General features: G+C 43.5%; 1 protein-coding gene and 3 long non-coding RNA genes across 17 annotated transcripts; 1 reads left to right on the top strand and 3 right to left on the bottom strand.

Annotated features, from left to right (window-relative positions):
• Nucleotides 1-51,830: 51,830 nt before the first annotated feature.
• LOC147342208 (uncharacterized) lies at nt 51,831-53,015 on the bottom strand. 2 transcript variants are annotated; one of them, XR_015157555.1, is made up of 3 exons: nt 52,883-53,015; nt 52,506-52,706; nt 51,831-52,263 (listed from the first exon to the last, which is right to left on the bottom strand). It is a non-coding gene; the product is annotated as an uncharacterized LOC147342208 (long non-coding RNA). The 2 variants fall into 2 exon arrangements; XR_015157556.1 differs by having other exon boundaries at nt 51,831-52,245.
• Nucleotides 53,016-53,094: 79 nt separating this feature from the next.
• Nucleotides 53,095-105,006, top strand: LOC147342206 (cytoplasmic tyrosine-protein kinase BMX-like). Of its 12 annotated transcripts, none has more exons than XR_015157549.1 (8): nt 53,097-53,250; nt 87,672-87,840; nt 96,104-96,225; nt 98,695-98,862; nt 101,687-101,758; nt 102,097-102,209; nt 102,407-102,585; nt 104,806-105,006. XR_015157549.1 is itself a non-coding variant. In XM_086383664.1 (7 exons), the coding sequence occupies exons 2-5, from the start codon at nt 87,836-87,838 to the stop codon at nt 102,193-102,195; spliced, it is 315 nt and encodes a 104-aa protein (XP_086239790.1). In that variant the 5' UTR covers nt 53,095-53,250; nt 87,672-87,835; the 3' UTR covers nt 102,196-102,209; nt 102,471-102,585; nt 104,806-105,006. The 12 variants fall into 12 exon arrangements, 5 of the variants coding, with proteins under 5 accessions (XP_086239790.1, XP_086239788.1, XP_086239786.1 ...); XR_015157551.1 differs by having other exon boundaries at nt 101,614-101,758; nt 102,471-102,585; XR_015157550.1 differs by having other exon boundaries at nt 53,098-53,250; nt 102,520-102,585.
• Nucleotides 86,559-98,815, bottom strand: LOC147342207 (uncharacterized). The gene is made up of 2 exons (XR_015157557.1): nt 98,687-98,815; nt 86,559-94,851 (listed from the first exon to the last, which is right to left on the bottom strand). It is a non-coding gene; the product is annotated as an uncharacterized LOC147342207 (long non-coding RNA).
• Nucleotides 105,007-119,375: 14,369 nt separating the features above from the next.
• LOC147342205 (uncharacterized) lies at nt 119,376-123,532 on the bottom strand. 2 transcript variants are annotated; one of them, XR_015157546.1, is made up of 3 exons: nt 123,230-123,532; nt 122,533-122,711; nt 119,376-119,585 (listed from the first exon to the last, which is right to left on the bottom strand). It is a non-coding gene; the product is annotated as an uncharacterized LOC147342205 (long non-coding RNA). The 2 variants fall into 2 exon arrangements; XR_015157547.1 differs by lacking the exon at nt 119,376-119,585 and adding an exon at nt 121,987-122,366.
• Nucleotides 123,533-144,179: the final 20,647 nt, after the last annotated feature.

Below are 144,179 nucleotides of genomic sequence, written 5' to 3'. Positions count from 1 at the left end.
GGCCCCCATGACCAAGTTTTCTCTCTTTCTCCCAAAGAGGAGATCATGGATTGTGAAATGCCTTAATGGAAAAAACAGCCACAGGGCACAGCTTAATGGGATTGTATCCAAAATCATTATGTCATGAAAAGTTTCTTTCCCCAAGTACACACAGGCTGCTTTTCAGCACTTATCCCAAATCACTTTTTATGGGGAGATGGGGCTGAGGAGGCGGGTTTGGGAGTGTCTTATGCACAATCTCCCCATTCATCCCTTCTGGCTCTGGATCCTCTCCCGATAATACAGGGCTGTTTCCCAACCCTGGGACACTGCTCTCCCCTTGTCTGTCCCTCTGCCATCACCCCTTTTTACTCATTTAAAGGGACTTTGCACATAAGATTTACTAAGCTCACATGTGCTTTTGCCCTATTTCACAAAGCCTTGCATAGAGCAAGCCCTCTAAAGTTGGGAATGGAAACTCTCCCCTCTCTCTATAGTATCAGCCAGAGGCTGGGCACCCCAGGAAGGGCTAAGTGAGCAGGAGAGGATGATGCGCAGTTGTGGAATGAACACTAGACTGTGAGCTCTGGGTCCCGGTCATGAAATAGCAACTCATTTCCAGGATCTGGATATCGCACCAAAATGACCTCTCAAGCTCCACCCAGTTATACAGGTCCTGGTGCGTCTTGCCCACGGTTGGGCTGAAAAGAGTACAAACAAGCATGACGAAACTGAAAATGTTTTCTGGACCCAGAATTTCATGACTATTCCTAAAGAAGAGGTGAGGAATGTGGCTCAAGGGGAACGTGAAGGAGGGGTGGGTGTCATGGGCAGAGGGGCCAGTGCAGAGGACAGCAGATAGTCATTCTCCACAGATGATTTGGGAGGTAAGGTCCCGGGATTGCCCACCTAGTTTAGAGAACAGGTCAAATGGCCTGCAGTTAACCAATAAGAAAATCAAGGGACTTCTCTGGTGGTCCCGAAGTTAAGACATTGCGCTCCCAATGCAGGGGGCCTGGGTTTGACCCCTGGCTGGGGAATGAAGACCTTCCATGGTGCAACCAAAAAAAACGAGGGGTAACAGGGTGGGGTGTGGAGAAAGGGGTCACTGCCTACTCACCTGTGACAGGGACGATCTCTAGCAGAAAGGGTTCTGAGGGTGAAGAGGGTAGCCCAGGTGGAGGGTGCAATGGTGAGCAAGTGCAGAGGGGGGAGAATTATTTGTCCCCTGCCTTACCCACATGAAGATCACTGGGTTTCACACATTTAAATTTCTGGTGATTGATGCTAGGCTAATTTTTGTAATGTAATGTGGAGGAACATATCAATACAAAACAGATATAGCTAGATTTTGTACAGCTTTGAGAAGCAAGCATCTGATATGAATATTTACCTGTGAAGACTATAGCTTTAATAACCTTCCAACCCATGGCCAAGTCCTGGGGACAGTGTGTATGGCAATGGGGAATCCCCAGAATTAACTCAATCCAGCCTTTGCCCAAGGTATTAATATTAATACTGTGCTGATACGATGCAGATATCATGACGAAATTTCCTGGTTTCAACACTCCAGCAAGAGTACGGAAAGTCCCAGGCAAAGAGCAAAGTTCAATTGCTTCACTTCCCACTTGCGTACCATCTTTGAAATAGTCTTCAACATCTATGCCTTGGGAGCTCAGGCTTGCTCCCAGGGACCCTTGGAGAACCATTCATACAAAAGAGGAGGATTCGGTCTCCTGAAGGGCGCTGGAGATTCTGCAATACTAGAACCAGGAAGCAACTGAGTCAAACAATGGTCAGTTCAGTTCCAAGAATAGCACTGATGTTTTAGAATGTATTTTCTACAAACAAGAACATGTTCTTATGTAATAACAATGCAATCTAAGAATCAGGCAGTTAACTCATTCACATTCCTATCATGAAATCCCACACCCACTCCAGTGTTGCTAATTGTCCTAATTACGTCCAGGATCACACACTGCTTTAGCTGTCTCCTTAGTCCTCTCTAATCTGGAACATTTCCTTGACTTTCATGGCCAGGACATCTTAAGGTTCCATGACAGTTATTTGCAGAATATCCCTCCATTTGGATTTATCTAAAGTTTCCTCCATTCTATTCAGGGGATGGTCTAGGGCAAGAATGCCACAGAAATGATGCTATATCCCCTTGTGTCCTATTAGACGGGGTGGGATCACAAATTGCCTTATCACAGCAGAAGTTAACTTTGTCGACTCCATTACAGTACTCCATTACAAGTCTGCTGGTTTTCTCCACTATAAACTTGCTCCTTTTCTTTAAAAAAAAATTATTTATATTTATGTATCTATTTGGGCTTCCCTGATAGCTCAGTCGGAGAAGGCAATGGCACCCCACTCCAGTACTCTTGCCTGGAAAATCCCATGGACGGAGGAGCCTCGTAGGCTCCAGTCTATGGGGTTGCTAAGAGTCGGGCACGACTGAGCAATTTCACTTTCACTTTTCACTTCATGCATTGGAGAAGGAAATGGCAACCCACTCCAGTATTCTTACCTGGAGAATCCCAGGGACAGAGGAGCCTAGTGGGCTGCTGTCTATGGGGTCGCACAGAGTCGGGCACGACTGAAGCGACTTAGCAGCAGATAGCTCAGTTGGTAAAGAATCCGCCTGCAATGCAGGAGACCTGGGTTCGATCCCTGGGTTGGGATGGTCCCCTGGAGAAGGGAAAGGCTACCCATTCCAGTATTCTAGCCTGGAGAATTCCATGGAATGTATAATCTGTGGGGTCGCAAAGAGTTGGACACGACTAAGTGACTTCCACTTCCATGTATCTATTTGGCTGTGCCAGGTCTCAGTTGTGGCATATGACCTCTTAGTTATGGCATGTGGGATCTAGTTCCCTGACCAGGGGTGGAACCCAGGCCCACTGCATTGGGAGTCCGGAGTCTTAGCCACTGGACCACCAAGGAAGTCCTTAAAGTTGCTCCTTTTCTTGGTAAATAGGAGACTATTTGAGACCAAGAAAATACACCAACCCTCATCAAACTTTCACCCACTTGTTCTAACACTTCCTGGAGTTTCTCAGCTGAATTAACTGTTATGATGGTTGGCAGATGGTGATCTAATTTTATCATTCCTTCTCAGTATATCAGTTGGCATTCCACTGCAAGAAAGAGCTGTCTCTTCATTTATTTATTCACTTTTTCATTTATATCAGTGTAGACTCATGAAGTCTATTTTACTCAGTGGAATATAAATGGTTACTAACATCATTTTCATGTTCAAATTATACCACATGTGGTCATGGGATCTCTTGCAGGCTAGCTTCAACAAACAAAATATTCCAGGGTCTTAGTGGTCTTTTCCTGCTGCCATTCATGGAATTAGTCATTTCTCCAAGGAGCTCCGGCTCCATATAGTGGAGAATGGTACTTAGAAACTAAGATCTGAGTACTGAGTCTGCTTATTGCTATTGTTGTGTTATTGCTCCCAGGACCTCTCAATGGAGAGGATGCACAGACAGACACATACACTGTCCATCCATTATGACAGAAAGCAGATCAGTGGTTGTACAGGATGGTGAACAGGGGTTGGAGACAGGAATTATAAAAGAGTACAAGGAAACTATGGGGGTGATGGGTATACTCACATGTCAAACTTATCAAAATGTACATTTTAAATATGTACACATGTGCTGTGCTGTGCTAAGTTGCTTCAGTCACGTCTGACTCTTCTCGATCTCATAGACCATAGTCCGCCAGGCTCCTCTGTCCATGGGATTCTCCAGACAAGAATACTGGAGTGGATTGCCATTTCCTACTGTAGGGGATCTTCCCGACTGAGGGATCGAACCCAGCTCTCTTACGCCTCCTGCATTGGCAGACGGGTTCTTTTCCGCTAGCACCACCTGGGAAGCCCATATGTAAATTACACTTCAATAAAGCTGTTAGGATTTTTAATGTTCCTGGATTCCCCAGGGGAAGAAAGCAATACACTATGGGTGTCTAACACCTTGTCTTCTAAGGAACTGCTTAAAGAAAAATAACACGTATGATTTTTAAATCAGGAAATTCATCTTAGGTTCAGCACGTGTAAAATTAGAAGGATGATATAAAATTCTTCAAATATTTTTCTTAAATTAATATTATAGAATGTGGGACCTGTTTTCTGGGATTTTTTAAGTAATGTTTAACAAATGGGACTGTGTTCGGAATCCAAGTTTTAATTTTAAGTGAATTTTCTAAAACAATTATAATGAGTAAAATCAATAATAAATTTATGCAAAGTCATTTGCATGCAGGAAAAACATTTAGTAATTTCTTTTGTAAACCATGTGACCAAAAAAAATATACTTCAAATATACCGTTTAAAAAAAATATCTTGTGCATCCTTTGACCCAATAATTTCATATCTAGTATTTTTTCTGGAAATAAAGTCACAGGCACATCCAAAATTATTATGGATAAGAATGTTCATTACAATGTTATTTATAATATGAAGAATTCTAATCAATCTAAATGTTTTGATAAATTATGGTTTAATAGTACAATTCAACTTGAAATAGACATTAGACTATTGTAGAATATTAGGTGTCAGCGAGAAATGTTCACTATATATTTTAAGTGAGAAAAACAGTATGGATAAAAACTCAGCAGTGGCCACGAGACTGGAAAAGGTCAGTTTTCATTCCAATCCCAAAGAAAGGCAATGCCAAAAAATGTTCAAACTACCACACAATTGCACTCATCTCACACGCTAGCAAAGTAATGCTCAAAATTCTCCAAACCAGGCTTCAGCAATACATGAACCTTGAAATTCCAGATGTTCAAGCTGGTTTTAGAAAAGGCAGAAGAACCAGAGATCAACTTGCCAATATCCCCTGGATCATCGAAAAAGCAAGAGAGCTCCAGAAAAAAACATCTGTTTCTGCTTTATTGACTATGTCAAAGCCTTTGACAGTGTGGATCACAACAAACTGGAAAATTCTGAAAGAGATGGGAATACCAGACCATCAGATGGCCTGGTATCAGATGACCAAAGTATTGGAGCTTCAGCTTCAGCATCGGTCCTTCCAATGAAAATTCAGGTTTGATTTCCTTTAGGATTGACTGGTTTGATCTCCTTACCATTCAAGGGACTCTCAAGAGTCTTCTCCAACACCACAGTTCAAAAGCATCAATTCTGTGCACAGCTTTCTTTATGGTCCAACTCTCACATCCATACATGACTACTGGAAAAACCATAGCTTTGACTAGATGGACCTTTATTGGCAAAGTAATGTCTCTACTTTTTAATATGCTATCTAAATTGGTCATGACTTCCCTGGTGGATCAGACAGTAAAAGCATCTGCCTACAATGTGGGAGACCTGGGTTCGATCCCTCGGTTGGGAAGATCCCCTGGAGAAGGAAATGGCAACCCACTCCAGTGTTATTGCCTGAAAAATCCCATGGACAGAAGAGCCTGGCAGGCTACAGTCCATGGGGTCGCAAAGAGTTGGACACAACTGAGCAACTTCACTTCACTAGGTTGGTCATAACATTTCTTCCAAGGAACAAGTGTCTTTTAATTTCATGGCTGCAGTCACCATCTGCAGTGATTTGGGAGCCCAAAAACATAAAGTCTGTCACTGTTTCCACTGTTTCCCCATCTATTTACCATGAAGTGATGGGACCCAGATGCCATGATCATCGTTTTCTGAATGTTTAGTTTTAAGCCAGCTTTTTCACTCTCCTTTTTCAATTTCATCAAGAGGCTCTTTAGTTCTTCCTTGTTTTCTGCCATAAGAGTGGTGTCATCTGCCTATCTGAGGTTATTGATATTTTTCCTGGCAATCTTGATTCCAGCTTGTGCTTCATTCAGCCGGGCATTTTATATGATGTATTCTGCATGTAAGTTAAATAAGCAGGGTGACAATATACAATCTTGACGTACTCCTTTCCCAGTTTGGAACCAGTCCGTTGTTCCATGTCCATTTGTAACTGTTGCTTCTTGACCTGCATACAGATTTCTCAGGAGGCAGGTAAGGTGGTCTGGTATTCCCATCTCTTTCAGAATTTTCCAGTTTGTTGTGATCCACACAGTCAAAGGCTTTAGCATAGTCACTGAAGCAAAAGTAGATATTTTTCTGGAATTCTCTTGCTTTTTCTATGATCCAGGGGATGTAAGCAATTTGATCTCTGGGTCCTCTTCCTTTTCTAAAACCAGCTTGAACATCTGGAAGTTCACAGTTCACATACTATTGAAGCCCAGTTTGGAGAATTTTAAGCATTACTTTGCTATCGTGTGAGGGTAATTGTATAGTAGCTTGAACGTTCTTTGGCATTGCCTCTTTGGGATACAGTCTATAATCATTAGTCTTTACAGAGTCTGTATTTATCCCATTTAGTGTTAACGAGCCTAAATTTCACTGCAGAAATTATGCTGCCCAGAACTCCTGGAAGTGTCACATAATAGCCAGTACAAATATCATTTTAATATCCAAAGATGTCTGAACTCCAAAGCATATGCCCCTGAGAGTTTCACGTAAGGTATTTGGGACAATATTTTGTGATTAGGGAAAATGAGGAAGGAAGGGAGGGAGGGAGGGAGGAAAAGAAGAAAAAGTTTATAATCTGGGTGGAATAAAAAAAAGTTCTGAAAACGGTGTCGAGGGCAAATTATATGTGAAAGTGTTGGTTGCTTAGTCGTGTCAGACTCATTGCAACCCCACGGACTATAGCCCGCTGGGCTCCTCTGTCCATGCAGTTCTTCACAAGAATACTGGAGTGGGTAGCCATGTCCTTTTCCAGGAGATCTTCCCAACCCAGGGATCGAAGCTGGGTCTTCCGCATTGCAGGCAGTTTTCTTATCATCTGAACCACCAAATTAGATGTAAGAAGGGGTTAAATGTAACTTTTGCTGTCTTTCTGTCAAAGCTCTTCAGTGAAAGGCCACCAAACACATGAACTAGGTTCATAACTTGTGCGGGGAAAGAGGCCGAACCCCAGGAGGCGACGTTGGGGTGTGTCAGTGAGAGGGAGGTTAGAGGGAGCTGTTTGCAGAATGTATGCTTTCATGTGTGTGTTGGGGAAGGGACTGGGTGCCCTCAGAAACTGGAGGCAAGTTTATGACTTGATATCCCAATAGGTCGTCTCTCTGGGGAGGAGGGAATGGAAGGAGGAGAGAAGAAGCAGGCAATCCTCTCGGACAAGAAAAGGGGGGTATTTGGCCCTGTCTGTGAAGCCATGACTTTGTGCTCAGACACGGTTAGGAAGTGGCCTGGCATTGCCTGGAAACTCACGGTGTTGGAGGACCCTCATGCTGGTATTTTATGTCTGGTAGGGGCATAGCATGGCCCAGCTCTGAATGCCAGGCCGCTTCTCTTCTAACTCAGTATCTGGCCTGGAAAACCCCATGGGCAGAAGAGCCTGGCGGGCTACAGTCCACAGGGCTGCAAAGTGTTGGACACGACTGAGCACACAGAGTAGTTTTAAATTCACAGAAAAATTGAGTAGAAAGCCCTCTCCCCAACCAATCAGCACCATAGACCCGTTATTACCATCTTCCCTCCATGTGATAAGCTTGCAGTATGGTGAGGCTGATGAGCCAGCATTGACATATTACCATTAACCAAAGTCCATAGTTTTACATTAGGGTTCATTCTTTGTGTTGTACAGTTCTATGAGTTTTGACAAATATATAATGGTGAGTTTACACCATTACTGTATGATACAGAATAGTTTCACTGCCCTGAAAATCTCTTGTGGTCCAACTATTCATCTCTCCCCACCTCCCCCCGACCCCGACGCCTGCCCCGGCCCCAGGTAGTGAAAGTGAAGAAAGTACCTCCCCCCACAACCCCTGGCCCCAGGTAACTGATGTTTTACAATGGCTCCCTAGTTCTGCCTTTTCCAGAATGCCATTTTGGACTGGCTTCTCTCACTTCATGTGTTTGAGGTTCCTCTGTGTCCTCTCGCAGCTTGATAACTCTTTTTTTTTTTTTATTACTGAATGATGTTCTGTTGTTTGTCTTCCAAGTTTTGTATTCCATGGTTCCAGGCTCTTGCGCTGTAAACATCCTTGCCATAAGCATGGTTGCAAACATTTTGCCACACAACTAACTGGCCTTAAGGCAATTTTTTTGAAAAGATAAAACAACAAAACATAAAAGAGGGACATTATAAAGGACATAGTGAAACATAAGAAATGAATAACAAAATTTAAAAGACTTCATTGTGAAATGCAAAAGATTTGAATACATTTAAAATGTGTGTAGCTTCAAGACAATACTTCGTAAATAGCTGGTTTTATTTTGGGTTTTGCTTGTCTAAGCATCTCTCTTCCAAGTCTTTCATTCACAGTATTTTATACTTTTTCTTCTTGTTGATTTTTCTCCTCCTTTGGCTTTGCATAAGTTTTTTTTTTTTTTCCACTAAAATGTCTTCCTTAGTAAGAGAGGTATCAGATTCCACAAAATAAAATGCATATTTGTACCTGAGCTTTGTACTACTCGGAGAAGGCAATGGCACCCCACTCCAGTACTCTTGCTTGGAAAATCCCATGGACGGAGGAGCCTATTAGGCTGCAATCCATGGGGTCGCTAAGAGTCGGACACGACTGAGCGACTTCACTTTCATGCACTGGAGAAGGAAATGGCAGCCCACTCCAGTGTTCTTGCCTGGAGAATCCCAGGGATGGGGGAGCCTGGTGGGTTGCCGTCTATGAGGTCGCACAGAGTTGGACACGACTGAAGTGACTTAGCATAGCATTTGTACTACTGGGTGCTCTTGGCATATTGTCACATGCCCACTGGAAGACCTTCCAAAGTTCAGTGGGAAATGTAGGTCCAAGTTTGTGCCTTCAAGGGATCAGCCTTTTTCTCCTCTGGTATATGTAATGTGTTTCAAAATAAGAACCCAACTATTGGAGCAATTTGTTGTCATCTGTCGGCTTGACAGAATGTGGTCCACTGGAGAAGGGAATGGCAAACGACTTCAGTATTCTTGCCTTGAGAACCCTATGAACAGTATGAAAAAGCAAAATGATAGGATACTGAAAGAGGAACTCCCCAGGTCAGTAGGTACCCAATATGCTACTGGAGATCAGTGGAAAAATAACTCCAGAAAGAATGAAGGGACGGAACCAAAGCAAAAAGAATACCCAGCTGTGGATGTGACTGGTGATAGAAGCAAGGTCCGATGCTGTAAAGAGCAATATTGCATAGGAACCTGGAATGTCAGGTCCATGAATCAAGGCAAATTGGAAGTGGTCAAACAAGAGATGGCAAGAGTGAATGTCGACATTCTAGGAATCAGCGAACTAAAATGGACTGGAATGGGTGAATTGAACTCAGATGACCATTATATCTACTACTGCGGGCAGGAATCTCTCAGAAGAAATGGAGTGGCCATCATGGCCAACAAAAGAGTCTGAAATGCAGTACTTGGATGCAATCTCAAAAACGACCGAATGATCTCTGTTCGTTTCCAAGGCGAACCATTCAATATCACAGTAATCCAAGTCTATGCCCCAACCAGTAACGCTGAAGAAGCTGAAGTTGAACGGTTCTATGAAGACCTACAAGACCTTTTAGAACTAACACCCAAAAAAGATGTCCGTTTCATTATAGGAGACTGGAATGCAAAAGTAGGAAGTCAAGAAACACCTGGAGTAACAGGCAAATTTGGCCTTGGAATACGGAATGAAGCAGCGCAAAGACTAATAGAGTTTTGCCAAGAAAATGCACTGGTCATAGCAAACACCCTCTTCCAACAACACAAGAGAAGACTCTACACATGGACATCACCAGATGGTAAACACCGAAATCAGATTGATTATATTCTTTGCAACCAAAGATGGAGAAGCTCTATACAGTCAACAAAAACAAGACCAGGAGCTGACTGTGGCTCAGATCATGAACTCCTTATTACCAAATTCAGACTTAAATTGAAGAAAGTAGGGAAAACCACTAGACCATTCAGATATGATCTAAATCAAATCCCTTATGATTATACAGTGGAAGTGAGAAGTAGATTTAAGGGCCTAGATCTGATAGATAGAGTGCCTGATGAACTATGGAATGAGGTTCGTGACATTGTACAGGAGACAAGGATCAAGACCATCCCCATGGAAAAGAAATGCATAAAAGCAAAATGGCTATCTGGGGAGGTCTTACAAATAGCTGTGAAAAAAAGAGAAGTGAAAAGCAAAGGAGAAAAGGAAAGATACAAGCATCTGAATGCAGAGTTCCAAAGAATAGCAAGAAGAGATAAGAAAGTCTTCCTCAGAGATCAATGTAAAGAAATAGAGGAAAACAAAAGAATGGGAAAGACTAGGGATCTCTTTAAGAAAATCAGAGATACCAAGGGAACATTTCACGCAAAGATGGGCTCGATAAAGGACAGAAATGGTATGGACCTAACAGAAGCAGAAGATATTAAGAAGAGGTGGCAAGAATACACAGAAGAACTGTACAAAAAAGATCTTCATGACCCAGATAATCACGATGGTGTGATCACTCACCTAGAGCCAGACATCCTGGAATGTGAAGTCAAGTGGGCCTTGGAAAGTATCACTATGAACAAAGCTAGTGGAGGTGATGGAATACCAGTTGAGCTATTTCAAATCCTGAAAGATGATGCTGTGAAAGTGCTGCACTCACTATGCCAGCAAATTTGGAAAACTCAGCAGTGGCCACAGGACTGGAAAAGGTCAGTTTTCATTCCAATCCCAAAGAAAGGCAATGCCAAAGAATGCTCAAACTACCACACAATTGCACTCATCTCACATGCTAGTAAAGTCGTGCTCTAAAGTCTCCAAGCCAGGCTTCAGCAATACATGAACCATGAACTTCCAGATGTTCAAGCTGATTTTAGAAAAGGCAGAGGAACCAGAGATCAAATTGCCAACATCTGCTGGATCATGGAAAAAGCAAGAGAGTTCCAAAAAAACATCTATTTCTGCTTTATTGACTATGCCAAAGCCTTTGACTGTGTGGATCACAATAAACTGTGGAAAATTCTGAAAGAGATGGGACTACCAGACCACCTGATCTGCCTCTTGAGAAATCTGTATGCAAGTCAGGAAGCAACAGTTAGAACTGGACATGGAACAACAGACTGGTTCCAAATAGGAAAAGGAGTATGTCAAGGCTGTATATTGTCACCCTGCTTATTTAACTTCTATGCAGAGTACATCATGAGAAACGCTGGGCTGGAAGAAACATAAGCTGGAATCAAGATTTCCAGGAGAAATATCAATAACCTCAGACATGCAGATGACACCACCCTTATGGCAGAAAGTGAAGAGGAACTAAAAAGCCTCTTGATGAAAGTGAAAGTGGAGAGTGAAAAAGTTGGCTTAAAGCTCAACATTCAGAAAACGAAGATCATGGCATCTGGTCCCATCACTTCATGGGAAACAGATGGGGAAACAGTGGAAACAGTGTCAGATTTTATTTTTTTGGGCTCCAAAATCACTGCAGATGGTGAGTGCAGCCATGAAATTAAAAGACGCTTACTCCTTGGAAGGAAAGTTATGACCAACCTAGATAGCATATTCAAAAGCAGAGACATTACTTTGCCAACAAAGGTCCGTCTAGTCAAGGCTATGGTTTTTCCTGTGGTCATGTATGGATGTGAGAGTTGGACTGTGAAGAAGGCTGAGCGCAGAAGAATTGATGCTTTTGAACTGTGGTGTTGGAGAAGACTCTTGGGAGTCCCTTGGACTGCAAGGAGATCCAACCAGTCCATTCTGAAGGAGAACAGCCCTGGGATTTCTTTGGAAGGAATGATGCTAAAGCTGAAACTCCAGTACTTTGGCCACCTTGTGCGAAGAGTTGACTCATTGCTAAAGACTCTGTTGTTGGGAGGGATTGGGGGCAGGAGGAGAAGGGGACGACAGAGGCTGAGATGGCTGGATGGCATCACTGACTCGATGGACATGAGTCTGAGTGAACTCCAGGAGTTGGTGATAGACGGGGAGGCCTGGCGTGCTGCAATTCATGGGGTCACAAAGAGTTGGACACGACTGAGTGACTGAACTGAACTGAACTGTCGGCTTGATAAAATCATCAATAAGGTCAATAACATATCTGAATCAGTTGAAATCAAACTGTCAAACCAAAAACTGTCAACCAGTTATTTTATCTTTTATGGCAAAATTGCTTATGGCCAATTAGTTATGCAGCAAAAATACTTGCAGCAACCATGTTAATGGCAAAGAAGTTTATGGCATACAGTTTGTTGATCCATTCACCTATTGAAAGACATCTTGGTTGCTTCCAAGTTTTGGTAGTTATGAAACATGCCCTATATCTGCATGCAGGTTTTTGTGTGATCAAGTTTTCAGCTCATTGAGTAAATAACTAGAGATTTGGTTTCTGGAACACACGGTAAGACTGTGTTGCTCTACGTCCTCACCAGCATTTGGTGTTGTCAGTGTTTTCGATTTTAGCCATTCTCTTGGGTGTTTTGCTGGTAGATTTTTTTAAAAATACCAGCTCTCCAGTGTAAGGGAAAGCCCCAAATTACCAACTTTCATTGTGTAAATCATCCCAGCACAGCCAATTGAAGCAACCAAAGCGGTGTCGCTGAGCGCTGAGTTGGAGGAGATATGCCAGGGTGTTTGTGCTGCCTATGGCACCTCTGCCTGTACAGATGCTCAGCACAGAGACTGGGCTTAGCCATCCTGGACAAATCCTGTTACCATCTTCTTAAACTGGCAGCCACTGCTTGATCATTCACGGTTGACTTCCTGGTGATCAGAGTGGGAAAATCATGTAAGCAGCTGCCTCTACAGAACCCAAGCTTAACTAGGCTAATTTCTGTCTTAATGACAAAGATGCTAAGGGTGGCAAGTGGGTATTTAGCAAGCACTAAGCTGTGCTCTTCAATGCTTAGTGATACAGCAGAGCTTCCAACCTCTAGAAGCTCATCTCCCAAGTCATCGAAAATGGTTTACTCCCACAAGACTAAATCCTGGCCACCCTAAATCTTTTCCCTTTTCTCTTACTTTGACCATGACCCCACTCAGTACCCCAATACCTTTCTGGTGTGCTGAGTCACTCAGTCGTGTCTGACTCTCTATGACCCCATGGACTATAGCCTGCCAGGCTCCTCTGTCAATGGGATACTCCAGGCAAGAATACTGGAGTGGGTTGCCATTTTCTTCTTCAAGGGATCTTTTCTACCCCGGGATCGAACTCATGTCTCTTGCATCTCCTGCATTGGCAACTAGATTCTTTACCACTGTGCTACCTGGGAAGACCATACCTTTCTGAGGTCACCCTCTTTCTCTCCACAGCCAGTGGGGTTTCCATGGTTTCTCAGAGGGCACCCGATGGCATCACCGACTTGATGGACATAAATTTGAGCAAGCTCTGGGAGTTGTTGATCGACAGGGAAGCCTGGTGTGCTGCAGTCCACGGGGTCGCAAAGAGTCGGACACGACTGAGAGACTGAACTGAACTGAACCCGATATAAATTTTAAGCTCTCTGAAATAAGAAAACAATCGTACATACACAGGATTATGTTTGCAATCTCCAGGAAGGTTCAATTAAGTAACTGATTCTTCTCTTCCTAGAGCATTCTTTCTTAGTCACCAATAAGCAAGGTTGGTAATGATCATTTGATGATTTCATGTACAGCAATTATTTGATTAAAGCTAAATTTAGCCTTTATATGTGAGATTATGCTTTGAAGTGTGACCAAATGAAAACAGGCTCCGCAAGCATGAAACAGGTGCAGCCATGAAGTCCAGGCGAGGGTGTGGGAGCAGGATGGCTGGGTTCTGTGCCCAGTCCTGTCACATGAGTCCTACTCTGCTGGCATAGAGGGGGACCTCAGTACAATTAGCAGATGGGATTAGTAGGGGTGATCATCCCAGATAAGTGAAGTAATTTATCCAAAAGGAAAACAACTCCCTGCGGCCCTGGAGGCCCTGCCAGTGGCCTGATCCCTGCTGGCTTCTCCGGCCCGCTGCAAGTGCCCTGCACTAAGCCCAGGTCTGACCTTGGGCAGATTGTGCAATCTCTTGAGGTTAATTTCCTCGTCTGTTACCTGAGACTGCAGCCTTTCATGATGGACAGGTGGACTGGCTCCGAGGCTTCAGCCATGGGCTGGACGCGGAGGACAGGGAATTTAAAACCAGTTTTGTCACCTTTGGCGCTATGTGACCTTGCCTGAGAAAGCACTTAATTTAAACCCGTTTCTCTCTCTCCTAAATAAGAATTATGATGATGTTGGGCTAGGAAATTATAGGACACTGTTACCCCCGACCCCCAAAAGTCCTGTTAAATCTGGCCCAAACTCCGATTCCTTGACCTTGAGAGGTCCAAAATCCTCTCCTCGGTTTCCATGAATTTCTGGGCTCACCTACCGTTGATTACCCTGCCTCTGGGCACCTCATTCATGTGTGTTACCTCCACTCTGCCCCACATCAACCTGGATGTCAACCCAGCTGGACTGCCATGAAAAATGCACTTCTGCAGAAGCATCCTGTGAACTGAAAGAAAGTGAATGGGGGTGGGGGGCAGTGGGCACGGAGAGGACAGTGGCACATTTCAGGCATCTCGCAGCCTCACATACATGCAAACATCCTTAGTAGGAGCATGTGCTCAGTGCTTGATCACGTCTGACTCTTTGTAACCCCCTGGACTGTAGCCCGCCAGGCTCCTCTGTCCATGGGATTCTCCAGGCAAAAATACTACAGTGGGCTGCCATGCTCTCCTCCAGGGGATTTTCCCAACCCAGGGATCAAACCCACGCCTTTTATGTCTCCTACACTGGCAGGTAGGCTCTTTGCCACTAGAGCCAACAGGGAGCATAATCTTTCCCATTCTGCCCTCCTAGGTCCCCCTAAATTCCAGCTTCTGTTCCAAAGCACTGATCAAAGTATTTTGCCAACAATCCAGCTTTCTCCTTCTAAGGGAGATGCTGGTGAATAAAAGTCTCTCTGTCTCATTACAGTTATAAGAACTGAATCGATGTGCTTTGTCATGGGGCCATCTCATGCCATCCTCACCAGGACTCTAAGCTTAAAGTGTGGTTTTACTGATGCAGATGCAGAAGTAGAGTGGGGGTGGGGGATGAAGTGAGCACCCCTCAGCCCTAGGGGAGGGCGGTGCTGAGTTCAAAGCCAAGCTGATTCCAAAGCCCAAGTTCTCCTTCTACCACCTGCCCCTTGGTCCGCGAGGCCCAGGGAACCCCCAGGACTGGTCTGGATGAACACCTGCTCCTAGAAAGATGCTGGCAAGTCACCCCTCCCCTCCAGGAGGGCAAAGACCCTGCTTCCACATCACCCTCTCCCAGGGGAAACCTGGTTCCAGGACCACCAAGGGGTAGCCAGGGTCTCCCAAAGGCCTTGATGAGGAGCAGCAGGAAAGAAGCTTCGCTCTCCAGCTCCCCCACTTCCTGTGTCTGTCCTTCCACGCCCCCCATCAGCCTTCCCACTTCCTCAGCCTTCAGTACCCACCCCCTAAAATGACTCCCACTAAAGACACCCATCTCCTGACAGCCAGATAAAAGCACAAGCTGGTGGGTGATTCAGAGAGGAAGTTAGAGGTGAAGGGTGGAAAGCAGTGGGGCACACCCAGGAAGGAGGCATCTGAGCGAGGCTGGGAGTCAAAGTGGAGGTCGCGACTGAGGAGGCAGTGCTCAGAGTCCATGATGCATCTAAAGCCACTGGAAAGCTCCATAAGCCATCCCCAGTAGCAAGAGTGACAAGACGTGGGAACGAATCTTAGCAAAATACATCACAGATCTGCTGGGCTCTGGAACACAGCTTGTCTCTGTCTATCCAAGCCTGGCTCCAGCTAATGACAAAGGCTCTGTAACTTCCCAAGCACTCCCCACCAGCCGACGGGGAAAGAGATGGCAGAGAATGTGCTGAGTGGTCTGGACAATCAGCGTCGGGTTAGAGTTAGCTCTGGATATCTGGTCTCATCACTACATAGCAAATAGAAGGGGGAAAGTGGAAACAGTGACAGGTTTTATCTTCTTAGGCTCCAAAATCACTGCAGATGGTGACTGAAGCCTTGAAATTCAAAGACACTTGCTCCTTGGAAGGAAAGCTCTGACAAACCTAGACAGTCCATCAAAAAGCAGAGACATCATTTTGCTGACAAAAGTTTGTCTACTCAAAGCTATGGCTTTTCCATTAGCGACGTAACGGATGTTGAGAGTTGGATGATAAAGAAGGTTGAGCGCTGAAGAATTGACGCTTTTGAATTGTCGGGCTGGAGAAGACTCTTGAGAGTCCCTTGAATTGCAAGGAGATCAAACCAGTCAATCCTAAAGGAAATCAACCATGAATATTCATTGGCAGGACTGGTACTGATACTGAATCTGCAATAGTCAGGCCACCTGATGTGAAGAGCCGAGTCACTGGAAAAGACCCTGATGCTGGGAAAGACTGAAGGCCTGAGGAGAAGGAGGCAACAAAGAATGAGATGGTTAGATAGCATTACCAACTCAATGGACATGAATCTGAGCAAACTCCAGGAAATAGTGGAAGACAGGGGAGCCTGGCATGCTGCAGTCCTTGGGGTTTCAAAGAGTCAGACATGCCTTAGCGACTAAACAAAAACAACATGGATAACATACAAAATAAAGACCAGCAGAAAGTCAGAGCTGATTCTGCGACCTCAAACAGGGTAGTGAGAGGGCTGAGGGAGGAGGTGGGGAGACACAGTGCAAAGGTATCTTTTATTTTTAGATCATCAAGTAAATGGAAGGTGAGGTTATTATAACACCTTGCATTTCTACAGCACTTTACAATTTACCCAATGCTTGCATGTACATCATTTCTTTTAGAAAACTGAATTGTCCAGGGTCTGGAGTTCAGCTGCACAGTTTGAACTGCAGCCTTACCACGTGCTCATCCATGATGTTATTTTTTATTTTTAATATTTTCATGTTGTGGACCATTTTTAAAGTCTTTATTGAATTTGTTACAATATTGCTACTGTTTTAGTTTTTACAGCCACAAAGCCTATGGGATCTAATTCCCCAACCAGGGATCAAACCCCCATCCCTGCAGTGGAAGGCAAAGTCTTAACCACCATACTGCCGGGGAAGTCCCTCATCCATGACTTTACGAAGACAGTTTTCTTCCCTGCATCTCACGTTTCCCGTTTATACGATGGAAATACCAATCATACTGTCCTCACAGGGTCGGTATGGGGACTAAATGAGACAGCCACTCGTTCATTCATTCATTCAAAAGTTTTGAGCTGCTTCTATATGCCAAGCTCTGTTCTAAGCACAAGGAACAAATTATGCCAAAAGTTTTTTTTCCGTGAAATGGTCTCTCTAGTGGGAGGGACAGAAAATGGCCATTGAGCGGACTGTATTGTATATTAGAAGGTGATGTGGGGTATGAACTAAATTGAGCTGGTGGATGGGACCCTAGCACCTGGCACCTCTGAAGCATGGGCCAAACACCAGCCATTATTATCCACCCCTCTCCTGCTCTCAGTGACCCTGCATGGTTGACAGGCTTATAACTTACATCTTATAGGTGTGCCACTGAGGCTCAGAGAGGCTGAGGACCTTTCTAGGGCCACACAGCCAGCACAGGCCAAGCCAGGACTTGGATCTGACCCCTACTCCAGGGCTAAAGCCCCAGGGGACACGCTCTGGAGAAACTGCTGTCACCACAGCTCTGTCACCTTCCTCCCTGCCCCGGAAGCCCAGAACTTGCTGAACAAGTAGGACGCGCAGGCGATCTGGCCTTGGGTGCCTGCTGGGAGGCCAATCCCAGAGCCTCCTGGCCAGGGTTCCTGTGGTGCGAAGGCTGTCAGGGCTCCAGGGAGAACCATCAGCTTGTTTTACTGACTTTCCACCCGGATGAGTCCTCCAGGCCTACAATTAGGAGACAATGAACAGAAGACAGAGAAGAGGAACCCCTGGCAGCCCCCCAGGGCCGTGCCTTCTCTGACCCCCGGGGCCTTTCAGAGTCAGGGCAGGGCTCGGACAGCAGCCCCAGTCTGCAAACAGCAGCCCCAGTTCACGCTCAGGAGTGGCTCCTCTGGGCCAGAGCTCTAGGCTCCAGAGCAAGAGATGGCGGCAGGCAGCCTCCACCGCAGGTCCTGGCTGTGCGGGGCCTCCATCCAAGACTTGCAGCCCTGCCTCCCTGCAGGCAGCCAGGGCTGTCTGACTCCCACTTGCAGGCCAGGCCCTGCCCCTGGAATTAACCAGAACTCTCTGAGGGTAAGTACTCAGCTGCCAGCCAGGGACCCGCTAGTGATACTGACAAGCTTCCAAGGGCCGCCTGTCTTCTTCTTGTTGCTCAGTCACTAAGTCATGTTCGACTCTTTGTAACCCCATGGACTGCAGCACACCAGGCTTCCTCTCCTTCCCTATCTCCCGGAGTTTGCTCAAATTCATGTCCGTTGAGTCGGTGATGCCATCCAACCATCTCATCCTCTGTCGCCTCCTTCTCCTCTTGCCCTCAATCTTTCCCAGCCTCAGGGTCTTTTCCAATGAGTTGCCTTCTTAGGTTTGGGAATAACACTGCCCCTGCTGATACACCTCCAAGATCCACAGCAGAGCACCCCCAAATGACTGCCAAGGAGGCCTACTCACTTGATAACACACTCCCCCCAGCCACACAGGAGCTCCCCAGGACTACAGGACCCAAGCCCTGTCCTCACACCACTGTCCCCACCCCACCCCCACACCCCCACCCCCAATAGACCTCGTTCCAGATCCCAACCTGCATGGTCCCAGGGCCCGTCCCTGGCCCCTGCAGACTATTTTAAGATCCGGGCTTCCCAGCTCTAGGAATGCAAGATGAAAGTGAAGTGACATATTCTGTTTTGTAAATACCTTTTCAGGGGATTTCCTGGAGGTCCAGTGGTTAAAAATCTGCTTTGCAATTCAGGGGATACCGGTTTGATCTCTGGTCTGAGAAGATCCCACGTGCTTCGGAGCAACTAAGCCTGTGAGCCACAGCTACTGCAGCCCATATGCCTAGAGCCCATGCGTCGCAGCAAGAGAAGCCCCCACAATGAGAAGCCTGCACACTGCTACTAGAGAGTAGTCCCCACTTATCACAACTAGAGAAAGCCCGCGCACAGCAATGAAGACCCAGCTCAGCCAAAAGTAAATAAATGATTTATTAAAAAAATTTTTATTATAAAATTCAAACAATAGAATGCATATAAAGTAAAAAGGAGTAGCTCCGAAATGGGTGAAGGGGATCAAAAGGTGCAAACTTCCAGTTATAAAATAAGCCCTGGGGATATAATGTATAGCTTGGGGACTGTAGTTAATAATACTGTGTTGCATAGTTGAAAGTTGCTGAGAGAGTAGATCTTAAAAGTTTTCATCACAAGAAAAATAGTTCTGTTACTATGTGTGGTGACAGATGTTAATTAGACTTATTGGGGTGATCACTTCACAAAAGACACACAAATGCTGAATCCTTATATTGTATGCCTGAAATGAACATTAATATCATATGTCAAAAATCAATAGCTCCTCCCACACCATCCTCCTTAATGTCAATTCCCACAAGTGTCTACACTTAACAGTTTGGTATGTACTCCTCCACTCTTTTATACATATACACATACACTCAAACACATACCTCACATAGAATTCTTTCACATAAGCAGGAACATTTTGTATAAACTGTTCTGCACTTTGCTTTTTTTTTTTTTTAAAGCAGTAGTCACTTTTTTAAACTTTTATTTTTACTGTTTTACTTTTTTGTTTTTTGACCATGTCTTGGAACATGTGGGATCCTGAGAAATCAAACCAGCACCCCCTGCACTGGGCATGTGGAGTCACTGGGAAGTCCTGAACTTTGCTCTTCTGAGTGCTGCAAGGACATTTTTCTCTGCAGGACATTTAAAGCTGACTCATTGCTCTGGTGGTTGCTACAGCATTCATTGCAGAGATCTTCCCTGATATGTTTAATCATTCCCCTATTGATGTACAGTTACTTTGTTTCTGATTATTCACCTCTACAAACAAAACTGGAATAAAATATTTGTGCACACATCTCTTCATAATTGCATTTTTCCATAGGTTCACTTCCAGGAACTCCTGTTATCCCATTTTATTTTGCATTCTTTGATGACAAGTGAGGTTGCCATATTTTCATCTGTTGGTGGGCACTTTGCGCAGAAAAATGAATTTGTCCTACTTTCCCCATGTCTCTGTTCCAGTAAGCAAGCCTCACCAGAGGGCAATGGAGAAGAATTCAGGAGAAAGACGGGAAAATCTGTCAACAGGCTGAAGAATGGCAGGCAGAGTAGGATTCACACCAGTGGACATGCACGAGGCCAGCTCACGGGTGGATGGTGGACAGAAGGGAGGCTGACTCAACAGACACATCCTCCCCCCGTTTCAGCACCCTCACCCGTGTTGCCTTCAGAAGCAGCCAGCTGAGGTGGGTAGGGAAAGGGAAGCCCACTCAGAGTCAGAGACGAGTTCAAAACCAGGCTGAGATGGGGAGAAATCAGTGCCTCAGGAAGAAAGGAATCAGCCACGTCGGCACTACAACAGCTGAGCACCAAAAAATTGATGCTCTTAAAATAAACAAATGGGACCTAATTAAACTTAAAACCTTTTGCACAACGAAGGAAACTATAAGCAAAGTCAAAAGACAGCCTTCAGAATGGGAGAAAATAATAGCAAACGAAGCAACTGACAAAGAATTAATCTCAAAAATATACAAGCAACTCCTGAAGCTCAATTCCAGAAAAATAAATGACCCAATCAAAAAATGGGCCAAAGAACTAAACAGACAGTTCTCCAAAGAAGACATACAGATGACTAACAAACACATGAAAAGATACTCAACTTCACTCATTATCAGAGAAATGCAAATCAAAATCACTATGAGGTACCATTTCACACCAGTCAGAATGGCTGCGATCCAAAAGTCTACAAGCAATAAATGCTGGAGAGGGTGTGGAGAAAAGGGACCCCTCTTACACTGTTGGTGGGAATGCAAACTAGTACAGCCACTGTGGAGAACAGTGTGGAGATTCCTTTAAAAACTGGAAATAGAACTGCCTTATGACCCAGCAATCCCCCTGCTGGGCATACACACTGAGGAAACCAGAATTGAAAAAGACACATGAACCCCAATGTTCATCGCAGCACTGTTTATAATAGCCAGGACATGGAAGCAACCTAGATGTCCATCAGCAGATGAATGGATAAGAAAGCTGTGGTACATATATACAATGAAGTATTACTCAGCCACTAAAAAGAATACGTTTGAATCAGTTCTAATGAGGTGGATGAAACCGGAGCCTATTATACAGAGTGAAGTAAGCCAGAAAGAAAAGCACCAATACAGTATACTAACGCATATATATGGAATTTAGAAAGATGGTAACAATAACCCTATATGTGAGACAACAAAAGAGACACAGATGTATAGAACAGTCTTTTGGACTCTGTGGGAGAAGGTGAGGATGGGATGATATGGGAGAATAGCATTGAAACATGTGTATTATCATATATGAAACAGATCGCCAGTCCAGGTTTCGATGCATGAGACAGGGTGCTCAGGGCTGCTGCACTGGGATGACTCAGAGGGATGGGATGGGGAGGGAGGTGGGAAGGGGGTTCAGGATGAAAAACACATGTAAACCCATGGCTGATTCATACCAATGTATGGCAAAAACCACTACAATATTGTAAAGTAATTAGCCTCCAACTAAAATAAATAAACTAAAAAAAAAAAAAAAAAGAATGGATGCTTTTGAACTGGAGAAGACCTGTGTTGGAGAAGACTCTTGAGAGTTCCTTGGACAGCAAAGAGATCAAACTAGTCAATCCTAAAGGAAATTAACCCTGAGTATTCATTGGAAGGACTGATGCTGAAACTGAAGCTCCAATACTGTGGCCACCTGATGCAACAAGCTGACTCATTGGAAAAGACCCTGATGCTGGGAAAGACTGACAAGCAGGAGAAGGGGATGACAGAGGATGAGATGGTTGTATGGCATCACTGACTCAATGGACATGAGTTTGGACAAGCTCCGGAAAATAGTGAAGGACAGGGAAATCTGGCATGCTGCAGTCTATGGTGTCGCAAAGAGTCAGACACCACTAAGCAACTGAACGACCATAAATGCTAAAACAGAAACCCCTCACCATCCGGGCATTATTCTGCTACCCTGTAGATTCACAAATAAGTGATAGGCTAGCAAATGCTTAGCAACCAGCTCTCCAGGAAAAACAGAAGCCCTGAACTGTAGCAGCACTTGCTTGATTTCCATGCTGTGAATACCGCTGCCCCTTTCAATTTCAAACTCGAAGGTGATGTCAGGAGCTGAGAAGAGAGTCAAGCACCTGGCTCTTGGTTCTCTCAAGCTGGTGGGCTGGGCTCTAGCCCAGCCTTGGAGGACCTTGGACCAGGGAAATGGACAGGACACTGCAGAGAGTAGGAATCAGAGAGTAGTACAACCCATATGCTTCTCGTCTGTCCTTCACCGTGTGGGCATGATCACACATACCCATCAGTTATGAGGCATTTAAGTAACAGGAATAATAAGTGGAGCAGGGTGGAGGGGCCAAAGGGTGCTCACTGAGAATGTCCTCTGTTGTCTGAAAGACCTTTTTAAGGAAGCAATTATTTTATTTTCTAACCTCCAAGCCTAAATCTGAGCCAAAAGGAGCTATAAGAGTTGAAGGAATGGAGACTTCCACCTCCTTTGGTATCTTCACTCCAAGACCCCCTTCTCTGATGGTTTCAGCTAGGTATCTTTCTAGTAGAAAAGTCTAAGCATGTCACTACTCTTAAAATGCTTCCATCCCACTTCGGCTCTTTAACACGGTTGACAGTGTCACTCACGGTCTGTCCCCTGCTCACCACTACAGCCTCATTTCTCTCTTTTGACCTAAATTCCAGTCTTAATGAATGGCTTCTGGCTGTTCGAATCAACCATATTCTGTCTTAGCTCCCTAGCTTCCCAAGGGCTCTTCTTTCTACCCCGGACTCTCTTTTGCCTCCATCCTTAGCTCCCCAAATTCTTCACTAGGTCTTGAAGTTAACTCACTTCCATAACCTCCAGCTTAGGTGATACCTTGATGCCTAAACTGCCAGGATACCCTGCTTCCTCCCCTGTTGACTCAGCATGCACTGTTGCTCTGACTCTCCACCAAACTACAAACTCCTCACAGGGCAGGGACCTCATCTTGTCATCACTGGGTTCTGCTTCCTAGAAAGGTGTTTGGCACATATAAGCCCTGAGGAAATAGTTGTCAAATGACTCCCCAACTTCTATCCATCAAAATGCATTCATCAAAACTTCCCTGGTGGTCCAGTGGTTAACAACCCGCCTGGCAATGCAGGGAACACGGGTTCGATCCCTGGTGCAGGAAGATTCCACATGCTGTAGGGCAACCAAGCCTGTGTGCCACAATAACTAAGCCTGTGCTTTACAGCCTGCGTGTCTCAACTACTGAAGATCACACACCCTAGAGCCTGTGCTCTGCAACAAGAGAAGCCACCACAATGAGAGACCTGCGTACAAAAACTAGAGAGTAGCCCCTGCTCCCCGCAACTTGAGAAAGCCCGTGCTCAGCAATGAAAATGCAGCACAGCCAAAAAATTAAAATGAAAAAAATTAATTAAAAAATACATTCATCAGATATTTGTAAGCACCTTAACATGCTAAGATCTGAATGAGGCCCAGGGATTCAGAAGTCAGTAAGCACCGTACATAGGTGATATTACCCATCCTGCCTTCTCCCTGTAAAACACTGAGCAAAAAAAAAAAAACAAGAGACCATGGGACCAACGCGCCTGCCACCCTGATGGGGACTGCCTAGGTGAGCAGTGGGAAGCAAGAGGAAAACTGTGGATTCCAGCTATAAATTATACAAATGCTTGGCATTAAAAAATTATTTTAACACATCAAATATTAAGTCATTCGTATGCTCTGCAATTACTTTATCTGTCATCAGAGCACTCAAGCTATTTGAAGCGGTGACAGATGGAAAGGAATCTGTGCCAATTTCTCCTGCAGGTGTGCATCTGGGCGAAAGGGAGGGTGCTGTACGTGCAGGAAGGGAGGGGACGGGGGCAGGGTGGCCAAGGTTATGAAACTGGGGCTGCTGTGAGAGAGGCTTGGCCAGAAATAAAAATGACAAATTTGCATACTGGAGAGCTGCAGGGCATTGCACTCCCTGGGAACTCAGGGTGATAATTAACTGGGCAACTCAAGGGAGGTGAAGCAGCATGTTGCCCACATCACAGAAGGGGAAAATCAAGGCCCGGCAGAACTCAGGGGGTGGATAAGGCAAAGATACTGCCCAGACTGGGTGTTCTGGCTCCACCACTTTGAGCCCTAATCCGTTCTCTGAGGGCTGCAACCTGGAGAAGTCAGGCACACAGGAAACTGGGGAGAGGTGGACCCAGGATTGCCTACGGATGGGATCTTCAGAGGCCAGCAGGTGAGGGATGGAGGGATGGATGGAAGACCAGACTCAGAATGTCTGACCCAGGCCTGACAGTTTCCTAGGAAACTCTAGCACAGGATATGAGATCCACTCTTGAAGACTGAATTGCACCTTTAAACCCAGCCTGATGCAGAACTTCCTGGGTCCTAGAAGGTATTCCTGCCAGACAGCATCACCCATTCGCCTGTTTGCCCTTATCCACTAGGCCTTACCTCCTTCCCTAAATCCCAGAGCCTGGGGTCTGCTTCAGACATGCCATCCTTGGCTGTCTCTGACAAGGCCCCCCTTTGTAGGAGGGCATGGCTGTCCCCTTATGAGTCCACACCCAGCTCCTCCACCCTCATCTCCTTCTTCCACCCACTGTACTCATGCAACCACTCTGATTCCAGACCACACCACCTTAACTTTCTCAGTTAACTGCGGCAGAACTCAGGGGGTGGATAAGGCAGAGATACTGCCCAGACTGGGTGTTCTGGCTCCACCACTTTAAGCCCTAATCCATTCTCTGAGGGCTGCAACCTTCAGAACTCACTTCTTACTCCTCCCCTCCAATCCCTCCCCCATAAAAATGGGCAGGAGAAAACTGTTATGTTTCTTAAAGGAGAAACATTGTTATTGGAGCAAGGATGGATGGAGAGTCCCATGCTTCATTCATTCATTCATTCCTACAAGAAATAGAAACTCATTTGCTACTCCGGGAAAAGCACTCCAGCAGGCCCGGAATTATCGGAATTATCGAGCTAAGTTAAGGCCCAGAGGAGGGCATGGTATAATATGGGAAGCAGGCAAGGGAGTGACTAACTACCCCTCGGGCAGGTTCTGGGATGTAGGGGTTGTGGAATGAGTACAGGAAGTTGGGGGTACATCAGACCTGGCATGAGTCTGCAAGACTTCCCAGAGGCAGGTTCGTTTGAGCATATTCACAGGCAGCTCAAGGAGGACACAAGTGTGGGACCTAACTGTTCCAGAAGCAAACAAGATGGGCAGAAGTGTGGAGGCTGAATCATCATCTCGTGTTCCCAAAATTCCCCTCTAAGACTGAATAACGATGGGAAAATGGCAGCAGGTGATGCAGGGGTGGGGTGGGGCAAGGGAAAGCCCTGAGCTCCAAGAAGAAACTTACAGGTTTGTTACAGAGGTGACAGGAATCCACTGGGGAACTTTAAGTATGGGAGGGACACACTGGGATTGTGATCCAGAAAAACTCTCCCTAGGAAGGCTGGCCTGCAGAGGAGGAGGGCTGTGGGTTTGGGTGAGGCAAGGAATCAGGAAGATTCTGCAAAAGTCTGGGTGGGGAGGGCTGTGTATTGGAATCTATTTCATATGGAGATCAACAATCCATCACACATTTTCCTTGCCCACCACAATTGTGAAGCCAATGATATATTTTTTGATATTCACTTTTATTTATCTCGTCCTGCTGGGTCTTAGTTTTGGCAGCGGGATCTCTGATCGTCGTTATGACCTGTGTGATCTTTAGTTGCAGCATGTGGGATCTAATTCTCTCATGAGGGATCTGACCCAGGCCCCCTGCCTTGGGAGCATGGGATCTTCTTAGCCACTGGACCACCAGGGAAGTCCCCAGTGATCTTAAACTTCGTGGGTTTCAAATAGAAGTTGAGAATAAGATTGGAATAAAAATGCAGAAACTCCAGTGGGGTGGGGGGAGAAGGGAAATGCAGTTACTGCAAGATCAGTTCAGTTCAGTAGCTCAGTCATGTCTGATTCTTTGTGACTCCATGGACTGCAGCATTCCAGGCCTCCCTGTCCATCACCAACTCCTGGAGCTTGCTTAAACTCATGTTCATTGAGTCGGTGATGCCATCCAACCATCTCATCCTCTGTCGTCCCCTTCTCCTCCTGCCTTCAAGCTTTCCCAGCATCAGGGTCTTTTCCAAGGAGTCAGTTCTTTGCATCAGGTGGCCAAAATATTGGAGCTTCAGCTTCAGCTTCAGTTTCAGTCCTTCCAATGAATATTCAGGGTTGATTTCCTTTAGGATGGACTGATTGGATTTCCTTTCAGTCCAAGGGACTCTCAAGAGTCTTCTCCAACACCACAGTTCAAAAGCATCAATTCTTTGGCACTCAGCTTTCTTTATGGTCCAACTCTCACATCCATACATGACTACTGGAAAAACCATAGCTTTGAGTAAATGGACCTTTGTTGGCAAAGTAATGTCTTTGCTTTTTAACATGCTGTCTAATTTGGTCATAGCTTTTCTTTCAAGGAGCAATGGTCTTTTAATGTCATGGCTGCAGTCACCATCTGCAGTGATTTTGGAGCCCCCCAAAATAAAGTCTCTCATTGTTTCCGCTGTTTCCCCATCTATTTGCCATGAAGTGATGGGACCAGATACCATGATCTTAGTTTACTGCAAGATAGACTCAGAGAAACAGAGAGTAGCCTTAGGAAAGAACTTAAGGGAACCAAGAAGAAGCCAGGCAGAAACACCTGTTGTATTCCACAAAGAGCTTGGAGCTGAATTCCAAAAGAATGCTCTAAGCTCCCCAAGTATCTGAGTTTCAGGGAGTCTCTGGTGGAAGGGCCTCCAGCTTGAAGGTCACCTACTATGTGCCTTGAAGCCATTCCTTCATGGGACTCCAGTCCTGAGTGTTGTTCTCTGGCTGCTTGTCTGGCTCTGTGTGGCCAGGAGCAGAACCGAGCTTCCCTAGTCAGTAGCTGCAACAAGGTTCTGTCCCAGGAGGCCCAGTTCCCTGGCAGGTAGTGGCCCCCTGGCCACGCCTGATGTCAAGGGAGAATGATGCACCCTCTTAAATGGATGGGGCTGAACTGGGAGACCAAACCCTTGTCAGTCAAGCACCAACAGGGCAGTTCTAGACCTGCCGATGGGTTTAGTCATCACCCTTATAAAATACAGCACCCCAGTAATTAATATAGAACACATTAATTAAAGGAAGTGGGAGCACTGCAGGACCCACTGTGAATCGGGTGATAATTATCAGCAAACACAGAAGAGTCTTAATAACTGCCCCCATTCCCGCTTCATAGGTGATGGACTAAATCCTGACACCAGTGCATCTGAAGGTCAGAAGGAAACAGTGGCGTTCTCATGGCCCTTTTCTGCTCATTTGACGCTTTTGAGAATTTTTCAAGCACATCTGTCCGTCAGTCAGTTACCGTTCCAGCCCTCAGGCAGAAGAACCATAGGCTCCTCCTTAGTCTGATGGGGGAAAAATACATGAGGCATCAACCCTGTAATAGGGCTTCCCCACTGGCCCAGGGGGAAAGAATCCACCTGCAACGCAGGAGATGTGGGTTAGATCCCTGGGTCAGGAAGATTCCCTGGAGGAGGGCATGGCTACTCACTCCTGTATCCTTGCCTGAAGAATCCCACGGACAGAGGAGCCTGGTGGGCTACAGTCCATAGGGACACAAAGAGTAGACATGACTGAAGCAACTTAGCAGGCACACAGTTCTGTAATAATCAAGCCAGGCTTCAGCTGAAGATGGCTCCTCCACCTTCCTTGCCTCCAAACAGCACTTTCTTGATCTGGGGTCATTACCCTGACTCTGACATCCACTTACCTACATCTGGACTAAATTTGAAGAGCTTCTGGATAAACTTTTTAAATGATTAGAAATGGAGACTACAACTTGTGCTTGATGGGCTCTGGGTTTTTGTTTTTTTCTTTTACCAGTTCACTCACTTGCTCACATACTGCATAAAATACTTATCTGGCCATTGGCCCTGCTCCTTGCCTCCCCAGGTCATAATCAGAATGGACCTTCCTCACCCAGAGACCACACAGCATGTCTGCCAGGAGGTCAGGTTCAATACCAGCACTGAGAACGTAGGGGCACTGGCCCCTTCACTCCTGAGTCAGGAGAGAACCGTGAATGGATTGTGTTTAGTGTTTTTGTTTTTTTTAAATCTATCTCCCACTGCAGAGAAGGTGCCACAGGGGAGCTTCAGTTTATGGACAGATGTGGTCCATGAACCTAGGACGTTGTCTAGCACATAGTAGACACTCAAAAAATATTTTGTGGAATAACACAGAGAAGAAGATTATGGTAAGAACTTCCCAGGGTGGTCCTAGAGATGTCACACAAAGTGAAATGTCAGAAAGAGAAAAACAAATGCCATATATGAATGTATATATATGGAATATAGAAAAATGGTACAGATGAACCTGTCTGCAAAGCAGAAATAGAGACATGGGCATAGAGAACAAATGTGTGGGCACCAAGTGGGGAAGGGGACTGGGGAGAATTGGGAGATTTGGATTGACGTATATACACATTACTGATACTGTGCTTAAGATACATAACTAATGAGAATCTACTGTAGAGCACAGGGAACTCTACTCAGTGCTCTGTGGTGACCTAAATGGGAAGGAAATCCAAAAGAGAGCAGATATATAACTGATTCACTTTGCTTCACAGCAGAAACTAATACAACATTGTAAAGTAACTATACCCCAACTTTAAAAAAAAATTTTTTTAAAGAACTTTTGAGGAGTTTTTCACAAGTTCTGTAGGATTCTAAGGATGAACCAGCACCTGATCACAGCAGTACTTGTTCCCTTGGCATCGCTATCCACCTACTACAGGGGATATGAGGGAAGAATGAAAGGGCAAGGGAGACCAGAGCAGCCTTCTGTGGTTGCCTGGGGACCCTGTGAACTTGCCAGAGCCTGTGCAGAGCTGGGACTTACAGGATGTACACTCACACCTCCCCTTGGGGTCCAGAGACCACATCTCCAGCAAATCCAAATTCCCTCTGGCCCAGCCGTGGCTGTTGCTAGCACCAACCAGCTAATCTTACACAGCAGAAAAGCAGTGGGCAGGGACTTGCCTGGTGGTCCAGTGGTTAAGAATCCACATTGCAATGCAAGGCAGACGGGTTCATTCCCTGGTCAGGGAACTAAGATTCCACATGCCATGGGAGCAACTAAGCCTGTGTGCCACAACTAGAGAGAATCTGTGTTTTCACTGTGCTGCAGTGAAAGATCCCACTTGACGCAACCAAGACCCTATCAGTCAAATTAAAAAAGAAGAAGAAATGCAGTGGGCAGCATGTTCAGTGCGTGATGGAAAATCCTTCATTAGAATCCCAACCTCTGGCCCTCACACACGGCACAGCTCCTGGTCCCCAGCCCTCCAAGTGCCCCGTAGCCTTTCTGAGGCTGCTAACGCCTCCTGGCCAGAAGCAAAGCCAGCATCCCCCACTGGGAAGGAAGCTAGCGATCTCCTTCCAAGTCAAGTCTTGGGGGCGCATGTGCTCTACCACTACCTCTGATGAAAAGGATGAACTGCAAAATATTGACAGACCACAGGAAGAGAAAATGCTTCTTAAACAGACTTGACAGCCATGTGCAACCATTCCTGATCACAGACATGATACATGAATCCAGATCTCTGGTTACTGGCCAGACACCAGTTTCGTCTCTTTCTTTAATGAGGCTGAAAGTGTGAAGATATTTTAGTGGTGAAGCATACAGGGTCCCTTCTCTACAGCAACCTGTCCACACAGAGGCAGCAATCTGATTCTGGGGGGAGGAAGTCCCCTGGGAGCAAATATGTTTGTATATTATCTATATTGCTTCAGGGGAACAGAACAGTACTAATTGTGCTTGTTCCTCAATGAAACCTTACTTTTGAAGCCTCCCCCTCCACCAAATTCATCTGCTAAAACCCAGTGTGATCACTCCCTAACGTATCTCATTTCCCCCTACTTCTCTCCACCCCACTCACAGCCGTCCCGGATCGTGTCCCTGAAATCTTGCTACCTTCCCATCCGTTTTTCCCTCCAGCTGGAAAGATCTTGCCTGAATCCCTTCCCTAAGACGTCTAATGGTTTCCAGTGTCCTTAGGGTTGAGTTCAGTTCTTCTTAACATGACCTGACCCTTTCCAACCACTTCAGCCTCATCTCTTACTCAACGAAAGAGCCATTATCAGCTCCTTTCCACTTTTCAAGACAATAATCCTCCCCTTTCCAGATTGTATAGAACAGAACCTCCTTTGTGGCAACATCCCCCAGAGCTCATCTTCCTCCTTCCCTCCCAACTGCTATCAACCCACCTCTTCACCTACTAACTCAGCTCATCCCTCTAGCCTGCCGCCTGTAGGGGATCTTATGATCCCCAGACCAGTTACCGCCTCTGCTGTGTACTATCGAGTTCTATCATCTGCCTGAACTTAGTTCGCCTTATCCCTCATTAACGCTTTGTGATGGCAGGCTTCCCACATGACTGACAGCCAGCCCTGGTCGGGCTTGTTTGCTGGCTGCTGTTTTAGCAACACCCCGTGTAGTCTTGCACCAATAAGTGTGATAATTTCAGAACAGTAGTGAATCTCCACCTCTCTGCTCCCTTCCCAATCTCCTGCCCAGCACTAGCCTTTAGCTCCGGGTTCATTTCATACCTGGATCCTGCTTTTATTCAATCACTTGAGACTGGCTTACCTGTTGTATTAATACTTCCCTGAGATGGAACTGCCGGTCACTTTTCTTAACCCTGTCACTGACTCAGCTTCGTATTCCTCCCCTAGTCAGAAAACCCCACCAAAGACCTCAGAAGTTCCCAGAAACTTTGAGAAATGCTGAAAATTTGGCTCCTTAATTTTTCAAGGCTGTTGGGAGGGCTGGAGCACCCCCTAGAGGTGACAGTGAGGACGACTTTTGTAAAGTTGCCTGGGTCTCTCCCTGGATCCCCATCAGCAACTCAGAATCGCCAGCTGTAAATCTGAAAGGACTGAGAGGTGTCATCTAGCCCAGCTGCCTACAGCTACAGATGAAAAAATTGACCAACAGGATCTCGAAGAGGAAAGATAGTGAAACTGTCGGTCTAATGTCCCCCCTTGTCCCTCCCAGCCCCCTGACATTTTAAACTCACTCACATGGGTAACTTCCCAGGTGGCACTAGTGGTAAAGAACCGACCTGCCAATGCACGGGACTTAAGAGAGCTGGGTTCAGTCAATGGGTCGGGAAGATTCCCTGGAGAAAGGCATGGCAACCCACTCCAGTGTTCTTGTCCGGAGAATCCCATGGACAGAGAAACCTGGCAGGCTATAGTTCATAGAGTCTCACAGTCAGCAGCGACTTAGCACAGCACAGTACATCATACTTAATGTTTCTGTGCAATGAATTAAATTAAAACTATTAATTCAGGATCAGCAGAGACAAATGCCTGGGATGGACACTCGTCTGCTTTCCTTCCCTCTCTAACACGGGTGAAGAACTGTTATGACCTTAATGAGAGTTTGTTTTACAGTCAAGAGCAGAGTCTGAGGCAATAAGCGGCAGCCAAGGTCCTTCTTGCAGGGGAACATCCAGGAACTTGACTCCCGAATCTCTTTTCCAGAATCATACCAGACGGGATTGCACTGTATAAACTCTCATTTCCACAGACCTCCATCACCCTTATGATAAAAAACCAGGAACACTATGCACAAATTTAATGATCATAGGAAATGAGAAATATTTATTTATAGACCTTTTATGGGACCTACGAGGTAAAAAGAGTGATGTTTTCAGAACATTCCCTCCCACCATACCCAAAAATAAACTCAAAATGGTTTAAAGACTTAAATATAAGCTATGACACCATAAAAATCCTAGAAGAGAACATAGGCAAAACATTATCTGACATAAATTATCACAATATTTTCTTAAATCAATCTCCCAAGTCAAAAGAATTAAAAGCAAAGAATAAACAAATAGGACCTAATCAAATTTAAAAGCTTTTGCACAGCAAAGGAAACCATCAGCAAAATAAAAAGACAACCTACTGACCAGGAGAAAATATTTGCAAATGATGCCACCAACAAGGGTTAATTTCCAATATATACAAACAGCTCATGCAACTCAATATGTATTTTAAAAAAAACAGCCAGATCACAAAATGGACAGAAGATCTGAGTAGACACATCGCCAAAAGACATATGGATGGCCAAAAGGCACATGAAAAATGCTGAGCATCAGTAATTATGAGAAATGCAAGTCAAAACTATAATGAGATGTCATCTCACACTGGTCAGAATGCCCATCATCAAAAAAATCTACAAACAATAAATGCTGGAGACGGTACGGAGAAAAAGGAACCCTCCTACACTGTTGGTGGGAATGTAAATTGGTGTGGCCACTATGGAAAACAGTATGGAGTTTCCTTAAAAAACTAAAAATAGAGCTGTATGATCTAGAATCCGACTCCTGGACATACATGCGGAAAAACAAAAATTCTAATTCAAAAAAATATATGTACTCCACTGTTCATAGCAGCACTGTTTACAACAGCCAGGCCATGGAAGCAACCTAAGTGTCCATCAACAGATGAACAGATAAAGAAAATGTGGCACATGTATACATTGGAATATTAGCCACAAAAAAGAATGAAATAATGCCATTTGCAACAACACAGATGGACCAGAAATTGTCATATTAAGTGAAGTAAGTCAGACAAAGACAAATATTACGTGATATCACATATGTAGAATCTAAAAATCAGTATAAGTGAATCAATTTACAGAGCAAATAGACTCAAACAAACTTACGATTATCAAAGGGAATAGGGAAGAGGAGAGATATAAATGAGTATAGGATTAATAGACACCCAGTACTATACATAAAATAGATAAGCAACAAGGATCTACTGTATAGCACAGGAAATGATATTTAACTTCCTATAATAATCTATAATAAATGTATTTCCCCAAAATAAATAAAACGAGCCTCTCACTTCAGTGAAAGCAGTTGACAGCATTTGTTGCCAATGATAAAATGATCTTTCAAGCAAAAATATAATTTTGGAAACTGTGTATCTGCCATTGTAAACTAGACCACTTCCTAACCCTGAAAGACTTTTCCAGTGGAGTCAGTGGTGTCATTAACAAACGTGGCATTTTTTGTCATGTATAATGAAATCTGTCAACATTTGGAAGTCACTATTTTCATTGCTCAGTGAGTCACTGTTTTCCAAATGACCAGGGCATGATGTCACCAAATCACGCAGGGGTGAAGATCCACTCAAGTGCGTGACTGACCGTTGGATTTTATTAATAATCTGAGCATGAAATTCACCCATGTGGTTTCAGATTCCACATTGCAGCTAACCTTTAAGAAACAACTACTTGTCAGTTTTTCGGGTAAAAAAAAATCCCCGATTATCTATTAAATACTTCTCCTCTTTATGACTACATATCTGCGTGAAACCAAATTTTCTCTGTACATTGCAATGGGAGCAACACATCACAACACATTTTATTCAGAAGTAAACATGAGAATTCAACTATCTTCTTTTAAACACACACTAGACAGAGTTGTAAACAGGTAAAACAATGCCACTCTTCTCATTAAAATTTCTTTGCTTTGGAAAATATTTTTTTATAAAAATTGTGTTATTTATGTTAACATGTGATGAATTTATTGACGTTATTTTTAAAATTTATTTATTTGACTGTGCCAGGTCTTAGCTGAGGCACACGGGATCTTTGATCTTCATTGTAGCATGTGGGGTCTTCAGGTGCAACATGCAAGCCCTAAATCAAAGCATGTGGGATCTAGTTCCCTAACTAGGGATGGCACTCGGGTCCCCTGCATTAGGACCGTGGAGTCTTAGCCACTGAACCACCAGGGAAGTCCCTCAATGCTGTTTTTAATTAACACTTTTTTAAACTTCTCAGTTTGCATTTCTAATATATATGAACAAAAATATTTTGACTGTCTCTGTCACCCTTATCTCCATAGCAGCTGTAAATAAATAAAGTTATTAATATATTAATCTCCTATATTAAAATTCTTTCAATTAATTCCACTGCAGTTAGAATAAAATCCAAAGCCTTTCTGCAGCTCACAATGCACTAAAAAAGGCACACGACCAGCATTTGCCATCATCTGGGGCCCCGAGTCTGAGTTCCAGCACAGCCCCCAGCTCCCTATTCCAGAACGCACCAAGCTACTCTCACTTCAGGTCTTTGCATTTACTTATCCAGACCCTTGCATGGTGGCCTGGTTGAAGGAGGAGTGGATGAAATTCTGGATAAAGAGGACCCGAAGACAGCGGTGTCTTTCCTGGACAGGTCTGTAGATCAGATTCAACCTGAAAGTCACCAGCTGGTGACTTTTGCTCTAGAAGTTCAAAGTGAAAAGAACAAGGATAAAAAACCATGGTGGGGGAAGGGGGTTAAGAAAAAGAAGAAGACGAAGAAGTACGCTTTTAGCAAAATTAAATGGCAGGGGTGCAGAAAGGCCCTGGGTTCTGATACAATGTGAGTGTCCCTGACAATTTCCATTTGAAGCCTGGGTCTCCTGCATTGCAGGCAGATTCTTTACCATCTGAGCCACCAGGGGAGAGAGTTTCTTCACTTAATATTCCTTATAAATAAGTTCCTGCATAGCTTCTTCATTCTTTTTTCACAGTCACATTGTATTCGATTTTAGGGAGGTACCATAATTTATTTAAACACTTCCCTCTTGATGAGTTTATTTTTAACCATTCCCCTCCATTTTTTTGCAGTTAAAAACCAGTGGCAGTTAATAAATTTTACACATCATCATGCAAGTGTGCAATATTCTATAAGGTAAATCCCCAAGAGTGTCATCGTTGGGTCAAAGGTTACCTGTATTTGTAGTTTTGATAAATATGGTCAAGTTACTCTCCGTTTTACCTGTCAGCATTAATGTAAGAAAGTTCTAATTTCTCACAGATACATCAACAGAGCACATTGTCGAATCTGGGGTTTTTTCCAACCTGATAGGTGAAAAATGAAATTTTGGTGTAGTTTTAATTTGCATAACTCGAGTGAGATTGTACATCGTTTTTATATACTTAGGGGCCATATCCATTTTCCACCCATGAACTATGTGTTCACATCCTTCACCCAATTTCCTTAGGGATTTTTGGTCTTTGGCTAGTAGGTAGCTATGGGTTCTTCACCCACTAGGAAGACTGCCTTTCTTTGTGATATGAGTTGCAAATATTTTTCCTAGTTTATCATACTTGCAAGTGATGTTTTGCCACACAGAACTTTTTATATTGTTAAATTCCTCAGTCTTGTGCGATTTCCATCATTACGCGATTTCCATCATTTCGTGATTTCTGGATTTTGAACCAGAGTGAGAAACGTATTACTCACCTCAGTGTTATAAAGGTTTTAACACAGAAAGTCTCTTAAGTTCTCCTTTGTATTTACATGGATTTTTTTAACATCCCATTTTAATTCATTTGGAGCTTTTTTTTTTTTTTTTTTTCCAACTTATCACACAGGGAAGAGGATTCCTTGTGTCCTCGCTCTCCATCCAGCCCCCCTAGACTCCCCTTCTATCCTAACCTGAACTTGGCCCTGTCACCACCTTTAGACATAAGAGCAGCTGCCAGCAATGTGGACTTCAGGAGAAGGCGGCAGGCCTCGGGCATCTCCAGGAGGGATCAGAATTTCTGCACGAATCCGAGCTGTCTGGGATCAAACAAGTTTTGGGGGAATTGAAGGAGGCAACTGAAGGAACCCAATATCAAGGACCCCAAATTTGATTGCTTGAGCCACTTAAAATTCTTGGAGGCAGTGAACAGCGTCCCTTGGAAAGGGAGAGAAACAGACTTGAAAAGCAGTTCCAGGGTTTCGACATGTGTTCTTCGCTGGTAGAATTCAGGGTGAGGATTTGAAGGGCCCTGTGGGAGTATCCTCTCTCGGCTCGCCCCTAATCCTCTCCAAATCGCCCGGGCTCTACAGCTGTTGGTTAGCCAGATAAACTATTTGTTCAATTATTCTTGGCCTCGATAGGGCGGCTTGCCTCAAAGGCTCTGGGCTTCATAATTCGGGCCACTTCAATCAGCCCGGGGCCCTCCCAGGGCCGCGGACAGGAGACAGGGCCTGTTTGAAGACGGCAGTGCTCCTGGTAGCCTCTGCCTTCCACGGTCCTTTCATCTCCACCCAGACGGGGCTGGGGCGCTCACACCTCCCCACGGACCCCAGCTTCGGGGAGCAGAGTTCACTTTGGGAACGATGCCAAAGCCGAGAATCAAGGCGATAAAATAATTACAAATGAAAGGGAGATTAGCAGGCACTGTCGGGGCAAATGCTTCCAGAACGGTTCCTGAAATCTGGGGCGGCACATTCTCAAAGGAGACGCTGCTGCAGCTGCTGTCTCCATGGCAATGGGGGCAACAGATGCCCGCCGGGAGCGCTGGCCGCCAACGTCAGACCCAACAAAACCCCAGCCCTGGGGAGGCAGATGACAGACCGGGTCACCTTTGCATCATGGAAATGGACTGGTAATTAACACAATTTTATTTTCTCCATTTGTCTGCTCTCCCTCCGTCTGCCCTTGGCTTCAGTGGAGACCCACTAATAAATGGTTGACAGCTGTTGAGAGATGGGTCGGGTCTGGCGGTTGCTATGAGAAACATTCTCTTTTCTGGGTTTGATCCTCAGGGCTGCTGCAGAGTCCTCACAGCTCTGCTGGTATACTGACTGCTCAGCCGCGTTCTCATCTCCACCCTTCTCCCCAGTGTTTATCTCAGTTTCTCAGGATATCCTGAGGCAGCACTAGTGGCTTCGGATAGCTGTACACTCACCTCCACCCTGTAGTCTCCATCATTGCTGAGACCCAGTCTAACAAAATCTAAGTAACAGGAGTGGAATCGCTGCATGAGTCCCAAACTTCGTCCTCCCAAAAAGACAGCCACTCATCGTCACTTTCTCTGTAAAAATTCTTGAACTACTATCAGTGCCTCTCTAACCAAGATAACTACAAACTCAGACACTCTTCTTCACATCTTGTATGAACTCGGGCATCTCTATGGGATACCTTTCCTTAAAGCCAAACGTCTCAGCAATATAAGCACAAGATATGAAGAGGCACTTTCTAAATATTTACTGAGAGACCCTTCTTTTAAAAAAATGAACTCATCATGCACTTACTAACTTGGAGTCAAATAAACCAGACCCAATCTCAGCTCCACCTACTATGTGCAAGTGTAAACCATAAGCTCCCAGACAGTAGGAATCACACTAAGTTTTGGTCTATCTCCAATGCCTAGCAGAATGCTCAGTGCAAGCAGCAACAAAAGAGACGTTCTACCCGTTAGGATATCCCAAACTTCTGAAATCATGTCCCTTGTCAGTAAGTTTTTAACAGGCATCTCCAATAGAGGAGTGTTTCTTTAAGTAAGTGACCTATTCTAGTAATAAAATGAGCATTGCAGAACATACAGAAAAGTAGAAATTGAAAGGGGTAAGGGTTAAAAATAAGTAGAAATTCTAATGTTTTCTTCTACAATGGATAATTTTGTTCTTTCACTTCAGAGACCACCATTATAGAGGCTATGCAGTTTCTGCATTCAACAGAACTATGGTCTAGTTGAGAAGACTTGAAAAAAAATAACACTGGAACTTTGGGGGAAAAAAATAAAGTAAAATGAAAGTTTAGAGGGAAAAGTGATTACCAAACTCTTGGATGGCCTTCATGAAGCCCAAGAACCCCACTGAAATTGAATGCTGGAGTTCATTGGTGTGTGCATATGTGCATCTTTTTCTAAGGAAAGATTCAAATGGATCTGGAAGACACAAAAATTCCAGAACAAGTGGCTTAAAGAGAGAAGAGAAACAAGGGAAGACAGAAGCATTTTGTTCAAAGGTGTCCTGCTTCTGAAGGTTGAACAAGCTGCGCCTGACGGCATCATGCTCCAAAGGTTTCCAGAGGAGACTGGGTGTTTCCAGGGACTGAAACTTCATCTCTAGGGTAACAGTTTCTCTTTTAGCAGTCCCCACTTTCCAAACGAAGTCTGACACAGACCCACATACACAAAAGTAGGTCAGAGTGAAGATGCCCTGGGTGAAGTAGGGTTGATACCAAACCACTGTCCCCTCAGCATCCGCATGGGGGTGAGTCCAGGGGACCAGGGACTTCCTTCAAATATAGCTGGAAAGTCCTGTGCTCGGCATTCTTGAGTCTGTGTGCTGACAGTTTTCCTTCATTTATATCCTCTTCACTCTGTTCAGAATTGCTCCTTGGCTATGGCGTTCACCTTTGGCTACCTTTCTTCTTTGGACAAAGTCCTTTTCGCTACAGCTCGACTGTCATCCCAGTCCCACCCTCATCAGAACTACTGTTTCTGTTTGTTAACAATGCAGAGCTCTAGGCATTGCCCCAGGCCTCCTGACTCAGAACTGCTGGGCCCGACAGCTCGTGCACAAGCTCTGCATACACTGTTCATGCTCTTGCCAGGACTCCCACCAAAATGCACTCAGCTTTGCCCCAGCCTGCCCAAAAACCAAAGACAGAGCCAGAAGGAGATGGAAAACCCAGGCTTGGGTGTCCGTGGCTCCAAGGGGAACAATAGCTGAGTGTTCTCTGAGGTGACAATCCTCCTTCTCCGGTCTGGACACACAGTGACAGGTGTTTTTGTTTGTATTTTAATACAGTACATAATGCCCTGCAGCTTCCGTGTGGAACCAGGGCAGCAGAGAGGCCTGGGATTCACTCATGGGGAGGTCAGTCACCTACAGCCATGGGGCAGGGATGGGTTGGGGTGGGTGGGGGGTGGGAGTGGGGGGACAGGGCAGTGCTGAGCCTCGAGGTTGGACCTTTCAGTGGGATGGCAGAGCCCCTGGACTTCTGCATTTTTCCACAGTTAAAAAGACATGGTGGACCTAGAAATTGTCATACTGAGTGAAATAACTCAGAGAACTGGAAATCTTGCATGACATCCCTTCTATGTGGAATCTAAAAAGAAATGATACAAATCAACTTACAAAACAGAACCAGACTCACAGACTTGGAGAAAGAACTTACGGTTACAGGAGGGAAGGATGGGGGGAAGGGATAGTTAGGGAGTTTGGTATGGACAGGTACACACTGATATATTTGAAATGGATAACCAGCAAGGACCTACTTATAATACAGAGGACTCTGCTCAATGTTATGTGGCAGCCTGGATGAGAGGGGAGTTTGGGGAAGAATGGATACTTGTTTATGTATGGACTGAGTCCCTTTGCCCACCCAAAACTACCCCAGTATAATTAAATCAGCTATAGTCCAATAAAAGGCAAAAAGTTTAAAAAATAAAACCTGATTATTTAAAAAAAGAAAAAGACATGGGACTTCCCTGGTGGTGCAGTGGTTATTAAGACTCTGCCCTTTCACTGCAGAGGTTGTGGGTTTGATACCTGGTCAGGGAACTAAAATCCTGCATGCCACAAGGCATGGCCAAAAATGGACAAATAAATAACATCTTTAAACGAAAAACAGAAAGAAAGCAAGCAGTGGCCTAAGCTTATGACTAGGCGACCTGTACAATGGAATTTGGGAATTTCCCTGAGTGAACCAGTTTGACTGCGCTGATGGGGAAGCAAGAACCACTCAGATAGCCGGGAGTAAGAGGCCAGTATAAAGTCATAAAACCAATTCCCCATGTTCTGCCCTCCTTCAGACCCAAATCCAGTTCTGCTTCTTCCGTGAAGACTTCAACTCACACTGCGCTCTCCTGAACCCCTAACACGTGTGTATCAGCAGCATTCGTTTTAGCACAAGCTAATTCTTCACTTTTAGTATTTCGCTTTGGTCTCCACGTCTCCACACCATAAGCCCTGAGTGCAGAGACCACATCTGGCCTCAGCGCTTCCTGCCGCATCTGTTGCAGGGTTGCTGAGTCCCTGCTGAGCCAAGGGACCACAGTGGAAGGGAAAGAACAGTAACAGCCATTGTAAACTGAGCACCCACCGTTATGCTGGGCCAGTACCACTGTAAGCACTTAACGCATGACTCTATATAATTTTCACAGCAACCTTTGGAGCTGAACCCCACATTACAGAAAAGATAACAGATCATCATCGTATCACAGAGAAGTTGAGTGAATGGCCCCAGGTCACACAGCCATGATGAAGCAAGGTCAGGATTTGAAACCAGGAAGCCTAGTTCCAGAGCCCATGTGCTTATGCACACCCCAACACTGCAGGAGAGCTGTCCCCCATGGACACCTGAGAGGCAGATGAGATCAGAGAAACAGAGAAGGTACACGCTTCCCAGAAAAAAAGAAACTGGATTCCCAGAACCTTTATCCCAACTTGGTCTGAGACAACCAGCAGCGAAAAGGCCACCAGCCTTCTCCCAGAGTCTCGGCTCTGCTTCCGCTCCTGACAAGTCCATCCCAAGAGCAGCTCTTCCCTCTGCCCATGGATCGCAGCCTTCCCCCACCCTGACCTCCCAGAGGTCCTCCTGCCTCCTCGTGGATTGGGAAGGTGAGAAGAAGAGGGTGGGATCTGTCAGTCACCAAGATCAGAGCCCCAGCTGGCGCCTGGAAGTCACCTGCTGGGGACACGATCCCTGACTGGGCTACCAGAACATGACTGGCTGGAGACCCCTCCTTGCCCTAGAAAAGCAGCCCCCATATTAAAACCACCCCTCCCCCACCTCCCGCCCCTTGCCACAGACTTGCTTTCAAACCCTCTAGGGACACAGATGTCCCAGAGTCCTCTGCAGCCCACCCCAGCCAGCCACGTCCAAAACCACCAGGGGCACCCCTGCTCAGTCGGGACCAGGAGACAGGACAGAGTCTACCGCCTTTTGAGAGAAATGGTACAGATGAGGCTGTTTGCAGGACGAGGATAGAGACATAGATGCAGAGAATGGACATGTGAACACACTGGGGGAAGGGAGGGTGCGACAAATTGGGAGATTGTGACTGACATATGTACATTACCATGTGTAAATCAGAGAGCTAGTGGGAACTTGCTGTACAGCTCAAAGAGCTCAGCGCAGTGCTCTGTGATGACCTAGAAGAATGGGATGGGCGTGGGTGGGAGGGAGCTCCAAGAGGGAAGCGATATATATATTGCTGTTGTTATTTAGTTGCTAAGTGGTGTCCAACTCTTCGCAACCCCACAGACTTCAGCATGCCAGGCTTCCCTGTCCTTCACTATCTCCTGGAGTTTGCTCAAACGCATGTCCATTGAGTCAGTGATGCCATCTCACCATCCCACCCTGTGCTTTTGCTCTCAATATTTCCCCGAATCAGGATCTTTTCCAATGAGTCAGCTCTTCACAGCAGGTAGCCAAAGTATTGGAACTTCAGCCTTAGCGTCAGTGCTTCCAGTGAATATTCAGGGTTGATTTCCTTTAGGATTGACTGGTTTGATCTCTTTGCTGTCCAAGCGACTTTTAAGGTCTTCTCCAGCACCACAATTCAAAGCATCAATTCTTCGGAGCTCAGCCTTCTTTATGGTCCAACTCTCACATCCATACATGACTACAGGAAAAGTCATAGCTTTGACAATTCGAACCTTTGTTGGCAAACTGATGTCTTTGCTTTTTAATATGCTTCCCTGGTGGCTCAGCCAGTAAAGAATCTGCCTGCAATGCAGGCGACCCAGGTTCAATCCCTAGGTTGGGAAGATGCCCTGGAGAAGGGAATGGCAACCCACTCCAGTATTCTTGCCTGGAGAATCCCATGGATAGAGGAGCCTGTTGGGCTATAGTTCATGGGGTCGCAAAGAGTTGGGCACGACTGAGTGACTTAACAACGAGGTTTATATATGGCTGATTCACTTCATTGTACAGCAGAAACTAATACGACATTGTAAAACAACTATACTCCAGTTGGAAAAAAAAAAGAAGAAGAAAGGACCTTGCCACCTGGAGTCAGACAAGAAACATTCAGTGAGGTGGGGAAACCTTTCCTTTGCAGGTGGTGACTATTTGAAGGATTGAATATATGAATATGTGAAGTAAAAGTGAACTGCTTGCTCTGGTAGCAGCTTAAACATATTCCTGGATAGATATATCAACAATAAAGAAAGCATCAGACCAACTGTTTAAGGCATAAACTGTCAGTACAGTTCAGAGAGACACTGGCTTGGATGGTACTTATGGAAATCTTTATGTGCATAAAATCTAAGTACAAAGTGAAACACACTTTTATTCCTTCATTTTATTCCTTTTATTCCTTCACTCAGCAAACCCCTACAGGTGTCTCCCAGACTGGGCTCTTCCTGGGGTTCTCTGCTGGATGTGGGAAGGGGCTATATACTCTCAGGGAAGTGACAGCCTGGAAGACACGATGGAGAAATAAATAGTCGCGTGCGGTGAAGGTTCAGGATTCTGGGGTGGATGGCTACATCCATCCTGAAGGCCTCCAGGAGGGGACAGTCATCTGCAAAGTGGCTCAGGGAAGAAGGGTGGGATGGCGAAGGGATGCTGCTGGAAGTGGCAGGAAGTTACAGACACCTGCCAAGCACAGGCCAGGGGACCACAAGGTGGGCACCAGGGGTAAAAATGGGGATATAGTGACAATTAACGCTGGAGATGTGGGCAGGAGTCAGGTCATGGATTTAAAGGATGATTGTATTAATTTGGCTGCTATAAGCACCTCCATCTAAAATAGCCAAGGACCTGATTCAAAGTCTCCCTTACATAGGATTAATTATCTGGGCTTCTTCAAGGGTAAAAACAACCTTCACTCTCACAAAGGAAGGCCTGGCCATGGCGGATGGGCCCCAGGGGAGCAGCCAGGGAGTGGTGGCAGGAAGGAGCCTGGGAGCCAGGCATCACTACTGTCCTGGTGGAGGTAGGCTCGCCTTGTGGTCCTGGTGGCTTCACACACTTGATTTTGCCTAAAGTTCAAGGATTTCCAATACTTTTCACACTATATTAACTGGCCAAAAGTTCTATGATTTTTCTTTTCTAATGCAATCCCTTGTGGACAGTAGGCCATGTTTTCTCTGAATTAGTTCCACGTGGTTAAACAAAGGTACTGACCAAGAGCAGAGAAGTACAATGATTACCACTGTTCACTGTCAGCCACCTGCAAGCCCCTGTACCAATGGCATATACATATAATATTTATAGCTATACATAATTACATATATATAATATATATAATTTTTATTTGTTATTGTTTTTTAAGTTATGTTGTATTTTCATTTTTATTCAAGAATTTTTTTTTCTGGCTACGATGCATGTGGGATCTTAGCCCCTCAATCAGGAATCAAACCTGTAGCCCCTACAGTGGAAGCACAGAGCCTTCCTAACCATTGGACCACCAGGGAAGTCCAAATAACACTTACGTCTATATATAATATGATTTATATCTATGAATCTGTATACAGCGTTTACATAATATTTATATATTTATCTCATTTAATACAACAAACTTAGGATGTAAAATTACTATCCATACTCTGCACATGAAGAAAGCCAGCTCAAGTCTGCAGTCAAAGCTCCATCAGTGGTAGGTCAGGGATTCAAACTCAGGTCTGCTTGGCCTGGGCTCTGACCCCTCCATTACACCCAGGATGCCCGTGGGGCTGACAAGGTTGAAGACCTGAGTTCAAGGCCTTCTCCACCTTCTTGCACCTCTTACATCGTCCCTGGAAACAGAGCAAAGATCAGGAAAGGCATCACTGTCTTTGGGTCCTCTGGATCCAAGATTTCCTCCACTCCTTCCTCCTCTGAGTGGCATGAGGGATCTTAGTTCCCCAACCAGGGGATGCAACCCATGCCCCCTGCAGTGGAAGTCCAGATTCTTAATCATTGGACCACTGGGGAAGTCCTTCTGACATTCTGATCAACTCCATTCCCACCAGATTCACATCCTTCCACTTCTAATACTGGATTTTCCCTCTTCCCTCCTGCCCCTGCTTGACTGAGAGGAGACTTCTGGAAGTCAAAACCTGCGCAAGGAAATGAAAGACTTTTGGACTCCAGGAAGCTGCTGACTCCACAGCTGGGAGAACTGGAGGAGGCAAGGCGTCTTGAAGCCTGCAGCCTTCTGCTCTCTGCCCAGGGCCAGTTGAGAGGAGGCTTTGGAAAGGATAAGTCAGGCTTGCAGCACTCACCTCTGACTGAGGTCACACAGCCTCCCCAGTGTCACGTTCCCACCCAACTCTGATGAAACTCCAGGCGCTAACGTGGCAAGAACAGGACAAGGGGGCGTGCTCCTTTCACCCTGGAAAACAAAGGCTTGCCAAAGAAATTCAGATTTGCCTCAAGTGACAGTGTGTTAACAGAATCCAGATTTGTGTCTGCACCACACTCAGGCTTCTGCTTCAGACAAATGCCAGGGTGGAGCTGGGACACCTCTGTCCATTGGCGTGGCTGGCTTGTTCAGAATTCTTTTCATGCCGAGAAGCCAGGACAGAATACTGCTGTGAAACTGTCTTGGACCTGGGATGTGTAGGATCAAAACTACATTTTGGCAACAAGAGATTCTCGCAGTAAGTGAAATAAATTAGAAAGAGAAAGACAAATACCATATGATATCACGTGTATGTGGTCTTTAAAATATGACACAAACACATGTGTGAAGCAGAAACAAAATCATGGACATAAAGACTAGTGGTTGTCAAAGGGGAGGGGACTGGGAGAGGCATGAAGTAGGAGGCTGGGGTTAGCAGATGGAAGCTTTTCTGTAGAGAATGGGTAAACAAGGTCCTACGTATTGCACAGAGAACAATAGTTGATATCCTATGATAAAATATAATGAAAAATAATATTTTTGAAAAAGAATGTATTATAACTGAGTCACTTTGCTGTTCAGCAGACATTAACACAACATTGTAAACCAAATATACTTCAATAAAAAGTTGATTAAAAGAAACTATATGTTGGAAGATAAGAGGGGAAGAAGGGAGAGATGGACTCAGTGGCTGGTGCAGGGAACTCTGGTTTCCCACGTTTCTAGAAGAGCTGAACATAAGCCTGTCTCGTGGGTTAAACTTGATCCAGAAGCCTATTAACTAAGACTCTGTCTGGATGAATACACAGGCAGATGCGACTGTGGGGTTCCACGCTGGAGAAAAGAATACACTCAGATTTCTCCATGGCTCTGGGGCCAGGTTAAAGAAGAGTGGATCGGGCTTTCTAGCAGTGACGCTTCTCCAGGCAGCACAGCACCGCCTAGTGGTGGGATGGCTGTGCTGCTGCTGCTGCTGCTGCTGCTGCTGCTGCTGTTGCTGCTGCTGCTAAGTCGCTTCAGTCGTGTCGACCCCATAGACGGTAGCCCACCAGGCTCCCTCCGTCCCTGGGATTCTCCAGGCAAGAACACTGGAGTGGGTTGCCATTTCCTTCTCCAATGCATTCAGTGAAAAGTGAAAGTGAAGTCGCTCAGTCGTGTCCGACTCTGAGTCGGACATGGCTCCTCTGCCCATGGGATTTTCCAGGCAAGAGTACTAGAGTGGGGTGCCATTGCCTTCTCCGAGACAGCTGTGCACTTCATCCCAATAGCATGGAAACAGCGCCACCTGCTGAGCACTCTTCAGCATGCTGTCTTGCCAACGCACAGTCTTCGGCAGGTACATTCAATTTGCTGACTTAAATGAGGTAGTACTGGGCCTGTTGAAGAAGGAAATGCAACCCACGCCAGTATTCTTGTCTGGAGAATCCCATGGACAGGGGAGCCTAATGAGCTACAGTCCATAGGGTCGCAAAGAGTCGGACACGACTGAGCACGCACACGTGCACTGGGGCTATTGGACGTATGCTGGCGAAAGTTAAAAAGAAAGTGAAAATACAATATAGTGTGCTTACTGGAATAATGGAAATCAAGGAAAATGGGCAGTAATTATTTCCATAATATGTGCTGCCTTGTGCTGAGAGGTGAACCTAAAGCAGCACCTTACCGTGAAGAAAGCATGAATTGTGGAGTCAGACAACCGAGATCAAATTTCCACTAACTTTGTAAACTTGAGAAAATTACCTAACATCTCTGAGTTTCAGTTTTCCTTATCTTTAAATGGGGAAGGGTTTATCTTGCATTCTGACAGCAACATTTAAATGAGATAATGTACATACATTTAAAAGGAAATGTGTATAAAGTAAATCAGACAATAGGTATCATAATTAGGTTTTTAAAGCATCACATACAATTTTAGCATAGAATATTTCACCTGCTTGTTAGAATTAAAAAATTCCTGGAATGGACTGATATATCAGATGAGAAGCTAGAATTTCCGAGGTTTTCAGTTTGTTTGCTTCTTTTTTAATATACTAGATTTTCTTTTCTCTAGAAAGACTAATTCTGACCCTTCTCCAAAAAGCAATCTATTTCTGGTCACTGGGCTAGAAACAATTCTATCAAATTGAGATTCCACTAAAATTTATTGAACGTCTGCCACTTCAGAGCCACTCTTTTATTTTCAGCAGCAAAATCTAAAGCATCAAGACCCATCCGCTCTCTCCACCAGAAAAGCCTTTGCCAAGAATATTAGAAACTCCTGTTTTCATACCCTCTCAAGTACTTTCAAGATGACTCAGAAAAGTCGCAAATGCCCAATGAAAGCATCCCAAATGTCCATTAATAGAGGGCTAGTTTGTAGAATCCCAGGGACGGTGGGGCCTAGTGGGCTGCCGTCTATGGGGTCGCACAGAGTTGGACACGACTGAAGCGACTTAGCAGCAGCAGCAGGTTGTAGTCTGTCCATACGATGAAATACAAATGCACAATTGAAAAGTTAAACAACCAGACAAACACAATATGGGTGAATCTCAAACCTTAGCAAAAAAAAAAAGACCAGAATATGTATACTGTATTTTTATGAGGTTCTAGAATATGAAGCTCTAATCTGTGATGATAGAAATCAGAAGAGTAGTTTGCTGTGGATAAGGGTGAGGATTGACTTCAAGGGGAGGCACTAGGTAACTGGTGGGGGAATGAATATGTTCCAAGCCTTGATCCGGATGATGGTTACACAAGTGGGCTTCCCTGGTGGTTCAATTTGGGTTCAATCCCTGGGTTGGGAAGAACCCCGGAGATGAGAATGGCAACCCACTCCAGTATTCTTGCCTGGAGAATTCATGGACAGAGGAGCCTGGCTGGCTACAGTCCATAGGGTCACAAAGAGTTGGACACGACGGAGCGACTAACACTAACACGACACAGGTGTACCAATGCAGGGGCGTGCTGCAGCCTGCTGGGACTATTAACAGTACTGATGGTTAACGTTTCAGGACCTTTGCAAGCCAGCTGACAATCACATTGGTAGATTGGAATCCTTTGTGTTGAATGTATTTATTCCACAGAGCAGCTCACAGAGAAACATTCGTTTATTATAAATGAATGTAACTCAGGAATAATCAGATGGGTGCTAGGGAAGCTGGATTTAGAAAAGGCAGAAGAACCAGAGATCAAGTTGCCAACATCCGTTGGGTCACAGAAAAAGCAAGAGTGTTCCAGGAAAACATCTACTTCTGCTTTATTGACTCTGCCAAAGCCTTTGATTGTGTGGTTCACAACAAACTGTGGAAAATTCTGAAAGAGATGGGAATACCAGACCACCTGACCTGCCTCCTGAGAAACCTGTATGCAGATCAGGAAGCAACAGTTAGAAATGGACATGAAACAACAGACTGGTTCCAAATAGAAAAAGGAGTACATCAAGGTTGTATATTGTCACCCTGTTTATTTAACTTATATGCAGAGTACATCATGAGAAACGCTGGGCTGGATGAAGCATAAACTGGAATGAAGATTGCCAGGAGAAATATCAATAACTTCAGATATATAGGTGACACCACCCTTATGGCAGAAAGCAAAGAAGAACTAAAGAGCCTCTTGTTGAAAGTGAAAGAGGATAGTGAAAAAATTGGGTTAAAATTCAGCATTCAGAAAACTAAGAACATGGCATCTGGTCCCATCACTTCATGGCAAATAGATGGGGAAACAGTGGAAACGGTGAGAGACTAGACTTTTTTGGGGGGGCTCCAAAATCACTGTAGATAGTGACTGCAGCCATGAAATTAAAAGACACTTGATCCTTGGAAGAAAAGTTATGACCAACCTAGATAGCATATTAAAAAGCAGACATTACTTTACCAACAAAGGTCCATCTAGTCAAGGCTATGGTTTTTCCAGTGGTCATGTACGGATGTGAGTTAGACTATAAAGAAAGCTGAGCCTGGAAGAGTTGATGCTTTTGAACTGTGGTGTTGGAGAAGACTCTTGAGAGTCACTTGGACTGCAAGGAGATCCAACTAGTCCATCCTAAAGGAAATCAGTCCTGAATATTCATTGGAAGGGCTGATGCTGAAGCTGAAACTCTAATACTTTGGCCACCTGATGCAAAGAGCTGACTTATTTGAAAAGACCCTGATTCTGGGAAAGGTTGAAGGTGAGAGGAGAAGGGGACAACAGAGGATGAGATGGTTGGATGGCATCACCAACTCAATGGACATGAGTTTGAGTAAACTCCTGGAGTTGGTGATGGACCGGGAGGCCTATCGTGCTGCAGTCCATGGGGTCGCAAAGAGTCAGACACGACTGAATGACTGAACTGAACTGAAATGATGACAAGGTACGTGGGAAGCAGGCGGAGCTCCATGAGACCTCCAACACCTGGAATGCCATCCTTTTGGGGTTTGCTGCTGCTGCTGCTAAGTCACTTCAGTCGTGTCCGACTCTGTGCGACCCCATAGACGGAAGCCCACCAGGCTCCCCCGTCCCTGGGATTCTCCAGGCAAGAACACTGGAGTGGGTTGCCATTTCCTTCTCCAATGCATGAAAGTGAAAAGTGAAAGTGAAGTCGCTCAGTCGTGTCCAACCCTCAGCGACCCCATGGACTGCAGCCTTCCAGGCTCCTCCATCCATGGGATTTCCCAGGCAAGAGTACTGGAGTGGGGTGCCACTGGGGTTTGGGGGAGGCTTTCTTACAGAGGCATGGTGGATTACATCATCCGCCTTGGTGACTGATCTCAGATTCCAGCTCCCCTCCCTGAGATGGGGTGGGACTGCAAGCGCTGACCTTCTAATCACGTGGTTGTGTCCCAGGCAACCAGCCCCCTCTCTAGGTGACCTGGGGGCTTTCCAAAAGTCTTCTCATTAACATGACAGAAGACACCTTTGTCACTCTTGTGGCAGCAAATTCCAAGAGTTTTAGGAACCCTATGCCAGATAAGGGAATGAAGACCAAATATATGTCTTATTATAGATCTTGGGCTTCCCAGGTGGCTCAATGGTAAAGAATCCGCCTGCTAATACAGAAGTTGAAGATTCACTCCCTGAGTCAGGAAGATCCCCTGGAGAAGGAAATGGCAACCCACTCCAGTATTCTTGCCTTGGAAATCCCATGGACAGAGGAGCCTGATGGGCTACAGTCTATGGGGTCGCAGAGGAGTGGGACATGACTTACAAACTAAACAACAGCCACAATTAATGCATCACATGTCACAAAATTTCAGACACTTGGAGCAGACTTTGAAGGTACTAGAGATTCTGTGAGCCCCTGGGGGTGCAAGAACCAGTGAAAGGAATGTTTTCAACTCATGTTATGCTATTTCCAGAGGCCTATGAAGTGAAAAGAAAATGTCAACAGAAAGGAAAATTATTACCCTTTTGTCCCTTTAAAACTCACCTGCCCCTCTCCTCCATCACACCTTTGAGATCTACTCAGCCCGCTGGAGGGTGTAGGTTGTCTGACCCCAATCACACTGCTAAAGCTGGCAAGGTGTCATCTGACTCAACACCAGGCTGTTAGTCATCACGCCCCCTTGCTCCACTTGCTTTTCCATCATACCCTGGACAAGTTCTCCAGGCCAGAGAAATTACTCTCCAAACAATACATCATCATCTCTTCCCTCCCCCTCCTCTGTGAACCACTTTCCTCTCTGCCTCTTCCAGCTCCAATAATAGCTTCCCTCCAACCTAGCCTGATTCTCCCCTTCCTTTCTCCTCCCTCTTTCCCTATTCCCCCCATGAAGACTGAACACTTGCCAGAATCGTGCTCCCCAGGGCCCCTCAGGAGCTCCTGCAGCCCAGCCCCCCATGACTTCCTATCTGCCCCCAGCTCCCTGGCGTCCTGGGGCCTCCCGACAGCTGGCCCTTTCCTGGATCCCCTCACATCACCGAACTAAGCCAATGTTCCAAAACAGCCTCCCAAACAATGATGACAACTGCACAGTTATTTTGGAAGGTCTCCTGTGGCCAAGATCCAGGACAATGGAGAAAAGACAGGTCCCTACAGCTCCCATCCCTTACATGCACAAGGACTGTAAAGACAGGGAACAAGCTTCCTTTAAAACACTGTGCTGTTCTCACAGGATGCCCAGAATCCAGGGCCTGGATCTCAGCATGTCAGGGTCTAGTCTAAGCACCGGCATTCTTCAAACCCAGTTTCCAAAGTTTCCAACATAGTCCACGTTGGAATCCAATTATACTTGGCAACAGAGTTCTTGTTTATTTTTTCACAAGTTTTGTAGAGCATACGTACAGTGTGTATGTGTGTGCTAAGCTGCTTCAGTCATGTCCAACTGTTTGCGTCCTGTGGACTGTAGCCGGCCAGGCTCCTCGGTCCATGGGATTCTCCAGGCAAGAATACTGGAGTGGGTTGCCATTTCCTCCTACAGGGGATCTTCCTGACCCAGGGATCGAACCTGCATCTCCTGGAGCTCCTACATTGGCAGGCAGGTTCTCTACTGCTGAGCCACTGGGGAAACCCTTGCAGACATTATGTTGAGTCAAATAAGTGAAACATGATAGGACAGATACAGTGTGATTCCACTTAAAAGAGATACTCCGAGTAGTCAAATTCACAGAGAATATGAAACCGCAGTTATCAGGGAGTTATCTGAGAGTAAATCTCTCTCACCACTCTGCAGACTTTCTAATTCTAACAATACATGATGACTATTTTCCTGGCCAACAAATGTAAATCTAATTCACCCTTTTAAATAACTGCACAATATATCATATATCACATCTGAGGTTATTCGTATTTCTCCCAGCAATCTTGATTCCATGTGTGATTCATCCAACCAACCCTGCATTTCTCATGATGTACTCTGCATAGAAGTAAAATAAGCAGGGTGACAATATACAGCTTTGTTGTACTCCTTTCCCGATTTTGAGCCAGTCCGCTTGTGTGTATGGGTTTTTCCGAATCCAATTCTGTCCACCTACACCCTTAAGAGTGGGACTGCCAGGTCATACGGCACTTCCGTGTTTACCACACATGCGTGCGCCTGCGTGCTCGCACAGTGGTCCTCAGAATGGCTGTTACCAATTACAGAGCACCAGCACCGTGAAATGGTCCCCTTTCCTTAACCCCACTCTAGCGTTTCTCCTGCACTTTTTTTTTGTGATGGCCTTGTTAACGACATTCCTGAGGTGAAACCTCATTGTCGTTTTGATTTCTTTATCTCTAATAATTCGTCACATTGTTCACATTTTCATATGCTTTTCTCTGTAAACTTTGTGAATTGCATTTTCCTATTGATATTTGCTTCTGTTGTAGCCACATGTTCCGGGAAACAAACTCACTCAGAAGGACAATGCAGATAGTGGAGTGCAGTTTATCACACCGACGGGCCCAAGGCAGAGTCTCCTCTTAGCCAAGGACCCCGACCAGCATTTGTGAAAATCTTTTACACCCCGTGTGTACGTGTCTGAACCCACCACTCCAAATTCCTTGAGACTTACATAAACCAAGGAAAATACAATCCCAGTAACCCCATCATTCACGTGCTACGTGCTCAAACAGTCAGTTAGCCAATAATCAATAAACCCGAGGTTACACTCCGATTGATACAGAAGAATTTATGGCCTGTCTGGAGGAAGGGGTGATTAGTGTATGTTTTATCTTAGGCGATGAGTAACCTAGATAGGATCTTCAAGGTTCCCCTGTCTGGAGGGGGTCTTCTCCTTCTGTTGTTGTTTTCATAGGCACCAAACAGAGTTCAGAGTCCATTGGAAAGGTGGCCGAGCATGATCAGCATGAACAGGACTAAGATGGAGTCCAGGCCCTATGAATTCCTTCTTCACTTCTGCTTGCGCTTTTTCTCATTTTTGTTTGATTAGTTACTCCTGAGGGTTTTTGAGGGTAGCTATCTTTACACTCCACAGTTGTGATTATTAAGCGGCTATAATCATTTCCAGGTTGCTATGGCGGAGAATGGTCACAAGGTGGCAGGATTTCCTCTGGGCTGCTGCGGTTACCCTGGAACCAGAACCTTAACTTTAAATGAGAGAATAGAATAAGAACATGCCAGCATAAACACCCAAAAGCGTGTGTCTCATTCCCACACTTTTTATTAAATTCACTTTTGTTTCTTATTGTAGTAACATTGCTATACAACTTGGTGTGTGTTGTAGGTGAATCCGAGAGGCAAGGAGTTGAGGCCAAGGAAGAGACTTTTAATCCGGGAGTCAGCAAGTTGAGAAGATGGTAGGCTAGCACCTCAAAATAACCATTCTTACCAGGGCCTGGTTGCCAGGTTCTTTTAAGGATCAGAGATGAGGGGAGATGAGAAAACAAAGAAAAAAGACTATTCAATCCTTGCAAATGTCTCCTAGAATGGCATGCCTCGGGCAGGGGAATGTGTCAATTTCCTTTCCTTACAGTCCTTCACAGGTGGGCAGCTCAGCTTATCTCACTCAGGCAGGCCATTATGTCTGTGTCTAATGACAAAAAAGGTTAAAGTTGCAGAAGCAGATCCAGTTTAAATTTAAAATTAACCCTTCCCCATACAGAATAACTTCAGAAGGTCCCATGAACCAAAAGTCATTTACCATTAATGTTTTCCGTAAACTTTTTATTTTGAAAACCATCAAACTCAGAGAAAAGGGAAAAATACCTGTGAGCTTCACTTGTGTTTAGGAATTAATACTTTATGGTATTCACTTTATACAGGCCTGTGCCTGTTTTGGTCTTTATCCCTGCGAGGTTCATCATCCCTGGGGCTCCTGGAGATTCCTCAGGTGGGTTTCCTGGAAATGATTCCAATTTACCAGGACAAGCATGAGAGGTAGGTTCACCTGGTGAATTGATTGCAAGGCACATGGATCAGGCAAAAAGCCAATGGGATCAGGTGAGGTTGCTCCTTCAGGTCGACCGTCCTACTCAGCAGAGACCAGACCTGCCCTGCGATTTCCAGCCCTGCGTCTGGTGTGTTTTCTCAGCTCCTCAGCAGGACGAGAAAGGACCGAGCCTGCCAGAACCAAGGTAGTGCGCTCAACATGATCATAACAGCTGTAGAAACAGTTAATATCACAGAACCAAAGGGAAAGGGGAGGACTTCTGTGGGACAATGTGGGGAGAGGAGACCGACCCTACACTTATTTCTGTCGTCCCAGGAGGTTATAGGAATCCCCTCGTTTCCACCTCAGGGGTCCAACCAGCAGAGACCTGGTTTCCTAACCAAGGGTCCTGTGTCCCCAGGTGCCAGGTCTGGGGACTGTGTGGGTCTCACTCCATCTGCCTGGGTCAGGATCCTGTACCCAGAGGCCCCATATCTGCAATTTACCTGCAGTTGTGTCTTGTCCCCTCTGCTGCTGCTGCTGCTAAGTCACTTCAGTCATGTCCGACTCTGTGCAACCCCATAGACGGCAGCCCATCAGGCTCCCCCGTCCCTGGGATTCTCCAAGCAAGAACAATGGAGTGTGTTGCCGTTTCTTTCTCCAATGCATGAAAGTGAAAAGTGAAAGTGAAGTCGCTCAGTCATGTCTGACTCCTAGCAACCCCATGGACTGCAGCCCACCAGGCTCCTCCGTCCATGGGATTTTCCAGGCAAGAGTACTGGAGTAGGGTGCCATTGCCTTCTCCATGTCCCTTCTGAGAGTCCCAATATCTGAACTGAGGGTGTTGCCCTGATTAACCTGTGGTCCTTTTTCTTCTCTTCATCTTGTTGTAGTCATTTGAGGTCAGGGACCTTTGAGTGAGTTGCTCCTCCGTGTTCTGCTGAATGAAAAGCTTTAATGGTGTCATATTAATATCATAACATCATAGGAGTCACCACTGTCTGGTTTCCCCTAGACCAAGCTCATGTAATATAATTTGTAATTGAAATGTTATTTTATATTGGGGTAGATTTGATATCAGTATTTTGTTTTAGGTGTACATGAACTTGATTCAGTTATACATCAACATATATCTGTTCTTTTTCTGTTTTCTCCCCATGTAGGTTATTACAGTTTGTCTAGTAGAGTTGCCTGCTCTATTCAGTAGGTCCTTTTATCAACTTGATCTATATTACTGTGTATATTTTCATTCCAAACTCTTAATTTATCTCTCCTTATAACTTTCTTTTGATAATCATAATCTGGTTTTCTCAGGCTATGAGGCTGTTTCTGTTTCACACATTAGTTCGCTGGTGTCGATTTACAGATTCCACCTGTATGTGATATCTAGGATGTTTATCTGCTCTCTGACTTACCTTACTTAGTATGAAGATTTCTTGGTTCATCCATGCTGCTGCCAAAACCATTTTTTTCTGTTTTATGGCTGAGTAGTATTCCAGTTAGAGATGTACCATATAAGCCTTCGTTTTTCTGTTAGTGGACATTTTGGTGGATTCTGTATCTTGGCTATTGTAAATAGTGCTGCCCTGAAAATTGGGATGCCTGTGTCATTTTGAGAGAGGATTTTCTTTGGGCCTAAGCTGAGGAATGGGATTGCAGGATCATATGATAACCTCTCTGCTTAGTGTTTCAAGGAACCTCCGTGCAGTTTCCACAGTGGCTTCACCATTTGCATTCCCACCAAGATTGGAGGACGATTCCATCTTCTGTACGTCCTCTGCAGTATTTATTCTTTGTAGATCTTTTTGATGATGGTCACTGTGGCCGGTGTGAGGTGATACCTTATTGTAGCTTTGATTGGCTTTAATAATTATTGATGTGGAGTATCTTTCCATGCACTTCTAGTATTTTACACCTTGTGAGTAAAATTTACCTCTCGAATCTGGCTTCTTGAAACTTGGCCCTGTTTGGAGTTCTTTTCTGATGATTTGCCCCCAGCACATCTCTCCAGGGCAGGGGTCATTTACTGCCCTGTCAGAAATGTTGCTATAATGAGCCCTTGAGCACCTGTTTTAAGGTGTGTGTCTTGATCTGAGCCAGCAAATTACTCCCTGTCCCTCTGCCTTTATTTTTTTGGTAAACATGAGTTTCTCTTCTAAGTCTGTGAGGCTGTTGCTCTTTGTAAAGAAGTTTGTTTCCATGTTTAGATTCCACAAAAACTGATATCCTATGATGCTTGTCTTACTGTTCCTCACTTCACTTAGTGTGATCACCTCTTGTTTCTTCCGTGTAACTGGAAATAGCATTATTTCTGAATAATATCACATTCTTTAATCTATTTGGAGTTTCTGTAACTGGAAATAGCATTATTTCATCCTCCTTTATTTCTGAATAATATCACATTCTTTAATCTACTTGGAGTTTCTTTCTGTGTGTGGTGTTAGGGAGTATTCTAATTTCATTCTCATTTTCATTGCTAAGGAACCTGCCTGGTGTCCTGCACACTGGCTGCTCCCAATTTCCACTTGGAGCATCAGTGTAGGAGGGTTCTCTTTTCTTCATTCCCTCTCCAGCATTTATTGTTTGTAGAGGTTCTGCCTATGGACTTTGATCGGTGTGAGGTGTATGAAGTTTTGATTTGCATTTCTCTCATAATTAGTGATGTTCACATTTTTTCATGTGATTTATTAAAACAGTGTGAGTTAAATGTACTTATTCAAATTGGCTTCTTGAATGCCTTTCCTGTTTTGATTATTTGTCTGATGACCTCCCCTAGGACATTTCTTGATGGCAGGTGTTTTTTACTCATAGCCCTATAGGCCTTGTGAATATTAAATGTCTGTGAGCAATGGTTTCAAAGTTGTTATTATGAAAATGGCCACAGGGCTCCAGCATGTCTTTATGCCCAACTGTGGTTACTGGGAGAACCAGATCCATAGGGAAAGTCCTGTTCCTGGATTGTCCATTACACTGAATGTGCCAGAAGAAACACGCAAGGTTTGTGTTGCCTTCCTTCATCCTTCCTTACCCCTACCCCCCTGGACACATCCGAGTTCTTGCAACACCATTCTTTGGAGGTTGCTTTCACCCATAAGTGGGGTGACCCTAAAGAAGGAGCCTGGAGTAGGAACCCCAACACCAGGAGACATGGAGCCCTTGGGGCTTTTCAAAGCTCTTAAAGCCCAGACACTCCACATCTTTTGGGAGTAATAGATATAGTTTCATTGCAGGAGGACCCCCTGGATCTGAAGGTTGTGGGCCTGTGCAGAGGGGAACAGGCACGCCAGGTCCATGGGGCAAGGCTCATTGGCTGGCACATCCTCCCCAGCTCCGTCAGCCCACAACAGTCAATCCTTGGGAACCAAGCCTGTGCAGCCTTCAGGGATGTGCCAGGAGCCCAGGGGACCAAGGCCTGAGGGGAATAGAGTCAGCATTCTCTTTTTATAATTTGTATTTTGTATTAGTGTAGAGGTGACTTACAATGTTGTGGGGGTGTGTGTATGTTATTTTTTTTAGGTGGCCAGCAACATGATTCACTTATACATAGCCATGTACATGTCCTTATTTGAGTTCTCATCCCATATAGTTTGTTATACAGTGTTCATTAGGGGTCCTCATTGATTATTTTATAAAGAGTAGTGTGAGTAGGTTCATCTCCACTTGCTCATTTCTCACTGCCCACCACTTTTCCCTTTTGGTAACTATTACCTGTTTAGCTGCATTTGAATGCAGAGGTCCAAAGAACAGCAAGGAGAGATAAGAAAGCCTTCCTCAGCGATCAATGCAAAGAAATAGAGGAAAACAAAAGAATGGGAAAGACTAGAGATCTATTCAAGAAAATTAGAGATACCAAGGGAACATTCCATGCAAAGATGGGCTCGATAAAGGACAGAAATGGTATGGACCTAACAGAAGCAGAAGATATTAAGAAGAGGTGGCAAAAATACACAGAAGAACTGTACAAAAAAGATCTTCACAACCCAGATAATCACGATGGTGTGATCACTGACCTAGAGCCAGACATCCTGGAATGTGAAGTCAAGTGGGCCTTAGGAAGCCTCACTACAAACAAAGCTAGTGGAGGGGATGGAATACCAGTTGAGCTATTTCAAATCCTGAAAGATGATGCTGTGAAAGTGCTGCACTCACTATGCCAGCAAATCTGGAAAACTCAGCAGTGGCCACAGGTCTGGAAAAGGTCAGTTTTCATTCCAATCCCAAAGAAAGGCAATGCCAAAGAATGCTCAAACTACCACACAATTGCACTCATCTCACACGCTAGTAAAGTAATGCTTAAAAGTCTCCAAGCCAGACTTCAGTAATATGTGAACCGTGAACTTCCAGATGTTCAAGCTAGTTTTAGAAAAGGCAGAGGAACCAGAGATCAAATTGCCAACATCTGCTGGATCATGGAAAAAGCAAGAGAGTTCCAGAAAAACATCTATTTCTGCTTTATTGACTATGCCAAAGCGTTTGACTGTGTGGATCACAATAAACTGTGGAAAATTCTGAAAGAGATGGAAATACCAGAACACCTGACCTGCCTCTTGAGAAACCTGTATGCAGGTCAGGAAGTAACAGTTAGAACTGGACATGGAACAACAGACTGGTTCCAAATAGGAAAAGGAGTTTGTCAAGGCTGTATATTGTCACCCTGTTTATTTAACTTATATGCAGAGTACATCATGAGAAACACTGGGCTGGAGGAACCACAAGCTGGAATCAAGATTGCTGGGAGAAATATCAATCACCTCAGATATGCAGATGACACCACCCTTATAGCAGAAAGTGAAGAACTAAAGAGCCTCTTGATGAAAGTGAAAGAGGAGAGTGAAAAAGTTGGCGTAAGCTCAACATTCAGAAAACTAAGATCATGGCATCTGGTCCCATCACTTCATGGCAAATAGATGGGGAAACAGTGGAAACAGTGGCTGACTTTATTTTTCTGGGCTCCAAAATCACTGCAGATGGTGACTGCAGCCATGGAATTAAAAGATGCTTACTCCTTGGAAGGAAAGTTATGACCAACCTAGATAGCATATTAAAAAGCAGAGACATTCAAGAAAGGTCCGTCTAGTCAAGGCTATGGTTTTTCTAGTGGTCATGTATGGATGTGAGAGTTGGACTATAAAGAAAGCTGAGTGCCGAAGAATTGATGCTTTTGAACTGTGGTGTTGGAGAAGACTCTTGAGAGTCCCTTGGACTGCAAGGAGATCCAACCAGTCCATCCTAAATGAGATCAGTCCTGGGTGTTCATTGGAGGGACTGATGTTGAAGCTGAAACTCCAATACTTTGGCCACCTGATGTGAAAAGCTGACTCATTGGAAAAGACTCTGATGCTGGGAGGGATTGAGGGCAGGAGGAGAAGGGGACGACAGAGGATGAGATGGCTGGATGGCATCACCAACTCGATGGACATGGGTTTGGGTGAACTCCGGGAGCTGGTGATGGACAGGGAGGCCTGGGGTGCTGCAGTTCATGGGGTCACAAAGAGTCGGACACGACTGAGTGACTGAACTGAACTGACCTGTTTAGCTGTGTTGTGAGGCTATTTCTATTTGGTAAAGATGTTAATTTGTATCCATTTTTAGAATCCATCTCTAAGTGTTATCATATGATAGTTGTCATTAGTTGTCTCACTTCACTTAGGATGATTGTCTCTACTTCCTTCCTTGTAGCTGTACGTGGCCTGATGTCATCCTTTTTATGGCTGAGTAATATTGCTCTGTGTGTGAGTACCCAATCTTGTTTACCCATTCATCTGTCCTTATCCACTTAGGTTGCTTCTGTGTCTTGGCCCTTGTATATAGTGCTGCCATGAACGATGAGGGAGCACCTGTCTTTTAAAATTATGGTTTTCTCTGGGTCTATGCCCAGGAATGGGATTTTTGAGTCTCTGGTACTTCTCTGTTTACTTTTTAATGAATCTTTGATCTGTTCGCCTTCCTGAATTTCCTGATTTTCATTCCCACCATTAGGTAGGAGGGTTCATTTTACTCCATACCCTCTCCAGCATTTATTGTTGTAGACTTTTTTTTATACTGACTCTCTGACCTGTGTGAGGCGATACCACATTGAACTTCTGATTCGCAGTTTTCTAATAGTTACAGATGCTGAGCATCTTTTCATGTGCTTCATGGCCATCTCTCTGTCTTCTTTGGAGAAATGTCCATTTAAGTCTTGTGCTCCTATTTGATTGGGTTGTTTCTTTGACATTGAGGTGCATAAGCTGTTTGTATGTTTTGAAGATAAAGTCCTCATTTGCAAAGTCTTTGTTTGCAAATAGTTGTTCCATTCTGAGGGTCCTCTTTTTGTTATGGTTCCCTCTGCCATTTCAGTGCTTTTAAGGGGAATTAGGTTCCATTTATTTATTTTATTTTTCATGATTCTAAGATGTGGCTCAAAAAAGAACTTGTTGAATTTTATGTTAAAAAGTGTTCTGTATTTTTCCTCAAGAGTTTCATAATATGTGTCTTTTTATTTAGGTCTTTAATCGATTTGGAGTTATTTTTGTGTATTCTGTTATGGAGTCGTCTAATTTCATTCTCATTCTCATTTCTAAAAACACCTGCACACCATTCTCCAGGTGGCTGTTTGTTACTAGATCACCTTTTTGCTGACAGTTTAGGAGGTTTCCCTTTTCCCTAGAATTTGTCCAGCATTTATTGTTTGTCATATTTTGGACAGTGGGCATTGTGAACCATGTGAGGAAATGCCTCTGTAGATTTGCATTTCTCTAATAAATAGCAGTACTGACATCCTGTGATATTTTTTAAAGGGAGTGAGTTAAACCTACCTCTTTAAATTGCCTGCTTGAACGCCTGCCTTGTTTCACTTCTACATAGATGTATATATGATTTGTTGGGGTTTTTTCTTTATAGGTTATTACAGAGTGTGGAGTAAGTTTCCTTGTGTTACATGGTGGGTCCTGGTGACTGATTTTACAAAAGGTGGGGTGCATATATTTGTCTGAAGCAGCTCATTTCTCCCTGCCCCACATTGTTATATCTTGGTGACCAGAAGTTTCTAAGTCTATATTCCTGGGTCTCTGGGAAGTAAGTTCATTTGTATCCATCTTTAGATTACACCGAGAAGTGATATCATATGATACTTGTCTGTCCCTGTCTCCCTTCCTTCACTTGGAATGATTATCTCTACTTTCTTTCCTGATGCTGGACTTGGCATTTTCCCCTACTTCTTTATGGTTGAGATGTATTGCTCTGTATACATGTACCCCATCATGTATCCATTCAACTGTGCTTCTACAATTAGTTTGCTTTTCTGTCTTGGCTGTTGTACATAGTGGAGCCAAAATCTCAGGGTTGTCTGTCTCTATTAAAATTTTGATTGTCTTGACCTGTCTGCCTTAATCCCACTCAAGTCCAAATATGAGACCCAAGCCTGCTCAAGCCCCGGGAATGGGAGAGCAGCCCAAGTCAGGGAGGTCAGAGGGAATAAGCTAGGCATTGCTTTTCTGTTCCTTTTCTTTAGTCTCATGCCTGTGCTGTGTTGGAGTATAGTCAATTTGTAGCTTTGTGCTTGTCTTCAGGGTACACCTAAGACTCACTTATGACATATACTCACAGTATATCTGCTCTTTTTTGGTTTCCGTTGCCATAGAGGTTATTGCAGAAAGTAGAACAAAGTTCCCTGTGCTGAACATCAAGTCGTTCTTGAGTATCTATTAGAGATACAGACATCTGTGTATATGTGGAAGGAAGATAGGAGATAATGATTTTGGATTATCTATTACAGATACAGATTTCTCTGAATATGTTTGAGATACAAATTTCTGTGTATATTTGGAAGGAAAGGAGGAAGGAAGAAAAGAGATAATCCTTCTCGATTATCTATTACAGGTACAGATTTCTATGTATATGTTAGAACTGACCTCCCAATTCATCCTTGCTCTTTCACTTTTTCTTGGAACCCTTTGTTTGTGTTTGAATTCTCAGAGTCTCTTTTTGAGTTATAAATGTATTTCTTTGAACCTCTTTTTTTATTTTGCCTAGCAGGGACATCATATTCTATTTTCTTTGTCTGTCTGACTTCACTTATCTATGATCCTCCAACGTCCATCCTTGTGACAGTTAGTGGCATAATTTCATAATTTCAGTGGCGATTTTTCATGCCTGAATAATACTGCATTGTATACATATACCACATATTCTTTAACTTTTAATCTATGGGAAGACATCTTGCTGGTTCTGTGTCTTGGCTACTGGAAGTAGTGCTGCAGGGAACGTCGGGATGCTTGTGTCTCTTTGAATGATTGTTTTCTCAGGATGTAGCCCCAGATGTGGGTATGTTAGAACATGGGCTGAGCACTTTTGAAATTTTATTTCCTGGCCTATGGAGCCTGTCCTATTGTTTGTAGACTTGTGAGGATGGCCATTCTGACAGATGTGATTTGATTTCTTACTGTCATCTAGATTGGTATTCTTCATGTAATAATTAGGGATGTTGAGAATCTTGTCCTGTGGCTGTTTGGGATTTTTTTTCCTCTATTTTTTTCTTTTCCTTAAAGCGTTGAGGAAAATTTACCTGTTGCAGTTGTCTTCTTGAAAGTTGGTTGTATTGGGAATTTGTTTCTGCAGTACTGTCAGAGAACTTTCCTGAGGGCACCTGTCACTAACAGCCCTCTGGGCCTTGTGAACTGCAAGGAAAACAACAATAGGAAAGACTAGAGAGAGATTCAAGAAAATTAGAGATGCCAAGGAAATATTTCATGCAAAGATGGGCACAATAAAGGACACAAATGGTAAGGACCTAACAGAAGCAAAAGATAAGAAAAAGAGGTGGCAAGAATACACAGAACTGTACAGAAAAGGTCTTCATGATCTGGATAACTATGATGGTGTGGTCACTCACCTAGAGTCAGACATCCTGGAGTGTGAGGTCAACTTGGCCTTAGGAAGCATTAGTACAAATAAAGCTAGTGGAGGTGATAGAATTCTAGCTGAGCTATTTCAAATCCTAAAAGATGATGCTGTAAAAGCGCTGCCATCAATATAGCAGCAAATTTGGGAAAACTCAGCAGTGGTCACAGAACTGGAAAATGTCGGTTTTCATTCCAGTCCCAAAGAAGGGCGATGCCAAAGAATGTTCAAACTACCAAAAAATTGCACTCATTTCACATTCTAGCAAGGTAATACCCCAAATTCTTCTAGATAGGTTTCAGCAATATTTAAACTACGAAATTCAAGAAGTACGAGCTGGATTTAGCAAAGGTGGGAGAACCAGAGATCCAATTGCCAACATCCGCTGGATCATAGAAAAGGCGAGGGAATTCCGGAAAAATATCTACTTCTGCTTCGTTGACTACACTAAAGCCTTTGTGTGGATCACAACAAACTGGAAAATTCTAAGAGGTGGGAATACCAGAGCACATTACTTGCCTCCTGAGAAACATGTATGCAGGTCAAGAAGCAACGGTTAGAACTGGACATGAACAAGAGACTGCCTCAAAACTGAGAAGGGAGTGCATCAAGGGTGTATGTTGTCACCCTGCTTATTTAACTTATATGCAGAGTACATCATGTGAAATACCAGGTTGGATAAACTCAAGCTGGAATCAAGGCTGCTGGGAGAAATATCAATAACTTCAGAATATCAGATCCTAGGATTATCTGTCTCAACCCTGTCTCTACCCTACCCTAGTCCTTCCTTCCTTCCTTATTTATTATCTTTTTTTTGCTAAGTGTGTCTCAATCCTTACAAAATTTTAATGGAGCTATTTGGTATAATTTGAGTACAGATACTTTATCTGATATATGTTTTGGAAATAGTCTCTTTCAGTTTGTGATACATTTTTTTGATTATCTTAATAAAATGTTCCATACAGTAGAAGTTTTAATTTTATAAATATGGATTATATTTAAAAAATAAGGATTTATAAAATATAAATCCTTTTTACTGAGGATCTTTTTAATTTTCTGAGAAAGTTTCTAATTTTTTGAGGAAGTTATTAATTGTATCAAATTCAGTAATTATATGGAGGAGAGTAATTGTATGAATATTATTAATTTTATGAAAATTATTCAATTTATGATAATTATTAAAAGTTATGAAACAATATTGTGGAAGTTTTAATTTTATGGAAACTTCCATTTTTATGGTTGTTATTAATTTTATGGAAATTGTTAAATCATATGGAATATCTGTCTAGGTAGAGATATAAATATCTATGAAGAGGTATAAATATCTATCTACCTAGAGATGTAAATGCTAATCTACACAGAGATATAGACAATTCTCTATATATTGATATAATATCTATGTACATATATGTTTATATTCTTTGACCAGGTGTGTTTTTCAATCTTTACCAAATGTAAATGGCACTGTTTGGCATAATTTGAGTACAGATTTTTCTCCAATAGTGTTTTGGAAATAGTTTCTTCAGTCTGTGGTTCATCTTTTGGTTTTCTGAATAAGATGTTTTTTACAGCAGAAATTTTTAATTTTATAATTTTTAATATTATGAAGAAGTTTTAAATTTGACAAAGAAGTTTCTAATTTTAAGAAACTTTTTCATTTTATGAAAGTTTTTCATTTTATTAATGTTTTTAATTCTTTATTGTTCTTCGGTTGCTAAGTCATGTCTGACTCTTTGTGACCCCGTGGATTATGGCCTGCCAGGCTTCCCTGCCCATCACCATCTCCTGCAGTTTGCTCAAACTCATGTCCATTGAGTCGGTGATGCCATCCAACCATCTCATCCTCTGTCATCCCTTTCTCCTCCTGCCCTCAATCTTTCCCAGCATCTGGGTCTTTTCCAATGACTCAGCTCTTCACATCAGGTGGCCAAACTATTGGAGCTTCAACTTCAGCATCAGTCCTTCCAGTGAATATTCAGGGTTGATTTCCTTTAGGATGGACTGATTTGACCTCATTGCTGTCCAAGGAATTCTCAAGGGTCTTCTCCAGCACCACAGTTCCAAAGCATCAATTCTTTGGTTCTCAGCCTTCTTTATGGTCCAACTCTTACATGCATATAGACTACTAGAACAACCATAGCTTTGATTATATGGACCTTTGTCAGTGAAGTAGTGTCTCTGTTTTTCAATACACTCTCTAGGTTTATCATGGAGAAGGCAATGGCACCCCACTCCAGTACTTTTGCCTGGAGAATCCCATGGACGGAGGAGCCTGGTAGGCTGCAGTCCATGGGGTCACTAGAGTCGGACATGACTGAGCGACTTCACTTTCACTTTTCACTTTCACGCATTGGAGAAGGAAATGGCAACCCACTCCAGTGTTCTTGCCTGGAGAATCCCAGGGACGGGGGAACCTGGTGGGCTGCCGTCTCTGGGGTCGCACAGTGTCGGACACGACTGAGGCGACTTAGCAGCAGCAGGTTTATCACAGCTTTTCTTCCAAGGAGCAAATGTCTTTTAATTTCATGGCTACAGTCATCATCTGCAGTGATTTTGGAACCCAAGGAAATAAAGTCTGTCACTGTTTCCATTATTTCCCCAACTATTTGCCATGAAATTATGGGACCAGATGCCATGATCTTAGTTTTTTGAATGTTGAGTTTTAAACCAGTCACTCTCCTTTTTCACCGTCAACAAGAGGCTCTTTAGTTGTTCTTCGCTTTCTGCCATTAGGGTCGTATCATCTGCATATCTAAGGTTGTTGATATTTCTCCCAGCAATCTTGATTCCAGCTTGTGATTCATCCAGCCCAGCGTTTCACAGGAAGTACTCTACATATAAGTTAAATAAGCAGGGTGACGATATAGCCATGATGTACTCCTTTCCCAGTTTTGACCCCGTCAATAGTTGCATGTCCAGTTCTAACTGTTGCTTCTTGACCTGCATACAGGTTGCTCAGGAAGTAGGTAAGGTGCTCTTGTACTCCCATCTCTTTAAGAATTTTCCTCAGTTTGTTGTGTTCCACATAGTCAGAGACTTTAATTCTTTGAAAGTTTTAAATTAAAAACTGAAAGTTGAAAAATTAAAAAGTTTTGAATTTCTAAAAGTTTTAAATTTTATGATATAAAATATATGGTATTTTATGATATAAAAATATATACCTGTATTTTCATATATGAAATACATACCTCTGTTTTCATAGATGGGATATGTACCTATATTTTCAAATAAGATATATCTATAATTCCATATATGAAATATATACCTTTATTATCATATATTAAATATAGACTCAGTTCACTTCAGTTTAGTTGCTCAGTCGTGTCCGACTCTTTGTGACCCCATGAATCGCAGCACGCCAGGCCTCCCTGTCCATCACCAACTCCCAGAGTTCACTCAAACTCATGTCCATCGAGTTGGTGATGCCATCCAGCCATCTCATCCTCTGTCGTCCCCTTCTCCTCCTGCCCCCAATCCCGCCCAGCATCAGGGTCTTTTCCAATGAGTCAACTCTTCGCATGAGGTGGCCAAAGTACTAGAGTTTCAGCTTTAGCATCAGTCCTTCCAAAGAAATCCCAGGGCTGATCTCCTTCAGAATGGACTGGTTGGATCTCCTTGCAGTCCAAGGGACTCTCAAGAGTCTTCTCCAACACCACAGTTCAAAAGCATCAATTCTTCAGCGCTCAGCTTTCTTCACAGTCCAACTCTCACATCCATACATGACCACCGGAAAAACCATAGCTTTGACTACACAGACCTTTGTTGACAAAGTAATATCTCTGCTTTTCAATATACTATCTAGGTTGGTCATAACTTTCCTTCCAAGGAGCAAGCATCTTCCAACTTCATGGCTGCAATCACCATCTGCAGTGATTTTGGAGCCCCCAAAAATAAAGTCAGCCACTGTTTCCCCATCTACTTCCCAAGAAGTGATGGGACCAGATGCCATGATCTTCGTTTTCTGAATGTGGAGCTTTAACCCACTTTTTCACTCTCCTCTTTCACTTTCATCCAGAGGTTTTTTAGTTCTTCTTCACTTTCTGCCATAAGGGTGGTGTCATCTGCATATCTGAGGTGATTGATATTTCTCCTGGCAATCTTGATTCCAGCTTGTGCTTCCTCCAGCCCAGCGTTTCTCAAGATGTACTCTGCATGTAAGTTAAATAAGCAGGGTGACAATATACAGCCTTGATGTACTCCTTTTCCTATTTGGAACCAGTCTGTTGTTCCATGTCCAGTTCTAACTGTTGCTTCCTGACTACTCAGCAAAATAAAAATGGGAAATTTTTAAAAATAGAAGACTTCATCAAGAAACTTATTTTGATGAGAATTTTTAAAAATCATGTAAAGTAGAATTACTCATTTAATTTTGCTTTACCATGAATTTAACAGTCAGGTCAAGCCAATTAAAGTAGCTACAGGATAAATTTTTTTTTTTTAAACAAATTGCTTCTGTCAGTGCTCTCTGACAAAACATTTTATTTTCATTATTTTTGATGCCTACATACTGATTTCATTTCACAGTGCCCTATAAGTAGAAGTCACTTAGCAATCTTCTTGTTTCACATTGACATTTGTATCTATTAAAGTGTAAGACAGTATACTTGATTTAAAAGAGCTATCTTGAGTCTCCAAAAGCATTACTCAAAAGGCACAATGATTTTTATTATGGTCCATGGACTGGCATGTGCAAATCTACTAAATCAGAAGCTCTGGAACTGCAGCTGACAATTTAAGTCAATACGCCCTCCAGGTGGTTCTGAAGAACGGAAGCATATCAAAGTTTGAGAACTATTGCCCCAGAAGTCCTGGTGAGACACACATTTTACCAAACCTGAGTTGTAAGAATTAGTATCATTATAAGTTATAGTAAAATTTTAGTTCCTTTGGTTAGAGAACAATACCAAAGGAGTTTACTCTGCAAATATATCTACCTAGATTTTCATATATGAAATATATACCTAGGTTTTCATATACGAAATATATACTAAATACTGCTGCTGCTAAGTCACATCAGTCATGTCCGACTCTGTGCGACCCCATAGACGGCAGCCCAACAGGCTCCTCTGTCCCTGGGATTCTCCAGGCAAGAACACTGGAGTGGGTTGCCATCTCCTTCTCCAATGCATGAAAGTGAAAATGAAATACTACTCAGCTATAAAAAAAATTAAGATAATGGCATTTTCAGCAATATAATCCCAGAGATTATCATAAAAAGTGATGTAAGTGAGAAAGACAAAGAGAAATAATACCATATGTTATCACTTATATGTGAAACTTAAAATAAGACAGTAATGAACTTAATGAAACAGACTCACAGATATAGGTAACTAGTATTTACCAGTAGGGAGAGGGAGGTAGGAGAGGCAAGATAGGTGCAGGGGATTAACAGATGGAAACTACTATGTATAAAAAAGCTATAAGGATATATTATACAGCACAAGGAAATATCACCTTTATTTGTAATACCTTTAAATAGAGAATAATCCATAAAAATATGGAATCACTATGTTGTACAACTAAAACTAGTATAGTATTTAAACTGCACTTTAGCTTAAAATTGTTGATGGCTATCTACAAAAACAATAATCAAAAAGAAAAAATAGCAAAATAAAATGGGAAATTTTTAAAAATAAAATATTTCATCAAGAAACTAATTTTGATGAGAAGAATTACATACAGTAGCTTTACTTTTTAATTTTTTACTTTTTAATTTTTGCTTTTCAAGAACTGATGCGAAGAACTGACTCATTCGAAAAGACTTTTATGCTGGGCAAGATTGAAGGTGGGAGTAGAAGGCGATGACAGAGAATGAGATAGTTGGATGGCACCAACTCGATGGACATGAGTTTGAGCAAGCTCTGGGAGTTGGTGTTGGACAGGTAAGCCTGGCGTGCTACAGTCCATGGAGTCACAAAGAGTCAGACATGGCTGAGCAACTGAACTGAACTGACCTGAATCACATGTCAATGCTATATTAGAGTATAGTTGATTTGCAGGTTTTTTGCTTGTCTTAGTATACTGCTGCCTGGTTCAGTTATGACATGTACATACAGCATGTCTCTTTTTTTGGATTCTTTTACCATGGAGATATTGCAGAATGGCAAGCAGAGTTCCCCATGCTGAGCATCAGGTCCTTGTGGAGTGTATATTAGAGACACAGATATCTGTGACTATGTTAAAGACACAGGTTTCTGTGTATATATTAGACATACAGATTTTGTTTATATGGGGAAGGAAGGAGCCGAGGAAGCAGATAATCATTGCAGATTACCTACTGCAGATATAGATTTCTGTGTATGTTTCAGAGATCCTGAGATTTCTGTATTTGTGGGAGGAAGGAAGCAAGGAAAGAAGAAAGGAGGTAATCCTTTTGGATTATCTATTTTAGATACAGGTTTCTGTGTATATGTTAGTTCCGACCTCTTAGTTCATCCATGCTTTTTCAATTTTTTTGGAGCCTTCTGTTTGTGTTTGAATTCTGAGAGTCTCTTTTTGTGTTATAAGTTAGTTATTCTGTATTTCCTTTTTCATTTTGCCTAGAGTTTACATCATAGGCTATTTTCTTCCTCTGTCTGCCTGACTTAGCGTATGATCCTCCAAGGTCCATCCTTGTGGTGACCAGTGGAATAATTTCATAATTTCCATGGAGGTTTTTCATGGCTGAGTAGTGGTCCCTTGTATATATGTACCACATCTTCTTTAAGCTTTAATGTCTCAGTGGACATTTTCCCGGACCTGTGCTTTGGCTGCTGTAAGTCATGTTGCAGGGAACGTTGGGGTGCATGTGTATTTTTGAATGATGATTTCCCTGGGATATAGGCCCACGTGTGGGAATGCCAGATCCTCAGATTAGCTCTCTAGAAAGTTTTTTTTCTGGCATGGGGAGGCTGTCCTTTCTAGTGGCCATTGCCAATGTCCATTCTCTCTCCTCCTGGCTTGCTCCTGGTTCTCTCTCCTTCTGGCTCGCTCTTGCATTATCGTTTCTGACATGTGAGAATGGCCATTTTGAGTGGCGGGATTTGATTTGTCCTTGTAGTTTTGATTTTCATCCTCCTGTAATGATTAGGGATGTTGAGAATCTTATCTTGTTACAGAGTGAGAGTATCTTTTCCCTTTATTCTTTTCCTTAAAGGGTGTGAGGAAAATTTACCTGTTACAATTGACTTCTTGAAAATTGGATTTGTTTGGAGTTTTTCTGCAATACTAGCCCCATATACTTTTCTGAGGGCAACTGTTATTAATAGCCCCACGGGTCTTGTGAATTGGAGCTGCCACTAAGCACCAGTTCGATTCCTGGGTCAGGAAGATGCCCTGGAGAAGGGAATGGCAACCCATTCCAGTATTCTTGCCTGTAGAATTCCATGGACAGAGGCGTCTGGAAGGCTCAGCCCATGGGATCACAAAGAGTTGGACAGGTCTGAGAGAGAGTCACTCACTAAGCGCCAGTGGCCAGTTGTAGTTACAGAAAATGTCCACAAGGTGGCAGCACTTTTCAATACTCATTTCTGGTTTCTAGGGCAGAAACCAGAACACCTGATGTGTTCTGGAACACATCAGGGACACCTTAGGGAAAGTCAGCATCCTTGGCTATGAATTCAAGTGGAATGTGCCTGAGCAAACACCCAAGGGCTTGTGTTTACTACTTCTACCGCCTAAAGCTTCACTCTTTACCTCCCGGTTCATCCCTACCCGGCCCACAGAACCCTGCTGCGTTGCCTCGGTGGCTGCACTCTCAGGAAAAATAATTGAGCAGGGGACCCCAGCACCAAGAGATCTGGAGTCTAGGTAACTTTTCCAAGGTTCTAGGGCAGAGGGTCGGGCAACCATCCTTAGGTTTAACTAGGGACTCTAGTCCCAGCCAGAACAAACCAGACAGTACAGGTCAAAGAGAGGGCTCATTTAAGGACACCCTACCTGGCTTTTCCACCCCACTCCAGGCCAGTCATGGGATCCAAGGCTGCTCAGACTCCAAGAAAGGAATAGCAGGCCAAGTCAGGGAGGTGGGAGGAAATTAACTAGGCTTTGATTTTCTTTCCTTTTCTTTAATCTAATTCCAGTGCTATGTGGGAATATAGTTGATTCGCCTTTTCTGCTTGTCAGTATGCAGCCACCTGAGTCAGTTATGACATATGTTTACATACAGCATATCTGTTCTCATTATTGATTCTTTTGCCCTAGAGATTATTGCAGAATTTCGAGCAAAGTTCCCTGTGCTGAACATCAGGTATTTGTGCAGTATCTGTTAGATATACAGATTTCTATGTAAATGTGGAAGGAATGAAGGAAGGAGATAATCCTTGTGGATTATCTATTACAGATACAGCTTTTTGGGTACATATTAGTATTGACCTACTAATTCATCCCTAACTTTTCCTTTTTTTGGAATTCTTTGTTTGTGTTTAAATTCTAAGAGTCTCTATTTGTGCTGTAAACTACTTGCCCTGTAATCTCTTTTTAAAATTTTTGCCTCGAAGGGACATCATCTGCTACTTTCTTCCTCTGTTGCTGACTTCACTTAGTGTTTGATCCTCCAAAGTCCATCAGTGTGGAGACCATTGGCGTAATTTCATAATTTCAGTAGCAGTTTTTCGTGTCTGAGTAATACCCTATTGTACTTCTTTAAGATTTAATCTGTTGATGGCCCATTTCTTGGGTCTGTGTTGTGGCTATTGGAAGTAGCACTGCAATGAACATTGGAGTGCATGTGTCATTTTGAATGATGTTTTTCATAATATAGGACTAGGCTTGGTTGCTCAATCCTAGGCTTAGGTCTCTTGAAACTTTTTGTTCTGGCCAGTGGACACTGCTCTTTCTAGGAGCGATTGCCAGTGTACCTTCCCACAGAACGTGTATGGCGGGGCGGGGGGGGGGTCCATCTTCTCCTGCTCTCTCCCACATTTACTGTTTGCAGACTGTCAGGACGACCATTTTGTCAGATGGAATTTGAGGCCTTGTTGTTTTTTGATTGGCATTCCTCCTGTAATAATTGGGGATGCTGAGCATCTTGTCCTGTGGCCATTTGGGTTTCTTTTTTCCCTAAAGGGTATGAGGAAAATGTACCTGTTTCAGTTGACTTCTTGAAAGTCAGTTGTGTTTGAAATTTATTTCTACAAAACCCGCCACATGACCTTTCCCGATGGCAGCTGTCATTAACAACACCACAGGCTTTGTGACTTGAAAGTGAAAGTTGCTCAGTCGTGTCGGACTGTTTGCGACCCCATGGACTATACAGTCCATGGAATTCTCCAGGCCAGACTACTGGAGTCGGTAGCTGCTGAGGTCCAGCCCCGGCTGATCCAGGGTATTCGAAGGAGAGACGGCTTCGGCGACCTATTTATTTATTTATTTATCAAAGATATAAAGAGTAATAGAATGAGGATAGCTCAGTAGGAAAATTCAGTGGAGAAAAGAAGCTGAGTAGCTTGGTTTATGCGGAAAATCAATATAACCCGTGACACCAGGTTAGCTCTGACCACGGAGGCTGCAGGCGCCCTCTCGAATAGCGGAAGGTGCCCCACCTTAGACACCTTCTCGAGTGGGTCTTAGAAGCCCAGGCAAATAAATGGTCGCAGAGGACCTCCGCGCTCCAGATGGAGACTCAGCTGGAAATTGAGGGGAAGAATGACATGGGGAGACCAAGCTCTGGTGAGCAAGGCCCGTAGCTTTATTTTCAACAGGGGCTTTTACACCCTAAGTTACACATAGAGGATAATAGGGGATGCAAAGTCAGCAGTTTTTGATCCTTATCAAAAACCAGGGTTTCTTTCCTGCAAATTTATCATATACAAATGGTTTAGGTGATTTACATCATCTTCTGGCCAGAAGGCCTATTAACATTTTATGACTCTTGACAAAGACTTATCAACAAAGACTTATTTTCTCTAAGAGTAATTATTTTAAGGTTTGGCGCCATCTTCTGAAGATAAAATTGCATTCCTATAGGGCAGATGTGTAATGGGTTTACAACAAAGGAAAGAATTTATTACCTTAAAGGTCTAAAGTTACTAACACCAAGGCCACTACTTATTTTTTCTACATACCAACTATTAATTAATACACATTCAAGGATACAATACAGGGGATGTGAAAACTTGGCAACAAGCATTGGCTCATCAATGAAATCTTTTACTAGTTTATTCTGACAGTTTCTAACTCTCTGAGAAGTTCTAAGCTATTTGAATATCTTAAGCTTCCCATGCCTCTAGAGGCTGGGAGACTGTAAACAATCATATGCATAGCTGTAGGAGTCCGGGTAAACTTGTCAGGCGAGTTAGAGAGCCATCTGAGGGGTTTGGATTTAAACACTCCTAATTGCCCAGGAACTTTATTAATTGGAGCTGTAAGTTAACTCTTTGACAGAGAGAGCGAGATGGTGGTGGGGGACAGCCCCCAGTAAAGTCAGAGGTGAGAGCACAAAGCAATAAAGTAGGCAGACTCTGGTTTTTGGGGGGTAGATGCTCGAGAATACCCGGGGGGGACTCCTGAGACTCGATCCTGCCTTTGCGTATGCCAAGCCTCCTTCCTTATGACCTTTGTTACGAGTGGAATGCCTCACCGGCTCCCGGCAGGTAGCCTTTCCTTTCTCCAGGGGATCTTCCCAGTGCAGGGATCGAGCCCAGCTCTCCCGCATTGCAGGCGAACTCTTTACCAGCTGAGCCACAAGGGAAGGTGCCAGTATTAAGAGCCATTGGTCAAGTTGTAGTACAGGAAATGTCCACAGGGCGGCAGCACTTCTTCGTGCTGAGCTCCGGTTCCACCTGTCACCAGAGCCTTAGGGAAAGTCAGCTTCCTGCGCTGTAAATTAGAGTGAAATGTGCCTGAGCAAACACCCAAGGGCTTGTGTCTCACTACTTCTTCCCCCTGAAGCTTCAACCCTGCCCTCCACACTCATCCGTACCAGAGGCACCGCTCCCTGCTGAAGCGCCTAGGAAGCTGCACGGTCAGGAAAGAAGCTTTGGTCTGGGACCCCAGTACCAGGAGACCTGGATAGTTGGTGACTTTATCCTGGTCCTCGAGGCCAGAGGCTCGGGTCGCAATTGTTAGGGTGCATTAGGGATTCTGGTCCCAGCCAGGAACCAGACAGTACAAGTTTAAGAGGGGTTTCAATGTGGGGCACCCTTCTGGGCTGTGTCCACCCCACCCCAGTCCAGCCCTGGGACTCAAGCCTATTCAGGTTCCAGGGATCTGATAGCATCTAAGTCAGGGAGGTCGGAGAAAATAAACTAGGCATTACTTTTCTTTCCTTTTCTTTAATCCCACTCCAATGCTCTGCTGAAGTGTAGACATTTGCATTTTTGTGCTTGTCCTCAGTGTAAAACGGACTGATTCAGTTCTGACATTTACATGCATCATATTTGTACTTTTAAAAAATTCTTTTGCCATAGAGGTTATTGAACAAGGTGGAGTAATGTTTTCTGCTGAACATCATGTCTCTGTGGAGTAACTATCCAGTTCAGTTCGGTCGCTCAGTCGTGTCTGACTCTTTGCGACCCCGTGGACTGCAGCACGCCAGGCTTTCCTGTCCATCACCAACTCCTGGAGCTTACTCAAACTCATGTCCATCGAGTCGGTGAAACCATCCAACCATCTCATCCTGTCTTTGCCTTTTCCTCCTGCCTTCAATCTTTCCCAGCATCAGGGTCTTTTCTAATGAATCAGCTCTTTGCATCAGGTGGCCAAATATGGGAGCTTCACTTTCAGTCTTCCCAATGAATATTTAGGATTATTTCCTTTAGGATTGACCGGTTCCATCTCCTTGCAAAATTTTTCATATATGTACATGGAAGGAAATAGTCCTTGTGGATTACCTATTAGAGTGACAGATTTCCATGTATATATTAGAGATAAATATTTCAGTGTATATGTGCATGGAAGGCAGGAAGGAGGTCATCCTCGTGGATTATCTATTAAAGATGTAGATTTCTCTGTATGTGCTAGTGTGCTTTTTTGCTTAGTCCTGTCTGACTCTGCAACACCATTACCTGTAGCCTGACAAGCTCCTCTGTTCATGGAATTTTCCCGGCAAGTATACTAGAGCGGTTTGCCATTTCCTACTCCAGAGGATCTTCCCGAACCCACATCTGTCCTTCTCTTGAATTGGCATACAGATTCTTTACTGCTGAGCCACCTGTGAAGTCCAGTACTGACCTCCTAATTCCTCTCCAGTCCTTTCCTTTTTTTTATTTAGGAATTCTTGGTTTGTGTTTGAATCTCAGAGTCTCATTTTGTATTTTAAATTACTTCCTCTGAATCTCTTTTTTTAATTTCCTAAAAGGGACACCATCTGCTATTTTCTTCCTCTGTTGCTAAATTCACTTAGTGTATGATCATTCAGGGTCCATCCTTGTGGTGACTAGTGGCTTAATTCCATAATTTCAGTGGCAATTTTTCATGTGTGAGTAATAGCCTATTGTATATATGTACCAACTTCTTTAAGATTTAATCTGTTGGTAGACGTTTTCTTGAGTCTTTGTCTTGGTATTGGAAGTAACACTGCACTGAACATCAGAGTGCATAGGTCATATTGAAAGATGGATTTTTGTAATTCAGACTGGTGTAGGTATTAAAATTCTAGGGTTAACTCTCTTAATTTTTTTGTTCAGGCTTGTGGAGGCAGTGCCTTCAATGGACTGCTACCAGTGTCCATTCCCAGAGAACTTGCAGAGGGGTTCCATTGTCGTCTGTCTCTCTCCTCCATTTAATGTTTGAAGACAGTCAGGACGGGCATTTTATCAGTTGGGGTTTGATTTCTTGTTGTCATTTTGATTGGCATTCTTCCTGTAATAGAGAGGCTGAGCATCTTTTCCTGTGGCAGGAAAATTTACATTCCAGTTGACTTCTGGAAAGCTGGTTCTGCTTGGATTTATTTCTTCAAAACCTGCTACAGGACCTTTCCTGAGTGCAGCTGTCACTAACAGCCCCTTCAGTTCAGATCAGTTCAGTCACCCAGTCGTGTCTGACTCTTTGTGGCCCCATGAATCGCAGCACACCAGGCCTCCCTGTCCATCACCAACTCCTGGAGTTCACCCAAACTCATGTGCATCGAGTCGGTGATGCCATCCAGCCATCTCATCCTCTGTCGTCCCCTTCTCCTCCTGCCCCCAATTCCTCCCAGCACCAGAGTCTTTTCCAATGAGTCAACTCTTTGCATCAGGTGGCCAAAGTACTGGGGTTTCAGCTTTAGCATCAGTCCTTCCAAAGAACACCCAGGACTGATCTCGTTTAGGATGGACTGGTTGGATCTCCTTGCAGTCCAAGGGACTCTCAAGAGTCTTCTCCAACACCACAGTTCAAAAGCATCAATTCTTCGGCACTCAGCTTTCTTCACAGTCCAACTCTCACATCCATACATGACCACTGGAAAAACCATAGCCTGGACTAGACAGACCTTTGTTGGCAAAGTAATGTCTCTGCTTTTTAATATGCTATCTAGGTTGGTCATAACTTTCCTTCTAAGGAGTAAGTGTCTTTTAATTTCATGGCTGCAGTCACCATCTGCAGTGATTTTGGAGCCCCCCAAAAATAAAGTCTGACACTGTTTTCACTGTTTCCCCATCTATTTGCCATGAAGTGATGGAACCAGATGCCATAATCTTCGTTTTCTGAATGTTGAGCTTTAAGCCAACTTTTTCACTCTCCTCTTTCACATTCATCAAGAGGCTTTTTAGTTCCTCTTCACTTTCTGCCATCAGGGTGGTGTCATCTGCATATCTGAGGTTATTGATATTTCTCCCGGCAATCATGATTCCAGCTTGTGCTTCCTCCAGCCCAGTGTTTCTCATGATGTACTCTGCATATAAGTTAAATAAGCAGGGTGACAATATACAGCCTTGACGTACTCCTTTTCCTATTTGGAACCAGTCTGTTGTTCCCTGGCCTGTTCTAACTGTTGCTTCCTGACCTGCATACAGGTTTCTCAAGGTCTTGTGAACTGCAGGGGTCAGAAAACATGGGTGGTCACGCTGTAGTTATATGAAATGTCCACAAGATGGATGCACTTCTGCATGCCCACCTATCAGTCCACCTGCAGTCAGAGCCTTAGGAAAAGTTGACTTCCTGGGCTGTGAATTAGGGTGGAATGTGCCTGAGAAAATACCCAATGGCTTGTATCTTGCTACTTCTTCCCCTTGAAGCTTCACCCTCCCCTCTGGACTCATCTATACCTTTGGCAGTATTCCCCACTAATGTGCCTCGGATGCTGCATCTGAGGAAGGAGGTTTCAGCCGGGAACCCAGCACCAGGGAAGCTGGATACTTGTTGACTTTAGCCTGGTCCTCAAGTCCAGCGGGTCCAGCCACGATCATTGTGATGCCCTAGGGATTTACCATCTAGGACAAACCGGACAGTACAGGTGTGAGAGGGGCTCAGTGAAGGGCACCTACTGGGTTTTATTTACCCCAACCCCGTCCAGCCCTGGGCCTCAAGCCTACTCAGATTCCAGGGATTATAGCATCCCAAGTCAGGGAGACAGAGGGAATACACTATACATTACTTTTCTTTCCTTTTCTTGGCTTTAATCGCACGCCTATGCTATGCTGAGCTATATGAAGTTTTGTTCTTGTACTAAGCATACAATAGATTACTTTCGGACACATACATACAATATATATGTACTTGCTTTTATTCTTTGGCCATAGAGGTTACTGAACAAGATGGAGTGAAGTTCTCTGCAGTGAACATCAGGTCCGTTTGGAGTAACTATTAGAGATACAGATTTTTTGTATCCATGCCAGGAAGGAAGGAAGGAAGGGTACTCCTTAGGGATGTATGTGCAAGGAAGGAAAGAAGGGAGGAAAGAGATATCCTGGTCAATTACCTGATACAGACACAGATTTCTGTGGGTATGTTAGAGCTAAAGATTTCCGTGCATATGTGGAAGGAAGAAAGGAGATAATCCTTCTGAACTATCTATTACGGTTACAAATCACCTTTACTAGGTTAGTAGTGGCTCTCGATTCATCTCTGGACATTTCCTTTTTTTTTTTTTTGTTAATTCTTGGTTTGGGTTTGAGTCAGAGTCTCATTTTGTGTTTGCAATTACCTCCCCTGTATCTATCTTAAATTTTGCCTAAAAGGGAGATAATGGAATGTCCGGTCAATGAAGGGCAGCTTGTCGGGCTGTATAGATCCCAATTTTGTCCATTCCTGGGATCCTACCCTACTCAGGTCTCAGGAATCAAACACCAGCCCACATAAGGAAGATCAGAGGGAATAAAGTGGGCATTACTTTCTTTTCCTTTTCCTATATGCAATCTCATGCCGGTGCTCTGTTTAATTACACTCAAGTTGAAGTTTTGTGTGTCTCCTCATTGTGTGATGGACCGGTTCAGTTAGGACATAGTCATACAGCATATTTGTAGCTTTTTATTCTCTTGCCACAGAGATTATCGAACATGGTGGAGTATAATTCTTGTGCTGAACGTCACATCCTTTTTTATTAGGGAGTAACTGTTAGAGGTATAGATTTTTTATATAAGGACTGGGTATGAAGGGAGGAAATATTCCTTAGGATTATTTATTATAGTGAAAGATTTCTATGCATATTTAGAGATATATTTAGAGATAAATATTTCTGTGTATATGGTGCATGGAAAAAGGATGGAAGGAAGGAAGGAAGCAAGGAAAGAAAGCAGGCGATAAACCTTGTGGATTATCTGATACAGATTCCTGTGAGTATGGTTGAGAGAAAGATTTCAGTGCATCTGTGGAAGGAAGGAAGGAGATAATCCTTGTGAATTATCTATTACAGATACAGATTTATGTGGCTATGTGAGAAGGCAATGGCACCCCACTCCAGTACTCTTGCCTGGAAAATCCCATGGATGGAGGAGCCTGGTAGGCGGCAGTCCATGGGGTCGCACAGAGTCAGACACGACTGAGTGGCTTCACTTTCACTTTTCACTTTCATGCATTGGAGAAGGAAATGGCAACCCACTCCAGTGTTCTTGCCTGGAAAATCCCAGGGATGGGGAAGCCTGGTGGGCTGCTCTCTATGGGGTTGCACAGAGTCGGACACGACTGAAGTGACTTAGCGGTGAGTTCAGACATCCTAATACCTATTCCTTCGCCTTTTTTTTTTTTTTTTGAAGTATTTGTTTTCGTTTGAAAGCCAGTCTCTTTTTGTGTTGTAAATTATTCCCCCTGTATCTGTTTTTTCAATTTTGCTTTGAAGGGACATCATCTGCTTTTTTTTTTTTTTCTCTGTTGCTGACTCCACTTAGTGTATGATCCTCGAAGGTCCATCCTTCTGGTTACCAATGGCATAATAACTTAATTTCTGTGGCAGTTGTCCATGTATGAGTAATAGCTCTTTGTGTAAGAGTTCAATCGATCAACCATTTCTTGGATCTTAGCTATTGGAAGGAGCAATACAGTGAAGGTTGGGGTGATGTGTCATTTTCAATAATGGTTTTTGTGACGTAGGCCCAGGTGTGGGCTTTAAAATCCTAGGCTAACTCTCCTGAAATTTTCCGTTCTGGCCTGCGGCAGCTGTCCATTCTAGGGACTGTTGCCAGTGTCCCTTCCCATGAACTGTGTAGGGGGTTCCACCATCTGTCTGCTCTCTTCCCTATTATCTGTTTGCAGACAGTCAGGATGGCTTTTCTGTCAGATGGGATTTGATCTTCTTTTGATTGGCATTCCTCCTGTAATTAGAGACACTGAGCATCTTTTCTTGCTGCCTTTTTTGCATGTTTTTTTCCTTTTTCTTTCCTTTAAGGGTGTGAGGAAAATTTACCTGTTTCAGTTGGTCTCTTGAAAGTTTGTTGTATTTGGAATTTATTTCTGAAACACCACCGCCAAACTTAAGTGATGGCAGCTGTCCTTAACAGCCCCACAGGCCTTGTGAATTGGAGGTGCCAGTGAGCCCCGGTGGTCAGGTTGTAGTTACAGGAAATGTCCACAAGGTGGCAGCACTTCTCTATGCCCAGCTCTAGTTCCAGCTGATACCAGAGCCTAGATTCACGGGCTGTGATGTAGAGTGGAATATGCCAGAGGAAACACCCAAGGACTTGTGTCTCACCACTTCTTCCCCTGAAGCTTCAACTCTCCTCCCGATACTCAAGCCTTCCTGGGCACTGCTCCCTGCTGTGGTTCCTAGGAGTGCACTGTCAGGAAGCAGGCTTCAGCTGGAACTCCAGGTCCAGGCAACCTGGGTTCAGGGTGACTCTTCCCTGTCGTGCACATCAGAGAAATGGGCTATTGTGTTTTGTGTGCACTGGGGATTCTGTCCCCAGCCAGGGGAAACCAGATGACCCTTTTCAGAGGGGACTCACTGAGGACACCCTGCCTGTCTGTCGACTCCTGCCCGGTCAGTCCATCCCTGGAACTCAAGCACTCAGGTTCTAGCCATGGGATCACAGACCAAGTCAGGGAGGTTGGGGGATCAAAGTGGACATTCCTTTTCTTTCCTTTAACTTTATGCCAATGCTATGTTGAAGCACAGCTGATGTGCAGCTTTGCATTTGTCCTCAGGGTACAATGCACTGATTCGTGTATGATATATATACACACAGCATGTGTGTGCTTGGGTTTGTTCTTGTGCATAGAGGTTATTGAATAAGATGGAGTAAAGTGGTGTGGTGAAAATCAGGTTCCCGTGGAGTGACTGTTAGAGAAACGAAATTTTGTCGACGTGCCAGGAACAAAGGAGGGATGTGGTCCTTGTGGAGTATATTTTACAGTGACAGAATTCCACGTATAGGTTAGAGATAAGTGTTTCCGTGTACATGTGCATGAAAGGAAAGAAACAAGGAAGGGAGGGAGGAGATAATCCTGTGAATTACCTAATACAGTTACAGATTACTGTGTATAAATTAGTACTGACTAGTGATTCATCTGGCCATTTCCTTGTTTTTTAATTCTTGATTTGGGTTTGATTCAGAGTCTCTTTTGGTGTTTTAACTTACATCCCCTGTATCTCTTTTAAATGTTGCTGAAAAGGCAGATAATGGAACGTCAGGTCAGCGAAGGGCATGTTGTCCAGTTGTGTAGACCCCAATCCTGTCCATCCCTGGGACCAAAGCTACGCAGATCCCAGGAATCAGACACATCTCAACTTAGGGCGGTCAGAGGGAATAAAGTAGGCATTACTTTCTTTTCCTCTTCCTGTTTGTCATTTCATGCAGATGCTATGTTGAAGTATAGTTGATTTGGAGTTTTGTGTGTCTCCTCATTGTACAATGGACTGGTTCAGTTGTGACATATAAATACAGCTCATTTATAGTTTTTTATTCTTTTGTCACAGGGGTTATTGAACATGGCAGACTAAAGTTCCTGTGCTGAACATCAGATCCCTGTGAAGTAACTATTAGAGGTACAGATATTTTATTGTAAAGACAGGGTATGAAGGAAGGAGATAGTCCTTGTGGATTCTGTATTCCAGGGACCTCTTTCTATGCATATGTTAGAGATCAATATTTCTGTGTATAGGTGCATCAAAGAAAGGATAGAAGTAGGAAGGAAGCAAGAAAGCAGGCGAAAATCCTTGTGGATTGTGATACAGATTCCTGTGGATATGGCTGAGCTACAGATTTCAGATTTTCAGCTACAGATTTTGCATATTTGGAAATAAGAATGGAGATAATCCTTATAAATTATGTGTTACCGATACAGATTTCTGTGGATTTGTTAGTACTGACATCCTAATTCATACCTATGGGTTTCCTTTTTTCCTGGGATTATTTGTTTGTGTTTGAATGTCAGAGTCTCCTTTTGTATTGTAAATTACTTCCCCTATATCTCTTTTTTCAATTTTGCCTTGAAGGGACAACAGCTCCTATTTTTTCCTTCCTCTGTTCCCAACTCCATTTAATGTATGTTCCTCCAAGGTCCATCCTTGTGGCGACCAGTGGCATGATATCTTAATTTCAGTGGCAGTTTTCCATGTATGAGTAATTGCTCTTTGTATACAAATTCCTTTAACAGTACAACTGTTGATCAGCCATTTCTTGCATCTGTGTCTTAGCTATTGGAAGTAGCAGTATAGTGAAGGTTGGGGTGTTGTATCATTTTCAATGATGGTTTTTGGTGACAGAGGCCCAAGGGTGGGCTTTACAAGCCAAGGCTAGCTCTCCTGAAATTTTCCATTCTGGCCTGTGGCGGCCGTCTGTTCTAATGGCTGTTGCCAATGTCCACTCCCCTGAAATGTGTAGTGGGTTTCCATCATCTCTCTGTGCTCTTCCATATTTACTGTTTGCAGACAGTCAGGATGGCTTTTTGTCAGATGGGATCTGAGTTCTTCTTGTCGTTTTGATTGGCATTCCCCCTGTGATAATTAGAGACACTGAGCATCTTTTCCTGCTGCCTTTTTGTGTGTGTGTGATTTTCTGGAAAATTTACCCGTTTCAATTGACCTCTTGAAAGTTTATTGTGTTTGGAATTTATTCCTAAAACACTGACCGCCAAACTAAGTGATGGCAGCTGTCCTTAACATCCCCACAGACCTTATGAATTGGAGGTGCCAGTGAGCACTGGCGGCCAAGTTGTAGTTACAGGAAATGTCCACAAGGCGGCAGCACTTCTTCATTCCCATCTCTGGTTTCAGATGACCGTAGCTTTAGGGAAAGTGGGATTCCTGGGCTGGGATGTCGACTGGAATATGCCAGAGCAAACACCCTAGGCTTGTGTCTCACCACCTCTGCCCCCTGAGGCTTCAACCCTCCTCCAGATACTCAAGCCTTCCTGGGCACCGCTCCCTGCTGAGGTCCCTAGGAGGGTCAGTGTCCTCATTGTACAATGCACTGATTCATGTACACTCAGCGTGTTCGTACTTGTTTTTGTTCTTTTGCTATAGAGGTTATTGCAGAAGGTGGAGTGAAGCCCTGGGTGGTGAACATCAGGTCCCTGTGGAGTACCTCTAGAGATACAGATATATATGTGCCATGAGCAAAGGAAGGAGATAGTCCTTGTGGATTATATATTACACTGACAAATTTCCATGTATAAGTTAGAGACATGTACATTTCTGTGTATATGTGCATGAAAGGAGAGAAAGAAGGACGGAAGGAAGTAGATACCTTATGAGCACCTAATACTGATACAGATTTCTGTTGTATGTTAGAGATAAACATTTCAGTGCACATGTGGAAGGAAGAAAGGAGATAATCCTTGTGAATTATCCGTTACAGTTACAGATTACTGTGTATAGGTTAGTGCCGACTACTGATTCATCTCTAGCCAGGGAGGTTTTTTTTTTAGTTTTTTTCCTTTTTTTTTTTTCAGTTCCTTATTTGGTTTTGCTTCAGAGTTTCTTCTTGTGTTTCAAATTATGTCCCCTGTATCTATTTTAAATTTTGCCTAAAGGGAGATAATGGAATGTCAGGTCAATGAACGGCACCTTCATTGGGGCTGTGTAGACCCCAAGCCCATCCATCCCTGGGAGTCAAGCCTATTCAGTTTCCAGAGATCAGACTCCATCCCAAGTTAGGGAGGTCAGAGGGAATAAAGAAGGCATTACATTCCTTTCCTCTTCCTTTCTTTAATCCTCTGCTGATGGTATGTTGAAGTATAGTCATTTTCCATCTTTGTGTTGTCCTCCTAGTACAATGGAGTGATTTACTGATGACATATGCATACAGCATATTTGTATTTTTTTATTCTTTTGCTACAGAGGTTATTGCACATGGCGGAGTATAGTTCTCTGTGCTGAACAGCAGGTCCCTGTTGAATAACTGTTGGAGGTACAGATGCTTCATGTAATGGCAAGTAACGAATAAAGGAGATAGTCCTTGTAGCTTATCTATTACCGGGACCGATTTCTATGTATATGTTAGAGATAAGTATACCTCTGTATGTGTGCATAGAAGCAAGGAAAGAATAAAGGAAGCAAGGAAAGAAGGCTGGAGATAACCTTTGTGGATTACCTTATACAGATACAGATTCCTGTGGGAATCTCCTCCCTGACGTTTCACCTCTCCTCTCCGAACTCCTCAAAACCTGGGGCACGGCTCCCTGCTGAGGGGCCTCGGAGGCTGTGCTCTCAGGAAAGAGGCTTCCCCTGGGGACCCCAGCACCAGCTGACCTGGATATTTGGTGACTTTACCTGGTCCTGGAGGCCAGAGGGTCCAGCCAGCATCGTCATTGTGCACTAGGGTTTTTGGTCCCAGCTCGGATAAAGCAGACACTACAGGTTTAAAAGTGGAGTCTCAGTAAAGGTCAACTTGCCCAGCTGTGTCCACCCCACCCTAGTTCAGCCCTGGGATTCAAGCCTACTCAGGTCCCAGGGATCTGATAGCACCCCATGTCTGGAAGGTGGGAAGGAATTAATTAGACATTTCTTATTTTTCTTTTAATATATTGCTGATGCTTTGTTGACATATAGTCAATTTTCAGTTTTGTGCTTGTCCTAGTGAACAATGGACAATTTGGTTGATGAAAGTGAAAGTGGAGAGTGAAAAAGTTGGCTTAAAGCTCAACATTCAGAAAACGAAGATCATGGTAGCCGGTCCCATCACTTCATGGGAAATAGATGGGGAAACAGTGTAAACAGTGTCAGACTTTATTTTTCTGGGCTCCAAAATCACTACTGATGGTGCCTGCAGCCATGAAATTAAAAGGCGCTTACTCCTTGGAAGGAAAGTTATGACCAACCTAGACAGCATATTGAAAAGCAGAGACATTACTTTGCCAACAAAGGTTCGTCTAGTCAAGGCTATGGTTTTTCCTGTGGTCATGTATGGATGTGAGAGTTGGACTGTGAAGAAAGCTGAGCGCTGAAGAATTGATGCTTTTGAACTGTGGTGTTGGAGAAGACTCTTGAGAGTCCCTTGGACTGCAAGGAGATCCAACCAGTCCATTCTGAAGGAGATCAGCCCTGGGATTTCTTTGGAAGGAATGATGCTAAAGCTGAAACTCCAGTACTTTGGCCACCTCATGCAAAGAGTTGACTCATTTGGAAAAGACTCTGATGCTGGGAGGGATTGGGGGCAGGAGGAGAAGGGGACAACAGAGGATGAGATGGCTGGATGGCATCACTGATTCGATGGACGTGAGTCTGAGTGAACTCCGGGAGTTGGTGATGGACAGGGAGGCCTGGTGTGCTGCGATTCATGGGGTCGCAAAGAGTTGGACACGACTGAGTGACTGATCTGATCTGTACAAACAGCATATATGTAGTTTAAAAAAAAAATTTTGCCAGAGAGGTTATTGAACAAGATGGAATAAAGTCCTCTGTGCTGAACTTCACGTCCCTGTGGAGAAACTGTTGGATATACAAGCGTTTTGTATACATGCAAGGAACTAAGAATGGAGAGACTGCTTGTAGATCATTTATTACAGTAACAGATTTCTATGTATATGTGAGAGCTAAGTATTTCTGTGTATATGTGCATGGAAGGAAGAAAAGTGAAAAGAGAGAAGATAATCCTTATGGATTACCTAATACAGACAGATTCTTGTGGGTATGTTAGAGTTACAGATTTTAGTGCATGTGTAGAAGGAAGGAAGAAGAGAATCCTTGTGAATTATAACAGATAAAGATTTCTGTGTCCACTTGAACCGACCTCCTAACTTATCTCTGACCCTTCCCATGTTTTGGGGAGGATTCTTTGTGTTTGAATCTGAGTCTCTTTTTGCGTTGTAAATTACTTCCTCTGTGTCTCTTATTTAAATTTTGTCTTGCTGCTGCTGCTGCTACTGCTGCTAAGTCGCTTCAGTCGTGTCCAACTCAGGGACATCATTTTTTCTTCCTTTGTTGATGGCTTGCTTTGTGTCTGATCCTGCAAGGTCCATCCTTGTGTCAACTAGAGGCATAAGTTCATAATTTCTGTGGCAGTTTTCATATCTGAGTAATAGCGTATTGTATATATGTCCTGAATATCCATTGGAAGGACTGATGCTGAAGTTGAAGCGCTAGTACTTTGACCACCTGATGCGAATGACTGGCTCATCGGAAAAGACTCTGATGCTGGGAAAGATTGAAGCAAGAGGAGAAGGGGACGATAGAGGATGAGATGGTTGGATGGTATCACTGACTCACTGCACATGAGTTTGAACAAGCTCTGGGAGTTGGTGGTGGACAGGGAAGCCTGGCGTGCTGTAGTCCATGGGGTTGCAAAGAGTTGGGCACGACTGAGCGACTGAACGTACTGAGAATAATTTCCTGTGCCCATTTGGTATTTTTTCCTTAAAGCGTGTGAGGAAATTTTACCTTTTCAACTGATTTCTTGAAAGTTGATTGTGTTTGGAATTTATTTCTGCAAAACCTACTAGAGGGCATTCCCTGAGGGGAGCTGGTCTTAACAGCCCCACAGGTCTTGCAGGTGAATTGCACGTGCCAGTAAGTGCTGGTGGTCAAGTTGTAGTTACAGAAAATGTCCACAAGGCGACAGCACTTCTTCATGCCCAGCTCCGGTCCCACCTGCAGACAGAGCCTTAGGAAAAGTCGAATACCTGGGGTGTGACTTAGAGTGGAATGTTCTGGGCAAACATCCAAGGCCTTGTATCTCACTGCATCTTCCCCCTGATGCTTCATCCTTCCCCTACTGACTCATCCTACCTGAGCCACCACTCCCTGCTGAGTTGCCCAGGAGGCTGCACTCTCAGGAAGGAGGCTTCAGCTGGGGACCCCAGCACCAGGGACCTGGATCCTTGGTGACTTTACCCTGATCCACGAGGCCAGAGCGTCGGGCCATCATCGTTGCGGGGCACTAGGGGTTCTGTTCCCAGCCAGGGCAAACCAGACAGTAGAGGTTTAAGAGGGATCTCATGAAAGGCACCCTGTTGTACCGCGTCAGCCGCGCCCCAGCCCAGCCCTGGACTCAAGCTTACTCAGGTTCCAGTGATGGGACAGCATCCCAAGTCAGGGATATTAGAGGAAATAAACTAGACATAACTTTTCTGTCCTTTTCTGTTCTTAATCTCAAGCCAACACTATGTTGAAATACACTCAATTTGCAGTTGCATGCTTGTCCCCAGGGTACAGTGACTGATGCAGTTATGACATATTTGTACTTGTTTTTATTCCTTTGCCATAGAGGTTATTGAACAAGGTGGAGTAAAGTTCTCTGTGCGGAATATCAGGTCTCTGTGGAGTAACTGTTAGAGATCCAGATTTTTGCTTATAGACAAGGAAAACGGAAGGACACAGTCCTTGTGGGTTATCTACTACAGTGATCGATTTCTATGTGTAAGTTAGATATACATATTTCTGTGTATATGTGCATGGAAAGAAGGGAAGAAAGGAAGGAGGGGAGGCACTTAACGTGATTACAGGATAAACCTGTTTCTGTTAATGCTCTCTGACAAAACATTTTATATTCGTTGTTTTGATGCCTCCATATTTATTCCATTTCACAGTCCCCTGTAAATACAACTTATTTAGCAGTCTTTTAGTTTCAAATTAAGACTTTTGTTTGTATTAAGGTGTAAGACTGTGTACTTGAGTTAGAAGAGTTGTCTTAAGTCTCTAAAAGCGTTACTCAAAAGGCACAGTGATTTTCATTATGGTTCATGGACTGGCATTTGCAAATCTACTAAATCAGAAGCTCTGGAACTGCAGTCTGAAAATTTGCGTTAATAAGCCCTTCAGGTGCTTCTGAAGCACCCAAGCACACTGAAGTTTGAGAACTATTGCCCTAGCAGTCCAGGCAAAACACACACTTTCCCAAGCCCAAGTTGTAACAATTAGTATCATTATAAGTTACAGTAAAATTTTTATTCTTTTGGTTAAAGAACAATAGCAAAAGAATCCACTCCACAAATATGTATTACCTGGGTTTGTATATATGAACTATATACCTAGGTTTGAATATATAAATATATACCTAGGTTTTCATATACGAAATATATAATGAATAATACTCAGCTACAAAGAAGATTAAAATAATGGCATTTTCAGCAATATAATCCTATGATTATAACAAATTATGTAAGTCAGAAAGACAAATATTATACAATATCACTTAAACAAGAAATCTAAGACATGACACTATGAAATTACCATGAAACAGAAACAGACTCACAGATACAGAGAACTAGTGGTTACCAGTGGGGATGGGGAGGCGGGAGAGGCAGGGTAGGTGTAGGGGATGAAGAGATAGAAGCTTACTGTGTGTATCTTCAATAAGCTATAAGGATATATTATATAGCACAAGGATATATAGCTTTTATTTGTAATACCTTTAAATGCAGTATACTCCAAAAGAGTACTGAATCACTATTTTGTACACATAAAAATAATTTAGTGTTGTAAATAACTGTACTTCCACTTAAATAATTGTTGATGACTATCTACAACAATAATAAAGTTATCAAAAAGAGAAAATTTAACAAAATAAAAATGGGAAATTAAAATTATATCACAAAACTAATTTTGATGAGAATTTAAAGAATCACATAAAGCAGCTTTTCTCTTTTAAGTTTTGCTTTCCAAGAACTTATTAGTCAAGTCAAGCCAATTAATCTAACTAACCCTAGCCCTTACCGAGCTAAGGGCAATGAGCACATTTTGTCATCACATTTTTCCAAGAGCCTCTGGTTGGCAAAGGTGTTTTAATGCTAGCCTTTTTTGTCACGAGTTGTAGCTATTTCAGGAGCAGTGTTGCTTTGGTGCAAATACCACGTTGTCTAACAGGTCCTAAGAAGACATTACCAAGGGTTTTCTTTTTAACTGAGCAACCTAAAAAGCTCTTATCGTCTTTCATCTTGTCAGTGTTAAAATCTCATTGGAGAGGAAGTCACTTGTGAAGCTGTGAGCCCCAGAGCCTCCTATTCTCATCCTAAAGTGTGCCTGTCTTGCCTCACTAGGAATCCGGGAACTGCAACATGAAGAGATTACCCTGTTGAAGGAGCTGGGAAGTGCCCAGTTTGGAGCAGTCCATCTGGGCAAGTGGAAGGGGCAGGAGGATGTTGCTGTGAGGGTGATCAGGAGCTCCGTGTCAGAAGATGAAAGCTTCCCAGAGGCCCAGACCATGAGGTATGATTCTTCTGGGGAATCATGGTTTAGCCCTCACCATGAGAGGACATTCATGTGACAGGTCTGTCCCTAACATCTGTAAGGCCTGAATCTAGAGTCCACCATCATAGAATTACAATGGAGTACTACTCAGCCATAAAAAGTGAAATCATGCCGTTCCCTCAACGTGGGTGGGCCTAGAGATTAGCGTATTCAGTGAAGACACAGAGAGACGAATAGCTATTATCACTTATAAGTGAAATCTAAACTATGATGCAAATGAACTTCTTGACAAAACAGTCTCAGACATAGATGACAAACTTAGGGTTACCAAAGAGAAGAGGGATAGGAGATTAATTAGGAGTTTGGGGTTAACAGATATACACTACTATATATAAAGTTGATAACCAAGGCCCTTGCTGTACAGCACAGGGAACTCTATTCAATATTTATAATAACCTAGTAATCTGAAACCTAATCATTGGAGAGCACATATGTGGGTGTGTGTTTATATATATATGTATTATATATAATACATATAGTGTATACTAGGTACTATATATACGTAGTACATATGTATACATAACTGAATGACTTTGCTATACATCTGAAACTAACACAAACACATAAAACAACTACTCTTCAATTAAAATGCACCAGTTTTCCATAGAAATGGGTCAGCATATCACTGATACTAATATTTGAAGTTGTAAATCAATGTAACACACCATTACACAAAATTGGCTTTATGTGAACAGAAGCCTTTGGCTGAGGCTGACTTCAGGGGCACAGTGTCGGGGGCTCCTGCACTTAGAAGGGCTCCCTGCTTGGTTTAATGCTGCGTTGTCAGAATCCACATTGTTAATAATCCTTACACAGGGATTCTGACATCGTCATTCTGCACTGATTCCTGGCAATGATGTATCTCATCCAGTCTCTGGCAATTGTGCTGTCATAAAACTGGGGACGAGGCCTTGATGTCAAAATAGAAAAATCTGCAGAAACTCCCTTAGGCTCAGGATATAAACCCTGTGTCCCGATGGAACTTTAAAACATACATTTTGCTATTCAGTTCAGTTCAGTCACTTAGTCGTGTCCGACTCTTTGCAACCCCATGGACTGCCACACACCAGGCTTCCCTGTCCTTCACCGTCTCCTGGAGCTTGCTCAAATTCATGTCCATTGAATTGGTGATGCCATCACCAATTGTCCTCTTTTGTCCCCTTCTCCTCCTGCCTTCAGTCTTTTCCAGCATCAGGTGCTTCTCTAATGAGTCTGCTCTTCACATCATTAGGGTTACCAAAGTATTGGAGCTTCAGCATTAGTCCTTCCAATGAATATGCAGGATTGATTTCCTATAGAATCCTAAAAAAGTCATTAACAACTCAACTGGTCATAAAGAAAGAGGTATAACTGTATCACCAGGGCAAACCTTTCACCCTCAAATGGAATGGTCACTCTGAGGCCTGAGATGTCAGTTGGCACGGTGGTCTCACCATGTGCCCCCTGCACTGACTGAATTTGCTCAAGGAACAGCTTTTACTGAGAAGTAGACCTTGGTCCCAACACAAGCCTTTCCTCTATAGGGAGCAATGCAGGTCTTTAAAACTGCTCAAAGATGCATAACTGAGCTCATTGCCTTGAGTTACATGAAAATGCATGTACCTAGAGGTAGACGATGAAGAAAAGAAATAAGTAAATATTTAATAAATCCTTTTAATAAATCCATGCTCAGCTTTCCAAGAGGCTGAACTCAGAAAGGAGGCTTCACCTGGGGACCCAGCAACAGCTGACCTGGATCCTTGGTGACTTTACCCTGGTCCTCCAGGGCAGAGGATTGTGCTACCATCATTGGGGCTCACTAGGGGTTCTGGCCCTAGGCAGGTCCAACCAGACAGTACAAGTGGGGTCTCAGTGAAGGCCACAGTGCCAGGCTGTCTGACCCCATCCCTGTCCAGCAGTGGGACTCAAGCCTATTCAGGTTCAAGGGATGTAATAGCATCCCAAGTCAGCGAGGTTGGAGGGAATAAACTAGGCATTATTTTTGTTCCTTTTCTTTAATCTCTTGCCAATGCTATGTTGAAATATAGTTGATTTGCAGTTTTGTGCTTGTCCTCAGTGTACAATGGACTGATTCACTTATGATATGTACATACAGGATATTTGTATTTTTGATTCATTTGCCACAGAGGTTATTGAACAAGATGTAGAACAGTTCTCTGTGCAGAACATCAGGTCTCTGTGGAGTATCTATTATATATAGATTTTTTTTGGTAAATGTGCAAGGGATGAAGGAAGGAGATAGTCCTTGTGGGTTACCTGTTACAACAACAGATTTCCATGTATATGTTAGAGATAAATATTTCTGTATATATGTGCAAGGAAGGCAGGCAGGCAGGAGATAATCCCTGTGGATTACTTATTGTTGTTGTTCTGTTGTCCACAGTGTCCAACTTTGTGTAACCCTGTGGACTGCAGCACGCAGGCCTCCCTGTCCCTCACCATCTCCCGGAGTTTGTCCAAGTTCATGTCTGTTGCATTGGTGGTGTCGTCCAGCCGTCTCATCGTCTGATGCCCTCTTCTCCTTCTGCCATCAATCTTTCCCAGCATCAGGGACTTTTCAAGTGACTTCGCTGTTCACTCCAAGTGACCAAAACACTGGAGCTTCAGCATCAGTCCTTCTAATGAGTATACAGGATTGATTTCTTTTAAGATGGACTGGTTTGATCTCCTCGCTGACCAGAGGACTCTCAGGAGTCTTCTCCAGCACCACAGTTCAAAGACATCAGTTCTTTGGTGCTCTGCCCTCTTTACAGTCCAGCTCTCACAACCATATGTGACCCCTGGGAAGACCATAGCTTTGACTGTAACAGACCTTCGTCAGCAGAGTAATATCTCTGCTTTTCAACACACTGTCTAGGTTTGTCTAGCTTTCCTGCCAAGAAGCAATCATCTTCTGATTTCATGGCTGCAGGCACCATCTGCAGGGATTTTAGAACCCAAGAAGAGGAAATCTGTGACTGCTTCTACCTTTCCCCTTTCGTCTGCCATAAAGTAATGGGCCCAGATGCCATGGTCTTAGTTTTCTTAATATTTCGTTTTAAGTCGGCTTTTTCATTCTACTCCTTCTATTACAGTTACAAATTTCTGTGTATGTTGGTACCAACCTCCTAATTCATCCCTGGCCCTTTCCTTTTTTCTTTTTTTTTTTGAATTCTTGATTTGTGCTTGAATCTGAGTCTCTTTTTGTGTTGTTAATTACTTCCCCTCTATCTCTTTTATGTTGCCTAAAAGTGACATCATCCGCTATTTTCTTCCTCTGTTGCTGAGTTCACTTAGTGTATGATCCCTGTGCCAACTCGTGGCATAATTTCATAATTGCAGTGGCAGTTTTTCTGTCCAGGAAATAGCAAATTGTATATATGTACCACATTTCTTTCAGATTTAGTCTGTTGATGGAAATTTTCTTGGGGCTCTGTCTTGGCTACCGGAAGTATCACTGCAGTGAATGTTGGGGTGCATCTGTCATTTTGAATAGTTTTTCATAACATAGACCCACGTGTGAGCATTAAAATCCTAGGCTATACTTTCTTGAAAATATTTTCCACCTTGTGGCGGCGGGGGGGCTGTCCTTTCTAGGTGCTGTTACCAATGTCCCTTCCCATGGAAGGTGTACGGGGCTTGCATTATCCCCTGGCTCTCTCCCCCAGGTACTGTTTGCAGACACTCAGGATATTCTGTCAGATGGGGTTTGATTTCTTGTTGTCATTTTGATTGGCATTCCTCCTATAATAATTAGGGATGCTGAGCGTCTTGTCCTGTGGCCATCTTTTTTTTTTTTTAATTAAAGAGTGTGAGGAAAATTTACTTTTGCAATTGGCTTCTTGAAAGTCAGTTGTGTTTTCAAATTTGTATCTGTAAACCCACCCCAGGACCTTTCCTGAGGGCAGTGGTCATTAACAGCCCTGAAGTTCAGTTCCGTCACTCAGTCGTTTCTAACTCTTTGTGACCCCATGGACTGCAGCACGCCAGGCTTTGTTTGTCACCAATTCCTGGAGCTTGCTCAAACTCATGTCCATCAAGTTGGTGATGCCATCTAACCATATCATCCTCTGTCATCCCCTTCTTCTTCTGCCTTCAATCTTTCCCAGCATCAGGGTCTTTTCCAGTGAGTCAGCTCTTCGCATCAAGTGACCAATGTATTGGAGTTTCAGCTTCAACATCAGTCCTTCAAATGAATATTCAGGACTCATTTCCTTTAGGATGGACTGGTTTGATCTGCTCGCAGTCCAAGGGACTCTCAAGAGTCTTCTCCAACACCACAGTTCAAAAGCATCAATTCTTCAGGGCTCAGCTTTCTTTATAGTCTAACTCTCACATCCATACATGACTACTGGAAAAACCATAGCTTTGACTAGATGGACCTTTGTTGGGAAAGTAATGTCTCTGCTTTTAAATATGCAGTCTAGGTTGGTCATAATTTTTCTTCTAAGGAGCAAGCGTCTTTTAATTTCATGGCTGCAGTCACCATCTGCAGTGATTTTTGGAGCCCAAGAAAATCTGTCAGGAAGTCTCTCATTGTTTCCCCATCTATTTGCTGTGATGCGATGGGACCAGATACCAGGATCTTAGTTTTCTGAATGTTGAGTTTTAAGCCAACTTTTTCACTCTCCTCTTTCACTTTCATCAAGAGGCTCTTTAGTTCTTCACTTTCTGCCATAAGGGTGGTGTCATCTGCATATCTGAGGTGATTGATATTTCTCCCGGCAATCTTGATTCCAGCTTGTGCTTCATCCAGCCCGGCATTTCACATGATGTACTCTGCATATAAGTTAAATAAGCAGGGTGACAATATACAGCCTTGATGTACTCCTTTCCCAATTTGGGACCAGTCTGTTGTTCCATGTCCAGTTCTAACTTGCTTCCTGACCTGCGTACAGATTTCTCAGGAGGCAGGTAAGGTGGTCTGGCATTCCTATCTCTTTAATAATTTTCAACAGCTTGTTGTGATCCACACAGTCAAAGGCTTTGGTGTAGTCAATAAAGCAGAAGTAGATGTTTCACAAGCTTCATCAATCGAAGGTGCCAGTGAGGGCCACAGGTCAGGTTGTAGTTACAGGAAATGTCCACAAGGTGGCAGCATTTCTTCATGCCCAACTCTGGTTCCACATGCAACCAGAGCCTTAGGGAAAGTTGATTTTCTAGGCTGTGAGTTACAGTGGAATGTGCCTGAGCAAACACAACACCCAAGGCCCTGTGTTTCACTACTTCTTCCCTGTAAAGCTTCATCCCACCCCTCCAGACTCCTCCTAACCTGCGGATTAGTTCCACACTTAGCTTCCTAAGAGGCTGCTCTCAGAAAGGAGGCTTCACCTGGGGACCCCAGCAACGGCTGACCTGGATACTTGATGACTTTACCCTCATCCTCGAGGACAGAGTGCCACCATCATTGGGGGGCACTGGGAATTCTGGTCCCAGGCAGGCCCAACCAGACAGTGCATATTCAAGTGGGGTCTTAAAGAAGGCCACAGTGCCACGCGGTCTTAACCCCACCCCTGTCCGGCAATGGGACTCAAGCCTATGCAGGTTCCAGGGATGGGATAGCATACCAAGTCAGGGATGTTCAGAGGGAATAAAGTAGACATTACTTTTTGTTCCTTTTCTGTTCTTACTCTCATGCCAATGCTATGTTGAAATATAGTCAATTTGCATTTTTGTCCTTGTCTTCGGTGTACAATGGACATAGTTATGATTGACACATACAGCATATTTGTACATTTTTAAAAATTCTTTTGCCACAAAGGGTATTAAGCAAGGTGGAGTAAATTCTCTGTACTGAACATCAGGTGACCAATAGAGATAGGCTAACTAACAGAGACACAGATTTTCGTATACATGCAAGGATGAAGGAAGGAGATAGTCCTTGTGGATTATCTATTACAGTGACAGATTTCCAAGTATAAGTTAGAAATACTTCTGTGCATGTGTGCATGGAAGGAAGGAAGGTAGGCTGGAGATAATCCTTGTGAGTTACTTAATACAAGTACAGATTTCTGTGGGTATGTTAGAGATACAAATTTCAGTGCACATAGGAAGGATGGAAGGAGATAATCCAGATTTCTGTGGATATGTTAGTACCGACATGCTATTTCCTATCTATTTCCCCTCCCCTCCCCTTTTTTGAATTTTGTTTGAATGTCACAGTGTCTTTTTCTGTTGCAAATTACTCCCCTGTGCCTCTTTTCTTAATTTTGCCTTGAAGGGACATCATCTGCTATAATTTTCCTCTGTTGCTGACTCCATTGAGTGTAGGATCCTCCAGGGTCCATCCTTGTGGTGGCCAGTGGCGTAATTTCATAACTTCAGTGGTGGTGTTTGGTGTCTGAGTGATAGAAAATTGTATATATGTACCACACTTTTTCAAGATTTAATCTGTCATCAGACCTTTTCTTGGGTCTGTGTCTTGGCTATTTCAAGTACCACTGCAGTGAATGTTGGGGTGCATCTGTCAGTTTGAATGGTGGTTTTTCATAACATAGGCCCAGATGCAGGTATTAAAATCCTAGGCCTTGCTCACTTGAATTTTTTTCTTCAGGCCTGGGGGCTGTCCTTTCCTGGGGCTGTCCCCAGTGTCCATTCCCACGGAACATGCACGGGGCTTGCATCACCTCCGGGCTCTCTCCCCTATTTACGGAGGGCAGACAGTCAGGATTGCCCTTCTGTCAGATGCACTGTGATTTCTTGTCGATTTGATTGGTATTCCTCTTGTAATAACTAGGGAATCTGAGCATCTTGTCTGTGACCATTTGGGTTTGTTTGTTTCCTTAAAGGCTGTGAGGAAAATTTACCTTTGCAGTTGGCTTCTTGGCAGTCGGTTGTGTTGGAATTTCTGCAAAACCATCACGGGGCCTTTCCTGAGGGCAGCTGTCATTAACAGCCCCATCGGCCTTGTGAATTGGAGGTGCTTGTGGCACTGGTGATCAAGTTGTTAAAAGAAGGGTCCACAAGGCAGCTGTACTTCTTCGAGCCCAACTGCAAACAGAGCATTAGGAAAAGAGCTTCCTGGGCTGGAATTACAATGGAATGTGTCTGAGCAAACACCAAAGGGTTTGTGTCTCACTGCTTCTCCCCCTAAAACTTCACCCCTCCCTTCCAGACCCATCTGTAAGTGGGCACTACTCCCTGCTGAAGTGCCTAGGAGGTTGTACCCTCAGGAAGGAAGCTTCAGTTGGGGACCCCAGCATCAGCAGACCTGGGTACTTGGAGACTTTACCCTGGTCCTTGAGGCTCGAGGGTCAGGCCACCGTTGTTTGAGTGCCCTAGGGATTCTGGTCCCCAGCGTGGCAAACCAGAAAGTACAGATTTAAGAGGGGTGTCAGTGAAGGGTACCCTGCCATGCTGTGTTGACCACACACCAGTCCAGCCCGGGAATGAAGCCTGCTCAGTCTCTAGGAATAGGATATTAGCCCAAGTTAAGGAGGTGGCTAGCAGGATAATCTCAGACAGTAAAGAGTCTACCTGCAGTGCGGGAGACCCGGGTTCAATCCCTGGATTGGGAAGATCCCCTGGAGAAGGAAATGGCAACCCACTCCAGTACTCTTGCCTGGAAAATTCCATGGACTGAGGAGCCTGGTAGGCTACAGTCCATGGGGTCACAAAGAGTTGGACATGACTGAGCGACTTCACTATCACTAAGGAGGTGGCAGGGAATGTGTGTGTGCCAAGTCACTTCAGTCGTGTCCAACTCATTTCGACCCTACGAACTGTAACCCATTAGGTTCCTCTGTCCATGGGATTCTCCAGGTAAGAACACTAGAGTGGTTTGCCATGCCCTACTCTAGGAGATCTTTCTGACCCAAGGGATCAAACCTGTGTCTCTTCTATCTCCTGTATTGGCAGGGCATAAACTAGTAATTCCTTTCCTTTCCTTTTCTTTAATATGAGATGAGTTGCTGGATTATAGTTGATTTTCAGTTTTGTGCTTGTTGGCAGTGTACAGCCACCCAAGTCACTTGTGACATATTCAGAAAGCCTTCTTTCCCCACCCCCCAATTCTTTGTCATAGGGGATATTGCAGAAAATCAAGTAAAATTCACTGCGGTAATCATCAGGCCCTTGTGGAGTATCTATTACAGATACACATTTTCTGCACATGTGGAAGGAAGGAAGGAAGGCGATAAAACCCTGCTCTTCATTTTTTGGGGCTTCCTCTGTGTCTGAAATCTCAGAGTATCTTTCTGTCTTGTAAATTAGTTCCTTGTATCTGCATTTTTATTTTGCCTAGGATGGACATCATACAGTATTGCCTTTCTCTGTCCGGCTGACTTCACTTGGTGTATGCTCTTCCACGTCCATCCCCATGGCTAGCAGTGACTTAACTTCAGTTTCAGTGGCAGTTTTCCTTGGGTGAGTAGTAGTCCGTTATGGATGTGAACCATACCCTCTTTAAGCGTTAGCCTGCTGGTGGGCATCCTGCCGGCTCTGTGTCTTGGCTGCTGTAAGTAGTTCTGCAGTGACGGTTGGGTGCACTGAGCTTTTGAACGGTGGTTTTCTCTGGATGTCCGCCCAGATGTGGGGCTGTCAGATCCTAGGGTTAGCATCTCAGCCCTGTCTCTACCCCACCCTAGTCTGTCCATCCTTCCTTATTTACTGCTTATTTTTTGGCCAGATGTGTGTTTCAATCCTTGTGAAAGTGAAGTCACTCAGTCGTGTCCGACTCTTTGCGACCCCATAGACTGTAGCCTACCAGGCTCCTCTGTCCATGGGATTTTCCAGGCAATAATACTGGAGTGGATTGCCATTTCCTTCTCCAGGTTTCAATCCTTACCAAATTTTAATGGGGTTTTTTGGTAAAATTTGAGTACTGATCTTTATCTGATGTGTGTTTTAGAAATAGTCTCTCCAGTTTGTGGTTCATTTTTTCATTTTCTGAATAGGTGTTTCACTGAGTAAAAGTTTTTAAATTTATACATAATTTTAATTTTTTTGAGGCAGTATTTAACTTTCAGGGGAATTTTCTAATTTTCTGAGGAAGTTTTTAATTGTATGAAAGTAAATAATTGGAATTCAGTAATTGTATGAATGTTATTGCATGAAAGTTATTTATGAATTATTCAATTTATGAAAATTATTAATTATATGGAAGTTTTAATTATATGGAAGTTTTAATTATATGGAAAATTTCAGTTTACTGGAAGCTACTAATTTTACAGAATATCTATGTAGCAATAAAAATATTTATTTACCAAGAGGTATAAATATCTATCTACATAGAGATGTAAACATCTATGTACCAGAGATATAAGCAATTCTCTATAGGTTGATACAAATATCTAGATACATACTTGTTTATATTCGGTGTATTTTTCAATCTTAACGAATTTTTAAGGGGCTCTTTGGTATGATTTGAGTACAGATCCTTCCTATGATATGTTTTTTGGAAATAGTTTCTTCCAGTCTGTGGTTCATCTTTTGGTTTTCTGAATAAGGTTTTTCATAGAGTAGAAATTTTTAATTTTATAAATAATTCTGTAATTTTTAATATTTTGAAGCTTTTAATTTGATGAAGAAGTTTTTATTTTCATGAAGTTTTTAATTATAGGAAACTTTCTGATTTTATGAAAGTTTTACATTCTTTATTGTGGTTATTTAGTCACTAAGTCATGTCCGACTCATTGTGACCCTGTGGACTGCAGCATGTCAGGCTTCCTTGTCCTTCACTATCTCTCGGAGCTTGCTCAAACTCATGTCCATTGAGTCAGTGATGCCATCCAACCATCTCATCCTCTGCCGTCCCCTTATTCTCCTGCCTTCAATCTTTCCCAGCATCAGGGTCATTTCCATGGAGTCAGTTCCTCACGTCAGGTGACCAAAGCATTGGAGTTTCAGCTTCAGCATCAGTCCTTCCACTGAATATTCAGGACTCATTTCCTTTAGGATTGACTGGTTTGATCTCCTTGCAGTCAAAGGGACTCTCAAGAGTCTTCTCCATGGCAAATAGATGGGGAAACAGTGGAAACAGTGAGAGACTTTATTTTGGGGGGCTCCAAAATCACTGCAGATGGTGACTGCAGCTATGAAATTAAAGGACGCTTGCTCCTTGGTAGAAAGGCTATGACCAACCTAGACAGCATATTAAAAAGCAGAGACATTACTTTGCCAACAAAGGTCCATCTAGTCAAAGCTATGGTTTTTCCAGTGGTCATGTATGGATGTGAGAGTTGGACTATAAAGAAAGCTGAGTGCAGAAGAATTGACGCTTTCGAACTGCAGTGTTGGAGAAGACTCTTGAGACTCCCTTGGAGACTCTCAAGGCAGGAGAATAAGATCAAACCAGTCAATCCTAAAGGAAATCAGTCCTGAATATTCAATGGAAGGACTGATGCTGTAGCTGAAACTCCAATACTTTGTCCAGCTGATGTGAAGAGCTGACTTATTGGAAAAGACACTGATGCTGGGAAAGATTGAAGGCAGGAGGAGAAGGGGATGACTGAGATGGTTGGATGGCACCAACTTGATGGACATGAGTTTGAGCAAGCTCTGGGAGTTGGTGATGGACATGGGGCCTGGTGTGCTGCAGTCCATGCGGTTGCAGAGTTGGACACGACTGAGCGACTAAACCTTTCACGTCACTAATTGTAGCTATTTCAGGGGCAATATTGTTCTAGTGATGATATCATGTTGTCTAACAGGTCCTAACACCACATTGCCAAGGGTTTTCTTTCTAAATGAGCAACTTAAAAATTGTGCTGTCCTTCATCTTGTCCTTCATCTTCATCAGTGTTAAATTTTCGTTGGGGAAGAAGTCACTTGTGAAGCTGTTAGCCCCCAGACCTTCTATTGTCATCCTAAAGTATGACTTTCTTACCTTATTAGAATCTGGGAACTGCAAAGTGAAGAGAGAACCCTGTTGAAGAGCCTGGGAAGCGGCCAGTTTGGAGCGGTCCATCAGGGCAAGTGGAAGGGGCAGGAGGATGTTGCTGTGAAGGTGATCAGGAGCTCCGTGTCAGAAGATGAATTCTTCCTGGAGGCCCAGACCATGAGGTAGGATTCTTCTGGGGAATCGTGGTTTAGCCCTCACCATGAGAGGACCTTCATGCTGACAGGTCTGTCCCTAAGATCTGTAAGGCCTGAATCAAGAGTCCACATAGCATAGAGTAAATAATGGAATATTATTCATCATGAAAAATGAAATAATGCCATTTCAGCAAAGTGGATGGACCTAGAGATTAGAATATTAAGTGAAGACACAAAAAGACAAATATCATAGGATATCAGTTATCAGTGAAATCTAAACGATGACACAAAAAAACTTCTTGACAAAACAGAAACCGTTTCAGACATACAAAACGAACTTAGGGATACTAAAGGGGAAAGAGGTGGAGAATTAATTAGGAATTTGGTATTAATAAATACACACTGTTACATATAAAATAAATAAACAACTACTGTATAATATGGGGAGCTATGTTCAATATTTGTAATAACCTAATCTGAAACCTGAACTGAATCTGAAACCTAATAATCTGAGAAAGAGTATGTATATAGTTGTGTTTACATATAATATATACCTATACAAATAGTATTATGTAAGTAACACAAGAACATAAAACTACTGCTCAATTAAAAATGTACCAGTTTTCAATAGGGAAAAAAAAAAAAGAGTCCACACATCACTGATACAAATATTTGAAGTTATAAATCCATTTAACACACCACTACACAAAATTGGCTCTATGAAAACAGAAGCCTTTTCTGGGGCTGTCTTCATGGACACACACCCCGCACAGTGTCGGGGGCTCCTGCACTTAGAAGGGCTCCGTGCTTGGTTTAAGGCTGTGCGGTCAGCATCCATGTTCTTTTAATCCTTACACAAGAATTCTGACACTTTCATTCTGCATTGATCCCTGCCAATGATGTAGCTCATCCAGTCTCTGGAAACTGTTGTCATAAAACTGGGAAGGGGCCTTGATGTCAGGACAGAAAAATCTGCAGAAACTCCCTTGGGCTCCTAACCCCTATGTCCTGATGTAACTTGAAAACATATGTTTTGCTATTACACGGCTAATAATTCTATAGAATCCTGAAAAGTTATTAACAGCTGACATAATCATACAGAAAGAGGTCAAGCTGTGTCACCAAGGGAAACTGTTCTGGCTCAAATGGAATGGTCAATCCCTTTATAGGGATCAATACAGGTCTCTAAATCTGCCCAAAGAAGCATGTGTGTGTGCTCAGTCACTCAGTCGTGTCTGACTCTGGGACCCTGTGGACTGTAACCCACCAGGCTCCTCTGTCCATGGAATTCTCCAGGCAAGAATACTGAAGTGGGTAGCTATTCCCGTCTCCATGGAATCTTCCTGACCCATGGGTCAAACTCAGGTCTCTTGCCTTGAGTACGCCTTGAGTAACATGGTAACACATGTCTCTGTAGTTAGACTGTGAAGAAAGAAAATAACTAAATATTTAATAAACCCTAATCTGTGGGAGAAGGCAATGGCACCCCACTCCAGTACTCTTGCCTGGAAAATCCCATGGATGGTGGAGCCTGGTAGGCTGCAGTCCATGGGTTGCGAAGAGTAGGACACGACTGAGCGACTTCACTTTCACTTTTCAATTTTAATGCATTGGAGAAGGAAATGGCAACCCACTCCAGTGTTCTTGCCTGGAGAATCCCATGGACAGAGAAGCCTGGTGGGCTGCCGTCTATGGGGTCACACAGAGTCGGACACGACTGAAGTGACTTAGCAGCAGCAGCAGCAATCTGTGGGAAAAAAAATTGTCAAGTTGACACGTTACACTTAATGGACTTTACACATCCGAAAATTAAACATTCATCCTATGATACTCATCACTGTTGATTATTAGAGAAACGCAAATCAAAACTACAAGGAGGTACCACCTCACACTGGTAGAATGGTCATCATTAAGAAATCTCCAAATAAAAAGTGTTGCAGAGGGTATGGAGAAAAGGGAACCCTCTTACACTGTTGGTGGGAATGTAAATTGGTGCAGTCCCTGCAGATAACAGTATGGCAGTTCCCCAAAAAACTAAAAATAGAGTTACCATATGATCCAGCAATCCCACTCTTAGCCATACATTCAAAGATATAATTCAAAAAGTATTATATATATTATTATATATAATACATAATTCATGCAGTATTCTAAAAGAATCTGTGCATACCAGCTACAGATCTGACAAGAAACCTTTACTCTCACATGTGAAGTATCAAATTTGTCTTTTATTGCCTGCTATATTTAGACTCTTGGTTCATACTGCATGTAACCACATACTATGATAATTAAATCCAGTTTGAATTTCAGCTTTAAGATGTTTCCCTCCAGTAGTGTAGGAGCATTCTCTTTTCTCCAGTCTCTGTTACACTGGTATGACATTTCAAACCTCAACAACTCTTACTGTTGATGTGAATATCAATTTCATTTTAGCTCAGTTTGAGTTGAGAAGCAAAAAATCTGGGGGCCTGTTTTTTTCTGTTTTCTTCATGGGGGAAAAACGAAACTGTTAGAGAAAGTACGTGCAGCTCATTTGCTCTTTGAATCACTAATCATTTGCAGGAATTTTTTTTCTCTACTGTGTGCTTTCATTCATATAATAACAAATGACAGAATTAGAAGAAGCTAATTTGAAATGATGGCTTGCTTCTACCTAGAAAGTCTGAAGCAAAGGAACCAATGGGAACTGCAAAGATTAAGGTATCAAACTTTTAACTAGCATGCTTGTAATCTCAACAATACATTTTTACTCTGATAAAGAATATACTTTTCTGGAAGTCTTCCAGGATGGCTGTCTCCTGCTGGAAGCCTTGCATCCTGGAATCGGGCCACTTCCTGTCTGTCTTTACAGGACACTGGGCTGCACTCTAAGAAATTCCTAGCTCTCCCCTGGATCCTGGCCATCGCGTGACCAGAGAAACTGGTAACAGCTTTGTTTTGCCTGTTGAAATGTTTAATGACACAGATTCTTTCAGTTTTCTGATGTGGATGAAGTGTGGAGACCACTGATGTTTTCTTTTCCAAGAAATGTACATGCTAGTCAACATGAGGTGTGTCCCCTGTTCAACAGTGAGGGACCCTGCATGTGTGTGACCTGTGCATCCTGGGAGAGCAGGTTTAAGCTATTTTTAACCTGACCAAGTTCTGTCTACATGGCAGATTTAGACCTCTCCAAGTCCTGTCTACACTGATGATATTTAGATGTAACCATGTGCTTTCTACAATGAGAACATTTACACCTGACCCTGTTCTGTGCGCTAGGACTGGAGCCCTGGGCAGGACCTGGCCTGGCCTCTGTCCTGGAAAACTCTGCGCCTGCGTCTGAATGTCAGCGCTCAGATGTCTGGGGCCTGGAGCTGAGGTGGCTTCTCTGGGTAACGTGCTCTTCTCTGAAGGGGTTCCATGGCCCTCCCAGGGGTCAGTGCTGCAGTGGGCTGAGTCTTTCCCCCTCCCTTTCACTTTCCCTGGGGTTCCTGGACACTCCTCAGGTGGGCTACCTAGTAATTATTCCAATTTTCCAGCACATTCAGGTTGAATAGGGAGGTGGGTTGACCTGGTGAATTGATTGCAGGGCACATGGATCAGGCAAGGAGTCAATGGGCAGCAGGTGAGGTTGCTGCTGTGCTCGCCTTCAGGTCAACCGTCTCTACTCAGCAGAGACCAGACCTGCCCCTTGTCTTCCAGCCCTGCGTCTGGTGTGTTTTCTCAACACTGGTGGGAAAAGAGAGGACCAAGCCTGCCAGAACCAAGGTGTGTGTCCAACATTATCATGCTGCTATAAAAACGGTCAATATCACACAGAACCAAAGGGAAAAGAGGACTTCTCTGGGATAAATGTGGGGAGAGGAAAATGACCCTACACTTCTTCCTACCATCCCTGGAGGTTACAGAAACCCACTTGTTTTTATCTTGGGGGCCCAATTAGCAGGGACATGGTGTTCTAACCAAGGGTTGTGTGAGCCCAGGTGCACAGCCTAGGGAGGTGGTGTCACCTTGGAGACTGTGGCCGTGTGTCCCCAGGTGCTTGGTCTGGAGATTGTGTGGGTCTCACCCCATCCGTGTGGGTCAGGAACCTGTATCCAGAGACCCCCGTCTGCTCTTTACCTGCAGTATCTCGTCCCCTCTGAGATTCCCAACCTCTGAACTGAGGCTGTTGCCCTGATTAATCCGTGGTCCTTTTTCCTCTCTCTCCTTGTCGTTTTAATCTGAGGTCAGAACCTTTGAGTGAGTTGCTGCTCTGTGTTCTGCTGAGTGAAAACCTTTGGTGGTGTCTTATTCATTTCACAGCATATCACATGTCTAATTCATAGGGTCTCCACAGTCTGGTTTCCCCTACACCAAACTCAGATAATTTAATGTGTAATTTAATTTTTATTTTACAGTGCAATTGAGTTGATTTCCATTGTTTTCTTGCCTTTAGATGTACAGGAACTTGATTCAATTTTACATAGAGGTGTATCTATTATTTCTCCATTTTTCCCTCATACAGGTTGCTACAGTTTTTTGAATTCCTTATTTTATTAAGTAGGTCATATTTGATGATCAATTTGATAGATATTAGTGTGTATATTTTAATCCAAAACTCTTAATTTATTCCTCTTTAACTTTCTTTTGATAGTCATAATTTGGTTTTCTCAGTCTGTGAGTCCATTTGTTTTGTAAATTAGTTCATTGGTATGAACTTACAGATTCCACTTGTATGTGATATCTTGCGATATTTGACTTTTTGTCTCTGATTTACCTCACTTGGTATGAAAATTTTTCAGCCCATCTATGCTGCAGCCAATGCCATTATTTTTTCTGTCTCGTGGCTGAGTAGTATTCCAGGGCATAGACATACCAGCTAGTGTTCATGATTCTGTCCGTGGATTTTCTATTGGCTTCTGTGTCTCGGCTATTGTAAATAGCACTACCTTGAAAATTGGGGTGCACATGTCATTTCAAATGATAAATTCCTCCAGATGTAAGCCTAGGAGTGGGATCTCAGGATCATATAACACCTCTGGGTTTAGTGTTTCAAAGGAACCTCCGGGCTGTTTTCCCTCGTGGCTTCTCCGTTCACATTCCCACCAAGACTTTCAGAGGATTCCCTTTTCCGTACATCCTCTGCGGTATTTATTTCTGGAGATCTTTTTGATGGTGGTGGTTGTGACCAGTGGAGGAGGAAATGGCAACTCAGTCCAGTATTCTCGCCTGGAGAATTCCATGGGCGGGAAGCCTGGCGGGCTACAGTCCATGGGGTCATAAAGAGTCGGACACGGCTGAGCGCATAGCACATACTGCGACCAGTGTGAGGTGATACCTCACTGTAGTTTTGCTTGGCGTTGATTTAATGACTATTTATGTGGAGTATCTTTCCAGTGCTTTTATTATTTTACACCTAAATTGTGAGTACAGTTTGCCTCTTGAATCTGGCTTCTTGAAACTTGGCCCTGTTCGGAATTCTTTTCTGATGATTCACGCTAGGACATTGCTTGAGGGCAGGTGTCATTTATAGCCCCGTGGGACTTGTGACTAGTGAGAGCCTTTCAGCACCTGTTTTAAGGTGCATATATTGATGTGAATCAGCTAATTTCTCCCTGCCCCCCCCCAACTTTCTTTTTTAGTAACCATGAGATTCTTCTCTAAGTCTGTGAGGCTGTTTCTCTTTTGTAATGATATTCATTTGCATCCATTTTTAGATTCCACCAGAAATAATCTCCTATGATACCTCTCCTTCCTGTTTCACTTACTTCACTTAGTGTGAGAATCTCTGGTTTCTTCCCTGTAACTGGAAATGGCATTATTTCATCCTTATTTCTAAGTAATATTGTACTGTGTATATATAGCCCATCTTCTGTAACCATTCATCTGTCCTTGAACACTTAAGTCACTTCCCTGTCTTTCCTATTGTACTTAGTGTCGCCATGATTGTTGGGCTGCAGTATCTTTTAAAAGTTTTTTTTTTTTTTTTTCTGGATTTACGCCTAGGTATGGGACTTCCTGAAGAAGAAAATGGCAACTCCAGTGTTCTTGCCTGGAGAATCCTAGGGACAGAGGAGCCTGTTGGGCTGCCGTCTATGGGGTCGCACAGAGTCGGACACGACTGTAGCGACCTAGCAGCATGGGACTTCTGAGTCACTTGGTACTTCTGTATATCTTTTTAAAGAATGTCTGTGATGTTCTCCCTAGTCGGTGTATCCATTTACATTCCCACCCACAGGAGGAAGGTTTTCTTCTCTCCACGCCTTCTGCAGAGTTTAGTGTTATAGAGTTTTTGAGATGGTCATTCTGATTGATGTGAGCTGATACCTTATTGGAAAATTAATTCGCCTTTCTCTAAGAACTAGTGATACCAAGCATCTGTTCTTGTGCTCTATGGCCATATCTATGCCTTCTTCAGAGAAATGTGCATTTACATTGTTGGCCGATTTTTTTTTTATTGGATTGTTTTTTAACATTGCGCTGTAGGAGTTGTCTGTATGTGTTGGAGATAAATTCCCTGTGGGTATCTCCGTTTGCAAGAATTTTGTCCATTCTGAGGGTCTTTTTCTTTCACTGATGCTGTGCAGATGCTTTCAATGTTTATTAGGACCTTTTTGTTTATTTTTATTTGTCCTGATTCTAAGAGATGGATCAAAAACAATGTGCTGCATGTCAAAGTATGTTCTGCTTTTTTGCCTCAACAGTTTCATAGTATCTGTACTTTTATTTAGATATTTATTTGGAGTTTACTTTTGTGTATGGTAGTAGGGAATATTCTAATTTCATTCTCATTTTCTTTGCTAAAGAACGTGCCCAGTGTCCCCCACAGTGGCTGCTCTCAGCATCTAGTCTCAGCAATTTCTAGTCTCTGTGAAGGAGGGTCCCCTGTTGTCTATACCCTCCCCCGCATTTACTGTTCCTAGCGTTTTTGACTATGGCCATTCTGACCGGCGTGAGGTATTTGAAGTTTTGATTTGTATTTCTTTCATATTAATGATGTTGACATCTTTTCATGAGATTTTTAAAACACTGTGAGTTAAACTTACTTATTCAAATGGGCTTTTTGAATACCTGCTCTGTTTTGAATATTTTTCCGATGACCTCCCTAGGACATTTCTTGAGAGGAGTGTATTTTTCCTAAAGCCCTTCAGGCACTGTGAATATAAATGCCATTTCAATTCAATTCGGTTGCTCAGTCATGTCCAACTCTTAGCGACCCCATAGACTGCAGCACCCCAGGCTTCCCTGTCCATCACCAACTCTTGGAGCTTGCTCAAAATCATGTCCATTGAGTCGGTGATGCCATCCATCCATTTCATCCTCTGTTGTCCCCTTCTCCTCCTGCCTTCAATCCTTCCCAGCATCAGGGTCTTTTCAAATGAGTCAGTTTTTCGTATCAGGTAGCCAAAGTATTGGAGTTTCAGCTTTAGCATCAGTCCTTCCAGTGAATATTCAGGACTGATTTCCTGTAGGATGGACTGATTTGATCTCCTTGCGATCCAAGGGACTCTCAAGAGTCTTCTTCAATACCACAGTTCAAAAGCATCAATTCTTCAGCACTCAGCTTTCTTTATAGTCCAACTCTCATATCCATACATGACTACTGGAAAAACTATAGCTTTGACTAGATGGACCTTTGTTGGCAAAGTAATGTCTCTGCTTTCTAATATGCTGTCTAGGTTGGTCATAGCTTTTCGAAGCAGCAAGCTTCTTTTAAATTTTATGGCTGCAGTCGCCATCTGCACTGATTGTGGAGCCCCCCCAAAATAAAGTCTGTCACTGTTTCCATTGTTTCCCTATTTGCCATGAAGTGATGGGACCAGATGCCATGATCTTCATTTTTTGAATGTTGAGAGTTTTAAACCAGCTTTTTCATTCTCTTCTTTCACTTTCATCATGAGGCTCTTTATTTTCTGGTTGTTGAGCATCATCCCTTATGGAAGAAAGTGAATAAGAACTAAAGTCTCTCACTGTTTCCATTGTTTCCCCATCTATTTGCCATGAAGTGATGGGACTGGGAGCCATGATCTTAGTTCTTTGAGTGCTGTGTTTTAAGCCAGCTTTTTCACTCTTCTCTTTGACTTTCATCAAGAGGCTCTTCAGTTCTTCTTCACTTCCTGCCATAATGGTGGTGTCATCTGCATATCTGAGGCTATTGATATTTTTCCCGGCAATCTTGATTTCAGCTTGTGCTCCATCCAGCCTGGCATTTCACATGATGTACTCTGCATATAAGTTAAATAAGAAGGGTGATAATATACAGCCATGATGTACTCCTTTCCTGACTTGGAACCAGTCTGTTTTTCCATGTCCAGTTCTAACTGTTGCTTCTTGACCTGCATATAGATTTCTCTGGAGGCAGCTCAGGTGGTCTGGTATTCCCATCTCTTGAATAATTTTCCAGTTTGTTGTGGTCTACACAGTCAAAGGCTTTGGTGTAATCAGTAAAGCAGAAGTAGAATTTTTTCTGGAATTCTCTTGCTTTTTTGATGACCCATTGGATGTTGGGAATTTGATCTCTGGTTCCTCTGGTTTTTCTGGTTTTTCTGAATCCAGCTTGAAGTTCATGATTCAAGTACTGTTGAAGCCTCACTTGGAGAAATTTGAGCATTCTTTTGCTAGTGTGTGAGATGAGTGCAATTGTGTGGTAGTTTGAACATTCTTTGGCATTGCCCTTCTTTGGGATTTGAATAAAAACCTACTTTTTCCAGTCCTGTGGCCACTGCTGACTTTTCCAAATTTGCTGGCATGTTGAGTGCAGCACTTTCACAGCATCATCTTTTGGATTTGAAAGAGCTCAACTGGAATTCCATCATCTCCACTAGTTTTGTTCGTAGGGATGCTTCCTAAGGCCCATTTGACTTCGCATTCCAGGATGTCTGGCTCCAGGTGAGTGATCACACAATCATGATTATCTGGGTCATGAAGATCTTTTTTGTATAGTTCTTCTGTGTGTTCTTGCCACCTCTTCTTCATATCTTCTGCTTCTGTTAGGTCCATACCATTTCTGTCATTAATTGTGCCCATCTTTGCATGAAATGTTCCCTTGGTATCTCTGATTTTCTTGAAGAGATCTTTAGTCTTTCCCATTCCTCTATTTCTTTGCACTGATCACTGGGGAAGGCTTTCTTTTCTCTCCTTGCTGTTCTTTGTAACTCTGCATTCAAATGGGTGTATCTTCTCTTTTCTCTTTTGCCTTTAACTTTTCTTCTTTTCTCAGCTATTTGTCAGGCCTCCTCAGACAACCATTTTGCCTTTTTGCATTTCTTTTTCTTGGGGATGGTCTTGATCACTGCCTCCTGTACAATGTCATGAACCTCTGTCCATAGTTCTTCAAGCACTCTGTCTATCAGATCTAATCCCTTGAATCTATTTTTTACTTACACTGTATAATCGCAAGGGATTTGATTTAGGTCATACTTGGATGGTCCGTGGTTTTCCCTACTTTCTTCAATTCAAGTCTGACTTTTGCAATAAGGAGTTCATGATCTAAGCCACAGTCTGCTCCCAGTCTTTAGCCATGCCATGTAGGGCCACCTAACATGGATGGGTCATGCTGGAGAGTTCTGGAAAAACATGCTTCACTGGAGAAGGGAATGGCAAACCTCTTCAGTATTCTTGCCTTGAGAACCCCATGAACAGTATGAAAATGCAAAAGGATAGGACACTGAAAGAGGAACTTCCCAGGTTGGTAGGTGCCCAATATGCTACCAGAGGAGAGTGGAGAAATAACTCCAGAAAGAATGAAGGGAGGAGCCAAAGCAAAAACAATACCCAGTTGTGGATGTGACTGGTAATGGAAGCAAAGTCCGATGCTGTAAAGAGCAATGTTGCATAGGAACCGGAATGTTAGGTCCATGAATCAAGGCAAATTGGAAGTGGTCAAACAGCAGATGGCAAGAGTGAACATCGGCATTTTAGGAATCAGAGAAGTAAAATGGACTGGAATGAGTGAAATTTAATTCAGATGACCATTACATCTACTACCATGGGCAAGAATCCCTTAGAATAATTGGAGTAGCCCTCAGAGTCAACAAAAGACTCAAATGCAGTACTTGGGTGCAATCTCAAAAATGACAGAATGATCTCTGTTCGTTTCCAAGGCAAACCATTCAGTATCACAGTAGTCCAAGTCGATGGCCCAACCAGTAACGCTGAAGAAGCTGAATGGTTCTATGAAGATCTACCAGACCTTTTAGAACTAACACCCAAAAAAGATGTCCTTTTCATTATAGGGGACTGGATTGCAAAAGGAATGGAATAGTAGGAAGTCAAGAGATACCTGGAGTAACAGGCAAATTTGGCCTTGGAGTACAAAATGAAGCAGGCCAAAGGCTAACAGAGTTTTGCCAAGAGAATGCACTGGTCATAGCAAACACCATCTTCCAATAGCACAACCTACTTGAAGACGCCATTTGCCACAGGTAAATTTCCTGAAGTCATTTATGGAGGGAAAAAAGCGGGGGAGAAACACTACACGGCCATAAGACCAGATGTTGAGCATCCCTAATTGTTAAGAGAAATCACAATCAAAATGAGAATGGGAAATAAAATCCCACCATCCATAACGGACATCCTCGCATGTCTACCCACAGTAAATGTGGGAGAGAGTCAGGAGTGATTGGACCCCATGACATGGTGGTTGGGAATGGCCACTGGCAACCACCCCTAGAAAAGGGAGCCTCCACGGGCCAGAAAAAAACCTTTCAGGGGAGCTAAGCCTAGAGTCTGAAGTACCTGCACCTGGGCCTGCATCCCAAGAAAACCACCATTCAAAACGACAGGTGCAATGATCACTGCAGCACTGCTTACAGTGTGCAAGACACAGTGCCAAGAAAATGTTTACCGACAGGATAAAGCTTCAAGAAAACGTGGTACCTATACGCACTGCCTACCACTCAGCCATGAAAAGCCACCACAGAAATTATGAAAGTATGCCATTGGTCGCTACCAGGAATGACCCTGAAGGATCATATACTAAGGGAACACAGAGGAGGAAGAAAAAAGAATAGGATATCCCATACAGGCAGCAATTTCAAAATATATGAAGGGACTCATATAAAACCCCTTATGGACTCTGTGGGAGAGGGAGAGGGTGGGAAGATTTGGGAGAATGGCAATGAAACATGTAAAATATCACGTAGGAAATGAGTTGCCAGTCCAGGTTCGATGCACGATGCTGGATGCTTGGGGCTGGTGCACTGGGACGGCCCAGAGGGATGGTATGGGGAGGGAGGAGGGAGGAGGGTTCGGGATGGGGAACACATGTATACCTGTGGCGGATTCATTTTGATATTTGGCAAAACTAATACAATTATGTAAAGTTTAAAAATAAAATAAAATTAGGAAAAAAAAAAAAAAAAACACCCAAATTCCCTTACAATTCAAACCCAAACAAGCAATCCCCAAATAAGAAACACAAAAGTCTCAGGGGTAACTTCAGTGGTTAAGACAAATATTGACACAGGAATCTGTATCTGTCATAGGTAATCCACAATGACTGTCTTTTACTATTTCTTTCTTCCTTCCGTATATATGCAAAAATCTGTTTCCATAACATATACACAGAAATCTCTATGTGTCTTAAATAATTCACAAGGACTGTCTTTCCTTTCTTCCTTGCTTCCACAAATACAAAAAAAAAAAAAAAGTCAGTATCTGTATCTCCAATAAATAATCCATTAGGATTTGACTTTAGGCAGAGGGAAATTTGCTCAACCTCCGGCCATAAACTCCATGGCAAAGAATCCCCGAAAGGAGAGAGAAGCTCTTTATGTGTTGTAATTGAATCAGGTGACTCTACACTGAAAATAAGCACAAAACTGGAGATTAAAGAAAAGACAGAAAAGTCTTCTATTTTGTTCCCTTCAACCTCCTTGACTTGGGTGTTATCCCATCCCTGGAGCGTGAGCCGGCTTGGGTCCCATGGCTGCACTGGAATGGGTAGAGACAGCTGGGCAGGCTGACCCTAATTGAAGCCCCCTCTACAGCCTGTACCGTCCGGTTTGCTTGGGTGTAAACAAAGTCCCCAGTGTACCCAAAGGATGGTGGAGCAACCCTCTGACCTCCAGGCCCTTGGAAAAATTCACCTAACCTCTAGGCTTCCCTAGTGGCTCAGACGGTAAAGAATCCTCCTGGAATGCAGGAGACCTGGGTTTGATCCCTGGCTTGGGAAGAACTCCAGGAGGAGGGCATGGCAACCCACTCTAGTATGCTTGCTTGGAGAATCCCCATGGTCAGAGGAGCCTGGCGTGCTACAGTCTAATAGGTTGGAAAGAGTTGGACATGACTGAGTAACCAAGTACTGCACCAGTTCTCCTCGTACCAGGGTCCCCAATTCAAGCCTCCTTCCTGAGAGTGCAGCATCCTAGGCCCCTCCGCAGGGGTTGTGGCCCAGGTTGGGTGTTGTCTGGAGGGGAGGGCCAGACTTTCAGGGAGAAGAAGTAGTGAGACACGAGCCCTTGAGTGTTTGCTCAGGCACATTCCACTCGAATAAACAGCTCATGAAGCTAGTTTTCCTAAGGATCTCCTTGCCCCAGGAACCAGAGTTGGGCGTGAAGAAAGGCGGCTGACCTCTGCAACTTGACAAGCAGTGCTTACTCACACTTCCAATTCACAAGCCCTGGGGGCCTCTTAATGACAGATGCCCTCAGGAACGGCCCAGGGGCAGTACTGCAGAAATAAATTCCAAACACATCCAACTTTCAAGAAGTCAACTGCAACGGGTAAATTTCCCTCACATGCTTTGAGGGAAAAGAAAAGAAACAAAAAAAAAACACAAAACACTGACGGCCACGGGACAAGATCCTCAGCATCCCAGTTGTGCCGACTCTTTGCGACCCCATAGACTGTAGCCTCACCAGGCTCCTCCATCCAGAGGATTTTCCAGGCAAGAATACTGGACTGGGTTGCCATTCCCTTCTCCAGGAGATCTTCCTGACCCAGGGATTGAACCCAGGTCTCCCGCATTGCAGGCAGATGCTTTACCATCTGAGCCACCAGGGAAGATCTGATAAAATGACAGCAAACCCCAAACCATACCAATCAGATGAACAGCTGCTCAAGTCTGCAAGCAATAAATGGAGGAGAGAGTCAAGAGGTGAGGGAACAATTGGTGGAATGGACATTGGCAACAGTTACTAGAAAGATAGTCTCTGCATGCCAGAAAATAAAATTTTAAGACAGGTAAGCCTAGGGCTTATCACACCAGGGCCTAGAGCCCGAGAAAACCATCCCTAAAAAGACACACGCACCCCAGCGTTCACTGCAGCACTAATCACAGTAGCCAACACACAGAACCACAAAATCTCCACCGATAGCTCAAAACTTAAACAAGTCGTGATACCTATACTCTGTGGACTATCATTCAAAAAACAGTGCCGCTGAAACTGTGCAATTATGCCACTAAGTGGACCCAAGGGTGGACCTTGGAGGATCAGGCCCTAAGTGAAAGCAGCCGGACAAAGGAGGAATATTGCAGATGATGAACCTCCTCAGCAAATAAAAAAAGGATGAAAAACTAATTTACAATGCAAAAGGAGCCTCTGAGAATTCAAATACTAGCAAAGAATTCAAAAAAGAAATAAGACAATAGAGGGCCAGGATAAACTAGGAGGTTGGAACTACATATACAGAAAGCCCTTTCTCCAAGATATGCACCAAAATCTGTACCTGTAATAAATTATCCACAAGGATTATCTCATTCCTTCCTTTCACATTCACAGGCACGAAAGTATCTGTATCTCTGATAGATACTCACAAGGATCTGATGCCCAGCACAGGAAACTTTTCTCTAAGTTCGACAATATTCTCGATGGGAGAAGAACCCACAAAGGAACAGATATGCTGTATGCATATGTCAAAACGGAATCAAGTGGCTGTGTACTGATGGCAGCACAAAACCACAAACCAACTCTATTCAAAAATAGCGATGGCTTGAGAGGAAAGGAAAGGAAATAAAAGCACTATCCATTCCTGACTTGGGCTGCTACCTCATCACTGAGGAGGCTTGGTTCCCATGGCTGAACTGGGCTGGGGTCGTGACACCAGGAAGAGTGCCCTTGATGTGGATCCCGAGTACCCCTGCACCGTCTGGTTTGCTCTGTCTGGGACCACAGTCTATAGTGCACCCACAGGATTCTGGCATACTCTCTGACCTCGAGGACCTTGGAAAACTCACCAATCGCCAGGGGTCCTGGTGCTGGGGTCCCCAATTCAATCCTCCTTCCTGAGAGTGCAGCCTCCTAGGTCCCTCATCGGGGTTACGGCCCCCTCCTAGGTCCCTCATCGGGGTTACGGCCCAGGCTGGGACGAGTCTGGAGGGGAGGGGAGAAGCTTAAAGGAGAACAACTAGCGAGACACAAGCCCTTGAGTGTTTGCTGGGGCGCATTCCTCTCTAATTCCCAGCCCAGGACACTAACTTTCCATAGGCTCTGGTTGCAGGAGGACCAGAGTTGGCCATGAGGAAGTGCTGCCACCTTGTGGACATTTCCTGTACCTACAACTTGAACACACCTGTGCTTGCTGCTGCTGCTAAGTCGCTTCAGTCGTGTCTGACTCTGTGCGACCCCATAGATGGAAGCCCACCAGGCTCTCCACCGTCCTTGGGATTCTCCAGGCAAGAACATTGGAGTGGGTTGCCATTTCCTTCTCCAATGCGTGAAAGTGAGAAGTGAAAGTGAAGTCGCTCAGTCGTGTCCGACCCTCAGCGACCCCCATGGACTGCAGCCCACCAGGCTCCTCCGTCCATGGGATTTTCCAGGCAAGAGGGCTGGAGTGGGGTGCCATCGCCTTCTCTGCCTGTGCTTACTGACCCCCTTCAATTCACAGTGCCTGTGGGGCTTAATTGACAGCTGTCCTCAGGAAATGTCTTGGGGCCTCTGTGGCAGAAATAAATTACAAACACAGCCTACTTCAAGAAGCCAACTGCTGCAGGTAAATTTCCTCAAGTCCTTTATGGACAGAAAAAAGGGAGGAAAAAACACCAATCAGCCACAGGACCAGATGTTCAGCATCCCTAATTTTTAGAGGAGGAATGACAATCAGAATGACAACAGGAAATCAAATCCCACCATTTAGAATGGACATCCTCACAGGTCCACCAACTGTCAATAGGGAGAGAGTCAAGAGATGCTTGAATCCCACGACACATTGGTTGGAAATGGACCTTGCCAACAACCCCTAGAAAAGACAGCCTCCCCCATGCCAGAAGAAAAAAGAACCTTTCAAGAGAGCTAAGCCTGGGATCAACATACCCACACCTGGGCCTACAGCCTGAGAAAACCATCCTTCAAAAAGACATGCACCCCCACATTCCCTGCAGCACTATTTACAGTACCCGAGGCAGGGTCCCAAGAAAATGTTTACCAACAGGTTCAAGCGTCAAGAAAATGTGGTACCTATACACAATGCCCTTTACTCAGCCATGAAAAGTCACCATGGAAATTATGAAATGATGTCCTTGGTTGGTACCAGGATGGTCCTTGGAGGATCACAAACTAACTAAAGTCAACCAGAGAGAGGAAGGCAAAAGAATAGTATATCCTTTACAGGCAAAAATTTTACAAGTATACAAAAGAACTCATTTAAAACACACACACAAATCTTAGAATTCAAACACAAGCAACCCCCTCAAGCCTCAGGGATAAATTCGGTGGTGAAGACAAACAAATCCATAGGAATCTGTATCTGTAATAGATAATCCACAAGGATTATTTTTTTCCTTCCTTTCTTCCTTCCAAATATACAGAGAAATCTGTATCTCTAACATAGACACAAAAATCTCTGTCATAGAAAATTCACAAGGATTATCTCCTTCCTTCCACAAATACAAAAAGAAAAAACCTGTATCTCTAATAGATAAGCCAGAAGGACTTGATTTTAGGCAGAGGGATATTTGTTCAACCTTCTGCAATAACCTCTATAGCAAAGAATCCCCCAAACAAGAGAGATGTTGTATGTACATGTCATAATTGAATCAGGCCACACTATATACACTGAAAAGAAACACAACTGGGGACTAAAGAAAACTAAAAGAAAGGAAAGTGTTAGTTACTCAGTTATGTCCAACTCTTTGTGACCCCATGGGCTATAGCCTACCAGGATCCTCTATCTGTGGGATTTCCAGGGCATGAATACTAGAGTGGGTTGCCTTCCGTTTTCCAGGGGATCTTCTTGACTCAGGGGTTGAGCCCAGGTCTCCTGCACTGGCAGGCAGATTCTTTACCACGGGAGCCAATGTTTAATTCCCAGTCCGGGAAGCTGACATTCCTTATGGCTCTGGTTACAGGAGGACCAGTTGGACATGAGGAAGTGCTGCCGCCTTGTGGACATTTCCCGTAACTACAACTTGAACGCACATAAGCTTACTGACACCTTCGATTCACAGTGCCTATGAGGCAATGGCACCCCACTCCAGTACACTTGCCTGGAGAGTCCCATGGATGGAGGAGCCTGGAAGGCTGCAGTCCATGGGGGTCGCTGAGGGTCGGACACGACCGAGCGACTCCGCTTTCACTTTTCACTTTCATGCATTGGAGAAGGAAATGGCAACCCACTCCAGTGTTCTTGCCTGGAGAATCCCAGGGACGGGGAAGCCTGGTGGGCTGCCGTCTATGGGGTCGCACAGAGTCAGACACGACTGAAGTGACTTAGCATAGCATGAGGCTGTTAATCGACAGCTGCCCTGGAGAAATGTCCTGGAGCCAATATGGCAGCAATAAATTCCAAACACAACCTAGTTTCTGAAACTGAAAGAGACACATGTACCCCAGTGTGCACTGCAGCACTGTACAATAGCTAGGGCATGGAAGCAACCTAAATGTCCATCAGCAGATGAATGGATAAGGCAGTTGTGGTACCTATACACAATGCAGTATTATTACTCAACTATAAAATAGAAGGCATTTGAGTCAGTTCTAATGAGGTGGATGAAACTGGAGCCTATTATATAGACTGAAATAAATCAGAAAGAGAAACACCAGTACAGTATATTAATGCATATATATAGAATTTTAAAAAATATAAACAGGACACAAGTTGACATAAAATGCAGCAAGTTCTTCATGTATCCACCTCTTAGAATAATGAAAAATAAATGAATGAAAAAAAAAAGAAAAATAAATCACAAATCAGAAGATGGGACCTCATTAACCACAAAACCATTTGAGTTCCAAAGGAAACCCTAAATGAGAGACAAGCACAGCACTCAGAATAGGGAAGAAAGATTTGCAAAGGAAATTGCCTATAAGGGATTCATCTCCAAAACATACAAACAGCTCGTGACTCAATATCAAAATAAATACATCCCCCAAACAAAATGGGCCAAAGATTGAAACAGATATTTCTCTAAGGAAGGTCTGCAGCACTTAGGCACCTGAAAAGATGCTCAGATCAGATCAGTTGCTCAGTCGTGTCCGACTCTTTGCGATCCCATGAATCGCAGCACGCCAGGCCTCCCTGTCCATCACCAACTCCTGGAGTTCACTCAGACTCACGTCCATCAAGTCAGTGATGCCATCCAGCCATCTCATCCCCTGTCGTGCCCTTCTCCTCTTGCCCCCAATCCCTCCCAGCACCAGAGTCTTTTCCAATGAGTCAACTCTTTGCATGAGGTGGCCAAAGTACTGGAGTTTCAGCTTTAGCATCAGTCCTTCCAAAGAAATCCCAGGGTTGATCTCCTTTAGAATGGACTGGTTGGATCTCCTTGCAGTCCAAGGGACTCTCAAGAGTCTTCTCCAACACCATAGTTCAAAAGCATCAATTATTTGGCGCTCAGCCTTCTTCACAGTCCAACTCTCACATGCATACATGACCACAAGAAAAACCATAGCCTTGACTAGACGAACCTTTGTTGGCAAAGTAATGTCTCTGCTTTTGAATATGCTATCTAGGTTGGTCATACCTTTCCTTCCAAGGAGTAAGTGTCTTTTAATTTCATGGCTGCAATCACCATCTGCAGTGATTTTGGAGCCCCCCAAAATAAAGTCTGACACTGTTTCCACTGTTTCCCCATCTATTGCCCATGAAGTGATGGGACCAGATGCCATGATCTTCGTTTTCTAAATGTTGAGCTTTAAGCCAACTTTTTCACTCTCCACTTTCACCTTCATCAAGAAGCTTTTTAGTTCCTCTTCACTTTCTGCCATAAGGGTGGTGTCATCTGCATATCTGAGGTTATTGATATTTCTCCCAGCAATCTTGATTCCAGCTTGTGTTTCTTCCAGTCCAGCGTTTCTCATGATGTACTCTGCATAGAAGTTAAATAAGCAGGGTGACAATATACAGCCTTGACGTACTCCTTTTCCTATTTGGAACCAGTCTGTTGTTCCATGTCCAGTTCTAACTGTTGTTTCCTGACCTGCATACAGATTTCTCAAGAGGCAGATCAGGTGGTCTGGTATTCCCATCTCTTTCAGAATTTTCCACAGTTTATTGTGATCCACACAGTCAAAGGCTTTGGCATAGTCAATAAAGCAGAAATAGATGTTTTTCTGAAACTCTCTTGCTTTTTCCATGATCTAGCGGATGTTGGCAATTTGATCTCTGGTTCCTCTGCCTTTTCTAAAACCAGCTTGAACATCAGGAAGTTCATGGTTCACATATTGCTGAAGCCTGGCTTGGAGAATTTTAAGCATTACAGCATGTGAGATGAGTGCAATTGTGTGGTAGTTTGAACATTCTTTGGCATTGCCTTTCTATGGGATTGGAATGAAAACTGACCTTTTCCTGTCCTGTGGCCACTGCTGAGTTTTCCAAATTTGCTGGCATATTGAGTGCAGCACTTTCACAGCATCATCTTTCAGGATTTGGAATAGCTCAACTGGAATTCTATCACCTCCACTAGCTTTGTTCCTAGTGATGCTTTCTAAGGCCCACTTGACTTCACATTCCAGGATGTCTGGCTCTAGGTCAGTGATCACACCATCGTGATTATCTGGGTCGTGAAGATCTTTTTTGTACAGTTCTTCTGTGTATTCTTGCCATCTGTTCTTAATATCTTCTGCTTCTGTTAGGTCCATACCATTTCTCTCCTTTATCGAGCTCATCTTTGCATGAAATGTTCCTTTGGTATCTCTGATTTTCTTGAAGAGATCCCTAGTCTTTCCCATTCTGTTGTTTTCCTCTGTTTCTTTGCATTGATCGCTGAAGAAGGCTTTCTTATCTCTTCTTGCTATTCTTTGGAACTCTGCATTCAGATGTTTATATTTTCCTTTTCTCATTTGCTTTTCGCTTCTCTTCTTTTCACAGCTATTTGTAAGGCCTCCCCAGACAGCCATTTTGCTTTTTTGCATTTCTTTTCCATGGGGATGGTCTTGATCCCTGTCTCCTGTACAATGTCACGAACCTCATTCCATAGCTCATCAGGCACTCTATCTATCAGATCTAGGCCCTTAAATCTATTTCTCACTTCCACTGTATAATCATAAGGGGTTTGATTTAGGTCATACCTGAATGGTCTAGAGGTTTTCCCTACTTTCTTCAATTTCAGTCTGAATTTGGCAATAAGGAGTTCATGGTCTGAGCCACAATCAGCTCCTGGTCTTGTTTTTGCTGACTGTATAGAGCTTCTCCATCTTTGGCTGCAAAGAATATAATCAATCTGATTTCGGTGTTGACCATCTGGTGATGTCCATGTGTAGAGTCTTCTCTTGTGTTGTTGGAAGAGGGTGTTTGTTATGACCAGTGCATTTTCTTGGCAAAACTCTATTAGTCTTTGCCCTGCTTCATTCCATATTCCAAGGCCAAATTTGCCTGTTACTCCAGGTGTTTCTTGACTTCCTACTTTTGCATTCCAGTCCCCTATAATGAAAAGGACATCTTTTTGGGGTGTTAGTTCTAAAAGGTCTTGTAGGTCTTCATAGAACCGTTCAACTTCAGCTTCTTCAGCGTTACTGGTTGGGGCATAGACTTGGATTACTGTGATATTGCATGGTTTGCCTTGGAAACGAACAGAGATCATTCTGTCATTTTTGAGATTGCATCCAAGTACTGCATTTTGGACTCTTGTTGACCATGATAGCTACTCCATTTCTTCTGAGGGATTCCTGCCCACAGTAGTAGATATAATGGTCATCTGAGTTAAAATTACCCATTCTAGTCCATTTCAGTTCGCTGATTCCTAGAATGTCGACATTCACTCTTGCTATCTCTTGTTTGACCACTTCCAATTTGCCTTGATTCATGGACCTGACATTCCAGGTTCCTATGCAATATTGCTCTTTACAGCATCGGACCTTGCTTCTATCACCAGTCACATCCACAGCTGGGTATTCTTTTTGCTTTGGCTCCGTCCCTTCATTCTTTCTGGAGTTATTTCTCCACTGATCTCCAGTAGCATATTGGGCACCTACTGACCTGGGGAGTTTCTGTTTCAGTATCCTATCATTTTGCCTTTTCATACTGTTCATGGGGGTCTCAAGGCAAGAATACTGAAGTGGTTTGCCATTCCCTTCTCCAGTGGACCACATTCTGTCAGATCTCTCCACCATGACCCGTCCATCTTGGGTTGCCCCATGGGCATGGCTTAGTTTCATTGAGTTAGAAAAGGCTGTGGTCCTAGTGTGATTAGATTGACTAGTTTTCTGTGAGAATGGTTTCAGTGTGTCTGCCCTATGATGCCCTCTTACAACACCTATCGTCTTACTTGGGTTTTTCTTACCTTGGGCGTGGGGTATCTCTTCACGGCTGCTCCAGCAAAGCGCAGCCAATGCTCCTTACCTTGGACGAAGGGTATCTCCTCACCGCTGGCCTTCCTGACCTTCACGTTGAAAAGATGGTCAGCATCACTAATTATTAGAAAGACAAATTAGACAAAGACAAAATCAAATGAGTCCAATAGGCTAAGCACTCACATTGGTCAGATGGCCATCTCAAAACATCTTGAAGAATAAATTCAAGGACTTCCCTGGTGCAGTGATTAAGAATATGCCTGCAAATGCAAGAGTCACAGATTCGATCCCTGGTCTGGGAAGATTCCACATCCATGGGACAACCAAGCCCATGTGCCACAACTATGGAGCCCTCGAAGCACAGCTACAAGCCCTCGCAGCAGAACCACTGAAGCCTGGCACTCGGGAGCCTACGTTCTGCAGCCAGAAGCCACCGCAATGAGAAGCCTGCACAGTGAACCTAGTGAGCAGCCTCCGCTCGCCGCAGATAAAGCCTGGCACTCGAGAGCCTGCGTTGTGCAGCCAGAAGCCACCGCAATGAGAAGCCTGCACAGTGAACCTAGAGAGCAGCCTCCACTCGCCGCAGATAAAGCCTGCACTCAGCAAGCAAGACCCAGTGCAACCGAAGATAAATTAATAAATAATATTATTTAAAAAGAATAAATGTGGAGACGAGGAGAACCCTCCTGCACTGTTGGGCACAATCCACATATGAACATCCAGCAGGGAGAACAGTATGGGAGGTTCATTTTAGAATTACCATAGAAATACTTTAGGACTCAGCAATCCCACACCTGGGCGTCAACCTGAAGACAATCAAATATTTAAAAGACACAGGAACCACTGCGGTCTCAGCCCCACAAGGTACAAAGCCAAGTCTGAGAAGCAAGCTAACTGTAGAAATCACAGTTGATACACAGTGGGGTACATGTACACAATGCATTATTTCTCAACCGAAGTAGGAAATACTGCCAAGTCCAGCTGCAGGAAAGACGCTTGCGATGATCATTCCAAGGGAAGTAAGGGGGACAGGGACAGACACGTGTCATATGATATCACTTCTAGGTGTAATCGAAAAACGGATACAAATGAACTTCATTACAAAGGAGAAACAGATTCACAGACTTAGAAAAGAAACTTACAGTTACCAAAAAAGAAATGTGGAGGGTGTGCAGGGAGTAAATAGCTGGTTCAGAACAATAATACACCTTATGAACACCTTATACACCTTAGAACAGGAGCTGCTGCTGTTGTTTAGTCACTCAGTCCTGTCTGACTCTCTGCAACCCCATGGACTGTAGCCGCTCAGGCTCCTCTGTCCATGGGATTTCCCAGGCAAGACTATTAGAGTGGGGTGCCATTTCCTACTCCAGGGGATCCTCCCGACCCAAGGGTTGAACCTGCATCTCCTGCTAGTCTCCTGCATTGCAGGCATATTTTTACCACTGGGAAAAGGGAAGCCATAAAACAGATGCTGAAGGGCTCCTAATAGTCACATGTCCAACAGGGCTTTAAATGACACCTGCCCTCAAGAAATGTCCAAGGGGAAATCATCGCAAAAGAATTTCAAACATGGCCAAGTTTCAAGAAGCCAGTTTCAAGAGGTAAATTGTACTCACAAGGTATAAAATAATAAAAGCACATGGAAAGATACTCCATCAATAATTATCAAATCAGTGCCAATCAAAACTCCAATAAGGTATCACTTCACACTGGTCACAATGGCCATCATCAAAAAGACCTACAAAGACTAAGTACCGCAGAGGATGTACAGAAGAGGGAATCCTCCTCCAATCTTGGTGGGAACGCAAATGGTGAAGCCACTATGGAAAACAGCACAGAGGTTCCTTGAAACACTAAACACAGAGGTAACATGATCCTGCAATCCCATTCCTCTGCTTAGGTCCAGAGGAAGTCATCATTCAAAATGGCACATGCACCTTGATTTTCAGGGCATCACTATTTACAATAGTCAAGACACAGAATCCACCGAAACATCCACTGACAGAAAAACGAAGACGTGGTACAGCTGTACCCTGGAATACTACTCAGCCATAGAACAGAAAATAATCACGTTGGCAGCATCATGGATGAACCCCAAAATTACCATTCTGTATGAGGTAAGTTAAATACCCTAAGATATCACATACAGATGGAATCTATTAATTAATACCAATAAACTAATGTACAAGAAAGAAAGAGACTCACAGCCTGAGAAAACCAGATTATGATTATATTATCAAAAGAAAGTCTGAAGGGAGGGATGAATTAAGAGTTTGGGATGAAAATATACACACTAATACATATCAAGTTGACAACGAAAAAGGGACTAGAACTGAATCGAATAGAACAGGGAACTCTCCCGAACAAACAGAAAAAAAAGCAGAAGACTGGATCTATATCTTTGCATAACTGAATCAAATTCATGCACGCCTAAAACTAAACATCAGAAATCAAACTTTACTCCAATGTGAAATAACAATCTAATTACAAATTAAATTATGTGGGCTCGGTCTAGGGGAAGCCAGACAGCGGTGACCCCTGTGAACTGGATCTGTGATGTGCTGTGATATCAACATGACCCACGCGAAGCTGCCTGACCTCATGTGAACCTGACAAGATGAAGAGAAGGAAAGGGACCACAGGTCAATTGCGGCAACACCCTCAGTCCAGAGGATGGGAATCTCAAAGGGGACGAGACACGCTGCAGGTAAAGAGCAGACGGGGGTCTCCAGGTACAGGATCCTGACGCATGCGGGTGGGGTGAACTCAAACAATCCCCAGGACTGAACCGGGTATGCACGTCCTCAGTCTCCAAGGCGACACCTCCTCCCCAGTCCCTGCACCTGGGGCCCCGCGACCCTCGGTTAGGACACCAGGTCTCTGCTGGTTGGACCCCTAAGGCAGAAACGAGGGGGTTCCTGTAACCTCCTGGGACGGTAGAAAGAAGGGTAGGGTCAGTCTCCTCTCCCCACACTTTTCGAGAGAAGTCCTCCCCTTTCCCTTTGGTTCTGTGTGGTAGTAACTGTTTTTATAGCTGTCATGATCATGTTGAGCACACTACCTTGGTTTTGGAAGGCTCGGTCCTTTCTCGTGCCACTGAAATGCTGAGAAAACACACCAGATGCAGGGCAGGAAGACGAGAGGCAGGTCTGGCGTCTTCTGAGCAGGGGTGGTCAGCCGGAAGGAGATAACGACAGCAACCTCACCTGATCCCATTGGCTTTTTCCTGATCCACGTGCCCTGCAATCAACTCACCAAGTAAACCTGCCCCCTGTCCCACCACGCTCATGCTGGTAAATGGAGTAATTACCAGGTAGCCCACCTGAGGCGTCTCCAGGAGGCCCAGGGAGGGGGAGCCTCGCAGAGGTGAAGAGGCACACAGGCACATATAAAGTAAATACCATGAAGTATTCATTCCTAAACAACGGGAGCTCTCACGTGTTCTTCCCTTTCAGCTTTGTGTGTGGGGTCTCCCTGCACACGATCCTGACCATGCAGAGGGGGTGAGACTCACACAGTCCCCAGACCCCCACCTGAGGTCACACGTCCCCTCAGTCAGGACACCATGGCTGTGGTCAGTGGGCCCCCAGTGTGTAAACCAGCCAGGTCCCTGGAGCCTCCTGGGACCCAAGAAAGAAGTGAAGGGTCCTCTCCTCTCCCCACAATGGTCCCTGAGAAGTCAGGCCCCTCCTGTCTTCACTTGGTTCTGTGTGATCTTTTGCTGGTTTGAAAGCTCGTGCTAGAGTTGAACACACTACCTTGGTTCTGGCGGGCTCTGTCTTTCCTGTCCTGCTGAGATGATGAGGAAACAGGAGAGCTGGGCTGAAGGACGGGGAGCAGCCCTGTTCTCTTCTGAGGAGAGTCGACCGGAAGGAGATCACAGCGGCAACTCACCTGCTGCCCATTCACTTCTTGCCCGATCCCTGGAATCAGCTCAGCAGGTGAACCTGCCTCCCTACTCAACCTGAATGTGCTGGAAAATTGGAATGATTACCAGGTAGCCCACCTGAGGCGCCTCCATGCCCCAGGGAGGGGGAAGCAGGCAGGGGGAGAGACTCAAAGCCCACTGCAGCCCCGACCCCGGGAGGGCCACGGAACCCCCTCAGAGAAGAGCAAGTTGCCCAGAGCAGCCACGTCAGCTCCAGACCCCAGACATCTGAGCGCTGACATTCAGACGCAGGCCAGGAGTTTTCCAGGACAGAGGCAGGCCAGGTCCTACCCAGGTCTCCAGTACAAGCGCACAGAACAGGGTCAGGTCTAAATGTTCTCATTGTAGAAAGCACATGGTCACATCTAAACATAATCAGCAGTAGACAGGACTTTTTTTGTTCAATCACTCTATTTTCATATATGAAGTAAAGGAAATTTTATCATTTTCATATATGAAATATGCACCACTATTTTCATATATGAAATATAGAAAATTCTCCCATTTCCATATATGAAATGTGCTACTCTTTCATATATGAAATATAGAAAATTGTACCATTTTAATGTATGAAATACGGACTTCAGTTTTCATATATGAAATATAAAAGGTTCAACCACTTTCATATATGAAATATGCTACTCTCATTTCATATATAAAATACAGAAAATTTTACCACTTCACAACAAACTGTGGGAAATTCTTAAAGAGATGGGAATATCAGACCACTTTACCTGCCTCCTGAGAAATCTGTATGCAGGTCGGGAAGCAACAGTTAGAACTGGACATGGAGAACAACAGACCAGTTCCAAGTCGAGCAAGGAGTCGTCAAGGCTGTATATTGTCACCCTGCTTATTTAACTTATATGCAGAGTACATCATGCGAAATGCTGGGCTGGACGAAGCACAAGCTGAAATCAAGATTGCCGGGAGAAATATCAATAACCTCAGATATGCTGATGACACCACCCTTATGGCAGAAAGTGAAGGGGAACTGAAGAGCCTCTTGATGAAAGTGAAAGAGGAGGGTGAAAAAGTTGGTTTAAAACTCAACATTCAGAAAACTAAGATCATGGCATCTGGTCCCATCACTTCATGGCAAATAGATGGGGAAACAATGGAAACAGTGAGAGACTTTATTTTGGGGGGCTCCAAAATCACTGCAGATGGTGACTGTAGCCATGAAATTAAAAGATGCTTGCTCCTTAGTAGAAAGCTATGACCAACCTAGATGGCATATTAAAAAGCAGAGACATTACTTTGCCAACAAAGGTCCACCTAGTCAAAGCTATGGTTTTCCAGTAGTCATGTGTGGATGTGGGAGTTGGATTAAAAAGAAAGCTGAGTGCCAAAGAATTGATGCTTTTGAACTGTAGTGTTGGAGAAGACTCTTGAGTGTCCCTTGGACTGCAAGGAGATCCAACCAGTCCATCCTAAAGGAAATCAGTCCTGAATATTCGTTGGAAGGACCGATGCTGAAACTGAAACTCCAAAACTTTGGTCACCTGATGCGAAGAACTGACTCATTTGAAAAGATCCTGATGCTGGGAAAGATTGAAGGCAGAGGAGAAGGGGGCCACAGAGGATGAGATGGTTGGATGTCACCTACTCGATGGACATAAGTTTGAATGAGCTCCCGGAGTTGGTGATGGACAGGGAAGCCGGGTGTACTGCAGTCCATGGAGTCACAAAGAGTCAGATGTGACTGAGCGACTGCACTGAACTGATATATGAAATAAGGACCTCAGTTTTCATGTATGAAATACAGAAAATCTACCACTTTCATATATAAAATATGGACCTCAATTTTCATATATGAAATATAGAAAATTCCCTTTTCAGAGATGAAATATGCACATATAGAAAGTATTAATATAACGCCATTTTCAGCAACATGAACTTAGAGATGATCCCACTAAGTGAAGTAAGTCAGAAAGACAATGACAAATAGTATATGATTTGATATGTATGTGGAATCAAATATATGATGCAAATGAATTTATCTATGAAACAGAAACGGACTCACTGGTATAGAGAACCAATGGTTGCCAGTGTGGAGAGGGAGGTGGGAGGAGCAAGACAGGGGTAGGAAAAGAAGAGATACATACCATTATCTGTAAAATAAATAAGCTGCAAGGATATAGTGTATGACAGAGAGAAATATAGCCATTATTTTGTGATACCTTTAAATAGAGTTTATTTCATAAAAATATTGAATCACTATGTTGTACTCCCAAAACAAATATAGGAATGTAAATCAACTGTGCTGCTGCTGCTGCTAAGTCGCTTCAGTCGTGACCGACTCTGTGCGACCCCATAGACGGCAGCCCACCAGGCTCCCCTGTCCCTGGGATTCTCCAGGCAAGAACACTGGAGTGGGTTGCCATTTCCTTCTCCAGTGCATGAAAGTGAAAAGTGAAAGTGAAGTTGCTCAGTCGTGTCCTACTCTTCGCGACCCCATGGACTGACTTCAGTTTAAAAATATAGTTGATGTCCAAGAGATCTTCTCAACCCAGGGATCAAACCCAGGTCTCCTACATTGCAGGCAGATTCTTTACCAGTTGAGCCATAAGGGAAGCCCTGATGGTTAGCTACAGACACAAAAAATAATCAATAAAAAGGTAAAATAAAACAGAAAACTTCAAAAATAGAAGATTCCATCAAGAAATTACTTTCAATGAGATTTAAAATAATCAAAGTAGTTTTACTCTTAAATAAATTTGTTTCACAAAGAAATAGTCAAGTCAAGCCAGTTAACTACAGAATAAATATTTTTTTGAAAGTGAAGTTGCTTTTGTCAACGTTCTCTGACAAAACACTTTAACATTATTTTTGATGGCTACATATTGATTTCAGTTCACAATGCCCTAAAATGGAAGTCACTTAGCAATCTTCTAGTTTCAAATTAAGACTTTTGTATGAATTAAGATGTAAGACAGTATACTTGAGTTAGAAGAGTTATTTTAAGTCTTTAAAAGCGTTACTCAAAAGGCACAATGATTCTCATTATGGTCCATAGACTGGTATTTGCAAATCTACTAAACGAGACGCTCTGGAACTGCAATCTGACAATTTGAGTTAATAGTCCTCCAGATGCTTCTGAAGTACCGAAGCACACGGCAGTTTGAGAGCTATGGCCTCAGAAGTCCCGGTGAAACACATTTTACCAAGCCCACGTAGTAAAAACTTATTGTTATAAGTTATGGTAAAATTTTGATTATTTTGTATAAAGAACAATAGCAAAGGAGTTCACTCTACAAATGTATATACCTTTTCATATATGAAATGTCTATTTTCACATATGAAATATAGAAATGTCTATTTTCATATATGAAATATGCACCAATATTTTAATATGTGAAATATAGAAACTTCTATTTCCATTAATGAAATATGCACTTACATATTCATAAGCAAAGTATGGAAAATTCTATGTTCATATGTGAAATATGCACTGATATTTTAATATGTGAAGAGAGTCCTATTTTTATATATGAAATATGCATGATTTTCAAATGTGATTTCTAGAAGTTTCCATTTTCATATATGAAATATGCACTGATATTTTCTTATATGAAATATAGAAAAGATTGAAATGCCATTTTCAGCAACATGAACCTAGAGATTATCATACTGAGTGAAGTCACAAAGATAAATACCATGTGATATCACTTATATGTTGAATCTAAAATATGACACAAGAGAACTTACCTATGCAACAGAAACAGACTCACTGATATAGAGAACCAATGGTTACCAGTGGGGAGAGGGAGGCTGGAGGGACAAGACAGAAGTAAGGGTTGAGAGATACAAACCACCATGTGTAAAGTGAATAAGCTACAAGGATACAGTGTACAGCACAGGGAAATATAACCTTGATTTTATAGTACCTTGCTGGAGAGGGTGTGAAGAAAAGGGACCCTCTTACACTGTTGGTGGGAATGCAAACTAGTACAGCCGCTATGGAGAGCAGTGTGGAGATTCCTTAAAAACCTGGAAATAGAACTGCCTTATGTCCCAGCAGTCCCACTACTGGGCATACACACCAAGGAAACCAGAATTGAAAGAGACACGTGTACCCCAGTGTTCATCGCAGCACTGTTTATAATAGCCCAGACATGGAAGCAGCCTAGATGTCCATCAGCAGATGAATGGATAAGAAAGCTGTGGTACATATACACAATGGAGTATTACTCAGCCATTAAAAAGAATGCATTTGAATCAGTTCTAATGAGCTGGATGAAACTGGAGCCTATTACACAGAGTGAAGTAAGCCAGAAAGAAAAACACCAATATAGTATACTAACACATATATATGGAATTTAGAAAGATGGTAATGACAACCCTGTATGCGAGACAGCAAAAGAGACACAGATGTATAGAACAGTCTTTTTGGACTCTGTGGGAGAGGGTGAGGGTGGCATGATTTGGGAGAATGGCATTGAAACATGTATAATATCATATGAGAAATGAATCACCAGTCCAGGCTCAATGCAGGATACAGGATGCTTGGGGCTGGTGCACTGGGATGACCCAGAGGGATGGTACGGGGAGGGAGGTGGGAGGGGGGTTCAGGATGGGGAACATGCGTATAGCCATGGTGGATTCATGTTGATGTATGGCAAAACCAATAAAATATTGTAAAATAATTAACCTCCAATTAAAATAAATTTATATTTTTTAAATAAAGTACTGCTGAGACAAAAATTAAAATAAGATAAAAATATAATTTTCCATAAAAATATTGAATCACAGTCTTGTGCACCCAAAACAAATACAGTAATGTAAGTCAGCTGTACTTCAATTTAAAAAATAGTTGATGGCTAGCTGCAAACACGAAAAATAATCAAAAAGAGCTAAAAAATAAAAATGGGAAAATTTTGTAATTAGAAGATAATAAGGATTCCATTAAGAAACTAATTTTGATGAGATTTTTAAAAATCACATATAGCAGTTTTACTCTTAATTTTTGCTTCACAAAGAACTAGTCAGGTCAAGCCAATTAACTACAGAAAGAACGTGGTTTTTTGAAAGTTGCTTCTGTCTGCGTTCTCTGACAAAACACCTTATATAACATCATTTTTGACGCCTATATAGTGATTTCAGGTCACAGAGCTTTAAAATAGAAATCACTTAGCAATCTTCGAGTTTCAAATTAAGACTTTTGTATGCATTAAGATGTGAGACAGTATACTTGAGTTAGAAGAGTTATTTTAAGTCTTTAAAAGCATTACTCAAAACGCACAATTATTTTTATTATGGTCTCCAGACTAATATTCAGAGAAGGCAATGGCACCCCACTCCAGTACTCTTGCCTGGAAAATCCCATGGACGGAGGAGCCTGGTAGGCGGCAGTCCATGGGGTCGATACGAGTCGGACACGACTGAGCGACTTCACTTTCACTTTTCACTTTCATGGAGAAGGAAATGGCAACCCACTCCAGTGTTCTTGCCTGGAGAATCCCAGGGACGGCGGAGCCTGGTGGGCTGCAGTCTGTGGGGTCGCACAGAGTCAGACACGACTAAAGCAACTTAGCTTAGCAGCAGACTAATATTTGGTAATCTATCAGATCACAAGCTCTGGAACTACATCTGACAATTGCAGTTAACAAGCCCTCCAGGTGAATCTGAAGCACTGAAGCACACTGATATTTGAGAGCTATTGCCCCAGAAGTCCAGGTAAAACTCACATTTTACCTAGCTCAAGCTGTAAGACTTAGTATCATTTTAAGTTACAGTAAAGTTTTTATTCTTTTGGTTAAAGAACGATAGCAAACGAGTTCACTCTACAAATGTTCAGTTCAGTCAGTTCAGTCTCTCAGTCGTGTCTGACTCTTTGTGACCCCATGAACTGCAGCGTGCCAGGCCTCCCTGTCCATCACCAACTCCCAGAGTCCACCCAAACCCATGTCCATCGAGTCAGTGATGCCATCCAACCAGCTCATCCTCTGTTGTCCCCTTCTCCTGCCCTCAATCTTTCCTAGCATCAGGGTCTTTTCAAATGAGTCAGTTCTTCGAATCAGGTGACCAAAGTATTGGAGTTTCAGCTTCAACATCAGTCCTTCCAATGAACACCCAGGACTGATCTCCTTTAGGATGGACTGGTTGGATCTCCTTGCAGTCCAAGGGACTCTCAAGAGTCTTCTCCAACAACACAGTTCAAAAGCATCAATTCTTTGGCACTCAGCTTTCTTTATAGCCCAACTCTCACATCCATATGTGACCACTGGAAAAACCATAGCCTTGACTAGACGGATCTTTGTTGACAAAGTAATGTCTCTGCTTTTTAATATGCTGTCTAGATTGGTCATAACTTTCCTTCCAAGGAGTAAGCATCTTTTAATTTCATGGCTGCAATCACCATCTGCAGTGATTTTGGAGCTACAAATGTATATACCTATATTTTCATACATAAAGTATAGAAAATTCTATTTTAATATATGAAATATGTAATGATATTTTCATATGTGAAATATGGAAACTTCTATTTTTATTAGTGACATATGCACTTATATATTCATAAGTGAAGTACAGAAAATTCTATTTTCATATAAGAAATAGGAACCTATGTTTTCATACATGAAATATTAAAAATCCTACTGAAAGTATGAAATACATGAAATATGCACCTATAAGTTCATATGTGAAATATAGACTTGGTTTTGATCTCTTGGTCAGGAAGATTCCTTGGAGAAGGGAATGGCTACCCATTCCAGTATTCATGCCTGGAGAATTCCATGGACAGAGAAGCCTGGTAGACTACACTTGATCCTTGTAAGGAAAGCTATGACCACCCTAGACAGCATTTAGAAAGCAGAGATATCACTTTGCCAACAAAGGTCTATATAGTCAAAGCTATGGTATTTCTAGTGTTCATGTACAGATCCAAGAGTTGGAGCATAAAGAAGGCTGAGCGTCAAAGAACTGATGCTTTCAAGTTGTGGTGCTGAAGACTCTTGCAAGTCCCTTGGACTGAAAGGAGATCAAACCAGTCAATCCTAAAGGAAGTCAACCCTGAACATTCCTTTGAAGGTCTGATGCTGCAGCTCCAATATTTTGGCCACCTGATGTGAAGAGCTGACACTGAGAAATACCCTGATGGTGGGGAAATTGAGGGCAAGAGGAAAAGTGGGAGGCAGAGGAAGAGATGGTTAGATAGCATCACCGACCCAATGGACATGAATTTGAGCAAACTCCAGGAGATAGTAAAAGATAGAGAAGCCTGATATGCTGTGGTCCATGTGATAACAGAGTCAGACACAGCTTAGTGACTGAGCAACAACAATATACACGTAGAAATCTATATCTGTAATATTAATATATAATTCACAAAACTTATCTCCTTCCTTTTCTTCCTTCCACATATACAAAAAATCTGTATCTCTAATAGATACTCCACAAGGACCTGATGTTCAGCACAGGGTACTTTGTTCAACCTTCTGCAATAACGTCTTTAGCAAGAGAATCCAAAAAAGAACAGATATGCTGCATGTATATGTCATAACTGAATCAAAGTAGCTGTACCTTGACCACCAGCCCCAAACTGGAAATCGACTATACTCTAACATAGCATGGGCATGAGGTTAAAGAAAAGGAATAAAAAAGCAATGCCTAGTTTATTCACTCCAACCTCCCTGACTTTAGACTTCTATCCCATCCTGGAGCCTGAGCAGCTTGGGTCTCTAGTCTGGACTGGGTAGAGTTCAGGCCGCTGGGTCAAGACAACCAAAATTTTAATAGAGAAGTATACCCATGTGATTTCGGCCCCACAAGGTACCAAGAAGCAAGAAAGGCAAGCAAGCTAATTATAAAAGCACAGATGGATGGATACAGAAGGTGGGGTATATTTACACAATGCAACATACCTCAACCATAAAAAGTAGGATATAATGCAAAGTCCAATCACAGAAAAAGTAGACATAATCATTCTAAGTGAAGTTAGGGAGACAGGGAGATAAAGTAGCACATGATACCCCTTCCTAGGTGTAATCTAAAAATGGATACAAATGAACTTCTTTCAAAAGGAGACACAGACTCAAAGACTTAGAAAAGAAACTTTCGGTCACCAAGAGTGTAAGATGTGGGGCAAGGAGAAATGACCTGCTTCAGACTAACATATGCACATAACTATTTATAAAATAAGACACCAGGACCCATTGCATAACACAAGGAATCTTACATAACACTCTGTAATCTCTTGTATGGAAAAAGAACCTGGAAAAAACACACACACACACACATGTATACATCTATGTGGAAGTGAACCAGTTACAGTAAATTAAAAAGGAAAAAAAAAAAGATTGCAATTCACCTATATATATTAGTTCAAATAATAGATTAAAAACAGAAAAAAAGAAGAAAATGCTGACTCTGTTCCCCTCAGGCCATAGTCCGCCGGGCGGGCATCACATCCCTGGAGCCTGATTGGCTTGGGTCCCATGGTTGGAGTGTCCTGGGGCTGAGTGAGCCTGGAGCATGCAGCAAGCGTGTCTCCACAATGGACCTGGAGTGCCTGTTACCCTCTGCAGAGCCCTGAACCTCTGACACAGGCGGGATAAATTAAGAGTCTGGAATTAACGTATACACATTTGTTCCTTCATTGGTTCATTCAATCGCTCAGATATGTCCAATTCTTTGTGACCCCCATGAACTGCAGCACATCAGGCTTCCCTGTACTTCACTGTGTCCCACAGTTTGTTCAAACTCACGCCCATGGAATTGGTGATGCCATCCAACCTTCTCATCCTTTGTTGTCCCCTTCTCCTGCCTTCAATTTTTCCAGCATCAGAGTTTTCTTCCAGTGAGTCAGCTCTTCGCATCAGGTGGCCCAAGTATTGGAGCTTCAGCTTCAGCATCAGCCCTTCCAGTGAATGTTCAGAGTTGATTTCTTTTAAGATTGACTCGTTTGATCTCATTGCTGTCCAAGGGACTTTCAAGAGTCTTCTCCAGTACCACAATTCACAAGCATCAATTCTTCAGCACTCAGCCCTCTTTATGGTCCAGCTCTCACATCTGTACATGTATCATGTGAAGTGAAGTCGCTCAGTCGTGTACGACTCTTTGCGACCCTATGGACTGTAGCCTACCAGGCTCCTCATGGGATTTTCCAGGCAAGAGTGCTGGAGTGGGTTGCCATTTCCTTCTCCAGGGGAACTTCCCGACTCAGGGATCGAACCCGGGTCTCCCGCATTGCGGGCAGATGCTTTACCCTCTGAGCCACCGGGAATGGAACATATATAGGTGATCAAAAGTACATACTGAATAGCACAGGGAAGTTCATTGAACACTGTAGTCATCTAAAGCGAAAAAGGACTGGAAAGAGTTTAGATAAACATCTCTATATAAATTAATTGAGTTTCTGTACACCTGAAACAAACATCAGAGATCCACTACATCCAATATGAAATAACAAGGAAATTACGGATTCTTTACTCTTGGAGCCACCAGGAAAGCCCATGGAAATTACAGAGGAAGGAAAAAAAAAAAAAAAAAGATTGTGGCATGGAGAAGTGCTGCCACCTTGTGGCCATTTCCTGTAACAACACCAAGAAAAGCTGTGCTGCTGAGCATTTTAATTATTCACAAGGATCCAGGGCAGTAAGTAAAAACTGCCCTCCAGAAATGTCCTAAAAGGGTGGACATCGAAAAAGAATTTAAAATGAGGCAGGTGTTTAAATAAGCCAATTTTAAGAGGTAGCTTTAACTCACACACTTTTAAAACATCACATGGGAGAAGGAAATGGCAACCCACTCCAGTATTCTTGCCTGGAGAATCCCATGGACACAGAAGCCTGGCAGGTTACAGTCTACGGGGTGGTAAGAGGCAGACACGACTGAGCGACTAGACACATGTATGTATGGTTGAGTCCCTTCACTGTTCACCTGAAACTATCACATTAGTAGGCTATACTGCAATACTCAATAAAGAGTCTAAAAAAACTTTTAAAAAATCACGTGAAAGATGTCAACATTACTAAATGTTAGAGAACTGCAAATCCAGACTACAACGAGGTATCACATCACATCAGTCAGAATGGCCATGGCCAAACACTCTAGAAACAGTACTGGAGAGGGGCGGGAGACAGAACACTCCTCCACCAATCCTGGGGTGTAAATTGGTAACAGCCACTATGAGGGACACTGTGAAGATTATTTCAACCACGAAAACAACAATGACGTTAGAGTCCTCCCTAACCGCACATAGAAATAGATTCCAAATAGTATAAATAAAGAAATGTAAGGATGGGTACAATGAAGTTCTTGAGAAAATATGAAGAGGACACAATTTGAAAAAATATGCACCACGTTCTTTGTGGATCCACATTTTAGAATGAAGTGTGTGCTCAGTCGCTCAGTTGTGTCCAACACTTTGCAGCCCCATGGACTGTAGCCAGCCAGGCTCTTCTGTCCATACAATTTTCCAGGCAAGAATACTGGAGTGGGTATCCATGCCCTTCTCAAAGGATCTTCCAGACCCTGGGATTGAACCACATCTCTTGAGTCTCCTGCAAAGGCAGGTGAATTCTTTCCCACTCATAACACCTGCGAAGCCCTTTTAGAATAGTGAACAATAAACGACTATTCAGAAACCTGACCAAATTAACCTTCAAAGTATTTGTATACCAAAGGAAAGCCTACACGAAAGATAAGGACAACCCTCAGAATCCAAAAAAAAAAAATTCCAACTGGACATACCCACAAGGAATACATCTCCAGAACATATAAACAGCCCTTGCAACTCAATATCAAAAGTACATACAACCCACGAAAAAAATGGGCCAAAGATCAAAATGGATATTTCTCCGAGGATGGCCTGTGGATTGCAGTTGGCCCATGAAAAGATGCTCAGAATCATGAATTACTGTTGTTGATCAGTCGCTAAGTCATGTTCGACTCTTTGTTACCCCAGGTACTGCAACATTCCAGGCTCCTCTTTCCTCTACTATCTCCTGGAATTTACTCATATTCATGCCCATTGAGTCAGTTATGCTACATAACCATCTTATCCTCTGCTGCCCACTTCTCCTTTTGCTTTCAACCTTTCCCAACACCAGCATCTTTCCACTGAGTCAGCTCTTTGCATCAGGTGGCCAAAGTGAGCTTCAGCATCAGTCCTTGCAATGAATATCCAGGATTGATTTCCTTTAGGATTGACTGATTTGATCTCCTTGCTGTCCAAGGGACTTTCTAGAGTCTTCTCCAACACCCAAATTGGAAAGCATCAATTCTTTGGTGCTCAGACTTCTTTATGATTTACTTTCACATCCATTCATGACAGCTGAATGGATTGGTCCAAATCATAGCTTGGAGTACAGACCTTTATCAGCAAAAATGATGTCTCTGCTTTTTAATATGCTGTCTAGGTTTGTCATAGCTTTCCTTCCAAGGAGCAAGTGACTTTGAATTTCATGGCTATACTCACTATGCAGTGATTTTTCAACCACCCCCCAAAATCATGAATTATCAGAAAAAGGCAAATCAAAAGTCCAATGAGGTAAGCCCTCATATTTTTCAGAATGGTCATCTCAAAACATCTTAAAGAATAAATCCTAGAGAGGGCGTGGAGAGAAGGGAAGCCTCCTGCTCTGCTGTTTGAAATGTGCATAGGTACATCCATAGGCAGAACAGCATGGAAGTTCATTTAAAAAGAACATAGAAATTATTTATGTTATTTACTTTAGGACTAGGCAATCCCAAGGCTGGGCAGAAATCCGGAGAAAATAAAAAATTGAAAAGACTAGCACACCCCTGCAATCTCGGCTCCACTGGGTGCAATAGCCAAGAGAAGGAAGCAAGCTAGATGGACCAGGACATGTGAATGGATTCAGAAGGTGGGGTACTATACACAGTGAAATAGTTCTCAGTCATAAAGAAGTAGGCTATAATGCCAAATCCATCCACAGAAGTAAACATGATCATTTCAGGTGAGGGAAGGGACACAGAGAGAGACATGTATCATATAATATCACATCGAGGTGTCAGCTAAAGATGGATACAAATGAGCTTCTTTCAAAAAGAGACACAGCCTCACAGATTTAGAAAAGGGACTTTCGGTTGCCAAGAAAGTAAGATGTGGGGCAGGGAGAAATGAGCTGCTTCAGCCCATATGCACACTATTGTTTATAAAATAAGTCACCAGGACCCACTGTGTAACACAAGGAAACACACCGAACACTCTGTCATCACCTATATGGAAAAGAACCCCCCAAAACATGTGTACATGTATGTGGAAATGAACCAGTTGCAGTATTTGAAAAGGGCGGGGGGAAATAAGATTGGAATTCACCTATATACTCCAACTCAAATGGAAGGATAAACACAGAAAAAATGAAAAAAAAAATGCTGACTCTATTGCCCTCAGGCCATAGTGACCTGAGCTGGTGTCACATACCTGGAACCAGACTGGCTTCATCTCAAGGCTGGAGTGTCCTGGGGCTGAGGGAGCTGGGAGCATGGGACAGGTAGTGTTTCTCCACAAAGAACATGGAGTGCCTCTTGCTCACTGCAGAGCCCCCAACCTAGAGATACAGGAGGGATAAATTAAGAGTTTTGAATTAACATATACCATTTATATATATATGAAATTTAGAATCAAAGTACATACTTAATAGCACAGGGATGTTTATGAACATACTGTAATTATCTATATGTGAAAAGGACCCAAAAGAGAATAAACACCTATGTATAACTGAATCGAGTCCCCATATACCTGAAACAAACGCAACATCCGAAATCAACTATATTACAATATAAAATTACAAGGAAATTATAGGGGCGGGGAGAGGGGGTAGAGATTGTGCCAAGGAGACGCGCTGCCCCCTTGTGGCCATTTTCTGTAACAACACCAAGAAGAGCTATGCTGCTGAGCTTGTAATATTCATAAGAATCCAGGGGTTGAAAGTGAAAAACACTTGCCCTAGAGAAATTTCCTAAAGGTAGTAATTGAAAAGGAATTCAGAACAAGACATTAGTTCAAGAAGCCAGTTTCAAGTGGTAAGTTTAACTCACACCCTTTAAAAAAAAATCACATGAAAGATGTCAACGTTACTAAATGCTGCTGCTGCTGCTAAGTCACTTCAGTCGTGTCTGACTCTGTGTGACCCCATAGGCGGCAGCCCACCAGGCTCCTCCATCCCTGGGATTCTCCAGGCAAGAACACTGGAGTGGGTTGCCATTTCCTTTTCCAATGCAGGAAAGTGAAAAGTAAAAGTGAAGTCGCTTAGTCATGTCCGACTCTTAACGACCCCATGGGCTGCAGCCTACCAGGCTCCTCCGTCCATGGGATTTTCCAGGCAAGAGTACTGGAGTGGGGTGCCATTGCCTTCTCCTACTAAATTCTAGAGAAATGCAAATTCTAAACTACAGCGAGGTATCACATCACACCAGTCAGAATGGCCATTGTCAAATGCTCTATACACAATAAGTGCTGGAGAGGAAGGATGTGGAGACAAAGGGAACCCTCCTTCACTGATGCTTGGAATATAAATTGGTAAAAGCCACTATGGAATACACTGTGAAGCTTCCTTCAGCCATAAAAATGACAATGAGATTAGATTACTCCCCAACACTGTGCTGCTAAGCTGCTTCAGTCGTGTCCAACTCTGTGCGACCCCATAGACGGCAGCCCACCAGGCTCCCCCGTCCCTGGGATTCTCCAGGCAAGAACACTGGAGTGGGTTGCCATTTCCTTCTCCAATGCATGATTGCATGCTAAATTGCTTCAGTCATGTCCGACTCTGTGCAACCCCATGGACAGCAGCCCACCAGGCTCCCCTGTCCACGGGATTCCCCAGGCAAGAACACTGGAGTGGGTTGTCATTTCCTTCTCCTCCCTAACACTATGCACAAAAATAAACTCCAGATTGTATAAATATCTAAATGTAAGGACAGGTACTATGAAATTCTTGAGAAAAATATAACCAGGGCATGATTTAACATAAATTGCAGGAATTTTTTGTGGATCCACTTTTTAAAATAATGAAAAATAAACCACAAGTCAGAAACCGGAATGAAGTAACCTTCAAAGCATTTGCATAGCAATGAAATCCATAAACAAAAGACAAGGAAAATGATCAGGATAGGAAACATAACCCATTACACATACCCACAAGGAATACAGCTCCAAGACATATAAACAGCTCTTGCAACTCAGTATCAAAAACACATACAACCCAAGAAATAATGGGCCAGAGATTGAAATGGATATTTCTGAGGAAGGCCTCCAGAGTGCAACTGGAACATGAAAAGATGCTCAGCATCACAAATTATTAGAAAAAGGCAAATCAGAAGTCCAGTGAGGTGAGTACTCATACAGATCAGAATGGCCTCTCAAAACATTTTAAACAACACATGCTGGAGAGGGTGTGGAGACAGGGGACCCTCCTTGCACTGCTGTTTGCAATGTGCACAGGTACATCCAGTAGGGAGAATAGTATGTAGGTTCATTAAAAAATAAAATAGAAGCACGTCGGGAACCAGCAATCCCACGCCAGGCCATAAACTCAGACAGAATGAAAAGGTGAAAAGATGTGGGTATCCCTGTTATCTCAGGCCCACGAGGTACCACAGCCAATACAAGGAGGCAAGCTGACTGTGGCGTGACAGATGACGGGTACAGATGATGCCATACACGATGCGATAACTCTCAACCACAAAGAAGCAGGAAATAAAAGCCAAGTCCAGCCACAGAAACCAAAGTAGACATGAGCTTTCCAAGTGAAGTGAGGGAGATGGAGATACAAGTATCATATGATACCACTTCTAGGTAAAAATGGATACAAATGAACTTCTTTTCCAAAGAGACACAGCCTCACAGACTAATAATAGAAAAGGAACTTCCGGTCACCTGAAAAGTCAAACGTGGGGCAGGGAGAAGTGAGCTGCTTCACACTAACATATGCACATTACTATTTAAAAAGTCACCAGACCCAGTATGTAACACAGGGAAACATACACAACATTCTGTAATAATCTATAGGAAAAAGAACCCCTCCAAAAAACATGTGTACATCTATGTGGAAGTGAACTAGTTGCGATAGCTTGGAAAGGAAGAAAACAAAAATACCAACAAGATTGTAATTCACCTGTATATTCCAGTTCAAATGATAGGATAAAAGCAGAAAAAGAAAAAAGAAAAAAATAATTCTGACTCTCAAAAAAATAATTTCAGTTCAAATGATAGGATAAAAGCAGAAAAAAATAAAAAATAATTCTGACTCTCAGGCCATAGTGACCTGGGCTAGTGTCACATCCCTGGAGCCAGATTGGCTTGTGTCCCAAGGCTGGAGTGTCCTGGGACTGAGGGAGCTCGGAGCATGGGGCACGCAGTGTGCCTCCAAAATGGACTGGGAATGTCTCTTCCCCTCTGCAGAGCCCCCAGCCTAGAAATACAGGTGGGGAAATTAAGAGTTTGGAATTAACATATGCCATTTATATGTATCAAGATCCAAAGTAACTTGAAAAGCAGAGGGAAATTTATTGAACACTCTGTAATCACCTTATGTGAAAAAGGACCCAAATGAGTAAACATCTCTGTATGTATAACTGGATCAAGTTCCTGTACACCTGAAACAAACAATATCAGAAATCAACTATATTCCAATATAAAATTACAAGGAAATTACAGAATTTAAAAAACAGAAAAGTGTGGCATGGAGAGGTGGCGCCACCTTGTGGCCATCTTCTGTGACAAGCCCGTGGAGCGCTGTGCTGCTGGGCATTACTATTCACAAGATCCAGGGGCCTAAAGTGAAAAACACCTGCCCCAGAAACGTCCTAGGAGTTGTCATCAAAAAACAATTCGAAACAAGGCAGCCATTCAACAAGCCAACTTCAAGAGGTAAGTTTAATTCACACCCTTTAAAAAAAAAAAGTCACATGAAAGATGGCAACATCACTAAATAGTAGAAAAATGCAAATTTTAAACTACAATGAGGTATCGCATCACACTGGTCTGCATGGTCATCGTCAAGCACTCTGCAAACAAACAGCGCTGGAAAGGGTGTGGAGACAAAGAGAACCCTCCTCTGCTGGTGCTCATGATGTAAATTGGCAGCAGTCACTATGAGGATACCGTGAGGGTTCCTTCAACCATGAGAATGAGGTGAGAATACTCCCAAACACCATACACAAAGATAAACTCCTAATGGTATAAATATCCAAATGTAAGGACGGGTAAACTCCAAACGGTATAAATATCTAAATGTAAGAACGAGTACTATGAAAATTTTGAAAAAATATAAACAGGACATGATTTGACATAACCTGCAGCAAGTTCTCGGAGAAGGCAATGGCACCCCACTCCAGTACTCTTGCCTGGAAAATCCCATGGACGGAGGAGCCTGGTAGGCTGCAGTCCATGGGGTCGCTGAGAGTTGGATATGACTGAGCGACTTCCCTTTCACTCTTCACTTTCCTGCATTGGAGAAGGAAATGGCAACCCACTCCAGTGTTCTTGCCTGGAGAATCCCAGGGACGGGGGAGCCTGGTGGGCTTCTGTCTATGGGGTCGAACAGAGTCGGACACGACTGAAGCGACTTAGCAGCAGCAGCAGCAAGTTCTTTGTGGAGCCATCATTTAGAATAATTAAAAATAAACCATAAATCAGAAACTGGACTGAACTAACCTTAAAAGCATTTGCATAGCAAGGAAAACTCCACAGAAAAGACAAGGATATCATTCAGGGTAGGAAAAAATGTTTCCAATCGGAAACACCCACAAGGAACTTATCTCCAAAACGTAAATAAAGAGCTCGTGCAACTCGATATCAAAAATACATACAACCCAAGAAAATAATGGGCCAAAGATCATAATGGATATTTTTCCAAAGAAGACCTACAGATTGCAGCTGGCACATGAAAAGATGCTCAGCATCACAAATTATTAGAAAAAGGCAAATTAAATGTTCAATGATGTAAGCACTCATATGTGTTAGAATGGCCATCTGAAAACATCTTAAGGATACATACTAGAGAGGCTATGGAGAGAAGGGAACTCTCCTGCACTGTTCTTTGTAACGTGCATAGGTATATCTAGTAGGGAGAACAGCATGTAGGTTCATTAAAAAATAACTTAGAAGTAATTTGCTGCTGCTGCTGCTGCTAAGTCGCTTCAGTCTTAGGACTGAGCAATCCCATGCCTGGGAATAAATCAGAGAAAAGAAAAAACTGAAAATACATTCCTACCTCTGCTATCTCAGCTCCATGAGATACAAAAGCCAAGACAAGGAAGCAAGCTAAACGTATCAGGACAGATGAATGGATATATAAGGTGGGGTACCTATACACAATGAGTATTTCTCAACCATAAAGGAGTAGGAAATAATGCCAAGTCCAGCCACAGAAAGTAGACACGATCATTTCCAGTGATGTAAGGGAGACAGAGAGAGACAAGTATCATATGATATCACTTCTGCTGCTGCTGCTGCTAAGTCGCTTCAGTCATGTCCAACTCTGTGCGACCCCATAGATGGCAGCCCACCAGGCTCCCCTGTCCCTGGGATTCTCCAGGCAAGAACACTGGAGTGGGTTGCCATTTCCTTCTCCAGTGCATGAAAGTGAAAAGTGACAGTGAAGTTGCTCAGTCATGTCCGACTCTTAGCGACCCCATGGACTGCAGCCTCCCAGGCTCCTCCGTCCATGGGATTTTCCAGGCAAGAGTACTGGAGTAGGGTGCCATTGCCTTCTCCTAGGTGTAGTCTAAAGATGGATAGAAGTGAACTTCTCTCCCAGAGAGACACAGTCTCACAGACTTAGAAAAGAACTTCCAGTCACCAAGAAAGTAAGATGTGGGCAGAGAGAAGTGAGGTATTTCAGACTAACATATGCACGCTATAATTTATGAAATAAGTCACCAGGACCCACTGTGTAACACAAAGAAACTTACACAATACAGGCTAATAACCTATACAGAATAAGACCCCCCTCCAAAAACAAAAACAAAAACATGTGTACATCTATGTGGAAATGAACCAGCTGCACTAGACTGAAAAGGAAAACAAAAGACGCCAACAAGATGGTAATTCACCTATATACTCCAGTTCTATGATAGGATAAAAAAAGGGGAAAAAAAAAAAAAAACCAACAAAAAAAAACAAAACAGGCTGACTCTCTTCCCCTCAGGCCACAGTGACCAGGGCTGGCGTCATGTCCCTGAAGCCAGATTGGCTTGAGTCCCAAGTCTGGAGTGTCCCGGGGCTGAGGGAGCTGGGAGCACGGGGCTGGTAGTGTAAAGAACCTTAAGTGCCTGTTGCCCCCTGCAGAGCCCCCAGCCTAGAGATAGAGGTGGGAGAAATTAAGAGCTTGGAATTAACATATACACATGATTCCTGGGTCGGGAAGATCCGCTGGAGAAGGGATAGGCTGCCCACTCCAGTATTCTTGGGCTTCCCTTGTGGCTCAGCTGGTAAAGAATCTGCCCGCAATATGGGAGACCTGGGTTCTGATCCCTGGGTTGGAAATATCCCCTGGAGAAGGGAAAGGCTACCCACTCCAGTATCCTGGCCTGGAGAATTCCATGGACTGTATAGTCCATGGGGTCGCAAAGAGTCGGACACGACTGAGCGACTTTCACTTTCACATTAATATATATCAAATAGATGATCCCAAACTACTGAAAAGCAGAGGGAGGTTTATCAAACAAACACACTGTAATCTCCTATATATGAAAAACAACCAGAAAGAGAATAGATTAAGGCCTATGTACAGCTGACTCAAGTTCCTGTACACTGAAACAAACATCAGAAACTGACTCTATTCCAATGCAAAATAACGAGGAATTTACAGAAAAACAAAAAACGAAGTGTGGCAATGAAGACGTGCTGCCACCATGTGGCCATTTTCTGTAATAACAACATTTAGCTCTGTGTTCAGTTCAGTTCAGCGGCTCAGTCGTGTCTGACTCTTTGAGACCCCATGAATCGCAGAACGCCAGGCCTCCCTGTCCATCACCAATTCCCGGAGTTCACTCAGACTCACGTCCATCGAGTTGGTGATGCCATCCAGCCATCTCATCCTCTGTCGTCCCCTTTTCTTCCTGCCCCCAATCCCTCCTAGCATCAGAGTCTTTTCCAATGAGTCAACTCTTGGCATGAGGTGGCCAAAGTACTGGAGTTTCAGCTTTAGCATCATTCCTTCCAAAGAAATCCCAGGGCTGAACTCCTTCACAATGGCCTGGTTGGATCTCCTTGCAGTCCAAGGGACTCTCAAGAGTCTTCTCCAACACCACAGTTCAAAAGCACCAATTCTTTGGCGCTCAGCCTTCTTCACAGTCCAACTCTCACATCCATACATGACCACAGGAAAAACCATAGCCTTGACTAGACGGACCTTTGTTGGCAAAGTAATGTCTCTGCTTTTGAATATGCTATCTAGGTTGGTCATAACTTTCCTTCCAAGGAGTAAGCGTCTTTTAATTTCATGGCTGCAATTACCATCTGCAGTGATTTTGGATCCCCAAAAAATAAAGTCTGCCACTGTTTCCCCATCTATTTCCCATGAAGTGATGGGACCAGATGCCATGATGTTTGTTTTCTGAATGTCGAGCTTTACGCCAACTTTTTCACTCTCCTCTTTCACTCTCATCAAGAGGCTTTTTAGTTCCTCTTCACTTTCTGCCATAAGGGTGGTGTCATCTGCATATCTGAGATTGTTGATATTTCTCCCAGCAATCTTGATTCCAGCTTGTGCTTCTTCCAGCCCAGTGTTTCTCATGATGTACTCTGCATATAAGTTAAATAAACAGGGTGACAATATATAGCCTTAACGTACTCCTTTTCCTATTTGGAACCAGTCTGTTGTTCCATGTCCAGTTCTAACTGTTGTTTCCTGACCTGCATACAGATTTCTCAAGAGGCAGGTCAGGTGTTCTGGTATTCCCATCTCTTTCAGAATTTTCCACAGTTTATTGTGATCCACACAGTCAAAGGCTTTGGCATAGTCAATAAAGCAGAAATAGATGTTTTTCTGAAACTCTCTTGCTTTTTTGATGATCCAACAGATGTTGGCAATTTGATCTCTGGTTCCTCTGCCTTTTCTAAAACCAGCTTGAACATCTGGAAGTTCACGGTTCATGTATTGCTGAAGCCTGGCTTGGAAAATTTTGAGCGTTACTTTACTAGCATGTGAGATGAGTGCAATTGTGCGGTAGTTTGAGCATTCTTTGGCATTGCCTTTCTTTGGGATTGGACATCACATGGACATCACCAGATGGTCAATACCGAAATCAGATTGATTATATTCTTTGCAGCCAAAGATGGAGAAGCTCTATACAGTCAGCAAAAACAAGACTAGGAGCTGACTGTGGCTCAGATCATGAACTCCTTATTGCCAAATTCAGACTGAAATTGAAGAAAGTAGGGAAAACCACTAGACCATTCAGGTATGACCTAAATCAAATCCCTTATGATTATGCAGTGGAAGTGAGAAATAGATTTAAGGGCCTAGATCTGATAGATTGAGTGCCTGATGAACTATGGACGGAGGTTTGTGACATTGTGCAGGAGACAGGGATCAAGACCATCCCCATGGAAAAGAAATGCAAAAAGCAAAATGGCTGTCTGACGAGGCCATACAAATAGCTGTGAAAAGAAGAGAAGCGAAAAGCAAAGGAGAAAAGGAAAGCTATAAGCATCTAAATGCAGAGGTCCCAAGAATAGCAAGAAGAGATAAGAAAGCCTTCCTCAGCGACCATTGCAAAGAAATAGAGGAAAACAACAGAATAGGAAAAACTAGAGATCTCTTCAAGAAAATTAGAGATACCAAGGGAACATTTCATGCAAAGAT

The sequence above is a fragment of the Bos grunniens genome, chromosome 29 (genome assembly GCF_055505025.1).
Source record: "Bos grunniens cultivar Pamir isolate PY7600 chromosome 29, Bosgru_T2T1.0, whole genome shotgun sequence".
Lineage (NCBI taxonomy): Eukaryota > Metazoa > Chordata > Mammalia > Artiodactyla > Bovidae > Bos > Bos grunniens.
This window is presented reverse-complemented; position numbering and strand designations above follow the sequence as displayed.

Excerpts from the sequence above, each read along its gene's own strand:
- LOC147342206 (XM_086383663.1), top strand. The coding sequence starts at position 96,179 with ATGGCTAGCAGTGACTTAACTTCAGTTTCAGTGGCAGTTTTCCTTGG. Across the intron at positions 98,863-101,492 it reads CTGGAGGCCCAGACCATGAG|AAAGTCTGAAGCAAAGGAAC; the intron begins GTAGGATTCTTC and ends GCTTCTACCTAG. Across the intron at positions 101,536-102,096 it reads TGGGAACTGCAAAGATTAAG|GACTGGAGCCCTGGGCAGGA; the intron begins GTATCAAACTTT and ends TCTGTGCGCTAG.